This window comes from Miniopterus schreibersii, assembly GCF_964146895.1.
Source record: "Miniopterus schreibersii genome assembly, chromosome: 9".
NCBI classification, from domain to species: Eukaryota; Metazoa; Chordata; class Mammalia; order Chiroptera; family Miniopteridae; genus Miniopterus; species Miniopterus schreibersii.
In genome coordinates, this window is record NC_138118.1 from 20,540,558 (window position 1) to 20,684,736 (window position 144,179).

The window sequence follows — 144,179 nt, forward strand, 5'->3', positions numbered from 1 at the left end:
TTTTAAAAATATATTTTTATTGATTTCAGAGAGAGGAAGGGAGAGGGAGAGAGAGACAGAAACATCAACGATGAGACTCATTGATTGGCTGCCTCCTGCACACCCCCTGCTGGGAAACAAGCCCTAAACCTGAGCATGTGCCCTGACCAGGAATCGAACTGTGATCTCCTGGATCACAGGTTGATGCTCAACCACTGAGCATGCCGGCTGGGCCCAAGGATACTTTTTCCATTGATTTTTAGAGAGAGTGAAAGGGAAGGAGGGAGGGGAGAAGGGAAACAGAGAGAGAGAGAGAGAGAGAGAGAAACATGGATGTGAGAAAAACACATTGATTGGTTGCCTTCTGCACATGCCCTGACCGGGTAGGGGATCAAACCTGCAGCCCAGGTACATACCCTTCACTGGGGATCGAATCTTGGACCCTTCGGTGCTGGGGTCTGATGCACTAACCACTGAGCAACACTGGCGAGGGCCAGCCCATTCTTTCTCAAAGCCTTATCTTTTCCTTCTGGTCAAAATGGTGTTGTTCTAACACCTTGGAGAATCCTACTTATTTTGTCCCATTGTTCGTTTTTTAGTAAGCAATACCTATGTACCTCTCAACTTGGCTTCATCTTCGATATATTTCAGATTTTTCTCCTTTTTCCTCCTTTTCTTCACTTGTTCATTATATTAGTGTTGGGGATTGTGATAAAATTTCACATTTTATTTCAGTTGTGTATAAAACAGAGTAGAAAATGTAAGGAAAAGAAATCCTTTATTTCTAGTACTTTGAAAATTGTTTGCTTTTGCTGTGCTTTTCAGGGGTTTTTCCTACTAAAACCCAAACAACTGTGAGCCAAATGCATTAGTGCTGCACTCCATCAGGATGGCTGATGTCACAGGCCCCTGGAAGAACCTGCACTGTGGACCTCACTCAGGCCATCTGTTTCCATGCCCAGCACAAAGGAAGTGAGAGGGCAGCTTTTGATAAGGTAGTGCTGTGGGTTACACACTAACCCAGCGATGAGCGTGCGCTGGAGGCTTCTGTGCTGGCACCTACATTTACTACTTTACCACCAGTGTCTGATAAAGCACTGCCCATGTAGGAAGCACGCATCAAATACGTGCTAAATATTTTGCTAGACACTGGTTCATATGGGTTAGCAGTTGTTTCCTATATAGTTCAACTAAAGGTGAACTAAAGGTTAACTCAGTTAAAACTTGAGTCATAGTGAATTTTAGGAAATGTTTATCTTTCTATTTTTTAGAACAAAGCTCTTAATGTTCACTGCTGTGAGAGATATTTCAAGTGCCTCTAAGAGAAAGAACCCTGGATTAAAAGAAGGCAGAGAATCTGTACTTTAGTCTCAGATCTGTCCACGTCTTTGTGAATTGAAGCAAATCATTTACACATCTGTGCCTTGGTTTCTACCTACGTAATACTGCTGCTCTCTTTATTTCACATTGTTATGAGAACAAAATAAGCATAATTATGGAAGTTCTTTGAAAAAATAACCACTATACAGACACAGGACTTACTAATAGTATCATACTTCTGGGGCACACAGTTGACACTAAATTAACTATCCCATCTGGTTGCCCATTCTATGCATGCAGACCTGTTAGTGTATGCAGAATGTGGTGCCAGACCACTTCAGGGGGTGCATGCCAAGGTGGGTGGGATGTGCAGTTCTAGTCCTTAAGAAGCTTACCATTTTGGTAAGACAGGTAAGACAGAAGCAGGCTTTGGAAGAGAGAGTCACAGAACACACACACACACACTCACATATACACACGAGTTTTAAAAAGAAAATGTTTTTACATTAATGGGTCATCCAAGTACATTGAGAGCCTTTTTCTTCCAGTCTTTTGTAATTCTGACCAGTCAGATATCCCAAATTGACAGTGCTAAGGCAAGGAGACTTTAACTATTTTTAATAACTTATTTAATATAAACTAAACATAATTATAATCAAGACTGCATGGCAGAACTATATATTAGCATCCAAAGTAAAATCTGAAGTATTTAAAATTCAGTATTATAATCTGATTTTTTTTCTAAAAAGAATTGATCTTTTCATGTGCACCTGTTACGTTTCAATTTTTTGAAGCTGCTAATGCATGACATTCCATCAATATTTAATTTTGAAAAAGAGCGTTTTAACATTGCTACATAAAAATTATATGAATCTGACAAAGAAACTTCCCGCACTAAAATTTAAATTTTCAATGTAAATCCACCTTTTCTACCATTAAAAGATCCTGCTCTTGCCCCCCTTGCATTCAGATAATTACTTTTTACATTTCAAATTTGACCCATCATTTTGTGTATGTTAAAAGAATTTCAGTATAAAAGGTAAGCTTAGTCGTTCTTTCAGGAAACTAGAAAAATGTGATTTTCTTCTAGTTTCTGTTTCTGCTGGACTTAGATTTGCCTCTAGTAAATGGTGTCAGTACCAGGACAAAACACTCAGATTTCCCAGAATGGTCTTCCTACTGAATATTTGGCTTAGCCGTGGCTTGGTTTGGATCTACTATGTAATTACCATACAAATAAGGCAAAGTTTCACATTTCCTTCATGCATGCTGTAATATTAAAAGTACTAAATGCAAGTTGAGTTTTGAGGTTTTGTGAAGGTGTTTTTATGCAGCTTGGTATGTCTGGGTAATCAATTATCCAGTCCTGCAGCTCTGGCCCATAGGGTAAGTGAATACTTTCACGGGGGCCCTGAGTGGGATACAATAGTGAACCCAGTCACTGGATATAGAGCACTTTACAAAGTCAGGAGTGGTAGGACCCACAGAGGTAGATTAATATGAGATTCTACCAATATGATATTAGACAATATCACGCCAGGTACTGCTCTAAGCACCAACGACCTCACAGGTTCCTATCCTGGAGGGAAGTGAACGCAAATAACAAGCTACATTGGAGGTAACTCTATGGAGAAAATAAGCACGACCATCGTTGCTAACAGTTATCTCACTATGGCTCTGTGAGTGATGCATCAGTCTGGGGCCTCTATCCCGGTGCTTCCTAAGATCGGATTTAGGGAATAGGGAGAAGTTCCCTTTCCTGTGTGAATAAGTTTGTTTCTGTAACCATTTAACAAGGTTAAACCATTTATTTTTCAGAAGGTTTAACCTGTAAAAGTGAATTTCTAAGAGGGGGAAGTGGTACACAATTCAAAGAGTTCTTTGTTCAGATAATTAAATCCCACAACTAAAAAATGCAGTCAAGGAAGTGCTCGCACATTCATATGTCCATCTGTGCCTTCACTAATACCATACTATTTTAATTATTGCAGCTTCACAGAAGGATGTGGTATTTGGGAGGGCAAGTCCTCCCTCATAATTTTTCTTTTAAAAATATTTTAATTTCACACATTGTCTCTTTCAGATATAGAATTATGATTGGGACTATACTAAGACTAGATTCCTTAGGGGAGAACTGACATGTCTAAATATTCAGTCTCCGCACCCGGGATTATGGTATGTCTCAATTTATTAAAAACTCTTCTTTGAATTTATATAAAGTTTCATAATTTTTTTATTTGTCTTGAATATTTATTCCTCAGTATTTTATAATTTTTATTTCTTTGTGAATAGAATTGTTTTTCCTCAGTATATTTTAATTGGTTACTTCTGGCACATTGAAAGCTAACTCTCTTGTATATTTATTTTGATTCAGCTGCCTTTTCAAAACTTTTATTTGTTCTAATGATTTTAGGTTGACTTTCTTGCATTCTTTACTTTCTGTAGACAGTGCTAGCATGATGAGTGGCTGGTAACCTTATGAGGAATATTATACTGGCTTGTTAGGGAGGAAATAGAGCTTCTACTATTAAACACTTAGAACAAATCATAGTGTAAACATAAACACTAGGTATAATTTCTAAAGAGCAGTGGTTCTCAGGCTTGGCTCTCATTGGAATCACCTGGAGAGCTGTAGAATATGCTGATGCCTGAGCCTCTCCCCAGATACTCTAATTCTTGGCCATCAGGATACTGAAAGCTCTGCAGGTGATTCTAACATGTTGTCAAAGTTTAGGAACCATATATCTATGTATAGAGTGATCTAAAATAAAAATTTCACAGTCATACAAAAATCAATTTCTTTCATTCTCAATTGTTAACTTTGCACTCTGATTTTTCTAACTCTTGATTTTAAAGAAAAGAATATTTTAAAATATGTATCCATTCTTAGATACTGTCTGGCTACTCAGGATGCAGCAATGAATACAACATATCGCCACCTAACCTGCAGGGATTTTTCTCTGTTTGACGGTACAATTTACAGTATTTGTCTCAGGTTGGACGTTGTGTTTGTGAGACGGGAGGCCAGGATGGAGGCCAAACATTCTGAATGATGGAGTTGCCATTAACTAAGATGAAAAGGGATCCAGAGAAGCAGCTTCGAGGGGAGGAACAGGAGATCAGCTTGGATCATGTAAAGCTTGACACATCTATTAAGGTCCAAGAGGAAAGGGTAAGTAGGCAGACAAATGTAAGTCCAAGTTAGGGGGGGGGGGGGGTCTGACCTGGAGAAATAAATTAGTGATAGTTAAAGCCATGAGGCCAGATGAGCTTATTCAACAAGGATGTGGAAACACAAAAATAAAGACATTCAAGGGATGAGCCCTGGGATTAATCAAAACAATGAAACAAAGGGAAGAAAACTATTTGCAGAAGAAAGGAGTGATCAACTGTATCAAATTCTGCTGCTAGCTCAAGTGAAATGAGGCCTGAGAACTAACCATTGAATTTAGCAACAGTTAGGTTTGTTTTCTATTCCAGAATCATCTCGCTAACTGCCAGGCTTCCTTTCAGTGATTTGCCATCTTGCTCCCCATCTGTCCTGCTTCTCAGTATCAGGAAGAGAGAGAGACAATGTTCCTGTGTTTAGGGGATTGTAAAACCCACATACAACTTCCCTAAGTCTAGAAATTTTACTTTCTTTTCCTATGCCTTTTCTCTTTGAAGTCTCTCTTAGCTCATTTTATTTGCCTTATTTTATAATTTGTAAAAATCAGTTATTGTAACATTTATACTAACAACTGTATTAGAATAAAAAGAATATCATATAACAGAAACCTAAGTAGAATTTAAAATTGTTCTATCACAATTTCTTAGACTATCATTACACACACAACCACAGCAAGTGGCTGAGGGGGAGGGCAGGACTGTGGCATGATAACCACAGTCAGAGAGGACTTTGGGAACTTAGAATTTTCCTTTACTCCCTGGTTCTCAATTCCAGCTTCTCCTTAGGGCTGCTTACTTTCCCGTGATATCTCCTGATATGACATAAGATCAACAGAAAGTACTGAGAAACAGTCTCTTACCTCTCTGGATCCTCTGTTTCTCTGCTGAAATATTGAAATTAGGCCTGGAATTAGATGAGCTCTGATTTATCTTTCAATTTTAAGAATCTATAGAATGCTATCATTTTATGTTTTATGACCTAACATTCCTTACTTTTAAAGTTTCAGATTCTGCTAAAATATTTCTATTTCTGATGCTTTCCATCTCTTTGCCTTATATCTTAGATTTTTAAAAGAGGCTAACAGATTAATTCTTAAATAAGATTCACACCAGTGTTTTTTTTCACAGTCCTAACTTATTTCTTACTAACCTAAATTAGCTATATTCCCCTTTGAATAGAACTGTATTAAATTATTAGCCAGGCATGGATTTATTAGCTACTTTGTGCCATGTACAATGATAATATTAAACAAGGCAGTTCTTATTCTCAAAGGAGAAGATAAAGAAATGACCAAAACCAGGTAATACTTAGCTTCCAGAGAGTGTGACAAAGAGTGTGCCACACAGGAGAGAAAAGCATGAACTGGGGACGGTGAACAGGACTTTTTTTGGATAATCTAAAAAGGAACAGGCATTCCAGGCAGAGGAAATGCACACAGGTATGGGGGCAAACGGCACATATGGGGGAATTATGAACACTTACTATAGCTGGTCACAGAATGTGTTGGGGAGCCCCCATAAATGAGCAGGAGAATTAAGCAGGAGCCAGAATATGGAGGACATTATGCACTGAACTAGGGAAGTCAGGGTTTTGTTTTATTTCTTCCTCTAGGACAGTGGAGGTGAGAAACAGCTTTATCCCTGGGGTGACCTAGGCTCAGTGGTATCTCTACCTTAGAATCTCTAAAGACCCTGAGTATAATCTGAACATTCTGAATACATGCTCCCTTTGGGTGTTCTAATGTGACCCCACCTCTCATGCTCACACATGCTTTTTTCCAAGAACACATAATCTTCAGAGACTGTGGAATAGTCTTGTCCCTCAAGTGTTCTGCTCTGAGAACCACTGCAGGAGGCAAGAGGAAGCCACGGGAGCATTTCAGGCAGGAAATGTCATGATCCGATTTAAATTTCTCCTCTCTCTTCTCATTTTGCAGCTGTTTTACCATTAAAACTGAGATGTAGGTTTTGTTCCAAATTAATAGGTATTCTGTCTACAAATGGGCGTGGAGCAGCAGCACAGTTTCTGTCCCAGCACTCCCCAGAATGCGTGGCTGGGGCAGTCAAAAAACTCTTTACAGTGTGTTGACCAGTCCATTTGCTTGACCTTAAAGTTCATTTATATTGTTTTAAATGGCTTGCAGAAATCTTTAAAAAAAATTATCCTTGAGATCTCATATTTTCTCCTCAAAGAGTGACAGAAAGGGAGAAAATTTGCAAATATGCGTAGTATATACACAACTGGACTTAAGTAGCAACAAAATAAAATTTTCATTTTACAAGGAAATTTATTATATAATTTCCTACATAGCAAGTTATCCTCATAATTTGATGTATACAAGTTTAATTAAAAGACTTCTCAGAAACCTATCCTGTGTGTAGCAAAGCTCACAAGTTCTTTAGAATCAGAAATAATGAAAATATAGCCTTAGGACTTAAGTTGGACTAAATCCTGTTCTTTTGGCATGAAGACGAGGTATCTGGAAAATAACTTTTCAGAACTACATAGTTGAAATATCATGTCCTGCCTCCACACTCAGACAGTAGCAACACCAAAAATGGTCAAACAATAAAATGATGCTGTTATTTGGTAAATTAATTATTGATGATATTCCAGTTTTGAATTCAAAGTGTTAGGAAGTTAATGGAGTTTCTAGTGAGAATCATTTCTTGGGGCAGTGTTTAAATATACTGTACAATACTCATGCTCTGAGAAGGAAGCAACACCTACCTCCTCTCCCACAGGGAGCTGAAGAAAGCCCCTGGGTTATGGACACCACCTGGCTATTGACTGTGTTACTAGGAAGTAAAAACCATTTCTAAATGGAGGTCAGTTCTACTAAAACAAGCTGAAGCTGTGCCTACATGAAAGACAGCACCACCTAGTGGGAGGAGAGTCACACAGGGCCATTGGGCTGCTTTCCAATTCTGTATTTTGAACTCTGTTCTAAGACTTAGATGTGCATTGTGAATCCATCCTTCCCTCTTCATAACAAACTTAATCAGATGTCTCCGATTAAGCCTCAACACTGTGGTTTGAAGTGGTCTGTTGCCGAATAATTATAATTATGGCCAATGTTTATTGAGTTCTGTTATAATCACACATTATGCTAAGCTCTTTCCTAGGGCTTTTGTGTACAGTTGTATAGGTTGTGCCCTAAACAAGGATGCTTGGGTGAAGGGGCCAGGAGATAGAAATTCATCTTCATCTCTACTCACTTACACAAGTGCTCTAGTGAAGGGCTTGGAAAGGACCAAAATTTTCTAACTGCACAAAGATGCCGTATAATGCAGTCCTGGTCATGTATATGCATGCATTAATTCACATTTAATCCTTACAACATTTCTGCAAAGTAGATGTGATGTTATCATGGCCTTTCTTCCAGGAGGAAGTGAGATTATAGGGTTAAGTAAATTGCCCAAAGTCACAAAGTTTGTGAGAGACAGAGCTAGAATTTTAACCCAGCCAGGCTTGACCATATTTTAGAGGCCTCCCAGGTGTGTGTGTTTGTGTGTTTACATGTAAAATCGGTGTTCCCCCCCTTCCACGCTGAAGTGAGACATGCTGTGCAGTGTCTTCCCACTACAAAGCAGCCCCTGTTCAAATGGTCCAAAGTAGAAGCAAGCTCAGAGGTGCCCCTGTGCCAGGCCAAGCTTGATCGTGATGTCTGCTCTGCTCAGTGATTCAAGCAACTCAACCAGTAGCCAAACCAAAAATGTATTAAGCACTGCATTAGAGAATTGGGGATTGCCAGGTACCTCAAGACTTTACCAGTTACTGTAACCCTGATTTAACATTGATTTAATATTACCAATCTAGTAATCAAAATTATGTATTTGGTGTTTCTCAAAGTTTATAATCAACCCTATGTTTTCTTAAAGTATGTAAATCAATCTTGTGCTTTCATCTCTGGCCAAGTTCTCGTTACAGTTGATCAGCCTGCTCTGAGAGTAAGGAATGCTGACACTGGCAATAAAACTGCAGGTGCTCATAGTAAAACCACACATGGCTGTTTGACTCAAACTGAGAGATAACATCAGAACCAAGGGAGTGAGCCTGAGCAGGAGCTGCAGTGATTCACCTTCTACCTCTCCCCTCACTCCCACTTCCTTTTCTCAAGAAAACTGCACATCCACACTCCCCCTGGGAATTTCCACCCCTCCTGAATTTCCACCAATTCTCTATAAGAATCACTGACTTGATCAGAAATGTTAAGGTGGGTTTCTGAGGACAGGAGTCCCCCTATTTTCTCGAGATGCCAGCACTTGAATAAACCACTTTCCTTTGCACCAGCACCTATCTTATGAGTTTGGCTTTTATTGTGACAGGCAGCTGAAATTGGGTTTTGGTTTCACTATATTAGCTTAACTTGTTTGCTTTCTGAACCGGCTGTGCACCTTTCCTCCCTCTGTGTTTTGTTCATCGGTCTCCTGTCTAAAATGTCTTCCTTGTGACCCTCATTTCTGTCTTTTAAAGTCCTTCTGCTCCTTTAACACCCTGCTTAAACCTTCCTTCTCTTGTCAGAGCCCATTTATTTTTCTCCTTTATTTTCCAAGTATATATTTTCTGTTTGCCTTGCATTGTAATTATTAATGTACATTTTTTACATCAAATTTTCATTTGTCACCTTTGAGAACATGAGGTGTAACCTGTGGGATTTGCACAATGCAGGCATTCAATAAAAGTGAATTGAATTGAAGGCCTGGGGACCTAAACAGAAAAACTTGCTGTTTCACCATATGCTCTCACTTAAACTAAATGTCTAAATAGGAATTTCATAATATACAGAGAAACAAGCTAGGAGTCTGAAGGCAAATTCCAAGTGCATTCTATAACATAATAGATTTGTTTTTATTAAGGCTTCGTGAATAATTTAATTAGTGTGATTTGCCATAATTAGCTCCCAGGAGCTGAGCCAGTCAATTACAGATTTGCAATTCCCTTGGTACCACGTGGGTTGCAAACTAATTCTGAGTTAATTTTTAACTTTCATTTTGGCTACGATTACCCATTAGGCCCAGAGATTAAAGTCAGGCAGGGATTAAATAGAAGGGGAAAAAACAGAAAGGAATTTCAGGATACTTATGAGAATATTATAGAGTTTTATTTTGCATAGAAGTGAAGTGACAATAAAAAGGAACTCAGAGAAGAAATGTAACTAATATAACTTCTGCCGTGAGTATATACCAATATAGAAATTTAACAATAGATATTCATTTAAAAATAAATTTATGATACTTATTCTTCAATCCTAAGAAGAATTTTTTATCTAAGATTTTCCCCAATTAAACTTTGAAATTATCATGGGATAACATGTTGTTACTATGACATCAATGTATTTAAATATAATTGACAAAATAAATATAACCAACATTTTTATATACTGGGTAACATTTACTATTAATACTGTTGCTTAATTTTACCTTTGCATATCAAATATAATGAATATAATTGTATCATAGATTTATATTAATTAAGAATAACAAAACTGGGTATTTCAGACAGAAAATAGAAGATAGAAGACCTCACAAAGCTTACAGATGGCAATGATTCAGATGCCTGAATATCTATGAGAGGGAGAGGGTAGGCTAAAGGACATAAAATTCTAACTATGCATAAATAGGTTTCACTGAGAAAGAAAAGGGTGACTCAATGAATGCAATCACTGTGGTTCACATGTGATTTCATAAGCTCAGATATTAGAAAGGCATATACAAAAGATGGCAAAGGTCCCTATAATATGAATAAATATGAAAGCTAGTGATAATAGTGTTAGGAAAGCTAAAGCCTCAAATTAACCGAGCTTGCACAAATGAATGAATAAATGAATGAATAAACAAGCAAGTACTAAAAATATAGAGAGAACTTTTTAAAGGTCCAGAAAGAGAAGTAGAAGGAGGAAAGAAAAATATGTTCACAGTTTAGGTGAATTGCAAATAGTGTCTAGGCCAAGGCAAGGCTTCCCGTTTGTACGATGCATTTCTAATCACAGAAAGACTGCTGGTAGCATTTGAGCAAGATAGAATGAAGGAGGCTTTGGATGGGTAAAGGATGTCATGCTTTATTTTCAACTGGTGCAAAACATAAGCAGGTAGTTTGTGAACAGGGTTGTGAATAACTTTTATTATTTGAACCTTATTTTACTACTCATAGATCTTATTTATTCAGTATTTTAAAAGTAATTTCCATGTGCAAGGCACTATCCTGGGTATTTTTTTTTTTTCCTCACAAGGAACAGTAGTCTAGTAAGTAGAGACCATGATTTCTACAGTGCCTTTGACAGAAACTCTCCTAGCAACCTTGGGGATGAGATAAAAAACAAAACAAAACAAAACAAAACAAAACATGGATAAAGAACCATTTATGGGCTTAAGGCTGAATAACCACAGGCAAAGAAAGTTTTAAAAAAGGGTTAATGTCAATTTCACTCTGTATTGTTCAAGAAGTTCAACACATTAATGTTTTTAATCAATTTCTATGAGCATCAAATTTTAGGGTTTTCAAAACTTGGGAAGGATAGAACTATTGCAGAAAGAATTAAAGTTGCTGTATGATGATAAAATAGGACTAAATTGCATAAGTTTAAACAGATCTGAATAAAAGAGCAGAGTGCATAGCATTGTGAGCCAAAAATTCGGTCTTAAGTTTTCTGATAGTTGTTAAGAAAAGGGAAACATGGCCATTTATAGAAATATTTAATGTAGTTCTAGAAGAGTGACAGTTCTTCTTAGTATCAAAATAATGATGAGAAAAAATCCCCACAAATAACAGAACACAAGAGCTAATGTTTTAACAAAATACAGAATTATGTCAATATGCTAAAAAATTCAACAATGGAGTTTATCAAGGATATATTAAAGCCTTACATTTTTCAATATATCAATCACATAAACATTTAAAGATCTGGCATAATAGTCAATAATATGAAACGGACAATGATTTCAGTTGTTGAATTAAATGAGCTAGTTAAGGATGTGGAGAAAGGAGAACCCCAATACACTGCTGAGGGGAATGCAGACTGTTGTAACCACTATGGAAAATAGTATGGAGGCTCCTCAAACAATTAAAAATGAAGCTGCCTTTTGACCCAGTGATCCCACTTCTAGGAATATATCCTAAGAATCCTGAAACATTAATCAGAAAGAACATACGCACCCCTATGTTCATAGCAGCACAGTCTACAATAGCTAAGATCTGGAAACAGCCCAAGTGCCCATCAGTAGATCAGTGGATAAAAAAGCTGTGGGACATTCACACCATGGAATACTACACAGCTGTAAAGAAGAAGAATCTCATACCCTTTGGGGCAGTATAGACGGACCTGGAGAAAATTATGCTAAGTGAAATAAGCCAGGCAGAGGGGGAGAGAGTAACCAAAGAATTTATATGCATATATGCACAACCCAAGGACATGGACAATGGTGGGGAGAGGGACTGGGGAGGGGGTTGGGAAGGGATGGAATAGGTCATTGGGAGAAAAAGAGACATCTGTAATATTTTAAACAAAAACAAATAATAAATAAATAATAAATAAATAAATAAATAAATAAATAAATAAATAAATAAGCTAGTTATGCAATAGCCAGTTTTACAACTACAATCTTATGAAATATTAATGAAAGAATAGTTTTCATAACCAAAATAAATAATAGAAAGTGTTGTGGTTTGAACATGGTATTTCAGTTCATGTCTTTCTTATTCTCTTTCTGGAAAATGTGCAAAAGCGACATGGAGAACGGCAAAAAAACAAACAAAAACCATAAGCTCCGTTTTCAGCACAACTAGACTAACATAATCTGTAGACTCCTTATAAAAAATGTAAGGGCACAAAGATCAGACATATCTGCAGGAAGGTGTAAAGAGAAGGACAGAGTGATGAGAAGGCCGGGGCAGCGGATTTTTACAATACAAGCTGATACACAAGGTGGAGCAAAGGTAGGCCTACAGTTGTGAGTACAAGAAACACAGAGTTTGGTCCTGCATTATTATTTATTAATTATTGTATTATTTTCCATATACACCTACTTTTGCCCCACCCTGTACACTTTCTAAACATGAAGAACTCATGTTTAGAGTGAGTTCTATAGCAAAAGCTATTGCCCTTGATTGGCGCAATCTGTGCAGAAACTAAACAGGACAAGGTGGTGGCACAAACTCTCTTGGATCTGGTTGTTTAGGAAAACAGAGGAAGGAAGCTGCACAAAGAATCACATAGATGAGTGGTAGCTGTAGGAAACAGGCTGTTATCTACTGGTCATATTTGGCTCAGAAAAATTCAAGGTATTTAAAAATGATTAATAAACATGGAATTCTTATAGCATAAATATAGGGTGTCCAAAAACTATATACACACATTCAATAATTATAAATGCAGTGTTTATTAAAATACATTTCATTTTCAAAATGTAATAGAATTTACAGACATTGTTTGTTAAAATGTGTATGCATTTTTTTAGGACACCCTATATAAAAGTAGAATGAAAGAAAAGAACAGTGAACATTTAGAGCAGATAAATTACAGTCATCTGGAAAATGTTGCCATTAAGCAGATGAAAATTATGGTCATTATATTTTGTCATTAAGTAAAATAACAACAACACAAGTTCATTTATGAAGAAAGACTACATAGTAGAAATGCAAGCATTTAATGAAAAGATGGAAGTAGAATAGAGATGAAATAAAAGCTTTCAGAATTCAGGAAAGAAGCAGAGAGAAATAAAAAAGCTGTTTCAGAAATGAAAATCAAATTTTAAAGACTTCTCAAGAGAGAACAGACCCTAAGAGGATATAGTAAAAAACACTGGAATAAAAATGAGAAAGGCAAATAAAATGGAATGAAAATAAAGAAAGCATTAAAAAGAATAGTAGGATATATACCTATATGTCTATGTATCTTTACCTGTTTATAAAACAGTCAAATAGGTTCCAACAAATGGATAGCTGGAGACCCTAAAGAAGGAAGCTAAAAAATAGAAGGAAGCATTGAAAGACATAAATTTTTTAAATTTTTCTGAAATAATAGAAGATTCAAAGCTAAATACCTATAGGACACACTATGTACCAGGAAAAAATAAGCTAAACAGTCAATAGAGAAACATAACCTAGTAACATTACTGGATTTTAAAACAAAGAAAGAAAATTATGTGTTACCAGGGTAAAAATAAAATAAAAATAATAATTAGGGGGGAAAAGCCATCTGACATAACATTTTCAAGGTAACTTCCTAGAAGGTACTCAAGGACAGAAAACACTAAGAAAGGCAATCTTCTTTCACTAAAAGCTGGCGAGGGAGGAAATGCAGAGCAAGTGGGGAGGAAGAAGGAACATGATAATTTTATCAATTTTCCTAGTAGGAAACTAAGAGAGTTGTGTAACATTATGAATATAAAGTTAACCACTAAACTAAAAATAAAAGGCTTCCTAAATATCGAAAGAACTACATAAATAGTAAGACAGAGTGTGTAGTAAAAGATGTTTTTAAAACTACAAAAACCTGAATATCTGTCATATCACTAAGTATAAATAGGCCTAACTAGTTAAGAAAAAGGATTGATTTGACATATTTATGGTGGATTCTTACCTTTCTCTCCATATTTTTCTCCTTTGCGTGTCTTACAAAGAGTCCAAGGGAGCTGAAAGTCAACCGAGTAGTATGTATCCAATAAACTCTTCAAAACTGAAACAAAAAATTAAAATAAATCAAAAGGATACTGTGGAGGAAAATGATACTGAAAGTACTTTAAGCATGTTATGAACTGTCTGTCACTGGATAAGAAATGTATTGATTCTTCAAGAAAAAATATTGATATAAGATTTTTTTGAATAAAGTATAGTGGGTTAAGGAATTAACTGCATAACTGTGAGAATGAGTTGCTAGAGTAAGTAGAGGTTACTTAAAAAAAGTAAATAGTATAGCCTCAGGCCAATAGGTCTAAAGATAAAAATAGGCATGTGAAGAACAGAGAATAGCTACGCACAATCTCCTGAACACTTCCCCAGTGCCTTCTTGAATCTTTCTTCTAGTGATCTTTAAGTCTGAAATACTGAAGTTAAAAACAAAATATTGATGATAAAATAAAACGAAAAGAGTTTTATGGTTCTCAAATCCAAGTTTCTTTCATCACTTATAATTTCTGATGATTCCCTCAATGCATTAACAAACTATTGATTGGGGTATATTTGTTAGATACACTTACTTTATGACTAGCTCTGTGAAACTGCTGTGGGAAGGTACAAGAAGTAAAAATCATGTTTTCCAATCTCCAAATCAGCAATGAGGAAGTAGAAATTAAACTATTTCTAAGCTGTGTGGTACTATGGTAGAATACAAAGGAAATCAGAGAAATGGAGAGTGAGTGAGCTAAAGTCAGGGGTGTTCTGGTAATGCTTTTTTGTTTGCTTGTTTTATTGAGATATAATTGGCAAGACTGTTTATATTTAAAGTATACAATGTGATAATTTGATATATTGTAAAATGCTTACCACCATCAAGTTAATTAACATATCCATCACCCACCACTTTATATAGTTACCTTTTTTGTTCCTTTTTGGTGAGAAAAGTATATAAGATTGTTAAATAAACACATGAAAAGATGTTCAACGTCAATAATCCATTAGGGAAATGCAAATTACAATCATAAAACAACATAGCTACTTACCTGTCAGAATGACAAAAATAAAAAATAAAAAATTAGTGAGAACACCAAATGCTGGCGGATATGGAAAACTCTATCATTCATGCATTGCTGGTAGGAATGTAAAATGATCCAGCCTCTCAGGGAAGCAGTTTAATAGTTTCTTTAGAACTTAAACATGAAACTACCACATGACCTACCAACTGCACTCCTAGATATTTATACCAGAGAAATGAAAACTTATGTTCACTAAAAAATCTGAACATGAATGCTCATAGCTGCTTTGTCTGTAATAGCCAAAAACTGAAAACAACCCAGGTGTCCTTTGATGGGTGGTTGGTTAAACAAACTGTGGTATATCCAAACCATGAAATAATAGCAATAAATAGGAATAAAGTATGGATACATCCAACAATCTGCATAACTCTCTAGAAACTTTGCTGAGTGAAAGGAGTTTATAGAACATTGAAATGGAGAACACATTAGTAGTTGCCAGGGGGGTAACAGGGAAGTGAATGAGAGGGAAGTAGGAGTAGTTATAAAAAGTCAACATGAGAGATCCTTATGGTAAGGGAAGTGTTCTCCATCTTGATTGTATCTTGACCAAAATTACATACAACTTAACACTGAATAATAGTGAAACCCTTTGTACAGCTGTGATGAACTGATTCCAATCTCATTTTTCCTCCAGTGACCACAGTACATATTATACCTGCTGTGCATCTGGAGGCTGTTGGATATTTTTGTTTTAATGGGAAATTTAAAATAATTTTTATTTCTTACTTAAAAATATAAATAAAAACAATTATCATTACAACCTGTATTGACCTGAATGCCCTGGAACAAAGTCTTACACAGCTAGGGATTCTTGAACCGCTTGTCAGGAAATGATCACCTAGTCCAATCATTGTGAGTTGTACAGATAGAGATGTTGGCTAAGATCCAGAGAATCTGAAGGACCTGCTCAAGTGAGAAAGCTGGTAAATTATGGAGCTATAATCCTGCTGAGAGTTCATAACAATGTTGAAGAAAAGGCTATACAGTAGGTATATGTATCAGAAGAAGGAATATACAGGGTGTCCCAAAAAATGTATACACACTTTAACAATTGATAGCTCAATTTTGAAAATGAAATGTATTTTAATAAACACTGCCTTTATAATTATTCAAAGTGTACGTATACATTTTTTGGGACACATATCTACTTCAGTGAGAATGAGAAATTGATAGGCCACAGAAGCAAAGATATATAAGCCTACTTGACTCTTCAAAATTAGGAATAGGGAAAGAGAAATTTCTCGGTATCTTCCTTGCAGTGTGTCACTTGCAACTAATAACTGTTTACCAAAGGACTGTTTAGGGTCAATCCACTCAAGCCATAATATGTCAGGGTCAGTGGGGTTCAAGCTTACAGGAAGAGGTGAGCAGGCATAACTGCTGGAGTAAGCAAGGACATTGAAAGCCAGTTTCTTACTATATTTGGCTTTCCTTGCTCATGCCAAGAATATCACAGAAATAAAGAAGGGGCCATTCAAAGAAGCATCACATGACTGCTGACATGAGGACTGTTCCAGCAGCAGCCTCTAGAGCTCTTTGTGGAAGGGACAATCAAGGAATGTTAGGGAACTGAGGTGGTCTCAAGAAAAGTGCTACCCTGAATGGATAAGAAAATGGGACATTATCAAAGATGTGGTTAGTGGAGGTAAAATGAGATTTGAACAATATATACGTTGTCTACAAGAGACTCACCACAGAACAAAGACTCACACAGGGTGAAAGTGAAGGGATGGAAAAAAATTTTCCATGCAAATGGGGGAAAAAAAAAAAAAGCAGGGATAGCAATACTTGTATCTTACAAAATAGGCTTCAAAGCAAAGGCCATAATAAGAGACAAAGAAGGTCACTACATAATACCAAAGAAATCAATCCAAAAAGAGGATATAAGCCTGGTAAACACATATGCATCCAATATAAGAGCACCTAAATATGTAAAAAAAATCTCTTGGAGGACTTTAAGGGAGAGACCAACAGCAATACAGTCATAGTAGGGGACTTTAACACCCAACAGACTTCACTGGATAGATCATCCGGACAAAAAATCAAGAAGGAAACAGCAACCCTAAATGACACACTAGATCAGATGGGTTTAATAGATATTTACAGAATATTTCACCTCAAAGCTGCAGAATATACATTCTTTTCAAGTGCACATGAAACATTCTCAAAGATAGACCACATGTTAGGACACAAGACAAGTCTCTACAAGTTCAAGAAAATTAAAATCATATCAAACATCTTCTCAGATCATGATGGCACGAAACTAGAAATCAACTACAATAAGAACACTCAAAAACATTCAAACACATGGAGGCTAAATAGCATGTTTTTAAACAATGAATGGGTTACTAAAGAGATCAAAAAAGAAATCAAAAACTTCCTGGAAACAAATGAAAATGAACACGCAACAACCCAAAATCTATGGGACACAGTGAAAGCCGTCCTGAGAGGGAAGTTCATAGCACCACAGGCCTACCTCAAGAAACAAGAAAAATCTCTAATAAACTATCTAACCCTACAACTTAAAGAATTAGAAAGAGAACAACAAGAAAAGCACAGAATACGTAGAAGGAAGGAAATAAAAAAGATCAGAGGAAATAAATGGCATAGAGACTGAAAAACTAAAAAACAATACAAAAGATCAATGAAACCAAGAGCTGGTTCTTTGAAAAGATAAACAAGATTGATGACCCACTCACCAGACATTTTAAGAAAAAAAGAGAGAGGACTCAAATAAATAAAATCACAAATGAAAGAAGTGAAGTAACAACTGACACCACAGAAATACAAAGGATTGTAAGAAAATATTACAAACAAACTATATGCCAACAATTGGCATATACTGTAATTGGATAAATTCCTAGAAACAATCTTCCAAAACTGAATCAGAAAGAATCAGAAAATTGAAATAGACCAATAACAACTACTGAAATTGAAGCAGTAATTTAAAAAATTCCCAGCAAACAAAAGTACTGGGTCAGACAGATTCACAGTGGTGTTTTACCAAACATTCAAAGATGAACTAACACCTATCCTCTTCAAACTATTACAAAAAATGCAAAAGGAGGGAGTACTTCCAAGGTCTTTTTATGAGGCCAGCATTATCCTAATTCCAAAACTGGATAAAGACACTGCAAGGAAAGAAAATTATAGGCTAATATCCCTGACAAACATAGATGCAAAAATCCTCAACAAAATATTAGCAAATTGGATCCAGCAATGTATTAAAAAAGATTATTCACCATGACCAAGTAGGATTTATCCCAGGGATGCAAGGCTGGTACAATATTCACAAATCAAAAAATGTGAGACATCACATAAACAAATTGAAAGACAAAAATCACATGATCATATCAGTAGATACAGAAAAAGCATTCGAAAAAAATGCAATGCCCATTTTTGATAAAAAATCTCATTAAAGTGAGAATAGAGAAATCATACCTCAACATAATAAATGCCACATATGACAAATCTACAGCCAACATCATACTCAATGGGCAAAAATTAAAAGTGTTTCCTTTAAGAAGAGGAACAAGACAGGGATGTCTGCTTTCACCACTCTTATTCAACATAGTACTGGAAGTCTTAGCCACAGCAATCAAACAACAAGAAAAAATAAAAGGCATTCAAATTGGAAAGGAGGAAGTGAAACTGTCATTATTCACATAGATGATATTATACATGGAAAACCCTAAAGACTCTACCAAAAAACAGCTAGATTTAATAAATGAATTCAGCAAAGTAGCAGGACTCAAAATTAACATCCAAAAATCAATGGCATTTTTATACACCAATAACGAACTCTCAGAAAACTAAAAAAAAAAATTTAAAAAATCCTATTTACCATTGCAGCAAAAACAAAAAATAAGATACCCTGGAATAAACTTAACTAAGGAGGTAGAAGACCTATATTTGGAAAACTACAGGACATTGAAAAAAGAAACAGAGGAAGATACAAACAAATGGGAGAATATACCATGTTTATGAATTGGAAGAATAAGCATCTTTAAATTGTCCATACTACCCAAAGCAATCTATAGATTCAATACAATCCCTATTAAAATACCAACAGCACATTTCACAGATCTAGAACAAATACTCCAAAAATTATATGGAACCAAAAAAGACCACGAATAGCTGCAGCAATCTTGAGAAAGAGAAACAAAGTAGAAGGGATCACAATACTGGATATCAAGTTATACTACAAAGCCATTGTAATCAAATCAGCCTGGTACTGGCACAAGAACAGGCATATAGAACAATGGAACAGAATATAGACCCCAGAAATCAACCCAAGTCATTACGCTCAATTAATATTTGACAAAGGAGGCAAGAGCATACAATGGAGTAAAGACAGTCTCTTTAATAAATGGTGCTGGGAAAATTGGACAAGTACATGCAAAAAAATGAAACTAGACCACCAACTCACACCATACACAAGAATGAACTCAAAATGGATAAAAGACTTAAATGTAAGTTGTGAAACCATAAAAATCTACAAGAAACCATAGGCAGCAAAATCTCAGACATCCCTCAAAGCAATATGTTTGCTGATACATCTACTAGGGTAAGGGAAACAGAAAAAATAAAAAAATGGGACTTAATCAAAATAAAAGGCTTCTATACAGCAAAAGAAACCATCAACAAAATGAAAAGGGAGCCCACTGTATGGGAGAACGTATTTGCCAATGATACGTCCGATAAGGGGTTAATTTCTGAAATATATAAAATATTCATACAATTAAACAAAAGGAAGACAAACAATCCACTTAAAAAATGGGCAAAGGACCTAAATAGACACTTCTCCAAAGAGGACATACAGATGGCCAAGAGATATATGAAAAAATGCTCAGTCACTAATCATCAGAGAGATGCAAATTAAAAGACCATGAGGCATCACCTCACACCTGTCAGAATGGCTACCATCAACAAACCAACAAATGATAAGTGTGGGCAAAGATATGGAGAAAAGGGAATCCTAGCACACTGCTGGTGGGAAGGAAGACTGGTGCAACCACTATGGAAAAGATTATGGCATTTTAAAAATGGAATTGCCATTTGATCCAGTGATCCCACTTCTAGGAATATATCCTAAGAAACCCAAAACACCAACCAGAAAGACTATATGCACCCCTATGTTCATAGCAGGGCAATTTACAATAGCTAAGATCTGGAAACAGCCCAAGTGCCCATCAGTAGATGAGTGGGTAAAAAAGCTGTGGTACATTTACCCCATGGAATACTATGCAGCTGTAAAAAAAGAAGGATCTTTTACTCTTTGAGACAGCATGGAGGGACCTGGAAAGTATTATGCTAATTGAAATAATCCAGTCAGAGAAAGACAAGTATCATATGATCTCACTTACATGTGGAATCTAATGAACAAAGCAGATCCAGAGACATGGAAACATGGGACAGACAGAAGAATCTCAGAGGGAAGGGGGACTGGGTGTGGGGCAGGAAGAGATGATTAACCAAAGAATTTGTATGCATATATGCATAACCCATGGACACAGACAATAGTGCAGTGAAGGCCTGGGTGTGGGTAGGAGCAGGGTGGAGGAGGTCAATGGGAGGAAAAAAGAGACATCTGTAATACTTTCAACATTAAAGTTAAATTAAATTTAAAAAAAAGAAAAAAGTGCTACTGCCCATCATTTAAGAACTATGGCATTAGTTGGGGTTTTCAGTTTTGTTCACAATGATTTAATAATACCCCATCATAATGCAGTTTTCTTAGACAAAAACATATTAGCAATTATTATTTACTTCTAATTTTTAATTGTCTAACTTACAATAAAGCATTTCCATCACAGTCTAGTTCTTTTCTGCATCTTCTTTCTTGTAATGTACCAGAAAAACGAATTATATTTAATGTGCTTGCCTCTCAGTTTCCTCAGAGTCTCTCACCATGTCCCCTACAACCATCACAGCTACACTATGCTTTTAGGATATTATGTGAATTCCATTTAGCTTCCCTACTGCATCTTGTTTACTGGCTCTGAGCTGGTTCTACTTCTTGTTCAGCTGGATTTTTAACTTTATCCACCTTTCTTCAGCATGTTCCTTTTCCCCAATTACCCTCCTTGCTCCAGGTGCTGATGGGGACGTACTGACACCCCCCCCCCCTTTCCTTCTTTTACTGTTCTTTAAGTAAGTCTAATACATCCTTCAACTATTAAAACTATATTCAATAGCATTTTAATGTCATATAAGGCCACATAATCAAGGTCTCCACATGCTGCTATTTATTGTTGTTAGTAATAATTTTTTAAATGGCAGGTTGGCTCTTTTTGAGTACTAGCCATTCATTCATGGACTGGATTCCCTCCCCCCCCCATTGGGCACATGTATATGAGACATTCTAGACAAACTCCTTTATCTTGTAGTGTTTATTATGTTTCTTACCAAATGAATTTGCTAGAACATCTAAAAGAAATAAAGTTCTTCATCCCCTTAATGGGATAAGTTTGCCAAGATTACCATTAACATCTATCCCTTTATCACCACCTCCTGGTGAACTGACTGCAGGTCTTATGAAATCATCTTATCTGGCTTTCCATGGAAAATAGAGGCAAACTGGGATACTTTATAACACCTCTATATTATAGAATTACATTGTAACAGAGAAAGGGAAAACTGCCTGAATGTATAAGATCCCTGAGACTATTTTCTACTACATTATATATTGCATATTATATATTGTATAATATTATATATTGCAGGTAAAGGAGCTCTTGGGAGTTAAAGTTATGTTGACCATAAAATTTAGATTAAATGTTTCCATGATTAAGGTTTTCTCAGTTTTTAAAAGCATATCAATTTATATGCAGGACCCTAACAGAATATTTAAAGGAAGGTCTGAAATTTATAAACTAAAACACACTTTTAAAATTTCACTGTGATACTTTCATAATAACTTCTGTAATGTTAATCAGAAATTTGGAGGCCCCTGCCACTTTTTCTTTCTCTATGTTATTACTGTAGTTGTTCATGCCCATTTCCCTTTCTTTCAGTCCTGAGTATAAGCAACTCTTTAAACTTATTCTTTCATTACTCTCTTATTTTTCTCTGAGAGTCTTCCTCAGTGCTTCCTGTAAAACATGACTTTCCCCCAGTTTGCTTTCCTCTGGAAGTATCTTCTGTATAAGTGGCCTTCACCCAGTTCGAGGCTAGGAGGGAAAAGTCACTGAAACAACCTAGCAGCCTTTTGTTTTATAATTATCACGCAGGCCCTCTCTGGTTTTTAATCCTGAAATTACCAGACCTTAGGTTCCCATGCATCTTAATATAGTGAACCCTATCTTTGGGAAGATCATGGTGGGATATCTGCTGGGGACTGATACCTGCTTTAGCCCAAAGACCTTCGATTCACTTTTTGTGAGGATGTTAAATATTGGACTCCCTGACTTCTGGTATTCTTTTTTATTTTTAAGCTCACCTTTTGCATTTGCTATTTTATTTCTCTAGTCTATAATTTGGTTAATATTTCTTTGTTTACTTTGAACTTTTGAAACGCATATTTTTAAATTCTTCTGAATGAGTTTTTTACCTGCCTTGCCACTAAAGCCAGAGACCTAGGAGCCATTCTTTAATTCTATCCTTTCCTTCGCCTCTCACTTCAAATCTAGCTGTAGATCTTGTTGATTTGATTTTCAAATTACATGATGAATGTGCCCACTTCCCCTGCTGACAATTTAATTCAAGCAATTATCTTTTTGGCTCAGATTACTGCAGTGATTTTCAAACCATTTTTTCTATTCTTTCTCTGCTGCAATCCATTCTCCCAATGACGACTGGAGTAGTCTTTTAAAAGTGTCTATCAGATTGTATTCAAATCATTCCCATTGCATGATTTTTTTCCACTCGCTCCCTGCCGCCCTCCGATTCACCTCTACCTCAGCCACACTCCTGTCACAGAACGTTCCCTCTCACGCTTTTGCCCCTACTGTTCCCTCTGCCTGGAACACTCTCTAGCTAGTTTTTATATGACTGGATCCTTCTCTTCCTTCATGTCTCAGAATCAATGTCACCTTCTCAGAAATGTTTTCCTGCAGTCTTAACTATCATAGCACATACTCATTCTTTTTTGAAAATAATCACATTTGGTAATTTTATTTATTAATTAGTTTATTTGTTTACTGTATGTCCAGCCACTACAATGAAGCTCCTTAATGACTGAGACCTGTCGATCTGGTTCACTGACAGAATCCTAGTACCTATTGCAGTTTCTGACGCAAAGTAAGCAATCAATATACATTTGCTTACTTAATGATTATTCTAGTTTTTCTGCTGTTTATCCAGTTTTTAAAAATGATTATATGCTTCATCTCCAATTTCTGAAGTCCCATCTCTCCTTTAGCTATTGTCTGCCAACTCCATTTTATCTTGCTTATTTTATGTTACTTAATTTATCTTTTAACATTGGATGAAACTAGTTAAAATACAACATCAACGTTTATGATATCTTTTCAGCATTTTAAAGTTTTTCTTATACCTAATTTTATCTATTTCTAAATTCTGTTATGGTATTAATTTTTAAAATAATCATTTTATTACCATTTTATTAGTGTATTATTACCATTTATGTAAATAAATATTTATTTTAGTCTCATAAAATAGTTTTCACCTCTTTAAACAAACTGAGTTATAGCCCAATTTAAAATGAGGTTCTGAAACCCACCACATCAGAAACACACACACCTGATAGGAATAGATACCCAAACTATTACAATTTTAATATGTCATCTGTTCTAAGAACTAACTTGAGCAAAATGATTTTCTTTGTTGCCAAGTTTGGGAGAGAAAAGAATACTCTCTGAATGGAGATTATTTTCACCTCTGCTTCCTAATCATGAAAACTAAGGGGAAAGTGGCCAAGGCAGTACTCATCCCCACCAGATTTTCAGGAATGAGTCCCTCATGCCCTAAACATTGGAATGCTTTCTTCCTTTTCAGCCATTTGGTCTCATGCCTCCCTCAGGTCAAGGCTCCCTTGGCATAGCTCCAGAGCCATACAATCCAGGGAAACATTTTAACTACCTAACTTTGGTAAGATCCAGCCCTTCACAAAAGAGCCTTGTGCCACTAAAAAGCAATGTAAGGGGTCCTAACTCTTCCAGTTACTTAATTTTGGAGAAACAAGCCCTTTTTAATTGGATAGGCTAGAAGTCCTGCAGAGCAAATTGTATGAAAGATGAGATCCAGATTGTAGCTCTAAATCACCTGGCCTGCTAACTTTATTTATAGAACTTTCCAACACCTACCTCCTTCCTGACAATTTAAACATTTACCCCTCTGGGAACTTTCTTCCAGCTGAAAATACGGTGCATTTGATGCCCCTGCTACTCACGTTAAGACATTCCCAAGTCCCCGTTTGATATCACAGATGTCAAGTTTGATTTCCCTTTGTAGCTAATTCTGCTGTCATCAGCCATAGGACACCACTATCTAGGCCCCTTCATACAAAGCTCCACACCTCTGCAAAGGAATTGGCTCAGGAAATACATTTTCCTACCACATATAACTGGTTAGCTATGCAGTACCTTAGCCAGGGTCAGCTAGGTCTGTTAGCTGTGTGGTGTTTAGCAAATATAGTGCAGCAAAAGCCTGAGCTCAAAGTTACACCAAATGAAAACATGTGCATCTTTTATGATCACGATTCTCATTCTAGAACACTCCCCAACAATGATGAAAATTCTTAGAATCTGGAGGGACAGGGAACAAGGACTGTGACCTCATAAACTTCCATTCATCTAAATTTCAGTGATGATTTCACCATCTGGTTTAAAAAATAGGATATTTCCTCCCAATCCTAATGTGGTTTCCTGTATCTAATCTAGTGTGCCCAAATCAGTATGACACCTTTGTAGGAGCAAATAGTATATCGGATGGTTTGTTCTAATTCCATAGTTTCTTTACATTTATGTATGTTATATATATATCAATGCACATGCATATCTTTAAAATGCCATTAGTACATGCACAGTGTAAATATATGTCCTCTCTCCAGAACTGTTATTGTGGATGATTTAAATACTATAAGGTGGAAATTATTGTGTTATAGTAAAGTCTAATTCTTGGGTAATATGTTCTGGAAAGATTGTATCCCATGGCTAATGTTTCTAGGGACAGCTATCCTAAATGGAAGAGAGGAACATATGAACAAATTAATGTTACCCAGTTTATAGGGTTGTTGTAACAAAATACCACAAACCAAGGGGCTTAAATAGCATAAAAGTATTAGCTCACCTGTCGAAGGCTAGAAGTTTGAGATTAAGGTGTCAGCAGAGCTGGTTTCTTTTAAAGGCTGAGAGAATCTGTTCCGTGCCTCTCCCTTAATTTATAGTGGTTTTCTGGCAATCTTTGGTGTTCCTTGGCTTCATCCTCCTTTGGTGTTCCTAGAAGCATCATCCTGATCTCTGCTTTCATCTTTGTATGGCATTCTCCCTGTGTGCATGTCTCTGTGTCCAAATTTTCCCTTTTATAAGGACATCAGTCATATTGGACAAGACCTACTCTAATGACCTCACCTCAGTGAATTACATCTGCAATGATCCTATTTCCATATAAAGTCACATTTTGAGGCAGTGAGGGTTAGGACTTCAATGTATGAATTTGAGAGGGGACATAATTCAACCGATAACGCTCAGTTACAGGTTTTACATATCTTCAACTAACATTTGTAAAATTATTCCCCAAAGTGATTATACCAATTCACTCCTGCCAGCAGTGTTTGTTTCTGTTCCTCCACATCCTTGCTAACACTTGATGGTATCAGTCCTTAATTTTTGTCCACAAGATGGCAGTAAAATTATAATTAAGTTTCATTTACTTAATTACTAGGGAACTTGAGTTAATGGAGTGTTTGTTTTTCCATTTTTGTCTATTGCATATAATTTCTTTTCCCTTTTTTTAAAAAAATCATATTCACTAAAAACATATGTATTAAGTGCCTATTATGTACCTATTTTAGGCACCTGAGATATGGTAGGACATAATTTCCATTCACATATGGCTTATATTCTAGAAAGAATGATACAAAAAAAACAATGAAAGATAATTAGATAGCACATTAAAAGGTGATCAGAGATGAAGAAAACTGAAGCAGAGGCCTGGCTGGTGTGGCTCAGTTGGTTTGGTGTTGTCCCATGTGCCAGAAGGTTGCTGGTTTGATTCCCAGTCAGGGCACATGCCTGGGTTGGGGACTCAATACCTGGTGGGGGGCATGCAGGAGGCAGCTGATTAATGTTTCCCTCTTGCATCAGTGTTTCTCTCTTTTTCTCCCTTCCTCTCTCTCCAAGAATCAATACAATTTTTTTTTTCTTTTTTAAAGTGAAGCAGAGAAGGTAAGGAGTGCGTTTGTGGTAACTTGCAATTTGAAATGTCAGGGCCAGGGCAGGCCACATTGAGAAGCTAATATTTTGCAGAAATACTTGAAAGAAGTGAGAGAGCCAGGCATGTGCCCAACTGGTGGAAGGGTTTTTCAAGAAATGGGTTAGAAGAGCAGCTACCTGAGCAGGGGAAGGGGAACAGGAGGTTAGGTCCAGAGGGAGGGGCAGAAGGGGCAATCTCGTGAGAACATCATAGGCCGGTGTAAAGACTTCGGCTTTTACACTTCAAATGAAAAATCAGGAATTTTAAGCAAAGTACTTTCTAAAAGAATTTTTTCTAGCTACTAGGTTGAGAATAATACCAAAATGAAAAATTAATAGCAGTCCTGTGTGCGGTGCTTTGTTCCATGCACTGAGCCAGGCACTTTACACATATTAACTGGTTTAATATATTCCAGACAGGACGGCAGGAATGGAAGCAGGGAGATCTGTCCAGGTTATTAGTTATTTTCCTTCTGATTTACAGAAGTTCATTATATATTCTAGGTACTGCTTATCTTTTGGTGATTATAGGTGGTTGCAAATATCTTCTATTTTGTAGGATGTTTTACTATTTAAATGACTTTTGCTATTCAGTATATACATATTTGTACACGTGTTCTCCCTTGTGCTTTTCTCTCATTAACTTTTTAGTAAACGCCTTCTTTAACTCAAGGCACCCACAGTTGTTGACTGTTCATTCCCTCCCTGCGCCCTGTGCACACCCCTTTGGAACCCTGACATTACGTGTTCGGTGAGTTCCAGGATGAGACCCTGTCCTACGAACGATATCCCAGCGGCGAGGACGTGCGCAGTAAGTGCGTGCGGAGCTCAGTGGGGAGAGCGACCCGGTGGCACCGCACCCGGGACAGCGCTGCAGTGAGCGCGACGGAGGAGGAGGGGCTTGAAGGGCACGGCAGCTGCACCGTGCGCGGGGCTGGGTGAAAGCGCGGAGAGCGCTGCGTATCTGCACGATTCACCTTTGCAGCTGAGATTCCTGCGCCGACAGCTCCACGGCCGCCCTCACTTCACTCACTACCCCGTGGGAGGGACGTCAAGGAATCCGCCAAAGGTCAGGCAGAGTGAAGGTCCCCAGAACGACTCTCTGAGATTTTGGTCGCTCGCAGCGTTTCCCTCAACCTCTGGGCAGCCCGCCGGCGGCGCAGGGGACGGAAACCCCGGCGCGGCGCCCGACACAAAACCCGCTCCCGGAGTGCCCGGATGAGACGCTGGTGGGCTCACTGCGCGTGCGTCAGTTTTCCTTATGGAGTGGGCGGGGCAGAGCCTTTGCCCGGGCCGCGATCCTGAGGGGGAGGAGCCTCGCTGTTTCCAAGGTGACGGGGCGGCGGCCTCGGTGGTGGATTGAGCGGGTCTGAAGGAGCTTCCCAGAGGGCTGCGCGTCCTCCGCTGCCCGGCGCTGTCATGGCGGGCTTGCTGAAGAAGGTGAGGCGGGTGGAGGTCACTGATGGAATTTCAAAGACGGGGGGTAGTCAGCCCGACAGCCCCTCGTCCCTCGGGTGGCGGCGCGGGCGTGGCGGCGCCTTGCGGCCTCGTTCTGCTCTGCCCTCGGGGGCGGAAAACAGCTCCGGACTAGCGGCGTTGAGAGAGCGGTAGCTGGGTGTAGGCCAGTTTCAGCCCGGGGTTGGTGGTTTTGCCTTTTCTTAGCGTGGTGGACGCGCCGAATTTTAAACAGCATGAATTGTGTTTGTTTTTGAACAGACTACTGGCCTCGTGGGGTTGGCTGTGTGTGAGAGTCCGCACGAGGTGGGTCCTTCTTCCGTTCCTTTGTTCCCGAGCCCGCGAGGAGACGAACCCCGGCGGCCTCGCCCGCAGAGAGGTGGAGGGCGCGGGCGCCCCCTGCCCGCAGTCACTGCTCACCCTGAGCTCTGAGACGGGGGCGGCGTCCACTGCGTTGATCCCGTGCCACTTTCCTGTTTTGGTTTGTCTTGTCATCACCTCTTTCTTCAGCCACTTTAATTGTTGAGTGTTTTTTTGTGGCATTTGTTGCTTCACTCGTACTTTTGTTAGTCTGCTTCCAAGTCGATATCGCCATTTTTCTCCTTTTCCCTGCCTCACTTCTGTCTAGGCTTGCCGAAGATTGGGCTCTAGCAGTTACCCCCTTTGTCATCAGTTTTCCCTTCTAGTAGGTCTTTCCCTTCAGTATTCAGACATGATTCCATCGAATCCCCAACCCCCAAATCTGCGATCCTTTTCCTCCCTCCAATTACCACACCATTTTCCTCCTTCCCTTTATAGATAACTCCTTATCTGTACTCATCTCCAGTTTCTTTTTTGATTTATTTAAAACTTTTTTTTTCTTTTTCCAATTACAGTTTACATTCAGTATTATTTTGTCTTCGTTTCAGGTGTACTGCATAGTGGTTAGACAGTCATATACTTTGCAAAGTGTTTCTCCTGATATTTCCAGTACCCACCTGTCACCATACCTGATTATTATAACAGTTGACTATATTCCCTATGCTGTACGTGACATCCCTGTGACTATTTTGTAACATCCATCTGTACTTCTCATTCCCTTCACCTTTTCCATCCAGTCCCCCAAACCCCTCCCCTCTGGCAGCCATCATAAATTTAACCAAGGAGGTAAAAGACCTGAACTTGGAAAATTATAAGACACTGAAGAAGGAAATTGAAGATACAAATAAGTGGAAGCATATACTATATTCATGGATAGGAAGAATTAACATTGTTAAAATGTCCATACTGGCCAATTTCTCTCATTCCCCTTTGAACATACTCCAGTCAGGCTTGGCCAAACTGCACTTTTCAAGGTCACCATGACATCAGTGCTGCTGTCTCCAATGGTCATCTCACATTTCTCATTTTTATTGACCCAGTAGCAGCACTTGACACATGTAGCACAGTCCCGTCAAGCACTTTCTTTACTTCGCTTCAGGACACCTCCGGTTTTTTTTATCCCTGCTCTTTTTGCCTTCTCCCTTTCTGGTTATTCCTCATATTCCCACTTCTAAATTTTGGAGTTCTCAGACTTAGTTTTTGGACCTTTTCTCTACTTATATTTGCTCTCTCTTGGTGTCTGGACATAGTGTAGTTGTTTTAAGTACCACCATATACACTGATAACTCAAATTTTTATATCAAGCACTGACCTCTCCCTTTGTGCGAGTCTTGTATATTTAATTGCTTAGTGGACATCTCCACTGGGATGTCAGGCAGGCAACCCAAACCTAACATGTCTAAAATTGGGTTCCTGATCTCCTTAAAACCTGTTCCTTTCTTAGGCTTACTCATATCAGAGAATGGCCGTTCCGTTCTTCCAATCACTTAGGTCAAAATCTTGATCATCTTTAATTTTTATTTTCTCTCACACCCCATATTTGGTACTTCAGTAAATCTTCTGGGTTTTGCCTTCAAAATATATCCCTATTTTGACTACTCACCACCTCCTCTGCTACTACCCTGTCCTCAGCCACCATCACCACTGCTGAGCATAATTGCATTTGCCTCTCCCTGTTTGTCACTGCTTCAGTTTGGTCATTTTTTAATCAAACTAGAGTCAACCTGCAAGAATGTAAGTTGTCATATCACTCCTTTCCTCAAAAGCCTCCTGTGGCTTTTCATTCTAAATAAGAGTCCTTACTATGGCCTTCTAGATCACTGGTCAACAGACTTTATTCCACTAATTTATCTTGTCTGTATCTATTTAGAATGTAGCTCGGCCGGGCGTGGCTCAGCGGTTGAGCTTCCACCTAGGATCCAGGCATTCGGCGTTGGATTCCCAGTAGGGCACATGCCCAGGTTGTGGGCCCGATGCCCAGGTTGCGGGCCCAATCCCCAGTCGGGGGCGTGCAGGAGGCAGCCGGTCAATGACTCTCATCATTGATGTTTCTCTCTCTCTCTCCCTCTCCTTTCCTCTCTCTGAAATAAATAAAGATATATTTAAAAAAAAAAATTTAGAATGTAGGTTTTCATGAAGGCAGCAATTTTTTATTATTTCATTCACTGCTAGAACTGTGACTAGCACATGGTGCGTGCTCAGTAAATGTTTGTTGAGCGAAAGTCATGACCTTAGACTCATTACTGTCAAAAACTGAACTCATGGTTTTCTGTTTCTAAATCTGTTTCATCCACCATGAACTCTTAATTTTCTTGAGAGTTATCAGTATTCTTACTCCCCACACTGGGAATTTGGACATCATAGTTGATACTCCTCTTACTCTTGCATCTTCATGTTCATTCCAGTGATGAGTTCTGTTTATTTTTTTAACACCTCTCCTGTCTGACCTCTTTCCTTTCCCTACTTCTATTACCAGTTTAGTCCCTTGCTCTTAAGAACTGCAGCAACCTTGTTACTGGCCTTTCTGCCTGTTTCTCCATCTAATCCTTTTAACTCAGTACTGCCAGGTCAATTTTCTAGAAGCACAGATTTAATCATACACTATTCCTAAATCTTTTTATTGCCCACAGAATAAAGCCCCAAAGCATTAACTTGGCATGTCACACCACTTATAATGTAATTCACTTCTTATCCAACCTTATCTTCTAAGTACTTCATATGTGTCCTATATTCTATCCATGTGCTATCTAATAAAAATAATACAAGTCATAAATGGAAGCCATGTTTGTAATTTTCTAGGAGTCACTTTTTTTAATAAGAAAAATGTGAAGTTGCCCTGGTTGGTGTGGCTCAGTTGGTTGGGCATTGTCCTATGCACCAAAGGACCACGGGTTCAATTCCGGTTCAGGGCACATGCCTGGGTTTAAGGTTTGATTCCTGGTTGGGGTGCATGCAGGAAGCAGCTGGTTGATGTTTCCCTCCCTCCCCCCTTCCCCCCTCTTCTCTCTCCCTCTCCCCCTCCCTTTCCCATTTCCTCTCCCTCTAAAAGTCAATAAAAAAGGAAGACATAGGTAAAGTTAATAATGTTTTGTTTTACCTAACATATCCAACATATTACAATATATAATTAATATAAAAATTGATATTTTACAGTCTTTTTTTCATACTAAATATTCAAAATCCAGTATGTATTTACACTTCTAGCACATCTCTGTTCTGACTAGCCACGTTTCAGGTGCTCAGTTACCATATTTGGCAAGTGGCTACTGTATTGTACAACACAGTTCAAGGAAAATAGAACTTCATACTGATTACTTTATGTTCCCTGTATTTTCTACCATTCAATCCTATATATGTATTCTGTGTGTAAAATTACCTTTTCCAAAATGTTTAATTCTCCAAGTCCTACCACCCTTCCAGGTCTATTGCCAATGCTGCCTTTTCTGTAAACTCCTTCTCTGATACCTGCTGAAGTGACTATAATGATGCTAACATTTATTGAAACCTAATATGTTGTTCCAGATACTGTTATAAGTTATACAACACCCTATGAAGCAGCTAATAATATCCCCATTTTAAAACACAGGTCTCTTTAAAGGCCTTTCTATTGTCATACCCTTTGCTAAAATTAAGAAGAAATGTGGCTGAGAAAACCCCACACAATTCAGACTATATCTATATCTATCTATCATCTATCTATCTATCTATCTATCTATCTATCTATCTATCTATCATCTATATTTTTCATGACAAACTCCATATTAGTATAGTAAAATACCCTCTATTATGGAATATTGTATCCAAATATATAAATAATGTCTAAATATGCAGACTACTTTTTAAGTAAAATGATTCTTAGATGTCCTCAAGTTTTGTTTGTTTATTCGTGCATGTGTGTGTGTGTGTGTATGTATGTATGTATGTGTATGCCTATTTATTTTATACAATTAAAGCAAATTTCAAATCAAATGTAAAGAAGTAATAAGGAAAAGTTTATTTTTCCTAAATTGTAAAAGAGATAGGGCATGGACATGAAGAAATTACAGCTAGAATTAAATGCTTTTTAAAAACAGTTGTGAGTCTTTTTTTTAAAGCCTGTAAGACTTTAAAGTATTTCATTTAATCTTTGGTGGTATTTGAAAATGGCAATTTGTATGATTTGTCTTTTCAGAGGCTGAGAATATTATATACAAAAATTCTTGATGTTCTTGAGCAAATCCCTAAAAATGCAGCATATAGAAAATATACAGAACAGATTACAAATGAAAAGCTGGATATGGTTAAAGCGGTAAGTAGCTGACTTAATTTCCTGGGATTTATGGTATCCAATGCAACATTTAACAAAAAAATTTCAGTTGCTCATTTTTTGCATATTCTATACACTTTCCTCTTCCTATTCTTTTTCCTTTCATACTTTTCTTCCATCCTTTCTCCATTTCATTCATCAAACACCTGTTTACTGAGTGCTTCCTATATGCAAGGCCCTATTAAATATTGGAGTAAAGGAATAAGATCAAGTCCATTCCTTAAGTTAACATTGTCGCTGTTTCTTTTACCTCTCTTTCCTGTCCAGTCCTTTATTAATCTTTTATTTTTTATCTATAGATACATCAATCTTCATCCCTTTTTTCTAGTTTCAGAATAGAAAATGAAAACAAAACAAAAAAGGGTGTTGTGTTTAAAGAAAACTGTCAGAAGTAAGTTTTAAAAAGTGCTTTATTGCAAAAAGAAGCGGACAAATTAGTCACTTAACTACAAAATTTTATTGAGCATTGTTAAGGACTGACTGTTTGTGTCCCCAGAATTTATATGTTGAAGCCCTGTGAGGTTCCTGTGGCTGGAACCTCTATGGAAGTAATAAGGTTAATGAGGTGATACAAGTGGTACCTGATCCAGGAGAATTAGTGTCCTTACAAGAAGAGACACCAGAGAGCTCATGCTCTCTATGCCATGTGAGGACGCCTTGAGAAGGTGGCTGTCTGCAAGCTAGAAGGATAGCTTTCACAAGAAACCTACCCTGCTGGACCTTGATCTTGGACTTTCAGTCTCCAGAACTGTGAGAAAATAAATTTCTGTTGCTTAGGCCACCCAATCCATGGTATTCTGTTAGGGAGCCCAAGCAGACTAATATAAGCATGTTTCAGCTTCTAAATCAAAGGCTCTAGGCTGTGGGTTTCTGTTGATTCTTTTATACCAAACTTTATTGTCCTATTGTCAAATTTCCGCAGTAGCACTTACTTCATGGACTTTTGTAATTATACAAAATCGAGTTCATAAACTCCAAAAGTATTGACATTTGTGCAATAAGTATTCTAATGTAAAGGATTTTTATTTTTTCCTTAGGTGTACAACAAAACAATGCACTTTGACTTGGAATTTTTACTCTTAGATTGGCAATTCTGGAATTAATTTACAGATTAAAGTCTGTAAAGGGGCAGTTAACATTTCTTTTGATTTTTCTTAAGGAAAATGGGCTTATGTATTTTTTTCCCATTATAGAGTAAGACATTTCCTTTTTTTTTTCATAAGGTGAATGTCTTCCACTTTATTCTAACTCTGCTTTCCTTCTCAGATAGCCTCAAAATGTGTTTAGCTGTTCCTATCTTAAAGAAAAAGAAAACTATGTTTATATTTTCCTTTACTTTGCCCTTATTTTTCTCTTTTCTCTCATAGCCACTGTCAACTGAAGAATAGGTCGTTCTCATTACTTTCATTTATTCTAAAATCCTTTTCCCTGACCTGTGCTATTTCAATTGCCTTTTAACTGATTGGTCTGTGTGTAGTTCAATTCTACATCATTTTATATCCATATATATCCCACATTGCCAGTAGAGTGATTTTTTAAAATATGTAAATCATGATGTCTTTCTCCTTAAAAACTTTACCATGGTTTCCTGTCCAGTGATTCTCAAAGACTGAGTTTATCGATTTATGTTGAGCTGGCTGTGTGAAAACTCACCTTACTATCTTATCTGCATGATTTTGATGTACAGCCCGGCTTGGGAACCACTAGCTTATATGATTAAGTCCTTAGCATAGATGGAAGGGCCCAAGGTTTGGCTGTAGGTTGTCTTCCCAAACTTATCATTTCCTATTTTGTACCTTATGCTCAGCAATACCAAACTGCTGACAGTTATGTGAATTCCATGCAATTTTATTTTTGTATTTTTCCCTCCTCTTCCTGGAATGCTCTTACTTTCCTTGTTTGTCTGGCAGTTCTTACTCAGTCCTCAAGATCCATTAACGTTCTCTGTGAAACCTTTTCTTACATCCCTAAGTAGAGATTGATAGCTTCCTTGCTTCCATTGTACCTATCACACCATATTTTATTTATGTCTCGTCTACCAGTCCATACCCTCAGAAATGTTTTGTATCCAAGAGGCTAAATACAAATAGTTTTTAATAGCCTCTTACATTACATAATAGTTATATTGCTGATTTTTGTTTTTGGTTAAATTATCACAGATTTTTAACCCCCCTTAGAACCACACAGAGTCTCAGTGAATATTGTTGTGATTGTAAAGTACCTATTTACTAAGCCTAAAATGGAAATAAAAGTAAATATTTTTAGATTATACTAGGGAGATAGTAATAGCATATTACTAAAGCACTCGTTTGTAGTCTATTCGAAGTTTTCATCTCAGTTCTAATACTTATTTGCTGAATGACTGTTGGCACCTTGTCCATTTTCTCTGTCTTAATTTCCTCACCTATAACTTGGGTGTACTGATACCTACCTTGAACACTTATTGTTAGGACCGAATGAGGTAATTTATGTAAAGTGCTTAACACAGTTGCAGGCATATAAGTGAGCATGCAGTATATAGTACCTTATTTAGCTTAGTGGCATTATGTCATTTGTAAATAAAAGTCACATTATTGACTTACCTTCAGTAAGACAAATTTTGAATTGTTTTTCTAATACAGGCTTTTCTTGAATTGAAAATATTATTGAATATATCCCTTGTCCTCTTAACCTTCACACTTCTGGGTCTCATGACCAGCTTCCCTGTTTTGTTTTTGATTTTTGGCATCATGGCTCAGTTAATTCTGAATTTAACAATCTTTCTGAAACATGTTCATCTGCTTTTCCCCCCCTTCTTTTCCAATGACTTTTTATTCAAGAAACACTGCCTGTTATATGCCAGGTATGGTTCTAGGTATGAAAGCTAGTGCTTACATAGCAATGAGCCAAACAGATAAAAATCCTTGCTGCCTTCTCAATGTTGGGAGGCAAAATAAATAAATAAATTAATTAATTAAGTGAATAAAGCAGTACATTAGGTAGTATGTTAGACAATAGTAAGTGTAGTGAAGGAAAATTAAAAAAGGAAGAATGATGTGTTACCAGGGTAATGAGGGATATTATAATATGTATTAGTTTCATGTGGTTGCTGTAACAAATAACTATAAACAATAGAAATTTATTCTCTTACATTTCTGAAAGCCAGAAGTCTAAAATCAGTATCAGAGGTCCAAATCAAGGTGTTGGCAGGATTATGCTCCTTTTGGAGGCTCTAGGGTAGAACTTGTTTCTTGCCTTTTCCAATTCCGGTGGCTTTTGGCATTCCTTGGCTTGTGGCTGCATCACTCCAAACTCTGCCTCTGTGGTCACATTACTTTCTCCTCATTTATGTGTAATTTCCCTCTGCTGCTTTCCTATGACACTTGTAATTGTATTTAGGGCCCACTCAGATAATCTAGCATAATCTCTCCATCTCAAGATTCTTGACTTAATCACACCTGCAAAGTCTTTGCCATGTAGGGTAACATTATAGGTTCCATGGATTAGTTCAGGTACATCTTGTGGGGCATTATTCATTTTACTACAATGCAAGTAGTCTTCCCTAAGGAGATAATATACAAGGGAAGACTTGGATAGAAGTGAAGGAACAAGTCATGCAGATATCCTGGATGAGACAGCATATGCCCTGAGGCAGGAACATGCCAATTCCTATAGAGAATATCTTTGTTTTTTTCTCCTCTTTTTATTCCATTTATGGGCACCCCCCCCCCATCTTATTTATGTTTATTTACATATGTGTGTATAGGACATGGTTTTTGGCTCTCAAAAAGCTCAGTCTATCAGAAAATAAGTAAATATATGTCATTGAATGTTCTAGGTACTGTACTAGCATTTCCTTTTTTTAAAAACGACCTTTCAGTGAAGGATTAATATGCACAAAGAAATGTGCAGAAATCATAAGTCTAGAGCTTGATGAATTTTCACAAAGTAATCACACCCATGTTAACACCAACTCAAAAGAGAGGACATTTACAGAACACCAAAATCCTTTCTTGTGCCCCTCTTAAGTTACTACCCTCCTAAAGATAACTACTCTTCTCACCTCTGACACTACATTTTTGTTTTGCTTTGGTTTTGAATGGAACCATCAGTATGTATTCTTTTGTGTCTGGTTTCTTTTGCTTTATATTGCATTTGAGAGAATCATCTATGTTATTGTTTATAATTATAGTTCATTCTCATGGCTGTACAGTATTTTATTATATTCAAATACTGTAGTTTATGCATTCATTCTATTATATGTGGTCATTTGGATTGTTTGTAATTTGAGGCTGTGATTTGTGCTTCTTTGAACATTCTTGAACATGTCATTTGGTTAACATATTATGCATTTCTGTTTAGTTTACACCTAGGAGTGGAATTCTGGGTTATAGATTATTATTTTTAATGCTAATGGTGTCAGAGGAAATACAGAAAATACTAAGAAAATAAAGTGTTATTTAAAAATCTATATTTTGAAAGACTGTATTAGGCATCATTTTTTTTAACTCTTTTTTTTTTTTTTTTTAAATATATCTTTATTGATTTCAGAGAGAGGAAAGGAGAGAGAGAGAGAGAGACAGAGAGAGAGAGAGAGACAGAGAGACAGAGAGACATCAATGATGAGAGAGTCATTGATTGAGCCCACAACCCAAGCATGTGCCCTGACTGGGAATCGAACCCTGATCACCTGGATCCTAGGTTGACGCTCAACCGCTGAGCCACGCCCGGCTGGGCATTTTTTCACTCTTGATAAGCATGTCAATACATCTTTAATACTTTTTAATATTAAGGTAGAAAAGCAATAAAATAGATGAAATGGATTTCCACCAAATATTTGATAAAAATTAATAAGGGTATGATGAGAGAAAAATTAGTGACATTTGTTATAGCAAGTATATTTTTTTTGTATATGAGTTTTTAAAATATAGGATATTGAAACATTCAGATACTGTGTTCGTTTGTTTAAATATTTTTCTGCTTTTTTCCTTAAATTATAGGAACCAGATGTTAAAAAATTAGAAGACCAGCTTCAGGGTGGCCAAATAGAAGAGGTGATTCTTCAGGTAAAGAAAAAGTTGAATATTTAGATGTTTGGCTTCAAAAGTTCAGAGACATAATGTATTGAGGCACAAAACTTACATTCCAGAAAGAAAGGAAATTTAAGTTTCTTGTATCAACTCATCAAATATAAGACTAATATCAAGTAGAAAATACTTCTAATGTGTATATCAGTTAAATTCATTGATTATAACTTAAATTTATGAGGCTTCTGTTAGAAGTTTGGAGTTTGATATTCTTTGAATATAATGGGCATGTTCTTGTTATCCTTACCTTAGTTCACGTTAGTGACACAGTATTACTGTTATTTGAATAATTTTATCTTTTATATACAAATACTTTTAAGGTTTAATGGCTTGGTAAGAATGCTACAATTTTTAAATAAATCAGGTGAAATGATGCCCCTTTTTTTTAAGTTGTGTATTTTTTCCCTCAGTTACTAGTAAGATTAAATGTTAAAGATATGTTCTTATATTTTGTGTTTTATAAATTATTAGTATTTTTAAATTTTTTTAATTGACTTTTTAGAGAGAGAGAGAGAGAGAGAGACATTGATTTGTTGTTCCACTTATTTATGCATTCATTGGTTGATTTTTGTATGTGCCCTGACCAGGGATCAAATCCACAACCCTGGCTCATTGGGATGATGCTCCAACCAACTGAGCCATCCTGCAATTACTAATATTTTTATTCTACAATTTGTTTTTGGTGTTTATCTTATATTTTTCCTTGAGAGTTTTTTTTGTTTGTTTTTCTTTTTTGTTGTTTTTGTTAATCCTCAAACGATATTTTCTCCATTGATTTTTTTTTTTTTTTTTTAAGAGAGAGTGGAAGGGAGGGAGAGAGAGAGAGAAATTTTTTTTTTTTTTTTAAATATATCTTTATTGATTTCAGAGAGGAAGGGAGAGGGAGAGACAGATAGAAACATCAATGATGAGAGTCATTGATTGAGCCCGCAACCCGGGCATGTGCCCTGACCGGGAATCAAACCCCGATCGCCTAGATCCTAGGTCAATGCTCAACCGCTGAGCCCCGCCCCGCCGGGCGAGAGAGAAATATTGATGTGAGAGAACCTCCTGCTCTAGCCCGACAGTGCCAGGGATTGAGCCTGTAACTGAGGCATGAATCCTTGACCAGAATTGAACCAGCGACCCTTCAGTCTGAGGGCTGACGCTCTTAACCACTAAACCAAACTGGCTAGGGCTCTTTGAGTGTTTTTTAAAATAAAAGAGATACCTTAATCTTTTGCCATATTGCCTAAACATTTTTTTAGTCTATTCTTTGTCTTTTGACTTCAATTGAATATTATCTCCCATATGTAGAGGTTTTTAAAATTTTTATTTGGACAAATAATTCTCCCTCTGTGTACCCCTGTGTCTTCCTCTTAAGTGAGTCTGAGAGAAGTATTCAGTTCAGTTTCATTTAATTTTTCCTTTTTTTTGTACTTTTCAAAAATGTAATCATTTTTTAAGTTTTCTTGCTTTTTATCAAAGGACAGATAAAAAGAAATATTGACAATTATTGTAGATCAGGGAGATATTCACAAATGATATTCAAAAGCATTGTTAGATGGCTCTGTTAAGAGGAATAGGGCATTCAGACAGCTTTTGATGAATGTAGATAGTTTCATTTATTCAGAGACCTTTTTTTCCTGGCTTACTCTATTCATTTGCCATATGTTACTAGATGTAGAGTATGGGAACTTACTGGAAACTTATTATTGTCCTCTTCCTAATCCTCTTTCTTTTCTATCTGATTTCACTTTGATCATGACTTTAGTTGATAAATTTATTAAGCAGTTGTAGTCTCAGGATACATTAAGTATTTTTAAGTCAGCTATGCAGTTCTGTACATTTTCAGGAGCAATATGAGGTTAATAATGTTTTATATAATCCAATATATCTAAAGTATTATCGAAACATCAGTATAAAAAATTGAGATACTTTATTCTTTTTTATACTAAATCTTTAGAATTTGATGTGTATTTTATACTTGTAGCACATCTGAATTTGAACTAGCTACTTTTTAAGAGCTCACTCTGCAGTCACATGTAGATAGTGGCTACCATATTGAACAGCCCATTTTTAGAGCCATCGTAAGAGAGGAATGAGGAAAGGATAGTGTGTTAGAAGCTAGAGACCAGGGAGGGAGTGGGCTACAAGGGCTGCATGCAAGTGGGTCTAGCTCCCTGAAATAGGGCTGGCTTCAATGATGTTTAGGGTTAGACCGCCTCCCCACACTACAGTGCTTTGGGGGCATAAAGAAAAGCATGAATGTTCAAGAGACCCAGATCAAAAGGCAGGGAAATGGCCACTCTTAGGGATATTTTTAATCAGTATTTATACTGTTTTCTCATTTCAGTCTTCGTAAATACCTCTACGTCCAGATTTCCTTTAATCTACTCTTTGACTCATTGTTTATATACATTTTAGACTGTTGGCTGCTAAACATAGATTGGCTGTTTTGAACCACTGGCATAAATGAGAGGTTACCTTTTAATTTTAGAATTATAGCCTTTGACAGAATGAATCTAAGCACTTATTCTGTGTTTGAATTCCTTCTCTGACTTCCTGACAAGTGTTTAAAAAAGAATTCTTCTAAGTTGGTCAGAGTTGTCATAAAAAAAAAAAAAAAAAGTGCAAAAAAAAAAAATTAAGTAATAAGATACCTAAAATATATTTGTTAAATGTGTTATAAATTGTGCTTGAAAGAAAAAAGTAAATGTAACATAATCTAATTAAGGAAACTAATTCAATCAGTAAATTTTTTTGTGTACCCACTCTATTCTACATTCCATAGATCACTGTTTTACAAACTGGTCTCAAGTGATTATGGGTCATGAAATCAGATAGGTAGGTTGTGACTAGCACTTCATAAATACAGTAGAACATAGAGTGTATCACAGCTAGTAAAGGTAATATTTTTTTGTTTGAGTTATATGTGTGTATTGTAGATCCCTTAGTAAAATGTTTTTTTTGTTTTGTTTTTACTGTGGCCACGGTAAAATAAAATTTGAAAACCATTGACATTGATGAGGAGACATACTTTTGATCCTCAAAGAATTGTAGCCTAATGGTGAAATAGACAATTAAGATTGAAAACTCACCAATTAAACTTTTGAATAATCTAATAGCAAATTTTAACCGAATAGAAGAAATCAAAGTCTATCCTTTCTTACTCATGCATAACTGTGACAATTAAGATAATTTAATTAATAATATTCAACATTTGATGGTAGAACAGCTTATTAGGTATTTATATGAAAATAGTAGCTATAATAGTTATATTTTAGTTATTAGCTGTGATAAATATCTATTAAACAGTATAATCAAATGATTTTTTAAAAAATTTTATTAACAGGCTGAAAATGAACTAAGTCTGGCGAGAAAAATGATACAGTGGAAGCCATGGGAGCCTTTAGTGGAAGAGCCTCCTGCCAACCAATGGAAATGGCCAATATAATCATCAGATGTGTTGAAGGGAAACTGATGTAATTAAATGTTCTCTTATATCAAAAATGTTTCCATATTATTACATCTTATATTCCAGAAAACTGATGACGCAGATCATATTTAGGAGACTTGTTAAAACTGGTAATTACGGTAATAGGGACTTGTGAATTTGTTTTTATTGAAGTATTCATTCAAATTATTTCAAAGATGAGATTTTCTAATATAGAGGTTCTAGGAAGATTTGAAAGTTAATTGGAAAAGTTCCTATATGTTTCAATGCACAGGCCATATATTTGATAGGTGAAATATTTTTAGTAGTATCTTCAACACATTTAATTTTTTATTCTGAAGAAACTGGAAAGGAACTTATTGCTTAAACAATTGTATAGGTCACTGAAGTGAAATAAAAACCATTAAGTTAGAATTCACTGTACAGTTGAGGGAATTGATTTTGTATTTGAAAGAAAGATTTCTTACTTACTGTGGTAGTTGGAAAACTTTTTTGGGTCTCATTTAAGGAAGTTAGGTTTCTGGTCCTTAATCAAACTACATTGGGATAGAGAATTTCTGTAAAAGAAGAGATTAAGAGTTTCTAAAGTTTATCTGGCATATGGATAGGCTTATATTCAAAACATCTTAGTTGTACGGTTATAACTGCCAAGTGGAATCACTAAGTAGTTTTTACTAGGTTTCCAATATGAGTGTATCTGGGTCTCAAACAGAAGATAAGGCTGTTCAAGGAAAGAAGCAATTGACAAGTTTAAGGTTAAACAAAAATAAAATTACTTTTCAGGCGTTCCTCACCTTTTCTTTTTAGCCCCATATCATTTCTAAAAACTTAGTTAAATTTGGTATTTCTTAACCTTCAAAGATAGTACTTTTGGGTGTTTGTGTACGTGCATGTGCATTTTGCTATGCTAAGTGGAGGCAACTTGACCTTTCAGAGTGGCCTATTTCCTTCTCTGTAAAAGAAGTAGAATTTGTGATTTATAATTTCCGTTTCACTTCCAAACATTTGCTTTAATATATGATACATTATATTTGTTGAGATCAAAATATATGATTGATCCTAAGGCATGCTTGCATAGATACTTTCAGGATAATTTTTAACCAACCAAAAAACCAGAAAGGTGGCTTGATATGCCTTTGTCATATTTTCAGCCCCGCTTCTCCCATGATTCTTGGACATCTTATATATTTCACCAACAGAGCCAATAAAAGGGGACCTTATTGATGTTTGCATTAGAACTGTTGGTAGTAGTATAGTAGTAGTCATAGTAATAATATAACAACAATAGCTAATATTTATTAAGGTTTGCCAGGCACTAAGTACTTGACTTATTAAATCTGCACTACAACTAAGAGTGAGATCCTGAAAATGATCTCCATTTTACAGATAAGGAAACCAGAATCTAATGTGAGTAGTGCTCCCCTGCAATTGCGCAATATGGGGATCCTGGAGAATTTGAGGCAAAGTGATGGAGTAATAACATATCCAAGGTCACATAAGTAGTAAGATAGGGAGCTACATTTTGAACCTAGACAGTCTTGCTCCAGAACTCATGCTTGTAATCATTTTATTATTCCTTATGAATACTTGAGATGTTACTCCTGTCTGTACTATACGGGCTATACCAAAAGAACCTAGATCCTGCTTTCTTGAGTTTTTCTGTCAGAGTACATATAAAGAATTAAATATGAATAGAAGTAGTAAGCTGGATATTGCTTTGTGCAAAAACCTTCACATGGATCACATGCATCATGGTAATTGGTAGGTAGCTAAAAGGCATCACAGTGTGGTCCATCATTCTTTTACCATAACTGCCATTCTAACTGCCCATACCACCTTACACTCGATTGTTTTTACTCTTTCAAATGTTTTCCAATTGCTTCCTATAAACTTCCAGATTAAGTTTTTCTGACCAATTGCAGATGGTTCTTCTACTTAAAAATATTCAGTGTTGCTGAGTGGTGTGTAGACTAATTTGAGTAATTTTCAGAATGGCACATTTCAAATCTCCTTAGGTTCCTCATATGTCTTATTCAATGACCATACTCCAGATACTTTCAATTTGAGCTTTGTAAATGAAAATGGCAGCAAAATCACCCCCTTTCTACTATCTGTGGACTAGATGCAGAATATTCAAATTTGTGGACATGCTTTCCTTTGGGGTGAAAATGACTTTTATCTTTATAACTGTATGATTTTTCATTGAACCTGTAATGATTTTGAGAGTGAAAGGAAGTTATTAATTTTACAAGGATAACAGGTGTAAGTCATGACTGCCCTGGGCTAACAGGATATGTGGCCCCAACTCTGAGTAAGGATCAACTGTGAGGGTCACTGTCTCTTCTATACCAGGAGAAGTTGGCGTAGTCTGTCATCCGAATAGAAGGAATATGATGCCATTAGTGGCAACCATCCTATGTGGTCAGTCTTCACTCCATTATTCCCCTCCCCCACCTTTCCCTCAGAATTTGGGGATGGAAGGAGATTATTTTGATTGTGGCATTTCCTTTACTAATCCTAAAGTGCAGTAAGAGAGGAGAAGGTAATTGAGGTTTTTGTTGTTATAATGCAAAGCAGGTTTATTTGCATGGACAACAAGGATTAGGATACTAGATAAAAAGGAAAGAAAGCAGCCTGTCAAATGGAGAACAAGATTCTTAAGAAGCTGACTTTGGGACTTACTACAGTGGGAAGAATTCCTGAATTGCCTTTATGATTTCACTTACTTGTGAAATCTAATAAAATAGAAACATACAGAAAACAGACTAACACCTGTCGGGGGGAAGGGGACTTGGGGGGGCTGGGTGAAAAAGTTGAAGGGATTAAGCAAAAAAACCCCTTATAGACACAGACAGCAGCTTGATGATTATAAGGGAAAGGGGGTTGAGGGGAGTTAGAAGTAGGGAAAGGAGGGATAAGTGGGGACAGAAAGGGATTTGACTTTGGATGGCAAACACATAGAACAGTATACAGATGATGTATTATGGAATTGTACACTTGAAACCTATATAATTTTATTAACCAATGTTACCCCAATAAATTAAAAAAGGAAGTCTCTTCACCTGATGTTCAGCAGGCTTTTCAGACAGGACTTTCCACTGGGCCAGTTCTAATTCCTTCTGACAGCCAAGATGGTATTCTAGATAGTCTGTATTCTTCTGTTTACCCAAGAACTCTCCCAAGAAATCTAAGAGTTCAGTTTCACTATTCTCAGAAGCCAAGAATTCAGATCTTACAAGGAAGGCATTGTTTATTTAACATGTTATCCAACTATAGAGCACTTTTGATCTACAGCATTTCCCCAGTTCTCTATATCAGGCCTCATGTTTTCTTTTTCAAAGAGAGAAAATCAACAATGTTCTGTATAAGAACATTCTCACATCTAGGCTAATATCAGCTTTTTCTTTTTCTTCCCAGCCTCTATAGTTATATAAAGAAACAGAAGCTAAATAAACTTCGTATGCAAGGGTATTCTGGGGTCTAGGGTAAAGTACCAAGTCACTGAACATACCATGAATATTTGCATCTTAGCAGAATTTCCTTTGAAACTCCGTACTCAATGGGATTGCAGCCAATGCTACAATATTAGTAATACTCTTTCAGAAAAAAAGTAAATGAGAAGATAGGAGTTTGGTTTAGAGGAGTATGAATTAGGTTTATTTTAAATAGAATTCTCAAGAATCAGTGGGAATGTGATATGAGATTTGAATTATTGATGGGAACTAGAGAAATTTATTCAAACATCTTTATGTAGAGTTAATAAGCCAAAATTTTAGTTAGTGAAAGAAAGTGAGAAAAGTAGTTAATTAGCATAGGCTATCCCTAAATCCAAAAGTCTTCACACAACCAAAGTTTGTTTCTTATTCATACTACATGTCTAGCGAGGGTTGGCAGTGCTCAAAAAAGTCACAGAAGGGATCTGAGCTGAGGATGGTGCCATTTCAAGACATGCTTCCATAAACAGACGAGAGGGAACATGGCACATCACACATAGAATCAAAGAGGAAATAAAAGTTAAAGAAACTTGTGAATGTGCTGTAGAACTCATAAAGTTATCTTGCCACGCATTGCTAATAATGTTCAAAGAGATCTTTAGGCCCAGCCGGCATGGCTCAGCAGTTGAGCATAGACCTATGATCCAGAGATCTTGGTTCGATTCCTGGTCAGGGCACATGACCGGGTTTCAGGCTCATTCCCAGTGGGGGTCCTGCAAGAGGCAGCTGATTAATAACTCTCATTGATGTTTCTATCTCTCTCCTCCCACTCTCTGAAGTCAATGAAGACATATATATGTGTATATATATATCTATATGTGTCTATATATTTTTTAAAAGATATTTTTAGGTCTATATTAGCTAATTTTTTGCAGTGTGCTAAATATAATTTATGGTGGATTGTCTTTCTGTGACTATAAATGAAAGCATTTCAGAGATTCTTTTTTTGGTATTTCTCATAGTCACAAATATGGGTGTGTGTTTTTCAGGTGAACCTTTAGGCATTTCTAATGGTACACATTACTATTTTATGATACAATATTTCACTTTACTCTCTTTTTTTCTGTAATAAGAGGGCTGATTCTTTTTCTCAGGGTAAAACAGTTCCAAAACTCCCTATCTAAATTCCAAACTCCAAAAATGTTTGAAAACAAATTTTTTTCACAACTCATTAGAAGCAGAATCTGACCAGAATTGACATAAGGCTATTTGTAGTCTTTATCCCACTTTAATGTGAATATGAATGTATTTTACCACAGAAGTATTAATGTATTTGATTCTGCTTTTATGATTCTATTTCTCCAGACCCACTGAATGTGTCACAAAATATATAGCATATGCCCATATTAGCTTTCAAAAATGAGGAAAATCCTGAATTTCAAACACATCTGTCCCTTATGGGTGGGTATAGACGGGACTATGGAAATACTATCTGTATTTCTAATCTCTTAACTAGTTCACAGAGGTATTAAGATTCAAAGTTAATCCATATAGATGATTTCCAAAGGAAAATTTTAAGTCCTGGGTTTTCTAAGTTATTATAATGTTTTTTTCTAATTCGTTCATTTATATCAAGTTACATTTTAGTCAGAAATAATAATGGAAAATACTTTGAAATGCTTGATTTCATAAAGCCATTAGGTGGCATCTTTGTAAGAATAAAGCACAGGGGCTGGGAGGAGGGATGTAAAGGTGTTGGGGGGGGAGGGAATTGGGGGACATCTAATTCCGTCAACAACAAAGTAAAATAAAAATGAATAAATAAAAGCCAAACAATAAAACAATGTTTATTGTATAATAAGTGCTTTGATAAATGAAGGTAAGTGTTTCATCAGAAATAAAGATAAGTTATTTTGGACAATAAATCCCAAGAAAATGTACAGGTTTATTGTGGAAAGTAAATAGAAAATGATGTAAAATGACTTTTACACTTTCAGAATTGACTCTTTTCCCATTGTTTGTTTTCAGCTTGCATTTACATTTATTTTATACAACCAAATAACTACTGTGTATGTGTATGTGTGTGTGATTTTGATGTGCTAATAACCTTTCCAACCTGCATAGAATGGAGTACCTGGGAAGCCTACCAATTACTAGTAAACTTAGGATATACTTTGATTTTGGAGATGGGAGTGGGGGAGTATTTGGAAGTACTTGTCTGCACACCTTCAGTCACACCTGGTTTACCCATAAAAGACTAACCCTAGTGGTTATCTGAATGCTCTTCCCCCCTTTTCTCTGCTCTTCATGAATATGTGGATTCATGCAGTGGTTTAAATGCATTTGCTTTTATTTAAAACCATTATTAAATGCATTTGCTTTTATTTAAAACCATTATTAAAACCATTTTATCTGAGAATATAATATGTATTTTGTATTGTACTAGTAATAGATATATATTTTAAAATAGGATGAAGACTGAAAAATGACATTGAATAGTAAGAAGTTATTGGGAGATGAGAGTACAGTTTTAGTAGAATGATGTAAAGGAATGAAAACATTGAATATTATGAAGGAGGAATGAATAGTATATATAACAAAATTTTTAATTTTATTAATCTTATATCCTTTTAAAATAGGAAAGGATGTTAAACGTGATAGCATAGATTAGTGGTTTAAAATAGAGGTTCTGGAATCATACTGCTGGGTTTAATCCTGGCTCCCACTCTAAACTTTAGTTTCCTCATTAGTAAAATGGGGCGAATCACAGTTCTTCCTTAGTAAAATCATCGTAAGGGTTAAATTAGAAATATGGACAAAGTGCTTAGTTAGAAATAATAATAAATGTTAGCTATTATTTTAAGGAAGCCGCAATAAGTTTGTTATTAGGAACATACATGATCCTTTCCCCCAGTTCTTTATAAACATCAATTTAAAGAACTTAACGGTGATAGAAAAAACAAAAAACCCCCACCAAAACTCTCTACAATTTAGCGATTAACAAAAGCTTTGCTTCTCCTGACTTAAAATGGGAGTTATTTAATAGCTCCTGACTCCCTTTTCTCTTTGATTGCCCAGAAGCTAAGCCAAGTTCTAAATCTAACAAAAGCAAGCAGGCTCCTACAGTTGTACATCCGAGTTCTCCTTTGTCACGATCTTCATTCTCATTTCATATTTAAATTTTCTATAATCCTGGCTTCTTATATCTATAAGCGTAAATTGCTTTCAGTGTTCGGTTCGGAGGACTCTGCTTCACAAGTGTAAAAGGGATCTGGGAGAGTGGTTAGAGTCCGATTCGCTTTCAGATCTAACCCGCAGGTAACAACTGGCCTTTCCCCTCTCCCCGCCCCGCCCCTAGCCCCGCCCCTAGCCCCGCCCCCTCAGGCTCCGCTCCTCCCCTCCGCTGTTATCCTTCCGAGCGCGAGAACCTTCCCTTCTCGCGAGGCCGGGGAGGTGATGCCAGGGCCGTTGCTAGGATACTCAAGTAACGGAGAATCCGGCGAGTGCGGACGCTTTCAGGAGCCTGAGAAACCGCTTCCCCGAGAGTGGTCGAGTTTCTCAGTCGGGTAGGAGGACGGGTTCTGGCTGCGCTCTCCTGACCCCGCCCTTAGACCCGCCCTGACCCAGGGGTCTGCGGGCGCTGGACTCCGAGGTCTTTGTGCCGGGCGCTGGTGCCGGCTGGGCTCTGGGGACTGACTGGCCGGCCGGCCGGCCGGGAATGCTCCCCGTTTGCTTTAAAAGCCATGGGAATGCTCCCCCTTTGCTTTAAGAGCCATGGGAATGCTCCCCCTTTGCTTTCAAAGCCGCGCAGAGCACCCTTTCCCGGCTCCTCCTCTGGCCCGGCCGCAGTGACCGGGGTTCGCGCCTCACCTCCCAGCCCTAGTGCTTTCAGGGCAGCGGCGTAGGCACACCCGTGTGGCCCGGGTCCGCTTAGAACACGTTTAGCCACCGTGGTGACCTTTTTCAGCCTTCAGTAATAGAGGGCTGTTGCAGATTTAGAAGATGCCATCTTAGGCATTTTAGGGGAAGGATGACCCACCAGATAGGAACAAGAGCTTTACCCCAGACTCTCCAAAAAGGGCCGGTGCAATCTGCAGTCATTTTACTTTTCTTTCCTTTTCATCAATGTCAGCAAATTAATATGATTCTAAACAGTAGATGACATGTCCTTTATCACTGTTTGCTTTCTGGACCGTCTCTTTGTCTTTGTTACTCTGTAATTTAATTACGATGTACATGGCTATGAATTATTTCTATTTATCCTGTTAGGTATATATTTATGCTGTGTTCCTTGGATCTGTGGATCCATATATTTCATAAATTTTCAAAAATTTTCAGCCAGTATTATTTATTTATTTATTTATTTATTTAATCCTCACCTGAGGATGTTTTTTCTATTGCTTTTCAGAGTGTGGAAGGGGGAGAGAGAGAGAGAGAGAGGGAAGGAAGGAGAAGGGAGAAGATGGGCATGAGCGAGACACACCAATTGGCTGCCTCCTGGGGCCTGGGATCAAGCCTGCAACCATAGTATGTGGCCCTTGGCTGAAATCAAACCCGGGACCCTTCAGTTTGCAGTCCAACACTCTAACCACTGAGCAAAACCGGGTAGGGCGCTCAGCCATTATTTTTTAAGATATTTCCTTTTTTCCATCCCTCTATTTTCTTCTGGGACTTCAATTTGATACATGCTAGATCAGGGCCTGGCAAACTTTCTGGAAAGGGCTTCACAAGCCACATGAAGTCTCTTCGAATATTTTTTGTTGTTTTTTATTTTAGCAATACAAACCCATTCTTAGCTTACAACAAGATATATGCTTAGCAGAAAAATATACTAGGCTTTCTTTTTCTCTTTTCCAGGCTCTTAAATTCTCACATTTTTCATATCCTTTTCTCCTTGCACTACTCTGTGTAAAATCTATCTTCCAGTTTTCTAACTATCTCTTTAACTCTAATGCTATAGTCATTGGATTCAACAACTGTATTATATTTTTGTTGTTGAAATTTGTCATCTAGTAGCCAGACAATTTCACTAAGGTTAATTTTTTTCTCCATAAGGATTTGTGCTTAAAGTGGAAGCCCCAATCACAGCTTCCCCATCTCACTACTGTTCCAAATTTTAATCTTCCTTCTGCTGGTTGCCACAGAAATCAGCCTCAAGGTCACTTCCTCTGTCCCTCCTCCCTGATTGCCAGCTTCTGCAGGTAGGCTCACTGCTGACTGGCTCTTCACTGCTCTGAACCAGCTCCTACCTCTGCAGCTTGGCCCTGGGCTGCCCTCTTCTACTCTGACCCAAGCTCTTGAATGCTGTCATACTGTTTTCCAAGACAAAGCTACTGGTTGTAGTATCTCAAGCCCCAGTCAGCTCCAGGAGCAACCCACATTTGTTTGTTGATGTTTGTTTTGAGAGGAGGTAAAGGTCATTGGAGACCTCAGCTACGGCTTGTAAGAGCAAAGCTACTACAAAGAGAGTGTACTATCCAGGATATAGTTGCTGTGTGAGCTGGCAGGTTTCTTGGAGCATCTAATCAATTGTAGTCCTAGAGTATAAATTCTGTGTTAGTTTTGTGTTTAGAAAAAACGTTATTCAAAAAGTCTTTCTTTCACAAACATTGATTATTGAATAAGGAAGAGACAATATATTTTAAAATATTTTTCAATATATTCTTCAAAGAAGATTTATTTTAAATTAATTGTGCTTGGAGGCTCCTTCTTGGTATACATTTTTACTTTCTGTGGTGTTTTTATTAAAAATTCACTGGTGTTTTACCTGATGCAGTTACTAAGATAGTCATTTTAAAAAAGTAATGAGCAACATTATAGTATATTATGAACGTTACTGTGTACCAGCAATGAATTTGATATTTGGCATATAAGTTTTTATGTATAGTAAATGTATTAATTTTCTCAATTCAGGAAAATGTCTGAAGAGAAAGAAGAATCCGATGCTCCGAATATTCCTAATGCAGCAGGAGAAAGTGATGATGTTCATGAGACTATCAATATTCCAGTTATCTCAGAAGAGCTTCCAGAGTCAGATCAAACTGAAGACAATGAATCTGAACTGGAACCATCTGGTGGTGGCCATGAAACACGTGCTAAGGAGCACAGTGACCAGAGCTCTTCAAGCCTGGAATCAAACGAAGAACAGATACTCATGGAAGAGGCTACAACATCCGAACGAGTTTCAGGTTCCCCAAGACGTTATAAGGAGCGCTACCTAAGGGAAATCGATAATGCAACACAGTCAGCCAAACAGCATTCAGATGGTTATTATCTGGCATATCTGGATAGAATGAAGACTGTAAAGGAATCTCTGAAAACAGCAGTGATAGCTTCTTCAGCAACAGGTATTACCTAGGGAAGGGAGGCTATTTCTTATCCTCAGCAGAAGAATGGTTACTTTTTCTTGTTTGTTTTTGCTTAAAGATTGCTTTATATTTGATGTTACTTTCCCTTTTCCTATCCACAAACTTCTCCAGCTTCACCACTTGAATCTTTTAACTGTGTGAAGCTCTTCTCTATTCTGCAGTATCTACTCTCCCTAAATAAATGAACATCTTTAAATTTTAAATGAATATTTATCTGTTTTTCCTAGATCAAGGAGATTTAAAAAATGTTTAGGGATCTTGGAAAATGATAGACAAATTCTTGAGTATAATTGTAGTTTTTCTGCATGCCAGTTTGGAATTCATTGTACATACCTAGCAAGCGGTGGATAGAAACTTGACTCCAGATTTCCTAGTCTCATATCCAGTGCTCACATATCATGTTGCTTTTACATTGTCCAAATTTCTGCATAGTGTTACCTTATATTTAGCTTCAGAAAAATAATTGTTTTTCATAATGGTTTAATTTTAAAGATATAATGTTGGTGGCACGGAGGAGTTATCACTACATTGTTGGTAACAAAGCAGAGGGAGGTTACGCAGAGAACCTTTCTTCTTGCATGGTTTACTGAGTATTGCTTCTCCCCTTTGTTCACATGTTTTGAGAGAGTTTTCATTCAGAGGGTGAGAACCTGAGCCATCACTTAATAACAATAACAGCAGCTTAGTCTGGCCGGTAAAATGGGGCTTTTGAACCCAGTGGAGCAACTGACCCTTGTGAGTGTGTCCCGATAAGCTAAGAGTGAGAAGGAAGAAGGCCGTCAAGCCCATTACACTAACTGACAGTGTTATTCTCCAGTTTCACTACTCAGGGTACATTTTGGGTTCATTTTTTCATATTTCTGTGATTCCCTGTTATTGTAGCTTATAACAAACACATGGTGATTTTTAAAACAGTTGCCTTGGTCGTGAGGCTCACAATTTCCTTAACACACCTCCCTTCCAAAGCTTAGGAAGTCACTGCTAAGAGAATTTTACAATGTATTTATCACCAAACTTTGAATCCATAAGAGAATTAAAACAGCCTTCTGAGAATTGAACATCTGAGGAAGTGTTCTTTATGTTGACAGAGAACCATGAAAAGTTTTAACAAGTTCGAAGAACCTTAGCATCAACAATGCCTAGCTGAATTTTGTCCTGGGATTACTGATGTCTCATTTAGCTTATGAAAACTGTCATATCAGACACTGAGAAATAGACAGGATATTCTTAGCTTACAGTGTGCACTCTATATTCCATCTTATTTTTTCCATCTGCTTCATTACATTTTTAAGTCTGTAGGTGAAAAAGAAAAAAGTTTACCCCATAACAATTTTTAAATATTGTATTTCCTTCCTATAATTTATGAAGAGATAATCATTTTATAATGATGTTTTTTCTTTATTTTCAACATGTCTTGATTTCCTATTTATAAAGTGGGGAGTGAGCCACATAATGTCCAGTTTTGTAAAAAGTGGGTTTGTGTGTAGTTACTTCAGATATTTGCAAAACTGATTTTCTGTTTTGCATTTTGGTCACTATAGACATAAGTAAATTATGGGAAGAAGAGTGGACTTAGTATGAGATACCTTTTGTAGTTGTAAGGTCAAAGAAAAATTTCTTTGAAAGTTTATCAGTTTTTCTTAATTTCATAAATATGCACTGATTTAGTGAGGTGTGATATCAATATGTAATCAATGCATTGGGACACTCTCTAGGCCTCAGGGTCTCTTTCCAATACTACACAAAAATGCTTAATTTTCTGAGACCTTTTTATGTCTATATCAAGTAATATATAGCAGATATTGGGAATTTTTCAAAGCAGTTGAGTTTTATTTTCTATTTCTCATGGTAGTCTGAGCAAGGAGGTAATCCTGAATGTGCACTGATCCTCATGCCAGGGAGTAGAAGAGATATCTGAACTCTGAGCTGGCGGGGAGTAGGTGTTCATCATCGATGCTAATTTTTGGGATTCAGAATTGATTTTCAAAGCTAAAGATTGCAACTGAATGTTCGTCACTTCTCCTCATAGAAAATGAAAAATAAGCTCTTATTATGGAGATGCTGTGGGGAATATGGCAGAAGCAACTGCATTGTATGCGATTAAACATTGTTTCATAATTTTCTATCTGCTTGTGGACTGTAGGTTGCTGACCCTTGCTTTGGACCATGATTCTTTCTTTTCTTTTCTCTTTTAATCTACAGTAAAAGTTGTACTTATTCCTGTGGGCCAGGAAATTATAGTGCCTTTTAATGTTGACCGCGTTTTTAAGTACCTCAGGGATCATTTTGCATACCTATTAGGTGTGCCACCTGACATACTGCAGCTAAGACGTGCAGGTAAGCTTGGAAGCTAATAAAATTTATCAAGACTTCTTTAGTGTTAATAATTTAATTATTTACATGTAAATAATCAAAATCTTTGATTTGTTAGACTAAGTAACTTGATATTTACTGTTTGAACTTTGTATTGTGTTGATGCATTCATTCAACACTTTTATTGAGGACATACTTTGTTCTTAATACTTTGCTAAGAACTGAAGATATAAAGAAACATGAAACAAAATCCCTGTTCTCAAGTTGTTTATGGACTAGTAAGGAAGACGGTGCATGCAATAGTTACCACATAATGTGTAAATGTTTTAATGGAGGTATGCACAAAAAGCTGTGAGTACAAGGAGGAAAGGAACTGAGAGATTCTAGAAAGCTTCTTTTAATTAAAATGATAATATTTGTGCTAAATTCCAAAGAGGTGGGAAAAACTGGGACTTTTGGCAAGTGGTAAGAAGTTTAGTATGGCCGGAAGAAGACTGTATGGGGAGTGGGAGGAAATGGGGTTGAAAAGAATAGAGGACGAATGCGCATGTGTAGAATAAGAAGGGCACTGAAAATGATTTATCTATTAGACTTCTATACATTAAGGCCAGTTCACATTCCCATGATGTTCAACTTTCTTTATATTTTATGGGCGGTATTGAGCAGCCCACTTTATATTAGCTGTGTGTCATGAGAGGGTGTAATCTTTGTAACTGTGATGGGGTTAACCAGACTAACATAGCTAAATAAGTGTTTCTGTAGGTTATGTCTGCACAAAATCCTAATATTTAGCTTAAAAGTTCTGGTGTTTACTTATAAAGGTGCCACAATGACATTTTTTGTGGAAAAATCCTAAACACTATAAAGTAGTAAGCCATATCTATCAAGTTCCTCCTTGCTAAATCAGAGAATAACAATCAGTTCAATTTCAAAATTGTTTTCTGAAACTATTATAATCAATATACTCTAATAGTGTAATATTTGTGTACTCAAACAACAGATTTTTATAGCTTGGTTGGGGAAGAAAGCTAAAATTTAAATAGCAATAATGATGGTGATGATGATCATGATCATGTTGATGATGGTTAATTTACTGAGCATTTACTATACGGTAGTCCTACAAAATATTCTGCCTACACCATCACATTATCATTCAATCCACACAACAATGCTTTATTATAAATTTTTTCTTTGAAAGCAGAAAACTAAAGCTCTCATTTCTCTTCAGATTGTATAAATTCACATAGCTAATAAATGGCAGAGTTTGAACTTAAACATAAGTATAACTCCAAAAAGGGAATTTGAAACTGTGTGGCATTAATTATAAGGTGAAATTCAAAAGTGGAGGAGAGCACTTTGAGACTGGAATAGTTGGCCAATGGTACCTAAGAATCTCTTTGCACTTCATGATCTTTCTTTTTTATGTGTAAGTACTTGGCATCACCACTAGGTAACAGGCTTATGTCAGAAGTAATAATAATGAAAGAGCTGGATTCTGTGTCAACCAACCACCCTCTAACATAGGTGCTTTCTTCTGGTACTAGAACTGGAATTCGAGTTTGGTGGGACAGCCTACTATATCATCTTCACTTCTGTAATCAAATGTCCCTCTTGGTTTCTCTTATAAGAGTACTTGTGATTACATTTAGGGCCCACCTGGATAATCCAGAATCATCTCTCCATCTCAAAATCCTTGATAAAATCTACAGTCACTTTTTCCGTATAAGGTATCATTCATAGGTTTTGGGGATTAGGACAGGAATATATTTGGGGACCATTATTTCAACCCACCACAAAACCCATAACATTCATGTTAATTTTTTAAATTAAGAATTTAGGGTGAAATACTGAAACTCAGTGGTTTTTGTGCTTTCTTGAACTATGTATGGATCCAGGTGGGTACTAGAAATATCAGGGGGAACACTTTGTAAAGTATATACTTGTCTAACCACTATGCCATACACCTGAAACTAATACAAAATAATATTGAATGTAAAGTGTAATTGAAAATTTTTTTAAAAAAATTAAAAATATATTGATAATGGTCAAACATTTAGAAAACTGTGGTATCTGATGCATTTCTGAGAATGAATATACCAAAACCTTCGGTATGCTCAACTTACTTATAATTAGGAAGACCATACTTTGGAAAATTGGTATGGGTTCTATCAATAAAGTTTCCATGAAACAAAACAGCAGCCAGTAACATTATACATATTTTTGTATGCCTTAAAGGAGAGAAATAAATGAGTAAATTTATAGAATAAACCAATGAGGAGAAGGTAGAAGTTGAAGCAATACAATATAAAAATAAAGTGATGTATACTTTTCAAGCACAAAACTGAGGCTTAGTTCTACCTTGGCATTAATTAATTTATGAGTTTCTGATTATAGAAACAGAGAAAGGAAGGGATTCTTTGGAATTCTGACCATATACTTTTCTGCTTAGAGATAGGGGTATTAAAATAATTAGGTTTTCCCTGTTATGATATGTCCTGTGCTTACATATAACACACTGTCATTTTTTAGAGAGTCAGTATTTAGAGTGATTTTGCTCATCTTATAGAATAGGCTTTAATTTTTTTAAAGTGTTTACAGAGTTGCATAGTTATTATATATTTGCATTTCTGATGAGTTAAGAGTTGTAGCTTTACTTATAATGCTGAATTCTTGCTCCTGAGTACCACCTTAACTTTTCCCATTGTGGAGTTTTCTGTACTAACATTATAGCAAGAGGTGGACACCACTGGTACTTGATACCAATCAATATTTTGGTAATTAAACAACATGTGTTTATATAAACACCTTTGATGTTTTCTATCCCCTTAAAATGAATATATGTAGTCATTTCTTTGTCGTAACACTTGTAATTTTATATCATTTTTAGGAATGATTCTTAAAAATAATGAGACTCTACTACAACATGGAGTTAAGCCGCAGGATGTTGTACAAGTGGAAATCTTTTCTATACGTCCAGATCTATATCCAATCAAAAGAATAATTGAACTCAGTGATGCCTCTCAAGTCATAACTGTCAGAGTACAAACTGGTTAGTTATTTGATGTCTTTTAGGTGAAGTATTTTAGACTTGATTTGTAGTTGAACTTCCATTCAGTCTTGGTTTTATCTCCTCAGGCATTGATCAGTACCAGCAGGTAGCTGTTGAGATTATAAAATCTGACTTTCACAAACCATTTCTTGGTGGATTCAGACATAAAATAACAGGAATAGAATATCACAATGCTGGAACACAAACTGTACCTAAAAAGATTCCTCAAAAATACAGTGTATTTTGTAGGGATGCCCAGGTAATATTTTTATTTTTCCTTATAGGTTTTTGAGGCTATCAAATCAGCAATTGTTATGCTGTATACCTCTCTCAAATAAAAATCTTCTAAGGAACTATATGGCATTAAAATAATGAAAGAAAATTAACTTAATTATGTAGGAAAATATGCTTTTTACTCATTTATATGTGTATACAATATATGTTTATTTAAAATTATTATGTTTTTATTTTAGACAGTTTTTCAGAGGAAAAAGCTCCAACAAACTACAAATATGACATCCACACAGATGACTAAAATTGGTGTGTATGTATCAAATATGACTGATAAACTGGTAACACCAGGAAAATATTTTTCAGCAGCAGAATACCATGCTGAAAGATTAGCGGCGGTAAGATAACTTTTACTATGGGTGAATACTAAAAATTAAATATGTGAGTCAATTGTTCTGTGTATATCTGTGTGTCTTTGCCTAAGCCACACTAGCTTGCAGAGGAACCCACATGAGTGCTGTTAAAGGCTGAGTTACATTACTTGTTAAAGATGGTAAGACAGACTTGATTCAAAAGGGGCTTTTACAGTGGAGTTTTGTAATAGGGAAGAGATTAGGTTTAACTCTGAATGCAACAGGAAAAGTGGGGATTTACAGCCAAGGAGCAGGATATGGGTCAGTGGATGGAAAATTACTAAGAAAGCATCAGGGGTAAAGGGTTTTCTGGCGAAACCAACCTAGCAGGATTTTTGCCGAAGCCAATGCAGAGTGATTAGGCATCATTTAGGGGATGGTGGAAGATGAGGAACCTGGTCAGATATCAAGGGTGTTCAGATAATGAGGGTGGGGATTCTGATTAAACTGAGTTAGCAGGATTCTTAATAAAATTAAACAATGCAAAGATGAACACAGAAGCCCAAATGTCAAGACATAGTTGAACGAGAGCTCGGAGGAGCCTGATTAGAATTTGGTCAAGGAGAGAATCTTTGTCAGTGTGAGTCATGTTTTATTGGTAGTAAAAGCAGTCTTTGTCATTAATCTGCCCCCAATATAAGGAACCTGAGTGCTAACTACTCCTAATCCTTCCCTTTCCCTTAGGGAATCCCTGGGACTTTGTGTGTTACCTTTGGCCATTTATTAATTTTTCCCCTCTATCCTTTGGCCTTAATCCACTACTGTAGAATCACCTAGGAAGGGTTGTAGACTGACTGAAACCAAAAGGACATTAAAGCCTGTTTTCTCTTATATTAATATAACCACTCCAACTGTTTATGTTATGTTTACATAGCCTTTCTTCATCCTTTTACATCTAACTTTTTAGTTTCTCTTTCTGAGAGTTCATTATTTGTGTATAAAATTCCCATTGGTTTCTGGGGGTAAATTTTGTATTCTGCTACATTTTAAAATTCATTTATTAACTCTAATAGTCTTTTGTTGGGGCCTTTAGGGTTCTCCATGTACAATATAATGTCATCTGTGAATAATGAGTTTTGCTTCCTCTTTTCCAATTTGAATGCCTTTTGTTGTTTCTTCTTGTCTGATTGCTGTGGCTAGGACTTGCAATGCTATGTTGAATAAGAATGGTGAAAGGGGACATCTCTGTCTTGTTCCTGTTCTTAAGCGAAATACTTTTAGTTTTTGCCCATTGAGTATGAAGTTGGCTGTAGGTTTATCATATATGGCATTTATTAGGTTGAGGAATGATTCCTCTATTCCCACTTTGCTGAGTTTTTAACAACAATGGGTACTGGATTTTGTCGAATGCTTTTTTCTACATCTATTGATATATTCATATGATTTTTTAATGTCATTAATTGATTTGCAGATATTGTACCAACCTTACATCCCAGGAATGAGCCCTACTTGGTCATGGTGTATGACTTTTTAATGTTGTGCTGAATTCAGATTGCTAATATTTTGTTGAGGAATTTTGCATCTGTTTTTGGGAGATAGTGACCTATAATTTTCTTTTTTTGTAATATTTTGTCTGGTTTTGGAACTGGGGTAAAGCTGACCTTATAAAATGAGCTTGGGACCCTTCCCTCCTTTTGAAGTTTTTGAAATAGTTTGAGAAAGATAGGTGTTAATTCTTTGAATGTTGGTAAAATTCATCTGTGAAGTCAACCGTTCCAAGACACTTATTTGTTGGTCGTTTTGTTTACTGGTTTGGTTTTGTTAGTAGTGATTGGTCTGTTCAGATTTTCTGTTTCTTCTCAATTCAGTCTTGGAAGATTGTATGATTCTAAGAATTTATTTCTTCCAGATTTTCCAATCTTTTGGCGTATAATTGTAGTATTTTCTTAAACCTTTGTATTAGTGAAGTATCAGTTATTTCTCTTTCATTTCTGATTTTATTTATTTGGGTTCTCTCTTTTTCTCTCACCTGGTTAAAGGTTTATCAACTTTTAAAATCTTTTCAGAGAACCAGCTCTGGGTTTTATTGATCTTTTGAATTTTTTTTAGACTCTATTTTTTTAAATTCCCACTCTAATTTTTATCATTTCATTGCGTGTACTCACTTTGGGTTTTTTTGTTGATCTTTTTTCTACTTCCTTTTAGGTGTAAGGTTAGATTGTTTATTTGAAACTTTCTTGATTCTTGAGGTAGGCCTGTATTGCTATGAATTTCCCTCTTACAACTGCTTTCTCTGTGTCACATGGATTTTGGGTTGTTGTGTTTCCATTTTCATTTGTCTCAAGGTGTCTTTGATTTCTTCCTTGATCTCTTTGTTAACCTATTCATTGTTTAGTAGCATATTATTTAGTCTCCATGTGTTTATGTGTTTTTCAGCTTTTTCTTGTAATTGGTTTCTAGTTTTATACCTTTGTGGTTAGAGAAGATACTTGATATGATTTCAGTCTTCTTAAGTTTATTGAGACTTCTTTTGTGTTCTAAAATGTGGTCTGTCCTGGAGAATATTCCATGTGCACTTGAAAAGAATGTATATTCTACTACTTTGGGATGAAATGCTCTGAAAATACGAATTAAATTCATCTGGTCTAATGTGTCATTTAAGGCCATTGTTTCTTTGTTGATTTTCTGTCTGAAATATCTATCCATTGCTTACAATGGGGTATTAAAGTCCCCTACTCAGAGTGTATTATTATTGATTTCTCCCCTTTTGTCTGTCAATATTTGGTTTATATATTTAGGTGTTCCTGTGTGGGAGCACAAATGTTTATATCCTCTTATTGGATTGAGTCCTTTATTACAAAATGTCCTTCTTTGTCTCTTATTATAGACTTTGTTTTAAAGTCTATTTTGTCTGATATAAGTATTGCTACTCTGGTATTGTTTTGTTTCGTTTCCATTTGCATGAAATGACTTTTTTCGTCCCTTTACTTTCAGCCTGTGTATGTCTTTCATCTGAAGTGGGTCTCTTCCAGATGGTATATGTATGGGTCTTGTTTTCTTTCTTTACTTCTTTTTTTAGTTTTAAATTTTTATTGATTTTTAGAGAGAGACAGAGAATGGGAGAGACAAAGGGAAACACTGATTATTTGTTCCACTCATTTATGCATTCACTGGTTGATTCTTGTATGTGCCCTGACCAGGGATTGAGCCCACAACTTTGGCATATCGGGACAATGCTCTAACCAACTGAGTTACTCAGCCATGGCTTTGATTTCTTAGTCTTTCAGCTATCCTATACCTTTTTACTGGAGCATTTAATCTATTTATATTTAAAGTGTTTATTGATAGGTATGTAGTTATTTCCATTTTATTCTTCATATTCATTTTTCCCCCCATCTTCTTTAAAAATCTCCTTTAACATTTCTTGTACTACTGCTTGTTGGTGATGAACTCCTTTAGCTTTCTCTTGTCTGGGAAACTCTTTATCACTCCTTCAATTTTAACTGATAGCCTTGCTGGATAGGGTATTCTTGGTTGTAGGTCCTTGCTTTACATCATTTTGAATATTTTGTGCAAATTCATTCTGGCCTGAAAAGTTTATATTGAGAAATAAGCTGACAGTCTTATGGGAGCTCCCTTGTAGTAACTAACTGCCTTTCTCTTGCTGCTTTTAAGAGTCTCTCTTTGTGTTTAACCTTTGGCATTTTAATTATAATGTGTCTTGGTGTGGCCATCTTTTGGGTTCATCTTGTTTGGGACTCTGTGTGCTTCATGGACTTGTCCATCTATTTCCTTTTCCAGGTTAGGAAAGTTTTCAGTCATTATTATTTCAAATAGGTTCTCTAGTCCTTGCTGACTCTTCTTGTGGTGCCCCTGTGATGTGAATATTGTTATACCAGAGGTTTCTTAAACTATCCTATTTTTTTTTTCCCTTTTTGCTGTTTAAATTGGGTGTTTTCTACTACCTTCTCTTTCAAATCACTGATTTAATCCTTTGCTTCATTGAATTTGCTGTTAATTTCTGTTAGGGTATTTTTCATTTAAGTTATTATATTCTTTATTTTTGATTGGTTCTTTTATAGGGTTTCTATTTTCATTTCCAGGTATTAGTTAGATCTGCTATGTCTCCCAAGTTGGCAGTGTGGCCTTATGTTGTATATGTCCTGGGGACCTGTGGCTCAGTCTCCCTAATTGCTGAAGCTGGGTACTCCAGGACTTTACTTGTGTGGGTTGTGTGTGCCCTCCTATTGTAGTTGTACCTTGATTGTTGTTGGAACATCAGTGGTTGGGGTGACCCTCAGGCTGATTGACTGTGAGTATTCGCCTTAATCAAAGTGTTCAAACTGATGTGTGTGGGATGACTCCATGGATTGGAGTTTACCTCAATTGGTTTGCCTGCCAAGACCACCCTTTGGTTGTGCCATTTGTGGAGCTAATTGGGTGGTGTTCTGTTGTAGCCTGAAGCTGGCCACTAAGTTTATAGGTTCTGGGGCCTATTGGAAGGGCTTCAGTATAGGCCAATGTCAGGCACTGCCTGTGACCAACTCAGCATTAGCTTGTAGGTACTACAAAGTAAACCATGGTTAGTGGCTGCCTGTGCTAGGTCTGAAGGCACATGGGACAGGCCACACTGTAAACCAAGACCTGCTGTTTTTTGGTGAAATGTCCTAAAAATATCAATATTGTTTATCTAATCTAATGTGCCATTTTAGGCCCCTGTTTCCTTGTTGACTTTCTGCCTAGATTACCTATGTAGCTGTGGTTACCATGTGTTTTCTATAGACCAAGCCATGTTTATAGCACCCTATTTTAAGTTGATGGTTGCTTAAGTTTGAACACATTCTAAAATCTACAATTTTTACTCACACCATCCACTTTTGTTTTTTATCATTTTTTTTAACTTCTTGTGTGTGTGTTTGTATCTCTTTATTGTTGTAATTAAATATGATCTTCCTACTTTTGCCTTTTAATCTTTGTAATTTTATAGTTGTTTGATCTACTGCTTTTATTATGTTTTGCATTTGTCAGTGAGAGTTTCTTTCCTATGTTTTCTTATGCATATTTTTAATTTTTTTTTTTGTGTGTGTGTGTGTTATGGGAAACTCTTTATCTCTCCTTTATTCCAAATGATAGCCTTGCTGGATAGAATAATTTGGTGATAGATAATTTTTTGCTTTTCATCACTTTAGGTGTGTTCTTTGTGAAACTGGTTGAGTGGTGATCTGGTGTGGTCTGAAGCTGGCCACTTTGTATGTTGGTTATGGGGCATCTTCGGATGAGCTCTGGTGCTGGTCAAGATCAGTCACTGACTGTGTACAGCCCAGGGTGAGCTGGTAAGAGATACAAAGTGATCTGCAGTTGATTGTTGCCTGTGGTGGGTTTGGAGGCACCTGGAAGAAGCTAGGCTGCAAACTGAGTCTGTCTGCCATTAGACCTGGTTTTGGGGATGCTTTGCAAGAGGTACGGTGTATGCCATTGCCAGCTGCTGCTTGTTTGGGGATTGTGGACCTTTGAGAGATTTTAGGAAAGTCATCAGCAAAATCTGAGGAAAACTACCTGTGTTGAGGATTTGCTGGAAAAAGTTTGGTGGGGTGTACAAGTTTGGTGTGGCAGATTCTCAGGGAATCACTAGGGTGTGCAAACAGTGTTAGCCAAGTGAATGGTGATCTTTAATTTTACAACTGCACCTGCTGGCTAGGTAGAGGAAGGCTCAACAAAGGAATAATGGAGTCTGCCAGCACTTTCTTCCCTGGAGAGAGGTGCCTTATCCCCCTGCACCTCCAGCCCTTGTATTGAAGCTCGTCAATTGAGTTCCTCCAGATATGTCCCTGGTGTTTTTCGAGCTGCTGCTCTGTGCTGGAGCTCAGACTGAATGAGCTTAGTTAGTGAGAGAGGCTGTGCACCATCCCTTTAAGACCTGCAGCACCTAGGTCTCCATCTTACTCAGTTGCAATCCCCACTTGTTTTCACAGCCAGATGTTATAAGGACTTTTCTTTGTGCTGGAGCCCTGGGTTGGGAAGTCTAGTGTGGGGCTGGAAACCCTTGTCTGGTGTGTGTGAGAACCTCTGCAGCTGAGGTATTCCTCCTGATTCTTAGTCACCATAATGTGGATGTGGGACTTGTCTATTCCCTTCTCTGCCCCTCCTACTAGTCTCAACATGGTTTCTTCTTTATATTCTTAGTTATAGTAATTTTGTTCATCTGATCTTCAGGTGGTTTTCAATAATGTTGGTTCTGTAATATAGTTGTGATTTTGATGTAGACTTGGGTAGAGGTGAGCATAGCATTTACCTGCTCTGCCATCTTGACCAGAAGTCCCTCATTATTTTTCTTTTTGCCAGTTCACATCTTCTATTGAGCCTATCTAATGAGTTTTCATTTCAGTTTTTATATTATTAAACCCACAAAATTCCATTTGGTTCTCTTTTAATTATTTTTTGTCTCTCCTTTTTTTAAAATATGTCTTTATTGATTTCAGAGAGAGAGGAAAGAAGAGGGAGAGAGAGATAGAAACATCAATGATGAGAGAGTCATTGATCACCTGCCTACTGCCCCCCTCCCCTCCCACTGGGGATCGAGCCCGCAACTTGGGCATGTGCCTCAACTGGGAACCGAACCTCAATCTCCCGGATCATAGGTCGATGCTCAACCACTGAGCCACGCCGGCCAGGCTATTTCTGTCTCTTTATTGATATTCTCTATTCGATGAATCATTGTTATTTTACTTTCTTTTAACTCTTAGGCATTGTTTCCTTCAAGTTTTTTTTTTGACGTCTTTGTTTGTTTGGTAATTTCAGTACCTGGGACCTGTTGGAGTTAGTTTCTATTGACTGGTTGTTGTTTTTTCCCCTATATTGATCATACTGTCTTCTTTCTTTGCATGTTTCATAATTGTTTTGTTGTTGAAAACTCGACATTTCAGATAATATATTGTAGCAACTCTATCCTGCCCTTTGTAGCAACTCTTTATCCTGTTACTGTTCACTCCAAGGATCAGTGTTATATCTATTTTATGTTTGTTTATTTGTTTACTGACTTGCTCAGATTAATTAATTAGAGCAGTTGTACTTCTTAATCCTGTCACCTTTTTCACGTAGGCCCTAACCTCCCTCCCCTTTGGCAAACATCAGTCTGTTCTCTGTATCTATGAATCTGTTTTAATTTTGTTTGTTTGTTTATTTTGTTCTTTAGACACATAAGTGAAATCATATGGTATTTGTTTTCCTCTGTCTGACTTATTTTACTTAGCATAATACCCTCTAGATTCATTCATACTGTCACAAATGGTAAAATTTCATTCTTTTTTATGGTTGAGTAATATTTCATTGTGTATATGAACCACCACTTTTTTCTTCGCTCATCTATTGATGGTCACTTGGGTTGCTTCCATATCTTGGCTATAGTAAGTAATCCTGCAGTGAACATAGAGGTGTGTATATCCTTTTGAATTAGTGTTCTGGGTTTCTTTGAATATATACTGAGAAGTGGAATCACTGGGTCATAAGGCAGTTCCATTTTTAATTTTTTTAAGAACCTCCATACTATTTTCCATAGTAGCTGCACCAATCTGCATTCCCACCAACAGTGCCCTAGGATTCCCTTTTCTCCACATCTTCATCAACAGATGTTGCTTGTTGACTTACTGATGGTAGTCATTCTGACAGGTGTAAGGTGATATTTCATTGTGGTTTTAATTTGCATTTCTCTGATGATTAGTGGCATTGAGCATCTTTTCATGTCTATTAGCCATCTATATGTCCTCTTTGAAGAAGTGTCTATACAGATCTTCTACCCCCTTTTAAAATTGGGTTGTTTGTTTCTTTGATGTTGAGTTGGATGAGTTCTTTATAAATTTTGGAAATTAACCCCTTATTGGATGTATCATTGACAAATATCTTCTTTTGTTCAGTAGTTTGTCTTTTTATTTTGTTGATGGTTTTCTTTGCTCTGCAAAAACTTTTTAGTTTGATGTAGTCCCATTTGTTTATTTTTTCTTTGGTTTTCCTTGACTGAGGAGATAAGTCAGAAAAAAATATTGCCAAGAGAACTGTCAGAGATTTTTACTGCCTGTTTTTTTCTTCTTTTTTAAACTTATATATATCTTTTCAGAAAGCCAGTTAAAAAAATTTTTTTAATTGATTTTTAGAGAGAGGAAGGGAGAGAGATAGAGGGAAACATCAATGAGGGAGAAGCATCATCGATGGGTTGCCTTCTGCATGTCCCCTACTAGGATTGAGCCCACAGCCCAGACATGTGCCCTGACTCGGATGTTAAAGGAAGAAAATATAAACATATAGGAACAAGAACACATGAGAAGAGAGAAAAGTAAATGTCAGCTAATTGTTTTTCAAGTTGTAAAGCAGATGGAGTAGTGTTAATTGACTTCCTTGAGTAGAGGAAGTGAAAATCTAAAGTCCTTTCAAGGAGAAAGGAATCAAGAACCAAATAAATTTACCCCATGAAAATCTTGGAATGTGAATTGTAGGTTTTGTAGGAGATGGAAGTGAGATGTGAGCTACAAACAGAGGGATTGGTTAAAAGCCAGTGTAAGGAGTAAATTTCCATTTCATTAGTTATTTTTATCTTCATTGATTCTTTTCTGTTTGTATCATATTTATGTTATTCTTGAGGTTTTTTAGTTCAGTGCTTAGTATTTATTTTAAATCTTTCTTGCTTTAGGCACGATTACATGTGACTGTGGGTATTTTTGTACTCATTCCTGCCGTCTCATTTTGTTTTTACTGATTATTTATTCTTGTTTATTCTTTGACTAACATTCCTTTCTTTCGGTTGGTCTGACTAAACTGTTCATGTTTTTGTTCTTTTATAGTTCAATAATAGATACTTTATTTCTATTTTCCTGGTTGTTACTCATAAAAAATTTTAACACACCTAATTTTTTAATATCAAATGCATATTTAATCCTGCTCTATATCTTTTCCATGAACAGTCAAGGCCCTTAGCAGGCCTTTTTTTTCTTCTTTCCTTGCCCTCCTCCCTCATTCCTCCTCTCCAGTGAGGGTTTGGTCTAGAATTATAATTTTATATAAATATATGTATAACTTATATAATTATAATTTACTATATAATTATAACTTCAGATTGTTTTTATATATTTACATTGATATAATAGATATGAATTTTTTCAAATAAGATGTATTTAACTTAATAACTTTTTTGAAGTTTTTGCTCACTTCTTTAATCCCCCCCTTTAATTTATTCTTCTTGCTAGAACACATTCTGTAGTAATTCCTTCAAATTATGCTTGGGAGGTAAACCATTTAAGTCCTATTGAATGACCCTTATTATTCTTGGGTTTTAGTTTGAATGGGTGTAGAGGTTAGATTCACACTTGTTTCCAAAGTTATTTTTCTTTGTAACTTTGAAACTATTTGATTAAAAAGTCCGATGTCAATCGGATTCTCAATTCTTTATTTCCTTTCTGGGAGCTTTTAGGGTTTTCACTTTATCTTTAGTAATCTTGTGATGTTCTTTAGAATTGATTATGGTCCCTTTCTATCTGAGAGCTCCTGTCCTTCTTTAGTTCTGTGAAATATTCTTCTGTTTTAAAATTTTTTATTAAAGCATAGTTGATTTACAATATTATATTAGTTGCAGGGGTACAACATAGTGATTCCACAGTTATATACCTTACAAAGTGATTACCACAGTAAGTCTAGTAACCATCTGTCACTCTATAGTCATTATGATGTTACTATGTTCCCTGTGCTGTACATTAGGTCCCTATGGCTTATTTATTTTATAACTGGAACTTTGTATCACTATTCCCTTTTCACCCTTTATACCCATCTGTCTGCCCCACCCCCCAAAACCATCTGTTCTCTGTATCTTTGAATATGTTTCTGTTTCGTTTTGTTTATTCCTTTGGTGTTTTTAGATTCCACATATAAATGAAATCATACAATATTTGTCTTTCTCTGTCCGACTTGTTTCACTCAGCACAGTACCCTCTAGGTCCATCCATCTTCAACTATATTTTGAGTAATTTTTTTAATCAACTTTCTTCATTCTGTCTAGAACCAGTATCATTTATCTTACATGTCTCTTAATTATTGCATTTATCTTACATATCTCTTAATATTTCTGCATTCTTTCTAACTTTTATGACCATTTACACTGCATCCTAAAAGATTTTCTTGCTTAAGTTTCTTGCTTACTAATTCTCTCTTAGGTGCTCTGCAGATCAGCTTATAATAAACTACTGGTTCTCGGCCAATGTCCACTCTCCCACCATAGTAATGCTTTGCTGGCCTTGGGCTGCACACTGAAGACCGAGTTTCACACATTCCATCACCTCTTCTGTGTGTGGGTGAGCCCAGTAACTAAGGCCTGGAAAATGAGAGGTGAGGGGAAATGACACGTGGCACTTCTGGATATTGCTCTTAAAGTGACTGGGTTGCAAGTCTTTTGTTCTCCCTCTTTCTACTCACTCAGAAGATGGTGAGTGAGCGTGCACCAGCCACCCAGGACACACCATGGGGAGCCATTTGTTGAATATGGCAGTTTCCTTCCAGCCCTAAACTGCGTGACAGTCTGGATTATGATGTGAGAAGGGAAAAATTCCATGTTGTTTAAACAACTGTGTTTTAGTGTCTTTAATTAAGATTTAACAAATTTAATAGCACTCAAGGTAAACATGTTCTACTGATTTTTTAAATTTCAAAAATAAAAATTTTGTCACAGTTTTTCTTGATTCATTTATATATTGATTCAATAGCCTTTTCTTCCTCTCCAAAAATGTTTATCTAGTCTGGTCTTGTTTTTTGTTTTGTTGTGTTTGTTATACTCTAGCAGAATGGTTCTAAAACCATTCCTCAGAAGTACCTGGAGAACTTGTAAAGATATAGAATCCCTGCCCCACTCCAGAGTGTCTGATTCAGTGGGGGGTGGGGGTTGTGGGGAGGCTGAGAATTTGCATTTCTAACAGTTTTCCAGATAATGCTGCTGCTGGTCTGGCCAACAGGCTCTGAGACCTACTGTTCTAGTAATTCTGTTTCATACAAATGTAAATTCTTCTTTGTTGAATGAGACACTTTTTAACTTGTTGGCTTTTCTCAAATGTTTGGCTTTTCTTGGGTGTGTCCTCAGAGTGCTTGAGATTCCTGATGTCCAATGTGTTATAACCTATTTGTTTACTACAGCCTTACACTGAAACTTTAGGGGATGGGCAGGGCTTGATTCTGGGAGAAAGCTAGTTTTCTGGAGACAGGGCTTCTATTCATCCTGGGTGTCACTAGCCTTTCGGGACACTAACTCCTCTTGCCTAGAGGCAAATACCTCTGTTGCTCTTTAACTAATTGCTTTAGTTTAGAGGAGCCTGTCCCTTTTGCATTTTTCAAGCAGTCACCTTGTTAGTTATGCCTAAGGGCCCTTCTGCGCACTGATCCACCAGTTTGGGGCTTGAAGCAGCCTTAGAATCACTTCTGTTTCGTAGCTTGCTGTCCAGGATGTGATTAGACTCCTTCAACTTATTCCACATGTCTCCTTTCTTGAGGGGACTCTTCAAGCTTTCTCTTCCTTTGGAGGACTCCTTCAGTATGATCCAGTGTCTTTTCTTATTTCTGCTTATACGATTATCTTTAATTATCAGGGATTAGGATGAGGGAAGACATGCGTCAACATGTTTTCTGTCTTCAATCTTGATCCAGCCTCTCCACATTTTATTTTTATTTATGAGTTTAGTAAACAAAAATAGAGACTCAACTACATTGCAGGTGTTTTGAGGATCTAGTACTACAGTGGACCTTCAGGCATATTTATGTTTCTCACCATTTAATAAATACTTGTTCGCTTAAATCTCCCTTTTATCTAACCTGCCTGTGGTGATTTCCACCACAAAACCTACCTGCTATATGTTTAGGAAGTACAATTTTGTTTTAAATATGAGCTTATGCTAATGACAAAAAGATAAACTAGAGATAATTACTATTCAATAATAGTAGAGACAATTAATGTGGCAATAATAGTATTTTTGGTGACTTGAGAAGTAGCAGGCTTAAGCTAACTAAGCACTTTGTCTGCATACTGTTATTATCACTGTTCTGCAGATGAGGGAACCAAAGCACAGAGATGGCAAGCAGCTTGCCCAAAACCAAACAGCTAGCAAGTTGCAGACGGAAGAGTTAAACTAAGTTTTACTCTAGAGCCTGTGCTCTTATGTATTGTACCGTCTGCCTCCTGTGAAGGTGTATCTGCTGGATTTCGAAGTCAGATGGCTGATGTGCCATCAGTGTTATAATGTATGTGATGATATCTGTCACAGAACTAACACTAGACTTGGAGTTTTTTAGTACTTACTGAATTGGAATAAAAACCATTGTTGCCTTTTGTTATTGACTGGTAAAGTTGATGGCAGATACTTTTCATTTCCCTTTAATTTAACTACAGGTAATAGTGTTACAGACTTACTATAGACGGTGGCATGCTAAGATGGTGGTAGAAGATTTAAGAAGACAAAAAATGTTGAGGTTGCAGTGGGAAGAACAGGAAGAACTAAGAAAGATGAGAGAGAAACAAGACCACATGAAGCTGGACTATTACCGGAGGCATAACCCTAAAACGAAGGAAGATTTTGAGCTTCTCTATAATGCGCTAGAACGTAAGTTCGAAATAGGCTTTGCATAAAATGTGAATTTTAAAATTTTTCATTAGTAGGAAAAACAGGTCTACTAAAGACAAAAGGAAGACTTATTACCTTAGGAAAAATGTCTTGAGAATCTGGACCAGACAATTTAAAATGATGAATAGTGTTTTACATTTGGGACAGGAATTACGGGTGAAATGAAACTGGACATGCTTTTGCGTTAACAGTGGGTACATCATGCAGTTTTAGTACATTGACCCTCATCCCTGAGAGAGAAAGAAATTATTGCCCAATATGGTTCTTTAATAGTCTTGGGAATTTTTGAACTCAGAGTTGAACTGTCTCCAGTCCTCAGGCCAGCATCCTGTCTCTGATCCTGCTCTTTAGATGAGGGGCTTGGCAATACCTTTTAATTCCCTCCCATTAATGATAATATATACGTATATATTTTCTACACATTTGACTTTTTTGCCTCATTTCCTTCATTCGATGTTTGCTAGTCTTAGAATTAGAAGCTTCAGGTACTTGAACAAGCAGTAGATACCCTGTTCTTCAAGCATGTCCCAGTGCCCCCCTTCCAGTCTCAGCTTAAATGTCATCTACTCCAAGCCTTTTGTGACTGATGATACAACTTGCATATCCCATTGTCATCCCACGTTCTCATTGTGCTCCAAACTTTTCACTCATATCACCATCATTTGTAGTACTACGTCTTTTGTGTAACATTTTCACTACTGAGTGTAAGCTTTGGGAGAGAACAACTGATTTGTGAAAAAAATGACCTCTGTTTTTCTGTGCTTAGCTCACATCCCAACAAATATTGGTTGAATGAATGAATAAATGAATGAAGGGGAGACATAGGAATGTAGTAAGGCAGCTATTTCTAGCTCCTGTTTTCCCAGGAATATCTGCTAATGTGGAAGTAATTGGAACAGGAAGGTCTTCCTATTACCTTAGATGCTGGAAAGTGGAGAATTGGGCTCTGTGATCACAGAAAAATTTTAGAAATTAAAAATAGTGTCAGTTTTTGTTGTTATTGAGCAGGGTTTTTTTCGTCGTTGTTGTTTTAATTCCAAGAAATAACAGTCTTGGACTGCCATTATGATTTATAACATTACCTTTTAGTAAATGTTTTTTACTGTAATTTTATTTATATACTATTTGTGGATATTATGTGTTCTGTTACACAAGTCACTGTTTCCTCTCAATTGAATACAATTTTAGGTGTGGGATATTGGGTCTATTTAAATAGCTACATGATAATACGTTATTTACTGAATATGATACAGTTCAACACTAGGTCCAACCAGCAATGTTAAGAAATGTATCTCACATGCAAAACTGAGTGCTTTAGGAATGTAGCAGTGTGTAACAGTAAAGCTTGCTCCCTAGATTTGTACACCTGCTTCCTCTTTCTCCAAAATGTTGACCTGTGCAAATACTTTCTTTTTTACTTTAAATTTTACTTCTATTTCCATTTGCTCTGTTAGATAAAAACAAAGATTATTTCTAATTATTAGTAGTTAAACATAGAGTACTGTTAACAAGGTGTCTGTGAAAGATCTTACTGATAATTATAAAACTAATACTCTGTTCTAGCAAAACTCTATTCAAATAATATTCCAAATTCATATGTGAATAGACCAAAGAATGCCATTATTATTTTGTTTGGTTAACGGAACTGTGCAAAATAATAGGAAATATGCTGAATGAGGGTTCTACCTTTTCTACTTACTAGTGGTATTAACTTATACAAGTTACTTACTTTTCCAAAGACTCAGTTTCTTCATCCATAAAAGAGCTTAATAATTTTTGACACATCTACTTCACTTTATAAAGTAAAAAATATGAAATATCACATTTATGAAAATACTTTAAAAAATACAAAGACCTATGCATGTCTAAGTTACTGTTATGTGGTAAATAATTTTATACGGATTTTCCATATTAAAGTAGAACAAATATATTTTATGTCTACACATGATATATATGGAAGAAAATGAAATTTCTTATATAAAAGAGACATCCCTCCATTTTTTTCTAGTCTTAAAATTCTAAATTTAAGCTCTAAGAATAATAATTTTTAGGTCTGTTTTGTTGTAGTTAAAATTTCTGGTTCACAAGCTCAATCATTTATACTGCTTTTCTCTTTAATAATACAGTTTTCAGTCCATATTCTTAACTCCTGTATTTTAAACTGCTGCCCTCTTGTGGCTCATAGTGGCAATTGCATAGTTTGAATTAGAATACCTAAGAGAAAGTTTACCTTTTCCTCCAGATACCTCTCCCTTAGTAATAGTATCAACTTAAGAAAATGAATTTAACTATATAAGATAATATAATAAATCAAAGAAAAGACTATATTCGTGCAACAATGTTTGATTTTTATGTCTTTTTAAAATATTTATTTTTCCATTGATCTGAATTGTCACTCTTCTCTCAGACTCAGCACAGGCGTCAACATCTTTAGGAAACCTCTCCCAACAGCATGAATAGAGCTCAGAGCCTCTTTTTCTTACCACGTTATTATCTGTACACACCACTCTCTTAATCGTTCACCTTTGTACCTATGGCATCTGATAGGACTTTGCTCAGTATGTCTAGTAAATATGTGTTGAACTGAATCTTCTAATCCTTTGCTTCATTTTGACTTGTGTTAATTGTGTTTTTTGAGTCTACTGTAATTTTACCTCTTGATCTCAAGGTACCTAGAACTTCTGGCTTCTGGAGACTCCCTGGATCAGTCCATTTACATATCTGGCCCTGGGCTTTCAGTCTGAATCTTTCTTGGTTCTCACCATTCAGTCTTCCAGTCTGTGATGAGAATTTTATTATTATTTGTTTATTATTTATTTTGTGATGAAAATTTTAAAAAGAAGATGCATATCAACTTCCAGTGGTGGAAAAAATTGTATGTTCTATTATTTTGTTATTTAGAAATTGCAATTTAGATCTCAGAAATCTTAGAATGTGTATGGACTTTAGATGCTAGTCTTATACTTTCATTTTATGGTTGAACTGCGGACACTGGAAATTAGGCCATTTGTCAGAGGATAGGAGATAATGTATTCTTACAAATGAACCAACTTCTGTAATATCATTTTCTTTTTAAATATGTCTTTATTGATTTTAGAGAGAGGAAGGGAGAGGGAGAGAGAGAAACATCAATGATGAGAGTCGTTGATCAGCTGCCTCCTGCATGCCCCCTACTGGGGATCGAGTCCGCAACCCAGGCATGTGCCCTGACTGGGAATTGAACCCCGATCGCCTGGATCACAGGTTGATACTCAACCGCTGAGCCACACTAGCCAAGCAACATAATTTTCTTTAAAAATATTGAGGGTTATTGATATTTGTTATGGGCTGACTTGTGTTCCCCTAAAATTTCATATGGTGAAGTTCTGATCCTCAGTATCTCAGAATGTTACTGTATATGGAGATTGGGACTTTAAAGAAGTAATTAGGAAGGAGTGAGGTCCTATGAATGGGATGTAAGGCAATATGGCTGGTGCTCTTATAAGAAGAAGAGATTAGGAAACAGATATGGAGAGAGACGATCATATAAAGACACCAGAGGAAGACAGCCATCGACAGGCCTAGGAGAGGGTCCTCAGAAGAAACTAACCCTGCCATCACCTTGACCTTGAACTTCTATCCTCCAGCACTGTGAGGAAATACATTTCTGTGGTACTTTGATATGGCCGCCCTTGCAAACTAATATATCATTCCTTTTTTAAAATCATCCCCAGGGAACATATATATGTTATGAAAGGGGGAAGAATCTCTTGTTTTCCTCAATATCTTCTATGTATAGTTCTGGAAACAGTCAAATGAGATATAAAATTAGTTTCGTACAGCTGCTCCTAGTTTTTAAAAATATGTTTTTGTTGATTTCAGAGAGAGGAAGAAAGAGGGAGAAAGAGAAACATCCATGATGAGAGAGTCATTGATCGGCTGCCTCCTGCACGCCCCTCACTGGAGATCTAGCCTGCAACCTGGGCATGTGCCCTGACCAGGAATCGAATCCTGAGCTCCTGGTTCACAGGTTGATGCTCAACTGCTGAGCCATGCTGGCTGGGCTCTATTTCTTATTAGTCGCTAGGACATGGTATATTTCTGATGCTATATTCTATCCTTTACTATAGATTTACAGGGAAGTTGCTCATCTTTTGGAAAATTTTATTGGAATTAAGGCCCATAATTTTAATTTCTAATTAGCTTTATTGGGTGGTTTTCTTTTTAAAAGTCATACTAATAATTTAAGCAAAATATGAAACCTGAATACATATGAGTGTATGTATTCAAAAGCGCACATATGTATATATCCAGATTTACCTAGGATTTAAGTACTAATCTAGGGAACAATATCTTGCTCCTTGAGGTTGGCCCACTAACTTAAATAATCCTAGTCGCCTAAGTCTATTACTGGTCTGAAAGGTTTCTAATGTAAAACTAGCAAGTAAAATAGGCTTACTAATATAATTCAGTTTTTATTTGCTTTCTGGGAACATCCAGGTAATACCATTAGATAAATATTCTCAGTTATTATTTCCACAAGCAAACAATTATTCAATTTTTCTCTTCATTCATATACTACCTTTTGGCATATGGAGTTTGTTCAATTTTTAAAAGTTCTTTTTGGTTGCTGCTCTTAAGTGATAAAGTCATCAGTCATGGATTTCCTAGACTTGTATAATATAATTTAGCTCTTAAATTTACAAATCCTCTTCTTGGACAAACCAAGCCATATAGTGGCTACAGGGACAGAATAGATTCTTTCTTTCTTTTTTAAGATTTTTAAAATAAATTTTTAGAGAGAGGAAGGGATAGAGAGAGAGAGAGAAACATCGATGCGAGAGTGAACACCGATTGGTTGCCTCCTGCATGCCCCCAACGGGCATCAAGCCCGCAATCCAGGCATGTGCCCTGACTGGGAGTCAAATAGCAACCTTTCGGTGCACGGGGCGACGCCCAACCAACGGAGCCCCACTGGCCAGGGCCAGAGTAGGTTCTTATGAAGAACATAACTGGCAAGTCCTTGACCTGATCAGGATAATTTCAGATTGAAATTTAAGAGGAGGAAGAGATGATCTGATAAAACTGTAAAACTAGGTGTCATGAAAGGCAGTGGTTGTAACAGAAGCGGGCCGGAAACAGCACTATGGCTTCAGGTATTTACCTTTCAGTGCAGACTGGCGTTAAAGTAACCCGACATTTTATAGAAGGAAAATATAATTTCTAATTATATAAATTATATATAAATGTAATATATTCTGTAATATCCCTGTAACATGATGAGAAAGTAATCGTGTCTAGAATATAACAAAGGAAGAGTATATTTTACTTGGTTGAATCATATCTCTGGAGATAAGGGGAAGTAATCTATACGTCAAGAAGAGATGTGCCCCTCTGGTGTGGGAGGTGTGAGGGGGTGTTGAGGGATTTAGAGAAAAAGAAGAAAAAGAGATAACTCATGGACATGGACAACAGTGCAGGGATTGCAAAAAGGGGCGGGGTGGGGGGAAGTGGAAAAGAGAATAAAGCGCATAAGTGGTGATAGAAAAAATTAAATTTAAAATAAAAAGAGATGTACCAAGGAAGTGTTTAAGCCTAATGTTATAAGATAGCAGGCTTTTGGGTAAAGACAAATGGAAAGAGAGGCAGACATTTCGTCCCCGTGGAAGGGTTTTACAGGCTGTCCAACTGGGGAAAGCGAGGACACTTGCTGGCCCCTCAGGGAGGCCCACATATGCCTGTCTCCCTTTTGTGGGCACCGTCAGGCCTTACAGAGCTCTTTTCACATAGCAACTGCTCCACAGCGGCGGTTGAGTATTTTGAACTGGCAAAGGAGTGATAGAGTTTTGGCAGGTATAATAACCAGATAAGTGAACCAGGTTTTTTAAAGTTTGGAAGAAAAATAAGTTTGATTGGCCAGAATACAGTTCATGAGAGTCTGAAACTTCACTCTGACAATGTAATAATAAACTTTCTTTATATAAGAGGAAAAAATTAGATGGCTAATTAAGTAGAGGTGGCTCTCCAGAGTAAACCAACTAATAAGTTCACACTGAAAAGAACTGTACAATTTTGAACGGATGACATGCTTTTGAGGGGCAGAGACAGCCGAGGCCATGGACCACGGAGCCAGCCTGCCAGAGTTTGGGTCCACAGTCTCTCTTTTCCTGTTTCCTTTTCTATAAAATAGGGGATAATAGTAGCACCTAATCCCTGGTTTGTCAGGAAGGTAAACGAATTCATATATGCAAGAAGCATTTGGGACAGAGCCTGGCACATAGTAGCAGCTGTCATTTTTTATGGTCAATTAGAAAGAGGGGACTAGGAATTGGGAAGAGAACAGGAGATGAAGTAAATAGTACAGTTAAAAAAAAAAGATTTATTTTCAGTGCAGCCACAAGAATAGAAAGGAAGTTACGGCAAGGTCTAGGTATACCTTGAAACCTGCCTACAGGGAGGACCCCACAAGCACCCTTACCTAGAGGCATGTTGACATTACCTGTATCGATTTCCTTCAGCTTCCATCTGTTTGACTGCTTTTTTTGCTTTAAGTAGCTCAGCTTCTATTTCATCCTGTTTTTAAAATGTATCAGATGTACATTATGAGTGATTCTGTTCATGTATAATTTTATTTAAGTTAACATGAAAATAAAATGCTGCTTGTTGGGATGTGATGGTAAAAAAAATGCTCTGTAAAGATGTGGGATTTTAAAAACTTGCATCTTTCATGTCATTCCTCTAGTCTGGCGACAAGAGGAACTGGCACGCATTAACCAGACTTTCACCGGAGCCGAAAGGAAAGCTGCTTTGTGTGAACTTCTGGAAAAAGAGACCCAAATAATTGCTTCCATCGAGAGACATAGGTATATCGCTCATATGGCAAACCAAGAAGCAATAATAGAAACCTTTATGAATAAGGTCAGTGAAGTAACACTTATTTAAATATCAAGGTATCCTTCGTTTAAAACTGTAAAAAGAAATGTACATTTTAAGAATTTGTGTGAATTTTGTTTAGCATTTTGGTGATGTATTTCTTTAAATTCTCTCTCTATATTTTTACTTCTGATACACCTTTACATTTTAATTGTAACCTAGAATAATGATTGACAAGTAACATGAAATTAACATGTTCTCAATAAAAGGGATTCAGCCATGAAAGAAACAAAAATGGAGACACTTTCCTTGTAACTCTGTTCATTTAGATTTAGGCTGGCTATAGAAATTAGAGGAATTGCACACCTGATAAAATGGAGTATTAAATTCACAAAATCTCCTGTCTGGTGTGCCCCTATAGTAAGCAAGCTGGGGAAAGAGCTATAGACTAGTGTTTTTCCTCTTGTTCACCAGGTCATTAACTGATTGAAAATTTCTGACCAAAGGATGCGTGATTATTGAAAACCATGAAAACATACAAGTAAAGGAAAAACTAAAGTAATTACCCTTTCCTGGTGAAATTGCCTGTTTGATATTGAACAGTCTGTTTCCATAGTGACCAATTTTCTTTTATAAACCTGATCTTTGCAAACAATTAAAGGCCAACCAGCTACAAGAAGAAAATGAATGAAGTTCTTCAAGACATTCACCTATAGTGATTCTAGTTGTAAATTCTTGTTTGAGAGCATTTGTTCTCAAAAACCATATTATTTTGCCACTATAAATGCCCTCCTCTTATCTTACCTGTACACGCTCCTGTTTGATCTCAGTTTTTCTTGTGGCTTTAACTACTACTCGAATCCTGGAATTCCTGTGGTTCCAGGCCAGACCTCTGATAGGAGCTTCCAAAATCACATATCCAGTTGCCTACTGACGTTGCTCCTTGGATGTCCCAAGAGTCCACCTCCCGTCAACCCTTACCCCACATCCCTCACCTTTCCTCCTCCCCGCGCCTCCAGACTCGCCCTATTCCCTAGCACTCCCCTAGTTCATCTGGGGCTCTTCCATCAGCTGCTCAGTTGCTTCAGCAGAAGCCTGGGCGCTGTCCCTGACCCCCCGTTCAGCCCTGGGCATTGTCCCTGACCCCCCGTTCAGCCCTGGGCATTGTCCCTGACCCCCCGTTCGGCCCTGGGGCTGTCCCTGACCCCCCGTTCGGCCCTGGGGCTGTCCCTGACCCCCCGTTCGGCCCTGGGGCTGTCCCTGACCCCCCGTTCAGCCCTGGGCATTGTCCCTGACCCCCCGTTCGGCCCTGGCGCTGTCCCTGACCCCCCGTTCGGCCCTGGGGCTGTCCCTGACCCCCCGTTCGGCCCTGGCGCTGTCCCTGACCCCCCGTTCGGCCCTGGCGCTGTCCCTGACCCCCCGTTCGGCCCTGGGGCTGTCCCTGACCCCCCGTTCGGCCCTGGGCATTGTCCCTGACCCCCCGTTCAGCCCTGGCGCTGTCCCTGACCCCCCGTTCAGCCCTGGGGCTGTCCCTGACCCCCCGTTCGGCCCTGGCGCTGTCCCTGACCCCCCGTTCGGCCCTGGGCATTGTCCCTGACCCCCCGTTCAGCCCTGGCGCTGTCCCTGACCCCCCGTTCGGCCCTGGCGCTGTCCCTGACCCCCCGTTCGGCCCTGGGCATTGTCCCTGACCCCCCGTTCAGCCCTGGCGCTGTCCCTGACCCCCCGTTCGGCCCTGGGGCTGTCCCTGACCCCCCGTTCAGCCCTGGCGCTGTCCCTGACCCCCCGTTCGGCCCTGGGGCTGTCCCTGACCCCCCGTTCGGCCCTGGCGCTGTCCCTGACCCCCCGTTCGGCCCTGGCGCTGTCCCTGACCCCCCGTTCGGCCCTGGCGCTGTCCCTGACCCCCCGTTCGGCCCTGGCGCTGTCCCTGACCCCCCGTTCGGCCCTGGGCATTGTCCCTGACCCCCCGTTCAGCCCTGGGGCTGTCCCTGACCCCCCGTTCGCCCCTGGGCATTGTCCCTGACCCCCCGTTCAGCCCTGGGCATTGTCCCTGACCCCCCGTTCAGCCCTGGCGCTGTCCCTGACCCCCCGTTTGGCCCTGGGGCTGTCCCTGACCCCCCGTTCGGCCCTGGCGCTGTCCCTGACCCCCCGTTCGGCCCTGGGGCTGTCCCTGACCCCCCGTTCGGCCCTGGGGCTGTCCCTGACCCCCCGTTCGGCCCTGGGGCTGTCCCTGACCCCCCGTTCGGCCCTGGGGCTGTCCCTGACCCCCCGTTCGGCCCTGGCGCTGTCCCTGACCCCCCGTTCAGCCCTGGGCATTGTCCCTGACCCCCCGTTCAGCCCTGGCGCTGTCCCTGACCCCCCGTTCGGCCCTGGGGCTGTCCCTGACCCCCCGTTCAGCCCTGGGGCTGTCCCTGACCCCCCGTTCAGCCCTGGGGCTGTCCCTGACCCCCCGTTCAGCCCTGGGGCTGTCCCTGACCCCCCGTTCAGCCCCCGTCTGTCTGTTCCGTGCCCCAGGAACCGCCTCGGTTCTGTATGCTTCATTTCCAAACCCTCCCCGCGGCCGGGAGGAAATGGCCCTGTCCCGGTGCCCCGGTGACTCCACCCGTGTCCGAGGAGGCCGTGTGGGCCGAGACTGGAACCGCAGCTCCCCCGCGTGCTGGCGGAAAGCCTGGGCCCCGAACGCCGACGATGGCAGGCTTCCGAGCACAGGCCAGGGCAGCTGCCCCTCGCGGCCCTCTGCCCCGGAGGTCGCCCCGGGGTGCCCGCGTTGTGTGTGAGCTCGCCAGCAGGTCAGGCACTTCTGGCGTCCTCCGCACCGGGATCGCCTTGTCTCCAAGTTAGGCTCTTGCCCTCGGCCTCACTGCAGCTCCCCCTGCGTCGTCCATAATGCTGCCCCTGCCGTGGGGACCTCGCGAGATCCCCCCCCCGTGCCCCCGCTCGCTGGGGACAGGCCCTGCACCCCGGGCCCCAGCGCCCCGCGCCCCACTGAGGTCTCCCCTCCCCCCCCCGTGCCCCCGCTCGCTGGGGACAGGCCCTGCACCCCGGGCCCCAGCGCCCCGCGCCCCACTGAGGTCTCCCCCCCCCCGTGCCCCCGCTCGCTGGGGACAGGCCCTGCACCCCGGGCCCCAGCGCCCCGCGCCCCACTGAGGTCTCCCCCCCCCCGTGCCCCGGCTCACTGGGGACAGGCCCTGCACCCCGGGCCCCAGCGCCCCGCGCCCCACTGAGGTCTCCCCGCCCTCCCCCCGCGCACTGGGGACAGGCCCTGCACCCCGGGCCCCAGCGCCCCGCGCCCCACTGAGGTCTCCCCTCCCCCCCCCGTGCCCCCGCTCGCTGGGGACAGGCCCTGCATCCCGGGCCCCAGCCCCCCGCGCCCCACTGAGGTCTCCCCGCCCTCCCCCCGCGCACTGGGGACAGGCCCTGCACCCCGGGCCCCAGCCCCCCGCGCCCGCCGCGGCCTCCCCGCCCTCCCCCCGCACCTCCCGCACGCTGCTCCAGCCGCGCTCAGCTACTTGTACGTCCTCGGAAAAAGCGTGTGCTCTTGACGCTTTTGCATCTGGTGGTGTCTCTGCTTGGAACACCCTTTCCTTCCTGCGCCAGTGGCCCTCTACCCCCCTCCAAACAAGATCAGAAAGCATCCGCTGACCCTCCTACTTGAGCCTGCGGGCTGTGTTTTCCTGAGACTCTCTTTAACTTCGCTCGGTACCTTGTGGTCAGTTTTATTGTCTCTGTTCACATGTCTGACTCCTTGGATCCTGAGCTTCTGGAGGCAAGAGCCATCCTTCTCTCCGTCCCCTCACATCTTAGCACAGACCATCACCACGTGCTGCGGAGGAAGGCGGGCGGAAAAGAGGGGCAGGAATAACTTGTATAATTTTATATTCCAGATATTATCAAGGAATTACACAGTGCAGATACTGTCATTTCACATTTTTAAATATCTTCATTTTAGAAAAGATGAGTCTACTGTATGGGAGCTATAATATACTTCTCCAGATTCATATTTTAAACAAACCTATTCCTTTAGCAAGTTGCTGTATGTTCAGTATAACTTCGTCACCGGGAACGGTGTTCCTGAAGTGCCTGGTTGTTGACCTTACCGGGGAGCACAGCATGGACCCGGGGCACGGTTTCTGAGGGTGCCCGAGGCCTCCGAGGTACCCCGGACAGGGAAGATGAGCCGCGCCTTCTGCAGGATTCCCACTTGGGCTTTCTCTGCTGCTTTGCTTCCTATAGACTATTTTAAATTCTTCTTGTAAATGCTTTTGCAGTGTCTGTTCTTCTTTATGCCTTTTTATCTTTCCCCCCACCCCTACCCCAGGCCTAATGTCTCGCATCGTCTCAACACTTTTTTGAATTAAAAAAGAGTCCAAAAGTAGATCAAGTCTCAACATAAAATAGCAACTCTGGAGCCAACTGAAGACCAAAACTCTTTCTCATGAAGTGAATCACTCTAAGATAAGGCCTTTAAATCTCACCAAAAATAAAAATAAAAATAAGATGGGGAAATTTCATTCACAGAAATTCCCATTAGGAAGAGATTTTTTTGATCCTTTTTAAAAATGTGTTTTTATTGATTTTAGAGGGAGAGGAAGAGAGACGTGGATGTGAGACAGAAACACCAGCTGGCTGCCTCCTGCATGACTGAGGCCCCCCTGGGTGCACCCTGACTGGGCACCGAACCAGCGACCTTGTGGTGCATGGAGGGTGCTCAGCCAACTGAGCCACACCAGCCAGGGATGTTTTTTGTTTCTTATAAATACTTTGATGAGTTGTTGGGTTTGAATCTGAGACCCTGAAGGATCCTCAGTGTAGGAGGTATTGTTTTGTGCCAGTAAAATGGAGATTTTTGAGTACTGACGGGTGAAAAAGAGAGTGAGGAGGCAGTTGGAAGGCAATGGGGTACAGTGTGGCTTCTTGTGACTTCTTTAGTTGTATTACTAAACAAAAGAAATATTAAGTGCAAGATGGTGTTTTTTTGGTAGGTGGACAGGGAATGAGAGAAATAACTGGGCCTTAATGTCCAGACTGATTCAGGGCAGCACACAAAGATGCAAGACCAGAAGGTTGAAGGAAAGGTAGAAAAGTTAGCCACAAGAACTTGTAGATATCAAGGGAATGCCTTTTTGTGGGTCATAGATTTTAGAATCAGAGTTCTAAATCTGCAGCCACCCCAGCTGATACACCAGTTAATCTCACCAACCCCCAGGCTAAGATTTTGAGGAAATGGACATTTTGTCCGATAGAAGGGAATTTTACCTCCATTTTGACTAAAGTGTTGTATAGGGCAAAAAAACAACCACCACAGAATGGAGCCTCTGCATTCAGGGTCAATCCTCAGTCCATTACACACCTAATTAGTCCAGTCTGCAAAAATGTTGAGTGCCCAGCCGGGCGTGGCTCAGTGGTTGAGCATCGACCTAGGATCCAGGAGATCGTGGTCCGATTCCTGGTCAGGGCACACGCCCGGGTTGTGGGCTTGATCCCCAGTCGGGGGCGTGCAGGAGGCAGCCGATCAATGACTCTCTCTCATCATTGATGTTTCTGTCTCTGTCCCTCTCCCTTCCTTTTTGAAATCAATAAAGATATGTTTAAAAAATATATATTGACTAATAGTGACTTTGGATCTGCTTTTAACCTGTTATAGTAAATTATAAAATCTTTGTTATTTGAATACAAAATAATTTTAATCACCTTTTTGTGCATGATGCCATACTAAACATCATAGGAGACAAGGTAGATTTTATAGTAAGTCTTTTGTTGCAAATACTCATATGTCTACTCCTCTTTATGCCTGTCCACCTTCCTGCCTCAACCCCCATGTCTAACATTGTCTCTAATATTCAGGAAGATTCAGTGTTCAGTTTATAAAACTTGAAGTAACTTATTAATCTACAGGTTTTTTTATTGCTAAGAAAAAATAGCTTATAATTAATCCCTGAAGCTAGACAAGGTAAGAGTTTTTCAAATGTCAAAACTATCAACCAGAGCCATAATGCAGGTTTTAAGATCCACATTTAGCACCATAATATATAGATATGTAATGAGAACATTTACTTTTCTGCAGTTTGGAAATAACATTGGAGAATAAAATTATAATTTTGGTGTTAGTTTAACTTCATTGAATCTAAGTGTTATGTGGATTATTAAACTAATATTTTATTTTTATCTTTTTATCCTGAACATAGAATTTCTCTGAGTAATGAATGATATGATTTTAAATTAGTACAATCAAGGCACTGAGTCAGACAGTTATTATGAATTCTATACTAAGTCTTCATTCTCCTTAAAAGGCTTAATCGAAAGGTTTTGAGAAGCATTAAATAATTTGTATTTTAACACATCAAACATTGACCTCCACAAGTTATCAAGTGTTAAAATCTCACAAGTTAACAAAGGTGAAGAAATTCAGGTCAAGAAATCTGAACAAAAACATCATCAGCCAGTTTCTAATGTATCTTGGGCGCTTTTTCTCCAAACTGTGTAGAGAGACCATTTGCATTTTTGTAAGAGGCTTTCTCTAGCGCCAAGGCCATTTATTTCTTTGATTATCTTTGATTTGTACACAGCTTCTCATAATTACAAGCTAAAAAACTGCAACCTGTGTTAGCATTTAAGTGTTTTTTCTCATTACTCACGTGGCCAACAGCTAATGGGACAGAAAAATGCAACCGGTTATTGTCTGTCTCTGAGCACCACAGCCCACGGGGTGTCCTCCGTGGATGAACACAGCCCCTTAGCTGTGTAAAAGAAAAGCTGATCACTACCCAGTAGCTTTTGAAGGGTTAGGGTTATTCTTAATTTGTGCCCTTAGGGACCTGAGTATTAATCTAGGAGGAAAAAAGACCTCGTCTCCCAGTGCAGCCATTCCTTGTGTTCTGTGGACGCCTCGGCTCTCAGGTCCTTGTTGTCTCTCTCCACCTTCCCTTCCCTGAAATGCGTCTTCCTGCTGTTCTTCTGTTTCTGTGCTGTCTCATTTTTTGGCAGCTAAGTGGAATTTATTACACTCGAATCAATTTAAGAACATGATTGTTGTACATCTCTTAGTGCAGCCAAAGCTTTCAAAGAAAAAAAGAAACAGGAAAGAAATCAGCAAAGTTGACATTTTCCTGCATCAGAGTAAAAAACATCTTAAGGCCCGAAATTAAAGAAGCCTGGATTTGAAGACCAAATTGTCAGCGTTGGCAGAAATAAATCACAGTGTAAAAAAGATTTGCCAAACAGATTTTTAATATCTTTGCAGTGCCAACACTAGGGAACTTGAACTTCAAATCTAGGATTCTTTGTATCTATCACTCAGTTCCTGTTACTCTGGCTAACTCCTAGTTTTTCTTCAGGTTTCATCTTAGATACTGTTTTTTCCTCCAGTTAGTTTCCTATTTACCTGCAATCAAGCATAATCACCCTTCTTTTAGTTACTTATTTTCTTATCTTTACATCCCATTAGATTTGAGAGTTCTTGAAATCAGGATAGTATTTTGTTTACTAAGTACCTAGTGTACTGACTGATGTAAACACAAGAAATATTAGTTGGCTAAATGAATGAATGCTGTTAGCCCTGTGAATTATATAGAACTGGAATATTTATTCTTATAATCTTTTGGGAAATATAGAATTAATGAACATAAAATAATTATAGAAAAATTTGGACCCATATTTTATCGTTTTGAGAGATTGCAATAGAAACACTGCATACATGTGTGTGTGTGTCTCTGTGTGTGTATTTATAAGTACAATAGGATTTCAGGTACTAGTGATTTTATTGGTTCAGACCATAGTAGTTAGGAATCTTTATGGAAAAGGTAGAGTTTGAGTTAAAAATTAAAGGGTGGGAAGGTTCAGAATGTTGAATATATTTGGAAAAACCCAAGATATTATCATATCATACTAGATTAGATGAGGCTAAGAACTTGGAGAGAACATAGAGTTAAATCAGTTCACCACCTGAAAAAAATACAATGCAGTAGATAAACTAGGTATTCCATTAAAAGGTTAATATACTTGGATTATTACAAATGAAATAAGTTACCAGCCTGTAGAGCAAAAGGTATTGTCCACATTACTTGAAGACTATATTTAACAGCCACCCTGATGTAAACTGCATGTTATATCAGTTAGACTTTAGAATATTGCAATATAAGCCCTCGCCAGTGGTTAGAGTGTCAGCCTTGCACTGAAGGGTTGAAGGTTTAATTCCTGGTCAGGGCATGCACCTGGGTTGCAGGCTCGATTCCCAGTAGGGGGTGTGTAGGAGGTAGCAGATAGATGTTTTGCTCTTGTCATTGATGTTTCTCTCTCTCTCTCCCTCTCCCTTCCTTTCTCTGAAATCAATAAAAACATATTTAAAAAAACCCACAACTTTAAAAGAGCTTTAAAACAAGCATTAAACTTCAATAATGCTCTTACGCCTACCCTAAACAAGGCTGTATTCAATTTAAAACAAGTTTTAAAAATTTCTCAGTGATAATAATTAAATGATAAAACACTTGATTTTTGAGGTATTTCCCTTTTATAATTCTTACTAAATTTTACTTAATTCTATCAGCCCACTAATTAACTACATTATTTAATATTAGATTTATGCTCTAAAATATAAATTAATTATAAGACTGAAGCTTCACACTTGCTGAATTAAAACTTGAACTGAAATGTCTGATTCATTTTGGCTTTGATCAGACAATGATGCCATTGCTTTGAAAGTATATTAAATACACTTGTTTTTATTTTATTTTTTGATTTTTTAAGTATGTTTTTATTGATCTTAGAGAGCAAGGATGAGAGAGGGAGAGAGAGAGAAACATCGATCAGCTGCTTCCTGAGCCACACCCGCCAGGACTTAAATATAGTTGTTGTTTTTTTAACTTATCTTTATTGTTGAAAGTATTACAGATGTTTCCCCCTCCATCCCCTCCCATGCCCTCCCCAGGACTTCACTGCACTACTGTGTGTCCATGGTTATGCAAAAATGCATATAAGTTCTTTGGTTAATCTCTTCCTAGCCCCTCCCTTCCCACTGAAATACATCAGTCTGTTGCATGCTTCCATGTCTCTGGATCTATTTTGTTTGTCAGTTTATTTTGTTCCTTAGAGTCCACATATGAGTTAGATGAAACAGCATGGAGGGACCTGGACAGTATTATGCTAAGTGAAATAAGCCAGAGAAACACAGTATCACATAATCTCACTTATATGTGGAATCTAATGAACAAAATAAACTGACAAATATAATTGTTTTTAAAGGTTACTTTGTAGTTCTCAATGTAATTTAGTTAATATGAAATATAAAATAATTAAAGGTAAATTGATGCTATAACTATAAATGCCTCATAATACTGTCATACCAGATACATCTTTATATTATTTCTTTATTTGGCTAGTCTACATTTCTGATGATTTGTCCCAACACATGGGTTTCTACTTAAACTTTAAATTATATCAAATCTAAGATTTAAATTGTTGCAAGTATGGCAGTGGGACTGCAGCTCTCCAAAGCAATTCAGTCAGCCTCCAGCATCTGAACAGTTAACAGTCATGATAACACAGCCTTGTTTCTGATAGATTATAATCAGGAAAAGAAACTGAGCAACTTTATACTGTAAAGTGGAAGAGCAAATAGACAGAGTTTTCAGGGGGAAATTTCTAGGTGAATGCATCTTAAAGGAGGGAACAGAAGCATTGGCAAACACAAACTTAATGCTCATCATTAAAGCTTGTGCTGGTGCCCCGAGTCTGCAGAGGGCTTTCTCCACCTCCTGTCTCTGGTCTCTGAATTCTTAGCCTGGAAGTATTCAGAGGAGCTTCAGGGAAAGCGAACTCTATTTTTAGTCCTCAGTTCAGGAGGTGGGCCATGAACCACCTTGGGAAGTACCACGCAAGATTTGGAAGTAGAAAGTGAGAATCTTAGGCATCACTACGGAGGCAGGAACCACAGCACTGCTAAGATAGCTAAATAAAGCTGTTTCACTATGGACATCTGCTTTGTGAAGGACTGTGAACTTGCTATAGATTTATTTATCTAGGAAACAAAACTATAACTCACAGAATTCTTTTGTGCTACGTTTTTAGGTGTAACACATTGAGGATTGTAACAATTGCTCCACAGAGGTTGTCTTCAGTTGGCAAGGCACGATCAAGACACATTTATACAACTCAATATAATTGAACCAAGCAGATAATTGTTTCAAACATCCTAAATGGGGGTAATGAGTTATTTCATGTGGCCTTCAAACCATTCAATGTACTAGCTAGTACAAATTAGTAGCAAATTGTGAATTCTATAGAAGTGTTCATACTTTATACACTTCATATCTTTTTCCTAAAGTGTCTTACTGTCCCATGGGCTACAAATTCTTCAATTAATTTTCTTATGTTTTAGTGATACTTTTATTAATAAAGTACACAATATTAAGGTAAACTTTTAGTATAAAGAACAAAATTATTTTTTAGCCTTTAACTAACTGATAATTATAATATTTTTTAAGTGTTCAGCTCCAAAGACCTGGAGAAGATTTGATGGCAAAATAATTGAGATGGATACACAGTTCACTATCAGAGCCAGAGAGCTGCAGAACATCTATAAATGCATTATGCTGAGAAATCTCTCTCAAGATGAGAGACTGGATGTACTCTTAACACTTAAACATACTGTGAAGGTATGTTAACTTTCTCTTAGTTTTGGGGTATCCCTATCACTATGAATAAAAAACTGAATACTCAAATAAGATGTTTATATTAAGTAATTATAAAGATGATCAATAAATGTTTATATAAATTTTATTTTGTCAACAACTATATTGTTTTGGTATAATTTGGGGAAGATATGGTCTTTGCGTTAATATTTATTTAAAAGTTCTCAAACTATATATTATGATACATAATAAATATAAATATAGCACAGTGAACATTCTGAGTGTAAATATTTTTATATATGCAATGAAACAAATAAATGCAAATGTACTCCATGGGATTAATACTCAGTTCAATAAAACAGCAACTGTTGTCTCTGTATTTTGACCATCGCCAATGAAAATTTTATTTTTAGCAGTTTTAAAGCAGCGTCAGTGTAAGTATTTTTGTCTTCTTCCCTCATCATTTAGTGATTTTGTGTGTTTTTGTCCTGCCTTTAATGAAAAGAAAAGTTCCCAAGAAATACGGGGACTTGTGTGCTGTGCAGGAAGTTTATTGGCGAGCTCTCAGGAGTAACGCCCGTGAGGACCTGAGAAGGCAGGACTGGCCAGGTGGGGAAATGACACGCTGGTCAGGCTTCCGCAATGACTTTAGCCAGCCGCACAGGGAGCTCGGGAACTGTGAAGGCTCTGAGTTGTCCTGAATTGAGACAGGGGCTGGGAGATTTTGCTCCCACATTGACCATTTAGTAGATGTGGGTTGCCCCCAGGAAGGAGGTGTGACTTTGTTTTTGTTTTATTTTCACTTTAATCATTTTTAAAAATTGACTTTTTTTAGAGACGGGGGAAGGGAGATAGAGAGAAACATTGATGTGGAAGAGAAACATTGATTGGTTGCCTTTTGAACGCACAACCTGGGTATGTGCCTTGACTGGAACCGAGCCTGCGACCTTCTGGTGCACAGGACGACCCTCCAACCAACTGAGCCACAAGGGCCAGGGTTTCACTTCAATCTTTTATTTGTAATTTAAGTTACTTTTTTTCTGAACAGTTAAAAACAAAACAAAACGTACTATATTACCGTGATTCTAGGTTGTGAACATACTGGTACATTGACTACATGCCACCAAACTGTAATCACAAGTCAAAACAGTCACTATTTAAGAGTCTAGAGAACAAAGGGCTGAACCAACCAAAAGCTCTCAGGGAGACTCACGTTTGCAGCCAGGCCTGCTCCATGGTCTGAGTCCAGTGGACACTCCTCAGAAGAGTCTGGGTTGGGCTTGAGTGATCGCTGATTTGGGAAGGTGTTGGTTTCCTTGGTACCGAGAGTTCTAACCTTCCTCGCGTGTCTTTTCTGTCAGTGTCCAAGAAGGGAAAGGGGTCAAGAGAAGTGAGCCTTTATGATGCTGCTTTTGTGCTCACCCTGAAATGTGACTGATGAGGCATCTCTTCTTACCAGAAAGCAGTTCTCAGAAAGGGACTCACTGAGAATATTGGCCAGCACTGTACCAGGAGTGAGGGAATGATTACTTCAGGTCTGAACACAGCATATACTACACAACGGATTCATGTTATAAGTTTTGGGGACAGCTCCTCTGGATTTAGACAGGCCCTTTTTGCCTTGGGAAAATTATAAGAGCAAGGTTAATGAGATAACTAGGCTCCTATTGTTATTGTCTTTAAGGCCACAACAGATACTCTTGGCCCTTTCCTCTACTACCCATTTTAGATTTTCTCACCCTCAAGTAGCAACTTTACTGATCTATGTGGCCCACCTGTTGGGGTGACCCATACCTTGAGAGGCCTAGACCACAGGGCACCATGCTCTTCTCAGGCTGAGGCTACTAGACTTCCATTTACTGTCAAAATTAGGCAAGGGTATATCAAGAAATGCCCATTACCTGAGTGCCAAAAGAATCCTTCCTTGTCCCCATTGGGTAATAACAGCCATAGTGCCTTTGAAAGATCAAGGTCTGTTACCTTTACAGGCATGTGACACTTCTTGTTCCATTTCATTTGGTCTAAGGACCCCAGGCATTAATTGTAGTTTCAAGTTTAATAGGGCTCTTGCTGTGTCCACTGCTAAGAGCATCTTCCCCCTAGGACTCAGGACTTCTAAACTTGAAGAGCACACAGTTGCAGGGACAGGAAGCAAAAATTCCCCAAGTAGTAAGTGGTGCTGTTTCTACTTCTACCCCCTGGGTTTCCAGGGTAAAGCAGTTTCAGGGGCTTCTACTTAGTCTTCCCCATCACATTAGCTCAAGAAATCAAGGGGGGAGGGGCTGTGCCAGCTACTAAATATTCCATTCCAGGGATATAGTTAAGGGTCAGGAAAGTGAACACTGGGTGGGTCTCTGAGACCAGTGGACCTGTTGTGAGCTGGACCCTGGTCAGGATTCCACTTACTTATTTTTTTGCTCCCATATTCCTTTACTCTGGGTCCTGGGCCCTTACACCCCCATGTTGATTAGTCATTTGGTTTCAGGTTGTTCCAGGGAAAAAAGCATGACCTTTAATGAGGAAATTCTTTTAAATTGATGGCAGCTATTTTCAGCCAATATGGCTTTCTTCAGCTGAGGGCAATCTAGAGAGAGGCTCAGCTGAGATTTGCCAGCTGCCAATCCTGTCCACAGCTGGGGAGACCCAGTGCTTTGGTTCTGAAGTGGGGGTAACCTGGGCAGCACATGACAGCATTCACTATAATGAATATGTTTTCTATATTTCTAATTAAAGGGGGAAAACCCAAGTACCATCAGGACCACTGGTATAGCTCTTATGTTTTATAGCTCAAATTGAAGGCAATATTGGTCATATGTTTTTGTCAATATAGGTAAATTAAATTGGCAATTCAGCTAAAATATTTGGCTTCTTAAAAATGATTTTGAGTTCACTAAATTTACAAGACACTTGCCAGAGATGCCCTCTTCAGTTATGGCATAAAGATATAAATTGTTTCTGAATTACCATCTATGTTAACTATTATAAAGTGTTTAGATAGGCAATGGATTGGTAACTCTGCATGGTGTGTCTATTTTGGTCATCAGTATGAGCCAAATTGCCAGAGCATGTAGATATAGATATCCAAATTATAATCAGTGGTTCACTATGACAACTGAAAAAATGTCAGCTGTATTTTAATCTATCTAGGTGAATCATGTGATTACAATCTAAGAATTTCACTAGTAAAACTCTTAGATACCTCATGTAGGTTTTTTGCTTCCTAACTAAGAAGAACTCTTATTCTGTTGAGAAGAAATAAGACCAAGACACAACACATAAAGTTCTTAGGACACATTAAGTAGTTGAGTAAATGGTTCTTGTTGGGAGATAAGCCGCCATAGGTCTGCCACATTTCTGCTCACCTTGAGAGCAGTGGCATTGACTGCCTTTGTTCTGGACTACCCTTTCAAAGATGTTTGTGTAGTGACTATCCTTGGAATACAGAGACAGTTAGGAAGAGAGGGAGAAGCAATAGATCCAGAGGTAGGAAATAAGCATAATATCCAGAGAAAGCAGTAAAAAGGTCAAATTGTTAAAAAGGGAGTACAGGTGGGGAATATAGCAGAAATTCTATCTGACATAATTAGGAACATCATCTGGTTAATTAAAAATGCCAAAGGATGGCTCATAAAAAATAAATTGTGCATCTCTTAAACAATATGTTTAAGCTGTTATATCCACATGTACCTTTATTTAACAATATTATGATTGAGGATTGAAGCCTTTAAGCGTGACTCTAATTCTAGCTCTATTCATTTTTGCTGTGCAACCTTAGATAAGTTATTTAATATTTCTGAAAATCAGTTTCAATTAATTTGTAAAATTAGTTGCTTTGAGGATATAAATATATATATGTGCATGTGTGTGTGCACATATACATGTATGTATAAAATATAAAATATAACCTGTATGTCTCAGTGCTTACAGATAGGGAACCTTAATAAATAATAGGTATTATTTTGATGACGATTACTAATATATACCAGTGAATCTTATACTTGACTACATATTAGAATCATCTGGAAAGCTTGAAAAAGAGAGAGAAAGAGAGTGACAGACACACACTCACACACACAGAGGATGTAAGAATAAACAATTAGGAATAATAACTAGGCTCCACTTCAGAGCAGTTAAATTAGACCCTCGTGTGAGAGCAGTGTTAAAAACCTTTTAAGCTCTCCTCCATGTCCTTCTAATGTGCCTTCAGGGTCAAGCAAGGCCCACTGATGCAGACTCTTGTATTAGCTATGCCAAGTATATATCTAAAAGTACAGAAGAGTGTTACTTTACTGACTTTACCTTCTGACTCATTCATTCAAAATGTTTCTCATGGTTCTCTGTGGGCAGGTGGAGCACCTTACTTCTATTTGACTGCTTATACGTCCTTCTACTCGAATCAGTTAACTCATACCTAGGACTTTCTTATTCAACCATTTCTATTACTTTATTAAGAATTATTCTGAATTATATATATGTGCAGTTTAGCAAATATAAAGCCATCAATCATGTAACCACCCTCTGAATCCAAAACAGGACAGTACCAACACTGCCAGTGTCCCACTTTCTCTTCATAATGGCAGTTCACCCTAGCAACCCTTAGAAGTACCTACTACACTGACTTTCATGGTAGTCACTTCTTTGATTTTTTCTTTAGTGTTACCACTTCTGTGTACATTTCTAAAAAATATGGTTAGTGTTGCTTATTTTTGGATTTTACTTAAGTGGAATGATAAAAAATATGTATTATTTTGTGCTTTGATTCTTTTGCTCAACATTTGTAAGACTAAAAGTTGTTATTATATATAGCTGTACTGAATTTATTTCCTTACATTAAATAATATCCTGGTATATGAATAAGCCATCATTTATTTATGTAATCAATTTATTTATGGCTTTTTGGTTGTTTCTAATTTGGGGCCACTTTGAACAATGATTCCACATGCACATTTCTCTAAAGCACTTAAGAGTAGAATTGCTGGGTTGTAGATTATGCATGTCTTAAACTCTACTAGATAATTTCAATTTTTTTTCCAAATTAATCATGACAATTTATGTTTCTACCAGTGATGTTTCATTTCTTCTGGAGTCTAGTTTCAGTTTCTTTGTGTGGTAATTTCAAAAACTAACAGTGATTTTAAAAATTCTATACTGAATATTTTTGTATCTTCTATAGGAACACGAGTGTAAGTTGACTCAGGAAATTCTAGAATTGATTGACAGAGAAGTTGACCTTATGATGAGAGGAGTCAAAGATGATAACCTTGAAGGGCTCAGAAAAAGAATCGCAACACTGTTTTTCCATTACATCAAAACACCTCTGTTTAATCCAGAAGTTGCAAGACACCTTAAGGTACTCAATTTTTTTCTGTATTCCTTTCTCAAAATTGTAAGATGTGCTACAGTAAATGGAAGAATATTCAAAGTTTGCTTTAACACTTTACTTGGGATCCATGTGGAAGACTATCTTATTGTGAAATCTCTTTTGAATGATTATTTTTTGTGTTGATGAATTAAACTTACTCATTTAACTTCTTGTGTGTCCGTATTTCCAACCGTGAGTTCTTTCCTAATCTCTGAACCAAATTTCCAATTAAATATTGCACTGTGTTGCATGTATCATGATCTCTCACGCCTTCATGCTTTTGCATGCACTGCTGCTTCCACCTGGAATGCTGTGCCCCTCCTTCACCCAGCCAGCTCCAATTCATTTTCTAAGACTCCATTTACATGTCCCGTATCTCTGAGGTTCTACATGTACCTGGTTTGTGTTCCCTTAGAATACTTATCACAGTTATAACAATTACTGGACACATCCATGTAACTATCCTGAGAGAACTTCAAATGTAACATGTATTTGAATTAAACTGCCTTCTCGAACTCCAACATGTTTAGGCTTCAGTAGGGCTTTTGCTCTCTGAAGCTAAGATAGTGCCTTATTGCCTTCTTACTGTACAAAACTGTTTAAAATACTTTTAATAAAGTCCAGAGGGGTAGTTTACTAAAGAATTCTAAATAGCTTTTTATTTCAATGATTATTTTTAGAGTTATAATTTACATAAGAACATGTTTTGCTTTTTTGACAAAAATCTTAATATTTAGTCAAAACTTTTATAAAAATAAAAATATTTTAATTTTTTGATTTTTAATGAATTTTAAAATTTTAATTGTATTGAAAGAGAATATTAAAATATAACAAAAGTCCAAGAGAAAAGTTTCCCATTTTATTATTTTTATTTATTTATTTATTTATTTATTTATTTATTTACTTAGTGTCTATTATCAAAGATTTATTTCAATATGTTCCAGATAGTTAATGCATGAATTAGTTTATGACATAACATGAATTCAATACATTTGTACATGCTAATAGTAAAGGTTGTGTAGGAGAGTTTAGTTTTAGTGTTTCAGTTGCCTTGAATTGTGTAAAACTGGAGTAAAGTCTCTGAACTCTCACAGAAAAGTGTACACAATACAAATATGAAACAGTTTTTAGCACAATCATGATTAATAAATGAAACACCGACTAACTATATAAAAAATGCAGTAACATGCACCTTCTGTAAATATCATTACATTATAATACTTCACAGAAGATAAGAGCACTCTACACAGGACTTCTCTTGTGTATTTCTTCAAAGATTGAAACATATTCCAAATAATGCATGTACTTTTTCAAGACATAACATCAAATCAATACATTTGTAAATAGTAATAGCAAACCAATATTGGAACACTGTAGTTTTAAGGTTTCAATTAGCAGTTCAGTGTACAAAAGTTGATTGACCATTTTTAAAAAATTTATCTTTATTGTTGAAAGTATTACAGATGTCCCCTTTTTTCCTCATTGACCCCTTCCACCCCGCACCCACTCCCCACCCCAGGCCTTCACCACGCAGTTGTCTGTGTCCATGAGTTATGCATATATTCACATAAATTCTTTGGTTAATCTCTCCCCACCCAACCCCACACCCCCACCTTCCCTCCAAGATTCGTTAGTCTGTTCCATGCTTCTATATCGGGGCCATTTTATTATTTTTTATTAAAGTCAGTGTTTCATTTGTTCAGGCTAACCTCTAACTTTTTCTATAGGCTTATTCAGTTTTTATGTATTTGTAGTAATATAATAGAATTTTATATTCTACACATTCATATAATATTATACCTTTTTATTTACTTTGTAAGTTACCTTTGGTAAAATTTACTCTTTTTGGTGAGGTTTGACAGACTCAGAGAGTCATGTAACCAATAGCGCAATCAAGATTTAAAAAGTCTTATTCTCTTCCCAAATTCCCTTATGCTGCTACCTTGTAGTCAACCCTTTCCTTGGACCCTAATCTTTGGTAAACACTGATCTGCATTTTATTTTTATAGTTTTATCTAACCCAGAATGTCACATAAGTAGAATCATACTATATGTAGTCTTTTGAGACTGGCTTCCTTTATTTAGCGTATTGCATTTGAGATTCACCCATATTTCTGAGTATATCAGTAGTTTATATTTTTATTGTCTGGATGTACAAGAGCTTATCCATTCATAGTTGTAGAACATTGAGTTGTTTGGAGTTGTGTGGTTTTGTGAATAAAGTCACTACAAAAACTTGACTATAGTTTTTATGTAAATTGATTGTTTTGGGTTAAATACCTAGGAAGTGGGGTTTTCGAATCATATACTGAATACATATTTACTACCTTTATAAGACACTGCCAAACTTTTTTCTAAACTTGCTGTACCATAATGTATTCCCGTCTGCAATGTATGAGAGTTCCAGTTGCTTTGCTTCCTTGTCACCACTTGGTATTGTCAAGTTTTATTTTAATTTTGGAATTCTAATAGGTGTGAAGTAGTATCCCATTATAGTTTAATCTCCATTTTCTTAATGACTAATAAACATCTTTTTACTCATTTTTTGCCATACATATATCTTTATGGTGAACTGTTTGCATATATCTTGTGCTACCACCCCCACCTTATTTTTAGTTGGGCTGTTTATTTTCTTATTATTGAATTTTGAGAATTCTCTATATATTTCACATACAAGCCCTTTGTAAGATATATGATTTGCAAGCATTTCCTCTTAGTTTGTAGCTTGGATAGAATTTATCCACTTTTAAAATAGATCATGCCTTTGGTGTTTGTTTTGTACTTAATAAATCTTTTTGGATGAATTAATATTGTTAAAATGTTCATACTACCCAAACTGACCTACAGATTTAGTGTAATCCCCATCAAAATTCCAATGGCATTTTTGACAGAAAAGATTCTTAGTAGCCAAAACAATCTTGAGCAAGAAGAACAAAGTTGGAGGCACAGTGCTTTCTGTTTTCAAACTATATTTCAAAGCTATAGTATTTAAAACAGTATGGTATTGCCTTAAAAAGAGACATCTAGTGCAGCTGGCGTGGCTCAGCAGCTGAGCATCAGCCTATGACCTAGGAGATTGAGGTTTGATTCTGGATCAGAGCACATGCCCAGGTCACGGGCTTGATTCCCAGCAGGGGGTATGCAGGAGGCAGCTGATCAATGATTCTCTCATCATTGATGTTTCTCTCTCTCTCTCTCCCTCTCCCTTCCTCTCTCTGAAATCATTAAAAATATATTTTAAAAAATAAAAGAATTCTTTATTTAAAAAAAATAATACTAATTAAAAAAATAAGAGAGACATATAGATCAATGGAACAGACTAGAGAGCCCAGAAATAAATCCACACATATAAGGTCAACTAATATTTGACAAAGGAGCCAAGAACACACAATGGAGAAAGGAAGTTCTCAGTCGTGACACCACCAAAAGAAAAGTCAACAAAAGCAAAATTAGACAAATGAGATTGCATCAAACTAAAAAGCACAGCAAAAGAAACAATCAACAAAATGAAAGACAACCTACAAAATGGGAAAAAATGTTTGCAAACCATATAGTTAGGCTGTTTATTGTGAGTAAATACACACCCCACCCCACCTTGCCCAAAGGGAACTCTTATAACTCAATAGCAAAACAATTTTAACCTACTTTAAAAATGAGCAAAGGACCTTAAGAGACATTTTCCTAAAGAACGGAGAAATGGCCAACATGTACATGAAAAGTGCTCAATTATCAGGGAAATGTAAATCAAAACTGCCAAGAGATAAAGACAAAAGATAAGTGTTGACAAGGATGTATAGCAAAGGGAAATCTTGTGCACTGTTGGTGGACATGTAAATTGGTACAACCATTGTGGAAAACAGTATGGAGTTCCCTCAAAAAAAAAATAAAAAATAGAACTACCATCTGATACAGAATTTCAAATATTGAAAATTGATTTTAATAATCTAAATTTATTGTTAAGATGAATGAATAAGAACACTTGGTTTAGTGGGCTTTTATTTATATGTTAATCTAGCTGTTGCCTATAAGATTAATTAATGTAGCATAACATCAAAAATCTAAATTCTTACCCGGCTGGGCGTGGCTCAGCGGTTGAGCATCGACCTAGGATCCAGGCGATCAGGGTTCGATTCCCCGTCAGGGCACATGCCCGGGTTGTGGGCTCCATCAATGACTCTCATCATTGATGTTTCTATCTCTCTCTCTCTCCCTCTCCTTTCCTCTCTCTGAAATCAATAAAGATATATTTAAAAAAAAATTTAAAAAATCTTAATTCTTCTTAAAAATAAGTGCCAAAGCACTTGGAAGGTATTCTTATTGTTTTACAACCCAAGCTCTTTACCTACTAATTTTTTCAGTCAATTAATTTTCTATGTGATTTGACTACATGTATCTAAGGGTTGATGAAGAATACAAAATTTTAATATTTTGGCAAGGTAAATGAACACTGCTGGAAATTTAAATTTTGTATAGAATAAGAAGTTAAAGGGAAAATATGACTTTAAAAATTAACCAACTTTTGCCCAGCCACAGTGTCTCAGTTGGTTGAGCATTGGCCCATGCACCAAGCAACCCCTGGTTCTGTTTCTGGTCAGGGCACATGCCCGGTTGCAGGCTTGATCCCCAGTAGAAGGCAAGCAGGAGGCAGCTGATAGATGTTTCTGTCTCTCTCTCCCCCTCTCCCTTCCTCTCTTTGAAATCAATAAAAACATATTTTAAAAAATTAACCAACTTTTTATCTTATTCTAAGATGATAGCCCTCAGTGCTTCTGTTGGGTAGTATTTGTCTTAGCTTTTATACCTTTCTCTCACTCTCTATAAATACATGTATATATTTTTACTATTTAGGTCCCTCAAGACCCATTGAAATTTTACAAGAAGATCTACTTTTGCCACAGTTGCCAGCTCTATTTGCCATCTACAGAGTTTGCTGTATCATCCACCTCACACCGCATATACCGGTGTCGTAACTGCATTGACCTTGACAACGAGGCTAGACAACGAGAATCATTTTTGAAGTACAAACAGTTACTTCAGCGGCTCTACTATTCAGAAACTGATTATGAAGATGATTCTAGAATTGCTTTCCTGATGCAGGTATGATCAGTGGGAGTTGCCAATCATGGATGAAATTTTACAGAAAAGCTTCCTGCTTTTCCACCCAAACTTTCCAAAATAATGGATTTCCCCCCTATACTTATATTTTGTGAAGCTTGCTCTTCTGGCAATTCTAAGTTTATATATGTAGACTTCTTGATAAAAAAGTTGTTTCAATTTTAGCTAATATGGTTTAAATAAAAAATGTTTTAAGACTGTTATTTCATTTCCCCCTTCCCTCTGTTTTTCATTAAAACAAAAAAGTCTTTTTAATAACACTAAGCAAATTGCTTTTTTAAAATTAAATTTTAATTTCCTCATTTGTGAAATGGGAATAAAATGCTTATCCCTGAGGATAATATGATAGTTACTAATATATTTTGAATACTTAATACTATATAAATGTAAGGTAAAATTAGCATACTGGAAAAAATATATACAGCTTACTCTGGGTCAAATATGCAGTCATGAATGTGAGGCCGATAACATAATTTAGTCAGAATGAACAGATATTTGGTGAAAAATAAGGAGCAATTTGCCACTGAAAACCTCAATAATAGTATTTCTCTTTTAAAAATATACTTAATATAATTTAATTATTTCCTCAAGTAGCATAATAATCTTAAAGAACTTCTATGTTGATAAGGAAACATTTTTCAAACTTATTTTGACATGCAGCTGAAAGATATTCAGTACCTGACAGAGAACATCTGGGCATCCCAGTCAGCGCTCAGTGCCTGGAATGACCTTAATGATCTGGTCATGGTCAGGTGGGACAAGTCCTTGGAGTGGTCCCCTTGGAACTGCATTCTTCTTACTAAAAGTGAGGGTGCTGCGCATCTCAAGCTAACAAGTATTGAAAAGGTAAGAAAGTTGAACTGTTGGGGGAAAATTAACTTAATCATTGTATTTATTAGAGATAACATGACTATTAAAAAATTCTATGCATAATTTAAATACTTCCATTGAATTAAGAAACAGAACTGATGGATAACAGTAACAAAATATGTGTATGGTATGTATGACAGAGATTAAAATGGAAAGGAAGCTAAGGCACATAAAAAGTGAGGATAAAAGACCAGAAGGTCTGTACAAGTACCCAAACATGATACTACCCCCATTTAATAATAGCAAGTCCAAGCATATTAGTTCTACAGGAAGTTCCACAAGGGCAGAGATTTTGTTTTGCTTATTTCTGTCTATATCTCTAATACCTATAGCAGTGCTGGTCACAGGTTAGAGGTTTAATAAATATTTGTTGAATGAATAAATGAATATTATCACTAGATAGGTATTATGGAACTTAAAATCTATCCTTTGATTAATCATCACAAGTCTCCCTGAGAGCACACTAAATTCTCAAATAAATTTTGTTCATAATTTTGTGTTCTAAATGGAAGTCATACTCATGGGGTATAGTTTTGAGGCTCCATTTTTTATTTGCTTCCAACTAACTAGGAGTGGGAAATCACTTTAAAAATTAAATATCATTTAATTCAGTAAATTACAAGATGTAATCTCTAAAGCATTTTGATGAATGGAGTTGGGGAGTCCCTGATGAGTTCCCAGAGAGTACCACTTACACTAAGCAAGCCTAGAATTCCTACTGCTGATACAGAATCTCTGCCTTGTTAAAAAAAAAATTTATTATTTTTAAAATTTATCTTTATTGTTGAAAGTATTACCCCCTGTTTTCCCCCCATTGATTGCTTCTACCCAGCATCCCCCCCCCCCCAGGCCTTCACCACAGTATTGTCTGTGTCCTTGGGTTCTGTATATATGCATATAAGTTCTTTGATTAATCTCTCCCCATGCACTCCCCCATTCCCACCTTCCCACTGAAATTCATCAGTCTGTTCCATGCTTCTGTGTCTCTGGATCTACTTTATTCCTCAGTCTGTTTTGTTTATTAGATTCTACATGTGAGTGAAACCATGTAAAACTGAATCAGGAAGAATCAGAAAACTTGAATAGCTAATAACAACTGATGAAATTGAAGCAGCAATAAAAAAACTCCCAGCAAATAAAAGCCCTGGTCCAGACAGCTTCACAAGGGAGCTTTCTAATTCTTTAAGTTGTAGGGTTAGATAGTTTACTAAAATTTTTTCTTGTTTTCTGAGGTAGGCCTGTAGTGCTGTAAACTTCTTTCTTAGGACTGTTTTCACTGTGTCCCATAGACTTTGGGTTGTTGTGTGTTTATTTTCATTTGTTTCCAGGAAGTTTTTTATTTCTTTCTTGATGTCTTTGGTAACCCATTCATTGTTTAATAACATGTTATTTAGCCTCCATGTGTTTGAATGTTTTTTAGTGTTTTTATTATGGTTGATTTCTTATTTCATGCCACTGTGGTCTGAGAAGATGCCTGGTATGATTTCAGTCTTCTTGAACTTGTAGAGACTTGTTTTATGTCCTAACATGTGGTCTGTCTTTGAGAATGACCCAGGTGCACTTGAGAAGAATGTATATTTTGCAGCTTTGGAGTAAAATGTTCTGTAAATATCAATTAAATACATCTGATCTAGTGTGTCATTTAGGTTCACTATGTCTGTGTTTACTTTTTGTCTGGAAGACCTATCCAATGAAGCCAGTGGGGCGTTAAAGTCCATGACTATGACTGTATTGCTGTTGATCTCTCCCTTAAAGTCCTTGAGGTTATTATTGATATGTTATTGATTTACTGCCATTTTAATTCTTTATGCTTATGTTTCTCTCTCTATTTCTTCTTATTACAGCAGTCCTTTAACATTTCTTGCAATGCTTCTATTTCTACTTCTAATTACAGCAGTCCCTTTAACATTTCCTGCAGTGCTGGTTTGATGGTGATAAATTCCTTTAGCCTTTTTGTGTCCGGGACGCTCTTTATTTCACCATCTATTTTGAATGATAGCTTTGCTGGATAGAATAGTCTTGGTTTCAGATCCATGTTTTGCATTACCTTGAATACTTCATGCTGTTCCCTTCTGGCCTATAGAGTTTCTGATGAGAAGTCAGCTGTCAGCCTTATGGGAGCTCCTTTGTAGGTAACAGATTGCTTTTCTCTTGCTGCCTTTAAAATTCTCTCTTTGTCTTGAGTTCTTGACATTTTAATTATGATGTGTCTGGGTGTCGGCATCTTTGGATTCTTCTTGCTTGGGACTCTCTGTGCTTCCTGAACTTGTGTGACTTTTTTCTTCATCAGGTTAGGGAAGTTTTCTGCCATTATTTTTTCTAACAGGTTCTCTAACCCTTGCTTAATTTCAACATCTTCTGGCATACCTATGATGCAAATATTGTTACATTTCATGCTGTCCCACAGCTCCCTTAGACTGTTCTGTTTTTTCATTGTTTTTTCTCTTTGGATCTCTGATTTTTTTCTACCCTGTCTTCTAATTTGATGATCTGATCCTCAGCTTCCTCTAATCTGCTTTTTATTTCTTCCAATGTATTCTTTATTTCTGCTATGTCATTTTTCATTTCTGACTGGTCATTTTTCATAGTTTGCATATTTCTTTCATGCTGTTGACCATCCTTAAAATCAGTATTCAAAACTCTATTTCTGATAGATTGCTTATCTTCATTTCATTTTGCTTTTTTTTCTGGAGACTTCTCTTGTTTTTTCATTTGAGGTTTGTTTTTTTTGTCTCCCCATTTTGGCAGCATATTTGGGTTTGTTTCCATGTATTAGGTAGGTATTTTTGGAAGGTCTTTGGTGCAGGCCAATGTCAGATGCTGCTTGTGACTGGCCTTGATTACCCTGTTTGAAGCTATCAACAACCTAAGGCTTGAGGTTCCCTCTCTTGGGGCTGGGTGTGTTTGGACAGGACCAAGATACACATCAAAGTCTGTTTTTCCAACGCCCAGGTCCAGAAGCAGATCAGGGAAAGACTCAAAGCACTCTGAGGTCTGTTTCTGACTACAGGCTGGTTAATCTGATTCTCTTAATGAGTTTCAGGCTGTAGAAACTTCACAGGGTGGGTTAGCTGATTGTTATCAGTCTCTTAATGGACCTCAGGCTGTAGAAACTTCTCTGGGTAGGGAGTTTTTCCAGCAGGGTGGGGCAGTTGCTTTGCCCTCTGGCAAAAGCTGCTTGGAAGATAAATGTCTGTGTCTGCAGTATGGGGGAATGACTCTGCACAGGAATCCAGTGGGGTGCCCTCTGAGTTCTATCTCCAGAGCCCACAACCCTAGATTCTCCTCACACAGCTCCATTCCACACTGCCCTCCCTCTGTTGGAGTCCAAGGTGAGTGGCTGCACATGAAACTTTGTGTGTTGGATCTTTAAGAAGGTGCTTGCATTTCCAGCCATTTATCTCTGGCAGACAGAAACCCAGCTGCTTTTCACAGCCAGATGTTATTGGGCACCTTTCTCAGTTCTGGTGCTCTTGGCTGGGAAGCCCAGCCTGGGGTTTAGGCCCCAGAGTCCTCAGTGGGAACCCCCCAAAACTGAGATTTCCCTCCAGACCCTCAGCTGCTGCCTGTGGGAGCCGAGCCTGCCCTCTCATGTCCACACTTCCTACCAGTCTCTATACAGTGTCCACTTTAGGTCCTTGGTGGTGAGGGTGCTCTCCAGCTCCTCTTCAGTTGCAGTTGATTACTCAGGATGGTTTTTCTATATTTTAGTTATAGTTCTAGTTTGGTCCTGGGAAAGTGTCAGTGTAGCTTCCGCTCAGTCTGCTGCCATCTTTAATCCTCCTCTCTGCCATCTGTTGATTAAATTGATGTATTTAATTTCATGTAAGAGAAAATAAAGAAATGACTTCAAATGACTTCAAATATAACAGTTATTTTGAATAGTGCTATTCCCTGCCTGTGTTTTTATTGGCAAGAAGGAAGGTGTAAACAGGAGAAACAAGTTAAATTTTTAGCTTGTTTTGAATAATTTTCCAGTAGAAGCCAGGCTAAAATAAATTTTACTTTAGGTATTGAAAGAAAGAGCAGCAAGACATTTTGAAGCTGTGTTATATATTGTAGTTAGTAAACTAATCTGCCTCATAAATATTTAATCACTGGAAGCATAGCCAATACTAGCAAAGTCATTTCATCAAGCACCCATAGTGGGGTTGGCGTTTATTCCCAAAACTGATATTCCATCGCTTCTTCAATTAATCCCTACAAATCCCTTTGTGTATTTAATCAAATTTCTGTAGTATCAAATTGTATGTTCTATCCATATGCAGGATGCTAGGCTTATTGAATTTCTGTAAATAGAGCTAAGGTTCTCAACCAGACAAATTAAAAAAAAGTTGCCATCTTTATGATTTTGGGCTGATGTAATCTTTTAAGGTATTAATATTCAGCCTTGTGTAATCTTTAAGTATTAATATTCAACCTAGTTAAAGAATAATTTATCATGCTGGCCTGTGTGGCTCAGTGGTTAGAGCATCAGCCTGTGCACTGCAGGGTCGTGGACTTGATTTCCTGTCGAGGGCATGTACCTGGGTTGCATGTTTGATCTCTGGCCCCAAGTTGGGGCTTGTGCAGGAGACAACCAAGTGATGTCTTTCCCTCACAGCAATGTTTCTCTCTCTCTTTTCCACTCCCTCCTTCCCTCCTACTCTCTTTAAAAATCAATGGAAAAAAAATTCTTGGTTGAGGATTAACAAAAACAATAAAAAAAGAATAATTTGTCTTGCAGCAAGTTAAAGCATTTCCAGAATTTCCTTAATGCACTGATATTTACTTTCTCAGTAAATTAAAAAAATGCTCAGAAGTTAAAATAATCTTGACTCCCTATAATCATGACACAAATTATAGGAAAAGCATGTAAAAGACTTCTGTTCTCTAAACTGCAAATGAGGCAGGTCAATTTTTTATAGTGTACACATTGGCCAAAGTAGGAACAATAGTGGATTTAGTCAGCAGACCTGACCCAGTATTTCCCCATTCCTGTCACTATGACATTAAGGCCTGCCCTTTAGCTTCATATATTTTTATAAAGATTACCTAAAAACATGGAATTGGTATAGAGGATCAGAGCCGCGCAGACTTTGAACTCTGGCTCTCTCACTCAAGAGCTGGGAGAAGTTGGGCAAGGCTGTTAATGTCTTGGTGCTCTGGTTTTCTCATCAATAAAAAGGGAATAATATAAAAAGGGGATGATAGGTATTGGCTATCTTTTTATATTATTCTTTAAGAGTTGTTGCCCTAGCTGTTTTGGCTCAGTGGTTAGAGCATCAGCCCACAGACTGAAGGGTCTTGGGTTCGATTCAGGTCAAGGGCACATACCTGGGCTTGATATCCAGCCCAGTTGGGGTGTGTGCAGCAGACAACCAATTGATGTGTCTCTCTCACATCAGTGTCTCTCTCTCACATCAATGTCTCTCTCTCTCTCTCTCTTACTCTCTCTGAAAAACTGGAAAAAAATATCCTCGGGTGAGGGTTAAAAAAAGAGCTGCTTATTATTCCTTTAATTGTATGAACCGTAATGTGCTTATCTCGTCTTTAAGGATGACTTTTTGGATCTATAAAGGCACTTTGAAAACCTATGAAGTCCTGTATGTGTATAATTTAATGCTGCATAACAGAAATGTATTAATTTTTCTTGAATAATTTTGGGCTAAGAAGTGATAGAACAAAGTTCGATTAATGCACAGGGTGACTTATTTTGACCTGTTAAATTTGTCTATGGAGAGGAAACTTTAAAATAAGCTCAGGCTACTCCTACCTAGTGCTTCCTGCAGGAATATCATGTTCTTTGATGCCTGTTCTCCAGGGCTCTCTTTACTTTTGATCCACACTATGGAGGGATCTTTCATGAGGGAATGTCTTACTCTCAGAAAACAAGTTTGTAGGAGAAGGCACAGCTAGTAACCGTCATTCGGTTAAAAAGAAGGGTCATTTAATATTAATAAAGATAAGAGGTAGCATTTATTAATTCAATCAGAATTTAGTTTTGAATGTTCCAAATACAGTGCTAAGTGCTTGGAGAAAGACATAGTTCTTCATTGTTTGAGTTGCATTCCAGTTCAGCTGCCAATAACAGACCAAGTAGTTATAAAGACTTAATCAAACGTGGGATTAGTCGTCTTATATAACAAGAAGTGCAGGGTTGGCAGTCTGGGGCTGGCTTGGTGGATCTGCAATGCTTTCACAAACCCAGGTCCTCCACCTTTCCTGGCAACCATATTTACCATTAGCTTTCATTCTCATGCTTCTGAAATCTTAATGATAAGATGGCTGCTTCAGCTCCTGCATTATATCCACCTCCCAGTTATGGCAAAAGCCTAAGTGTGCTTGACAAGCGAATCTTTCCACTCTTAAAAAGCTTTCCTGTAAGCACTATCCAATGACTTTCATTATATGTGTATGTATAATGACCAGAAACTTGTCACATGCCACCTATAGCAACAATAAATGCTAGGAAAGCTGAGCATGTCACAAAATACAAAATCAGGCCTCTAAATGTAAATGAAACAGAGAATGCCATTCTCTGTTCTGGAATCAGTAGCCTGCCACTCTCATTAGAAAACATCATCTTATAGTCCTGTGGCAATGCTAGGTAACAAAGAGGGTTCACAGTGCTGTTATAGCTGTGGAGAGATAAGAAACCTAATAATTAAGAACAAATAAAAATGGAAAGGCACAAAGACTTTCTAGGGCAGGAACACTGTTTTCTGTTTAGAAGCCAGAAGAGAAAGACTGCAGGGTTTCATAAGGTGGGAATCTGAGGCAGTAAAAGGGGTGGCCAAAGAGAAGTTTACATTGTCACACCACCAATGTGATCTTTATTTTGAACTCTGGAGATATGGGAAGGACTGAGCTTAGAAAAAAAATTCAGGTTGGTAATTGTATTAATGTTGAAAGAGACTTAAAGAGAGAGCCAAGGTGACACAAGTGCATTTATTAAAAAATATCGATTGAGTATTTACCTTAGGATGCGGAGGTACACAGCTATGAGAAAGACCCACTTTGAGCCCTCAAGTTTTCTTTATCATGGAAGAGACTCTCAAGAAGATAGTGAAATTCCAGGCAGAATGATCCAAATATTACAATTAAAATACATAAAAGTGTTTGCAAGTATAGAAGCAGGAGGGATTAGTTTGGACTCAGAGTGTGAAGGAAGATCAGGAAAGGCTTGCAGGTTAAAGTGTCATAGGATCTGAGCCCTGAAAGATGATAGAAAAAGTGGGAAAAACGTATCTTGGGCTGAAAGAACTAATGAGCAAAGGCACTGAGGCATGAAAGTGATTTTACTTGGCAAAATATATCTGTGGCATTTAATAGAATTTGATTTTCTTTTCAGGGATATGAACCCGTGTTTATTCACAAGATCAAGCACAAACATATCCTGGCGAAGAACTATTTTTCTCAAATTCCTATCCTGGCTTCATTTTTATTTGATGATGCTGAAATAGATGAGGTCAGAGAGAGACATCACCTAGAAACATCACCCAAGATTATAGACTCCCGGAGGCCTAGTCCTTAGAAGACCCAGGAATATTTGTTTGATGATCAGCATTTTTGTCCATTGCTAATAGAGTAATACAGAGGTCATACACTATGGAAATATAATTTGTTAAGTTGATTCTAATTGTTTTTCATTGTATCATAAGTTGTATAGAGAAAACATCCCTGTATACATGCTTTATTGTTAGACAATTAATGTTAAATTGCAATATGATTTTGTTACTAAAATTAACATTTTAAAGTAAAGAGAGCACTTTACATATTTTTACATTAAATTTTTTAAAAATTTCAGGTACATCATAATTAAAATAAATAGACGAAAGCTAGGCTTAACTTTCAACCCAATAAATTTATTTTAGATAATATGTAGTTATAGGAGAATGGTCAGTATATGGGTGGGAGGAAACATAGGATTACCTTTTTTGAAAATCTTTATAGGATAAAAGACACTAGTTTTAATATAGAGATTTGAATTTTCACTTTTTATCTTCTACTTTCACCTTCCATCTTTCTCAAAATCCCAATAAAACAACTTTCACCTTCCATCTTTCTCAAAATCCCAATAAAACAACTGAAACTATTTTAAACAAACAAGTAAAAGATGCGTTCCATGCTGGAAAACAGGGCAAACAGTTGGGACTATCTTTTGTCCTGTGGGAGAAAGCTACTTGCAGGGCAACAATGAAAACTCTGTACAAAGAGTAAACTGGACCAAGGAACTGTAACCATCCCTTTCTCCAGTAAAACAAAGGACTAGCCTTGGCCGCTTGCATGCCAAGGACCTGCAGTGATGATCAGGGGTTTGAGTCAGTCTTAACAGGAAATAGATGGCACACTCAAAATTCAAGGAGCGTTTATTTACAAAGTGTGGGCACAGGATAGGAAAACTAAAGGAACAGAGCAGGAACCCAGGCCAGTATCAGATAAGGTGTCTCTATTCCTTGTCCAAGTGGACCTGGGGAGGGAGAGTTCTGGAAACCCAGAAAGAGACAAGATAACTGAGAGGATCAGTGACCAAATTTCAAGGGAAGAGCCAAACCCAGGTTATCTCATGAATTAGAGAAATAAATACTCTGATCTCACACTTCCCCCTTCCGCCAGTTTCCTGCTTGAGTTTCCCATTGGCAGAACACCCCCCTCCCCCCCCAAAAAAAAAGAAAGCAGAAGAAATAGAAGCCTATTGACATACTTTATACAGCTTCAGGACAAACAGCAGAGTAGATAATGCGGAGAGTGGATTTGGACGGCTAAATAGAAGAGATCAAGCTAGAGAGAAAAATAAAAAGTGAAGATCTTTAATTCAAGTAGCAATATTTCACATAAATGCAACATAATTATATATGTGTGTATTTAAGGTCAACAGCAAGGAAGTACATGTAAGAGAAAAACAAGATTAAAAATATCGCAGTGCATAAATTTAAATTGGTTAAAATCCTCTAGTAAAGGATAGTTATTCTCATATGATATCAAAAGACTGAAATATGTGCTGTGTACCAGATATCTACCCCAAATAAAATGACATAGAAAGGTTAAAAAATTATCAGTCATATGCAAACTGACAAAAAATGGTGGCAATATTATCAAGGATGAAATTGGGAAGAAAAATAGAGCAAAGGGAGTTACTTTATCTTGATAAATTATAATTCACAATAAAAATGAATAATTAATTTCCATGTTAGGTATAAAAGCAGGTGTAAAAAAGTCAGTTGAGAATTCTTCATAGGCTTCTCATGTTTCTGCATTTATTTTTATTTTTATTTTTTAGCAGAGGCACTAGATCTTGTTTGAGACTCATTTTCAAGGGTGTTTGTATAGCAAGCAGTCTTGGGAGATAGTGTTTAATGTTCACTATAAAAGATTCAGAGTCTCTAAGCCCAGGATTCCTATCCTGTAATGCAACTCACTGTTTGTGCATCTGTGACCTGGACTTTGTGTCACCCTGAAGAAATTAGGATAAAATGCAGATATCCTGGGTTATGACAGTTCTGTGGACAATAAATTGTGCTTTATCTCTGACCCAGGAGTCTCATGTCTTCTGTCATCTATGAAATTGTAGCAGGCTAACTCCTCAGCTTGCAATTAGGATAGCGTCCCAGACCCTTCACAGTTCTCAACACAGATAACCTCAGAAGGTTAGATAACCTCAGAAGAGGAGTTAAGAGGTAGAAAATGCTGTTTCTCTTCTCTTTCCAGGAGCCCTGTGTGCTTCATTGCAATTCTCCACCCTCTTAAAGTGAGGCAAGATTATGTAACATGCTTTGTCTACCTTAATGCAAGTCAAATTGTGTCATTTTGGAGCATTGAAGTAATAAATAATTCCATTTCTATAGATATTCTTCTAAGGAATAGAAACAAAGTGAATACCCTCCAACTCATGGGCCCAGCATATCCTTGATATCAAAAGATTACAATGATAGTACGAGAAAGAAAATGGTAGGCCATTTTAACAATGAATATAGATGCAAAACCCCTTAATAAATATTAGCAAACAAATAAAAATATATTGAAATGTAAAACAGATGGCTTTTGCTGGAAATTCTTTATTTTCCTCTTTAGATCTGCCTTCTACCTTCCCCCTCTCTGCTTTGTGCCCCTGGAGGCTGACCTCTGTGCACTGCATCAGTGAGTGTGTGATGCCCTCCAGCTGCGTTGGTCAGTGGGAAACAGCAGGAAACTTGAGGTCTGAAAGAAAGGCAAAAATTGCGGCATTTATTCCCTTGGCTTCTCCCATCTGATGTTTGGTCTGTTGTTAGTGACGCATTCATCTGCCTCAGACCACATCTCTGGGTGTATGGTCATCCCACACACTCTCAAACACTGAATTCTGGAACTCATTCCTTCTTTTTACTTCTTCAGCTTCTCGGTGGCAATGCCTCTCTTTTGTAGCTAAGTATAAGGTGATTCACTTTTTTAAAATTTTGATTTCCTTAAACAGTGACCTCTCCTTGTAAACAATCCTTTTACTAAATACTTCTCAACTTAACTAGTTTATGTCACCAGTTTCCTGCTTCCCCCTGGACCCAGGCAAATGGACTTTAAAATGGAATCCTGGCTTGAGCTGCTCACATATTTGAAGAGCATGTAAATAACCTCCTTATCAGGGGGACATGGGACACTGATAGTATGCAGCATGTGGCAGGATCGTGGTAACTCAAAATATCCTGAGTAATGGGGTGCACATGGAGGATAAGCATTGGGGATCATGTGGCTGAGCCAGTCAGTCACTCTGATGCCAAAGACTGTGGCACAGGATGGCATTTCTTACCCTAGAAAGGGTTCATAAAGGAAAGTATAAATTGAAAGCCCTGAATGGTCAAGACAAGGCCCAGACAGAAACTTAGAAAGCCTTTATGACTCTAAAGGAAGTACTTATTCCTGTATACATGCAGGACAGATGTGACTGAGGATTAAGTCTAGAGCCTGATTTGGAAGTAAATAATGTAACCAGAGATAGGTACGAATAGACATGAGTTGGGAGAATGGGTGAGAAAGTCTATTTGTATGAGGGATAATTTACCTTGTTAGGTGGAAACATAGGAAGTCCAAATGTGGAGCGATGGTTGCACAGAGAAGCTGAGCATAGAGAAGGCCAGCTCTGCCCAATCTTGGTGTATTGCCTCTCAGTTTTAAATCCTCAGCTTCAAATCCTTCTTTGCCTTACTTGTGATACCAAATCTGGACTCTATACATATTTCTCCTTTGCCAGCTGGCACCATGTCAGTATTTTTAGCGGAGGTAACTGGAGACATGATGAAGCGAGGGACTTAGTTTCCTGGTTCCTGGGTGCCTTTTCATGCTTGTTCCTACAGCATGTAGTAGGGAGCAGTGAGCAGAACACCCAGTGGTACTTACCCTCCAGCGAGTTTTGCCGGAACCTCTATGGGTGGCTGGAACACCCAATGAATATTGTCAAAACCCAAGGGCGTGGCTTCCCAACGAATCTTGCCTGAAACTTGGTGGGCAACCTCCCGCTTGCCAAACCAGGCTTGCAGCACCATAGCAAACTTCTTTGCCACACCTACACCCTCTTCAACAAAGTCTGAATCTCAGCCTTGGCTGGAACATTCATCCACATTTGTTTCTCCCTTGGGTGATCTGCCTCCACCCCAGAGGTAGTGACTGCTCCCTATACCTGCTACTCCTGTATTCTTCATACAGTTCTCTTAGTAGTAATGTCTTGTTATCAGACAAGAATTCTTTACATTAAATTTTCCCTGTTCAAATAACAGTGTTGTTTTTGTCTCCTGACTGGACCTTGCCTGACACAGCAGGGAATGTTCAGATTCCCTCTCTAAAGTAAGACACTATTAGTTCACGTTGTATTTAACGCACCATAAAGAAAGAGACACAATGCTGAATGGGCTTTTGAGATTCTGGAAGCAACATAGCCCACATCTGGGTATGCTGCCCTGACCCATTAATTGAGTAAATATTAAGCTGCCGGTTTTTAGTGAAACAATGGTACTTTTTCCAGTTGGGCCACATGACTCAGCAGGCCCAATAGTGTTGGGAATATCTGTAGAAGAGAGAGATGTTGTATGGAGCCTCTAACACAGTCCATTAGAGAATAACACTGCGGATGCTTTGGGTATTGGAGTAAAGTCTTGCTCTTTTCTACCACCAAATGTTCTTCTGATCATCTAATAGAAATCGAACACCTACTAAGGACTCACCAAATGACCATGTCACTAAAAGTGCTCATAATGTGTGTGTGTGTGATCAGAGCTCCCCAATCATAAAGTTGACCATACACAGACAGCATCCTTCCACTGGAAAGTGGGAATGGTATATACAAAATGTCCTAGCAGGTCTGGAAGTTACAAGTAAACCAAATGAGTTAGATAGTTCAGAATCCCATGGTATATTCTCCTCTTGCTTTTCCACTTACCCATCAATAAACAACTGTGGCCTTATGGGGAGTTCCCGATGATCACTTAAATGGAAAAAAGAAATCAACTGATTTACAGAAGGATCCACACACCATGCTGTCAATAGATGGTCTGGTTTTAAGAAGGGCCTGCACATATGCTGGCCATGCTATTGCAGCTCCACTTGGGGTGGCCATGGAAGACACTGATAAAGAATTCTCTCAGAGGGAAGAATTTCAGGTGGTACATATGGTCATCCACTTTTTGTGGAATGGGACATGGCTGGTGGTATAGATCTAAAGGGATCCATGAGCAGTGGCTAGAAGGTTGATCAACTGGAAAGACACAAAGAAAGTTTAATATTAGAGAATTGGTGATGAGTTCGGGGAGATATATGTGGATAGGCATGTCTTACGTAAGTGTACTCCAGATGGCATCCACTGCGCAGGATGCTATCAGTAAGCAAGTGGACAAGGTCATTCCTCCCGGGTATTAGCCAGCATCTTTCACTAGCCTTTCTGGTGCTTACTCAGTGGGCTCATTCACAGGGTCTCTTCCACAGTATGGATGGACCTTATCTATGCACTTAACAGGGATATTTCCTCACCAAGGCTGATTTGGCTACCACCACATCCTGGTGTCAAATTTTCCAACAGCAAAGGACAATACGGAGCCACAAGATACTAATATTCCCCAGGGAAGTGAGCTGGCCACCTGGTGGCTGTTTGACTCTATTGAATCCCTTTAATCTTTGAGAGAGCATTAATTTATTCTCAATAATGTAGATATTTAAGATGTATGTGGATTTGACATTCTTGCTTACAGTATTTCTGTCCACACAATCGTTCATGGACCTACAGAAAGCCGTATTCACTATGGTCTCACAAACTGCATTACCTTCAACCGAGGAACCCCCTTGACATAGGAAGAAGTGGACAATTGCTTCATCTCACAGAATTTACTCGTCTTACTATGTCCCTGTTCCCTAGAAATGTCTGGTTTCATAAAACTTTGCAGGGTCAGTTATGGCACCATCTGGGTGACATCCTGAGAGGTTAGAGTGCTGTCCTGCTGGATGCAGTATATGCCTAAAATCACTGGCCAATATGTGGACCTGTCCCCCTCACAGCCAGAACGCACAGGTTGGAAACAGAGGGTAGGGCTGGCTAGTGGGTGTTGCTGTCATTCCTGTCTTAATGCACAGAACAGGGAACAATGTGATAAAGCTGAGTGTGACTCCATTATTGTACCACATAACCTACATAAAAATGGTTACTTTTCATCCCTCAACCTTGGACTCAGTGGATCTGTAGGTCTTAATTTACCAGGGAGGAATTCCTGCAGGGGGCATAGTAGTATTTCCACTGCTGAGATTCACAAAGCAATTCTTTAGAGAGTCCAAATGTTTAAGTAAGTGTCTCGTCCTAAGTGAACAGGTTATAATTTATTTTCTACAGGTTGAGGCAGAACATCTTTAACACATTTTTTGTTTGTTTTAAGATTATTTTATTCTCATCAGATCTCACACAGAAGAGCCCCTGGCAACTCCAAATGCTATTCCAGGTAGTATGCTATGGTCCCCTAGTAGATACAATACACTATATTGCTTTATGGGAATAATGAATGTGTCATTCCATAATGGGCATTATAAAACATCATTTTGGACTAAAATATATCAACGTATTTTGTAGAACAGTAACATATACCTAAAAGTAAGACTTTCAGAGGGAGAACTGTAAAAGTTCATTCGAAAAATTAATGGACTGTATGCTCTTGGCTTGAGTAACTTGTGTGTTCTGTTATAATGGATTCCAGCGATTTTCAATGGTGTGCTGCGGCAGGCACACAGGTGTGCCACAAGAATTTTTAAAACATGCAATAACTGACTGTTTAGTCAGGGTCACTGACCTCTTTCCCTTTAGGATGTCAAATAAAAAAAATGACAACAACCAATAGCCATCTGATGTAAATGAATCAAAATTATACCTATTTTTTTTTTTTTTTTTTGGTCAGATTGGCAAAAAACATAATACATTTTTTGGTGTGCCACAGCATTTTAGTAATTACTTTATGTGTGCCATGAGATGAAAAAGGTTGAAAATTGCTGATATAGACTATAGATATCTGTTATATCCAGTTGATGGATAGTGGTGTTGAGTTTAATTATGTCCTTACTGATTTTGTGCCTGCTGGATCTGTCCACTTCTGATAGAGGGAGTTTGAAGTCCTCAGCTATAACAAAATAATCCTAATTCTTTTCTCCCATCCCTTGTATCATTGCTGTCATTCATTTCACTTATACATAAGCATACCTAAGTGTATATATACACACAATCAAATACATTATTACTATAATTATTTTGAACAAACTGTTACTCTTAGATCAATTAAGAATACTGCTCCTATAGGTTGTGATTCTCTGTATTTGCCTGTCATTCTCTCCAATATTCAGAGCAGAGGTTTGTCCTGGGACTTCATTGCTCTTCTTGATCTAAGAAGAGTTGTTGATAGTTCAGTTTGTTCATCTTTTTATTTGTTAGGATGGAGTAAGGACTTCCAAGCTTTTTACATGTTGGATTGGAAACCAGAAGACCCCTGAATGCTTCTAGCTTGGAGAGAATTCTCATGATCCTTTAACCAACTTAAATTTAATACACTGCAGATTAAAAAAAAAAAAAAGCATTTCTTTTATTGCACAAAATCTAATACACATAGATTAAAATATTATCAATGAACACTGGTTTTTAAAACATAAACCTACACAATTTTGAGTCCCAGTGATTCAAGTGGAAATATTTCCATTACAGTTCCCATAAGTGTTATGCAATTATATAATCAGGAAAGGAAAATACACACTAAACTATGAATCTCTCAAACATGCACAGTTTGTGATAATGACAGGGTCAATGTCTGCTGCTTTTTATGGCATCTTGTGAAAGACAGCTGTTTCAAGATGTTTTTGAAACAAACTGAACTTAAATTTCTTCTCTCCCACATACAATGTAGAATTCAATTACAATGTATTTGTTTAACCTCAACAAATACATGCTAGAAGTGAATGTTGTTGGATTCTACAGAGCTGACATTTTTACATGATGTCAAAATTAAAATTAAGAGCACATCAAAACTGAATTCAGCAATTCATTGCGGATTCACGTGAGTTGGTGTGAAGACGAATACAGGGGATACAGAAGCAAACTGATCTTGAACGAAGTGGAAAAGTTTTGCGTTACGTTAGAAGTCTACATTTTTCTGACTCCAACAAAGTAATATACTGGAGCTTGGTATTACATGTCAGTATTGGATTTGTGAATTGAATTAGGTACAATAACAACTAATGGAGATTAAATTTTCTTTCTGTTTTTATTTATTTTTTCTGTTTCACCCCCCTGAGTCTGCTTATCCTATGTATTTTTCAAGGTCAGTCCAATGATATCTTATTCATTCATTTACTAATTTATTCAACACATATTTTTGAGTTTAATAGGGATCGGTTACTACGACTTGGGGCCACAATGTCCAGTAAACTACTATCTATTCTCTCAAGGAACCTATGAAGACGGACAAATAGTTAAAACCTTTCTGTGCCTCTTCATCTATAAAGTGATGCTGGGGCTACTTCACCTGCAGGGTTGCTGAAAATTAGAGTGTATATGGGACACTGGAAGTGTCAAATGTTTGCTAAATGAAGGGTTAATATTTGCTTGCTTTAAATGTTAACAACATCATTTTCTTTATTATTTCATATGCAATATGTTGATGGGATACATGCAGAATTAGGTTTACCTTCCGATGACGGATCATTTTCTTAGTGGCCTGCATGGTTACAAACTGTAGAAGAGTGACATGGTGTTGCGGAAATTTGTCCAACAGCCATTGTATTCCAGTTTCACCCAAGAGTCATCCTTACTGATTCCTTTTATTCAAAAGAGACAGAACTCTGCTTTCCAGAGGTAAAGTTCCGGGTGTATAAAATGTGGACAGCGACTGCTGATACTTTGCAGCTCTGACATTCACCAGTGTTCAAGAGGCTGTTGTGAGCTTCCTGTGGGGCTTCCTTAGGAAAAAACTTGCCCATCTCATAAGAGCTTCATCTGCCGATGGATTGCTCCATGTCTCCTCCCACTCAGCTTGGTTTCCCGCTAATGCTTGTGTTTGGCAGCTTCCGGCAGTCTTCTTAACCTGCATTTATCTTTCCTAAATTAGAGGTAGCTGTGCAATTTTAAGAAGACAACTCACTAATTCTCTCTTTTCTAATTTGTAAAGACAATAATCCTCTCAAACTTCAGGAGACTGATTTGGCTTTGAAACAGAACTATATGTGGTGTTAAACTTTTTGGGCTTTATTATTTTGTAAATATTCTCTAACAATGTGAAAGTTTTAAAAATACCAGTTATTAGAATAAAAAGTTATGTATTGTGATAGCTCTATTCTTTTTACCTGTTTTTAAGTTGATGCAAACAAAACCCATTGTAAGCAAAAAACTATTTAATTTCCATTATACACAGCAGCAAGTGGCCAGGAAAAGACCCTTGAGTAGAAAAAAACACAATAAAGTTGCTTTTGAATAAAGAATAAAGAATTCTTATTGCTAAACAAAAGCCCCAGTTGCTTTATGTTATCAATGTTTTTGTAATTGTTGTCTTTGGAGAAAACTTAAGAAATATTAGATAATTTTAGAAAATATTTAATATCTACTGTTTTTTGCAGTTTTTTCATGACATTATTATTTGACCTAACTCATCTCAATCTGCCTTTTAAACCATCTTTTTCTTGTGAGTAACTTTTAAGGGAAAACTTTATTGTGAAAGCCAAAATGCCACATACTGGTTAGGCTCCCTCCAAGAGGTATGGAAGTGCAAGGAAGGAAAGCAGCCTTGGGTATTTTACACATTATAACACTACTTTGTTTTAAAAACATCAATACAGTAATAAAAATGCTATGATAAGAAGAGGCAAAAATAAGCATGTTGTTCTTTTAATAAAAGCTGTATTTTACAAGACATAAATTTGACAACCTATGACTCAGAAGAAGGATCCCTAAATCCCCCACTATGCCTATGGGGGAGAACAGCTTTTCCCTTCTTCCCATCTAGGTTCTTTGGCTGGTCTAATAATTAAATTGACATAAGACAAATTAACAGGAGAAAAAAACAAATTTAATTACATATATATGGGAGCTCAAAGACATGAGACTCAAGGGTAAGTCAGGCAGTTGAGGCTTACAAGCCATTTTGAGCTAAGGAATGGCATAAAGTCCTGGGACTTCAAAGGGGAGGGAGGTAATTCACAGGATAAGAGCACATGTTTGGTAATAAGACATTTCCCCCGCCATACTTGTAAATCATTCAGATAAAATATTCTAGTCTCTCTTTCTGGGCTAGGCCCCCTATCTACATTTTTTTGGTAGTTAATGGAGAGGCAAAAGTTTTTCTTGAATCTGCTGGGTCTTACTGTCTTCAGCTCAAAACAGTCCACATGCCAAATAGCACATTTTCGGTGCCCTGCTCTGCACCGCTTCATACCTATAGTTGCAATTTTTATTTGCAATGGTTGAAGTGTACATAAGGAATTTATTTTTATTGCCTCATTTTATTGTTGAGGTAAAATTTTAAACAGTGAAATACACAGATTCTAAATGTTATAATTTGTTGGATTTTGAAAAATGTGTAGACTTGTATAACCAAAATGATAATCAAATGGTAGGACATTTACATTACATCAGGAAGTGCTTTCGTGGCCTGTAGGGTCACTTCCCACTCACCGCAGACAATCACCATTCTAATTTCAATCATCAAAGATGACCTTTGCCAGTTCGTGAGTTTTATAAAAGACTCTTGTTCCTGGCTTCTTTTGCTCAATATCACATTTTCAGGGTTCACTGATGCTGTTGGATTCATCAGCAGTTTGTTGATATTTATTGTTGAGTGATGTTTTATTTGTATTATTTCCAGTTTTTTTGGCTATTATAAATAAGCTGCTATGAACTTTCTTTTACCAAGCCTTTTCCCAGACATATGCCTTTATTTCTTTTGAATAATTATCTGGAATTAAAATTGTTGGGTTAAGATGGAACAGACTGATGAATCTCAGTGGGAAGGTGGGGGTGGGGGAGTGGGTGGAGAGAGATTAATCAAAAAACTTATATGCATTTATGCATAACCCATGGACACAGACAAGAGTGTGGTGAAGGCCTGGGGTGGGGGGCGGATACGGGTTGGAGGGGATCAATGGGGAAAAATAAGGGGGATATCTGTAATACTTTCAACAATAAAGATAAACTTTAAAAAATAAAAGGAAAAAATAAAAGGAAAAAAATTAAATTGTTGGGTTATTCTATTGAGTAAATATCTGGAATTAAAATTGTTATGTTTTCGGATACGTGCATCTTTAACTTTAGCAGAAAGTGCTAAGCAGTTTTTCAAATTGGTTGTATTATTTTATACTCCCAGCAGTGAATAAGAATTTTATTTGCTCTTCATGGTCACCAGCTGTGGGTGGTGTGGACCTTTTGGTCATTTTAGTGGATGTGAAAGGGCATCTCATTGTAATTTAAATTTGCATTTCCCTTATGACTAAGATGTTGAGCAACTTTTCATGTTCATATCGATCATTCTTATATGTTCTGTTGGAATGTGTGTGTTTTTCAAGTGTTTTGCCCATACTTTAACTATGTTTTTTTTTAAAATTTTTAATTATTTAGGTATCAGTGTTCTTGATATATTTTCATACAAGTCCTCTGTGCGATACACGTGTAGTGTTTTCTCCCAGTCTGTGGCTCTCTGTCTAATTTTATTAATTGTAAACATTTTAACTTAAAGTCTAATTAATCATTTATTTCTTCAGTGATTAATGCTTTTTTGTCTTCTTCAAGAAGAATTTGCCTTCCCCAAAGTTGAGCAGACATTAATTCCTTCTACTTGTCTTATAGTTTTCACTTTACATTTAGGTCCTTGATCCATCTTGAGTTTGTTTCTGTATATTATGTGAGATAAGTATTGATTACAGTTTCTTTTATCAATAGGGATATCTAGTTGATCTAGCACCATTTGTTTTTGTTTTTTCAATTACAGTTTACATCCACTATTATTTTGTATTAGTTTCAGGAGTTTTAGCACCATTTGTTGAAAATAATTTTCTTTCTCCATTTATTGGTAACTTAATTGATTTTCTCTGTTTCTTGTTTGTTTGTTTGTTTAGTTAGTTATGTATTTATTTATAAACCTCACCCAAGGATATTTTTTCCATTGCTTTTCAGAGAGAGAGGAAAGGAAGCGGGGAGGAGAGAGGGGTGAGGGAGAGAGAAACATTGATGTGAGAGAGACACATTGATTGGTTGCCTGTTGCATGAACCCTGACTGGGGCGGAGATCAAACCTGCAACCCAGGGAGGTGCCTTTGACTGGAAAACGAACCTGCAACTCTTCGGTGTGCAGGTCAATGCTCTAACCACTGAGCCACATAGGCCAGGGCTGTTTTCTGTTTATTTCATTAATGTCTGCTCTTTCATGAATTCATTGTTTTTATTTTGGATTAATTTGCTTGTCTTTTTGTACTTCCCAGTAGAAAGTTAGATAATTAATTTGAATTATTTTTCTTACCTCATATAAGCATTTCAGTCTATAAATTTCCTTCTAAGCATTGGTTAATATCATTTTATATTATAAAAGTGCATTATAGTCAAATGCTATACTTTGAGTAAAAGTTATATTTTTCAAGATAACATTCAGTTACACGTTTTTTATATATTTGACTCTATGCATATTATATCGCTCACATTCACATATAACCTTAAGGCACATTTATTTTTTATTGTTTTATTTTTATTGCTCACCCTAGGACATTTTCTCCATCGATTTCTAGACAGAGTGGAAAGGAGAGAGGAGGGGGAGAGAGAAAAACATCAATGTGAGAGAGACGCATTAATTGGTTGCCTCCTGCATGTGTTCCGACAGGGGCAGGGAACCTGCAACGAAGGTACATGCCCTTGACTGGAAATTGAACCTATGACCCTTTGGTTCGAGGGCCAATGCTTTAACTATTGAGCAAAATTGGCCAGGACAAGGCACATTTCTGAGAAGAAAAGTTTGAGGCAGGTTTTTTAATTTTGTTTTATTTTTTAAATATTTTTTTAATTACAGTTGACATATGACTTTATATTAGTTTCAGGTGTACAACTCAGTGAGTAGACATTATATCTTACTAAGTGATCATCCTGAAAAATCTAGTACCCATCTGATACCGTGCACAGTTATTACAATATTATTGACTATATTCCCTATGCTGTACTTTACGTCTCCATGACTATTCTGTAACAACCAATTTGTAATTCTTAATTCCTTCACCTTTTTCACCCATCCCACAACCTCCCCCCCAAATCTGGCAACCAACAAAATGTTCTCTATGTCTATGAATCTGTTTCTGTTCTGCTTGTTCATTTTGCTTTTCAGATCTCATTGTTGATAGATATGTATTTATTGCCATTTTATTATTCATATTTTTTATCTTTTTCTCCCCCCTTCTTCTTCTTAAATAAGATCTTTTAACAACATTTTGTGTAATACGGGTTTGGTGGTGATGAACTCCTTCAGCTTTTTCTTGTCTGGGAAGCTATCTGTCCTTTGATTCTAAACAATAACCTTGCTGGGTAGAGTAATCTTGGTTGTAGGTCCTTCCTTTTTCCCTTTGAATATTTTGTGCCAGTTCCTTCTGGCCTGAAATGTTTCTGTTAAGAAATTAGCTGACAGTCTTATAGGAGCTCCCTTGTAGGTAACTGCTTTTTTCATGCTGCTTTTAAGATTCTCTGTCTTTAATCTTTGTCATTTTAATTACGATGTGTCTGGATGTGGGCCTCTTTGGATTCATCTTGTTTGGGACTCTGCGCTTCCTGGACTTGTAAGTCTGTTTCCTTCACCAGTTTAGGGAAGGTTTGAGCAAGTATTTCTTCAAACAATTTCTCAATCCCTTGCTCTCTTCTCTTTCTGGAACCCCCATGATGTGAATTTTGGTACTCTTGAAGTTGACCCAGAGGCTCCTTATGCTATCCTCACTTTTTGGATCCTTTTTTCTTTTTGCTGTCCTGATTGGATGTTTTCTGCCTCCTTAGCTTCCAAATCTCTGATTTGTTCCTTTGCTTCCTCTACTCCACTCTTGATTCCTTGGAATATAGTCTTCATTTCAATTAATGCAGTCTTCACTTCTGACTGCTGCTTTTTTATATTTCCTAATTCCATTTTTATGTTTCCTATCTCTTTGTTGAAGTTCTCATTGAGTTCATCTACTCTTCCCCTACGTTCACTGAGCATCCTTATAACCAGTGTTTGGGACTTGCATCTAGTTTATTGCTTGTCTCCATTTTGTTTAGTTCTTTTTGTGGAGTTTCTCCTGTTCTTTGACTTGGGATATGTTTCCTCAGTTTGGCTGCCTCCCTGTGTTTGTTTCTGTGTATTAGGTAGAGCTATGATGTTCCCCAGGTTGGGTAGAGTGGTCTTCTGTGGTAGGTGTTCTGTAGGGTCCAGAGGCACAGCCTCCCAAACACCCAAGTTGGGTACTCCAGGTGTTCCTGCCCAAGTGGGCTGTGTACACCCTCCTGTTGTAGTTGAGCCTTAATTGCTATTGGCACATCAATGGAAAGGATTTACTCCTCAGGACGATTGGATGCAAGGACTGGCTGCAACCACCGTGGAGGCTCAGCCATGCAGGAGCCCACCCCATGGAGCAGGGCTTACTTCAGTGGGGCTCTGGTGCCCGCTGAGTCTGCTCCTTGAGTGTGTCACTTCTGAAGGTGGTTAGGTGGTGCTTCAAAGCGGTCTGAAGCTGTCCGTTAAGTGCACATGCTCTGGGGCCTCCCTTGAGGTACAATAAAAGTCAGCCACCATCTGTGTTATATCCAGATCCACCCAACATGAGCTACAAAGCAATCTGCACATGACTGCTACTTAAACTGCACTTAGAGGTGCCCAGGAGAGACCAAGCTGCAAACCAAGGCTGGCTGCTGCTAGTGCAGGGGATGCTGAGGCCAGATGCTGCTTGTTTGAGAGAGTTTAATAAAGTCTGAAGATCAGCCAAGACAGACTGTTGGTACGGAAAAGCTACTGGGCCTGCAAGTTGGGTAGAGAGGGGTTTCAGGGAATTACCAGAGCGTGGTGAACAGTGTTAGCTAGGTTGATGAAAACTCTGATATGGCATTACCTGCTGGCTTGGTGGAGGAAGGGCTCAGTAAATAAACAATGGCCTCTTCCAGCACTTCTGTCTGGGAGAAAGCTGCCCCTCCAGCTCTTACCATGATACCAGACACTTCAGTTCTTCCCTGTGAGTTCCTAGTGCCTTTTGCTGGTTTTCATAGCCAGAAGTGATGGGGACTTGTCTTTCTGGCACTGGAACCCTGGGCTGCAGGGGCCTGATGTGGGGCTGGGACCCGTAACTCCTCAGGTGAGACCTCCAAAGTTGACACATCCCTAATGATTTTTATCCACCTTACATGGGTGTGGGACCAGCCTGTTCTGTGTCTCTGTACCAGTCTCGATGTGGCTTCTTCTTTATATCCTTAATTGTAGGACTTATGTTCAATTAGATTTCAGGTGGTTCTGAATGATGGTTGTTCTGTAGTTTAGTTGTAATTTTGATGGGGTTATGGGAGATGCAAGTACCACATTTACCTACGCTGCCATCTTGACCAGAAGCCGTGAGGCAGGCTTTTATTCATATGCAATTATATGTGTAATGCATAATTTGACTTTGGGCATAAAAGTAACTTCCTCTAAAATAATATATGAATATATCACATTAATTGAATTTATTAGATTTTTAAAAATTACTGAATCTAAGAAATAAAAGTGTTCACTCAAAAAAAATTTACTTTAGTAGTTTATTTATCTGTAAAATTCATATGATGAATGTTTTTAACTTTTAATATCAAATCACTCTAATATTGCTGCCTTTTCTTTCTCTCACTTTTTGTGTTCTCTGAATTGTTCTGTTAATGTATTAAGAAGGAGGCTAAATATGCCTCTAGAAAGCTCATATTTGGTGAAAAAGTTTGACCATATCCCTGGGAAGGAGTTCCAATCAGGAAACTGAATAATGCACTCTGTGCAATGGTCTGTATTTTTACTTGCCAGCATTACTCAGGTAGAGAAATGCAGCCACACTTCACCTGTCCAGAGCAGAAATACCAATGCGCCTTTCTGACTTTAATATTTATTACCCAATATATTTATCTCATATGAACATGTATTATCTAGAATCATGTGACTGATCCCACAGATTTAACAGGAAATCAAACGTAATGCTTTAATAGTTTTTCCATACATATCTTTTAGGCTGGATGTATAGACATACCATAGGCAAAGAATTAAGAAGTTGTTATTGAAAGGTACTGAGATACATTTGAGGAGACTTTGATTTTAGTCCTGAGGCTGCATTTCAGTATGTATTTAATTTTGGATAAGTAAATTATTTTTTGTATCTTTATAGTAAACCAGTTGGCCCAAATAAACTCTATTGTGCCCTTATCCTCCAAAATTTAGGTCTACAATAAACACAAACATGATCAGAATTTGGATAGGTGCAGGAGAAGGTTAACAGTGGCAATGTGTTGTCAGTGTTCCTCAGCAATGATTACTGATCCCCTTCCCCAAATAGCACCATAAGGGAAATTCTCTGGCTTCTTCCCAGTCATTTCAGTGAGTGCCTTGTGGGATTTATGGAGGAAATGCATGCAGGAAACCTCATATATCTGGATATTTGGCCTCCAAGAGCTTCACACTGTCACACTAACCTATACTCATCCCTTTGTAATTCATTTCAAATTTTTGGCTCACTTTTTACTGGAGTATGTGGTATCTGATAGTACCTGACCTAGATAAATAAGCAAATACTTCTCCCTGCAGGTGCCTGTCCCCAGATTTCTGGTCAGTTGTTTGCCTCGTGCCCTCGTTTGTCTGATTGGTTAAAGGAAACTCATTAATTTGACATCATTCCAAGTTTTTCTTTGTTGCAAGAGTGAGAGTGATGCTCTTCCAATTTCTAAGGTGAAACTGATACAATAGCAATTTGATATTCTTCACCATTGACTTAAACACTTTTTCAACAGTATGATGTGTTTATTGTATTTTCTCAGTTCTTCTCATACAGAACTTTATCTTGATGTAATATATATTAATGGCTGACAGTATTTTATTTATCATATGTCCTACTTATCTGCAATAAAACAATCATATAAACTGGAATTTCAAATTTTTGCATTTAATTCCTAAACTCTTGAATTGAATGCCAAAAAACATATAGTATTCTGTATTCAAAATTATTTTTATTGATACATCAGTTGGTGTCTCAATTAGATTATTTAATTTTGTGCAAGGCAAAGAACTGAAAACCATCTGGCTTCAATAAGATTTTTTACTCAGACATTATAATCCTTTACATTCCTAATTCCGAGGATTAATAAACCATCAAGTGAATATCAGTTTTTCACTTAGAGACTTTTCAAGTTTTTTTTCACTTTTTAATCCAAAATGTCCAGAGAAGCTTTTGAAATTAAAACACTGTTCTTTTCAAAGAACCTTTGCCAATACAATATTTTGGTTAAGAATGCTTTTTGCCATATCACATATTTTAAATATATTCTTTTCAAAATTTAAGACCACAGATTATGGATTTAACTCATCCCACTGGTGACGGCTATGGACCACATTACTTAGCTCTCTTGCTGTGGGAACACAGCTGGCTGATAGCCCCAGATGCTGTCCTTTGGCTCCACCACTGGGCTTGTACTGAGGCCGAACTTCCCTATGTAACACTCTAGTTTTAAAATACTTGGTTGAGATAACTGGTTTTCACCTTGATGTGGATGTTAGGGTGATTGTGATGTTCCTTTGAGATGTTCATTGATCTAGTTGTTCCCAAGTATAAGATCCACTGGAATAACCAAGGAAAGGCTAACGACATGGAATGAGCCCTGGCTGTGTGGCTCAGGTGGCTAGAGTGTCGTCCATGCACCAAAAGGTTGTTGGTTGGATTCCCCCTCAGAGCACCTACAGGTGGCAGCCAATCTCTCTCTCTCTCTCTCTCTCCCCTCCTCTCTCTCTGCCTCTCTCAATTCCTTCCTCTCTCTCTAAATCAAGGACATATCTTCAGGTGAGGATTTAAAAAACCAAACAAACATGAAGTGTCATCCTTTTCTAGTGAATCATAAGTTCTGGGGCATAATCCGAGAGTATCTGGAAGCACTTGAACAACCTGTTGTTTGTGTGTATCACTGTACCCTCGAATGACACCTACGAGGTACAGGAAAGTGGAAACATGATGTGGGGACATGGAGGGAAGATGACAAATAAAGAAATTTTAAAAAATCCTCAGGATATAGAAAATGAAAAAATAAGGCTAGACCTTGCTTTTGTGTACGTATTTAAGAAAGGACCAAGAAGAGATACAAATGGATGCAGACCTCCCTCAATTTGTGAGCGTTGGGACATGGAAAAGAGAGAGGCTTCAATGGGTGTGCTGGGGTGCTAGAGGGCCTGGCTGACCAGGGAACAGTGTGCATGGGTCTGGAAGCGTGTCAACCAAAACGAGAGAGGAAATGGGGGTGAACTGGGCTAACAGCAAATTTGTCCACTTCATAAACATTTCTGGGCTTAGATGGCCCTGAAGATTCTGCTGCTCGTTGGTCTAAGCCCCATCCTGGATAAGGGGTCACCTGGACCCTGCCCTCCTCCTGCCCACCCATGTTGCCTCTCGTGTCTTTTCCTCTTCTGTGCACTGCTCACTCCAGGCACCACTTATCATCTCACAATTTTTTTCACTCTTGTTTCAGGTTTATTTCCAATAGCATTCACCATCATCTACTTAGTGTTCTATTTCCGTGTGAGCCTTTTTATCATTATCTGTGATGAACGCTATTTACCTGTCCCTTAATTAGGGACTGAGTTGGTTATGGAGAAGAGCATTGGAAATGGGCATTGGGCTAGTGATCAACTGACTTTTCCTATTTATCAGCCTAAAAATAAAAAGTAACTAATATATAAGTGAATGAAATTAACTTAGGAAACCCCAGTACCTTCATTTGTTAACGCTTTCCACAGTTCCCAAGTTCTCCCTCTTGGGAAATTTCTGTTACATAAACAACCCCTCTCATGTCACAGACCAGGCCTATGTCCTCTGTCCATTCTAAATGAAGGTGGAGAACCATTTTTACCATTTTTTATGTGATAACATCTTATTTGATATCTAGATTTTTCAGTTAACATTTTTACCTGAAGTTTATTCCTCATTTCCACAGACATTATCATCAAAATTTTGAAATTTCTTTTCAGGACACACTACAGAAATCTAGTTTTGCCCCAGTCCCTTTGACTCCAGCTTTATGTATGGAAGGTGCTACTAGGAAGTTTTTTCCCAAAGTAATCCTTAATTTCAGGTGACAAAACACAGGCCACCTGCTATATTGACATATGCCTCCTATTTCTTCTTGAGTTCAAGTCTGCAATTGGTTCCTTTGTAAACCCTCCCCTCTGAAACTAAATGCTCAGAAAGAATATCTAAACTCATGAACTAAAGTTTTTCCAGCACAAGTCATTTTTCAAACCTCTACTCTGCTATTCTTCATGTCATCTATTAAATTTCATAGCAGCAATCTCTATGAAAACTGGTTCTATGTGGGTTGGAAGTAAATTTAGGCCTTAATGGAGGATGTCACTCACAAGGCAAGATAATTTAAGGATGGTCTCTTTGCACTTGAATTTTAAAGCACTACAGCAGGAAGAAAGAAGTGTTGCCAGGGTAAATTTATGTGTGGATATGGCTTTTGAAAAGTATCTTTAGAACCAACATATGAATCACAGAGATCCTATAATAAACGTGGATAATTGAAAGACTGCTTATTTTTACTTCAGTTTATTTTTAAAGATGAATTTATCCACTTTTTAATATCCATAAGAGCCAAAACTACATTTCCACAGGAGAAAGATATGTTTGGCAATCCAAGTGTTTGAAGCCAGATATCTGCTACCAAGCTCAAAGTTACAGAGTGATCTCATTTGACCCTCTGGGAAAACAGTATTAAATATTAAATATTGAACCATCATGCCCAGTTTAAGCTAATAAAAGAGAGACAAGTGTGAAGAAGAAAGGGCAAAGGCCATACTGCAACAACCTGGGAAGTAGGACTGGTGATGCTCCTGCTCAACACTTGCACTTCTGTCTGTTGACCAGGGATTAGCTACAGGCCCAACCTAGATACACAGGAGCCTGGAGATTATATCCTTTATTCTGAAGGACTGAATGTCCCATTGAAAATTGGGGATTCTACACCAAACCAGCATTACAGGAAGCATTAAAGGAACTGCTGTAATTAGAAGTTGAAATATATACAGAGAGAAACATAAGTATAAAGAATTAAAATGGCAATATATAAGTATCTATCAATAATAACCTTAAATGTAAATGGATTAAATGTCCCAATAAAAAGACATAGGGAGGCTGAATGGATAAGAAAACATGACCCAAATATATGCTGTTTACAAGAGACCCACCTCAGAGCAAAAGACTCACACAGGATGAAAGTGAAAAGATGGGAAAATTTTTTCCATGCAAATGGAAATAAAAATCTGGGGTAACAATACTCATATTGGACAAAATAGACTTCAAACTGAAGACAATAAAGATAAACAAGAAAGGTCATTACATCATACTAAAGGGATAAACCCAACAAGAGGATATAACCCTGATAAATATATGTGCACCCAAAATAGGAGCACCTAAATTTATAAAAAAACCTCTAGAGGACTTTAAGGGAGAGATTGAGAGCAATACAGTCATACTAGGGGAATTTAATACCCTGCTGACTTCACTGGATCTTCCAGACAAAAAATCAGCAAGGAAATAATGACCCTAAGACATACTAGATCAGATGGATTTAATAGACATTTACAGAACATTCCACCCCAAAGCTGCAGAATATACATTCTTCTCAAGTGCACATGGATCATTTTCAAAGACAGACCACATGTTAGGACACAAAATAAGTCTCTACAAGTTCAAGAAGATTGAAATCTTATCAAGCATCTTCTCGGACCACAGTGGCATGAAAATAGAAATCAACTACAATAAATACACTAAAAATCATTCAAACACATAGAGGCTAAATAGCATGTTTCTAAACAATGAATGGGTTACCAATGAGATCAAGAAAGAGAAAAAAAACTTCCTGGAAACAAATGAAAATGAACACACAACAACTCCAAATCTATGGAATACAATGAAAGCAGTCCTGAGAGGGAAGTGCATACCACTACAAGCCTACCTCAAAAAATAAGAAAAACTTCTCATAAACTCTCTAACCCTACAACTTAAAGACTTAGAGAACAAAAAGAAAAGCCCAGAGTAAGTAGAAGGAAGGAAATAATAAAGATCAGAGCAGAAATAAATGACATAGAGACTAAAAACACAATACAAAAGATCAATGAAACCAAGAGCTGGTTCTTTGAAAAGATAAACAAGATTGATAATCCTTTACCCAGACTCATCAAGAAACATAAAGAGAGAACCCAAATAAACAAAATCAAAAACAAAAGAAGTGAAATAACAACTGACCCAACAAAAATACAAAGGACTGTAAGAAAATACTATGACAACTATATGCCACCATTCTGGACAACCTGGATGAAATGGACAAATTACTAGAAAAATACAACCTTCCAAAAATCACTCAGGAAGTCAGAAAACCTGAATAGGCCAATAACTCCTGATGAAGTTGAAGCAGTAACCAAAGGGCTCCCAGCACACAAAAGCCCTGACCAGGATAGCTTCACAGAGAAGTTATACAAAACATTCAAAGAAGAACTAACACCTACCCTTCTCAAACTATTTCAAAAAAATCCAAGGGGAAGGAACACTTCTAAGCTCTTTTTACAAGGCCAGCATTATCCTAATTTTAAAACCAGATACAGACATTACAAAGAAAGAGAATTACAGGCCAATATCCCTGATAAACATAGATGCTAAAATCCTCAACAAAATATTAGCAAATTGGATCCAGCAATATATTAAAAAGATCATACACCATGACCAAGTGAAATTTATTACAAGGATGCAAGGCTGGTACAATATTCGCATATCAATAAACATGATACATCACATAAACAAACTGAAAAACAAAAATCACATGATCATATCAATAGATGCAGAAAAAGCATTCAACAAAATCCAACACCCATTTTCGATAAAAACTCTCAGCAAAGTGAGAATAGAGGGATGATACCTCCACATAATAAAGGCCATATATGACAAACCTACAGCCAACATCATACTCAATGGGCAAAAACTAAAACCATTTCCCCTAAGAACAGGAACAAGACAGGGGTGTCCACTTTCACCACTCTTATTCAACATAGTACTGGAAGTCCTAGCCACAGCGTCAGACAAGAAGAAAACATAAAAGGCAGCCAAATTGGAAAGCAAGAAACAAAACTGTCATTTTTTTCAGATGACATGATATTGTATGTTGAGAATCCTAAAGACTCCACCAAAAAACTACTAGATTTTATAAATGAATTCAGCAAGGTAGTAGGATACAAAATTAACACCCAGAAATCAATGGCATTTTTATACACCAATAATGAACTCTCAGAAAGAGAAACTAAAAAAAAATCCCATTTACCATTGCAACTAAAAAAATAAAATGCCTTGTATTAAACTCAACCAAAAATGTAAAAGATCTGTACTCTGAAAACTACAGCACACTGAAAAAAGAAATAAAGGACGATATAAACAAATGGGGAAATGTACCACGTTCATGGATTGGAAGAATTTACTTCATTAAACTGTCCATATTACCCAAAGCAATCTATAAATTCAATGCAATTCCTATTAAAACACCAACCACATATTTCACAGATGTGGAATAAACACTTTGAAAATTTATATTGAACCAGTAAAGACCCTGAATAGCCACGGCAATCTTGAGAAAGAACAAAGTTGGAGGGATCACAATACCAGATATCAAGTTATACTACAAAGCCACTGTAATCAAAACAGCCTGGTACTGGCACAAGAACAGACATATAGGTCAGTGGAACAGAACAGAAAACCCAGAAATTGACCCACAACATTATGGTCAATTAATATTTGACAAAGGAGGCAAGAGCATACAATGGAGTAAAGACAGTCTCTTCAATAAATGGTGTTGGGAAAATTGGACAGATACGTGCAAAAAATGAAACTAGACCACCAACTTACACCATACACAAAAATAAACTCAAAATGGATAAAGGACTTAAATGTAAGACATGAAACCATAAAAATCCTAGAGGAAAACATAGGCAGCAAAATCTCAGACATCTCTCAGAGCAATATGTTTGCTGATACACCTCCTAAGGCAAGAGAAACAAAGGAGAAAATAAACAAATGGGACTGCATCAAAATAAAGAGCTTCTGCACAGCAAAGGAAACCATCAACAAAATGAAAAAGGAGCCCACTGTATGGGAGAACATATTTACCAATGACACATTTGATAAAGGCTTAATATCCAAAATATATATAAGGAACTCATACAACTTAACAAAAGGAAGACAAACAATCCAACTAAAAAATGGACAAAAGACCTAAACAGACAGTTTTCCAAAGAGGACACACAGATGACCAAGAGACATTTGAAAAAATGCTCAGTCACGAATCATCAGAGAGACACAAATTAAAACCACAATGAGGTATCACTTCACACCTGTCAGAATGGCTGCCATCAACAAATCAGTGAAAGACAAGTGCTGGTGAGGGTGTGGAGGAAGGGGAATCCTGGTACACTGCTGGTGGGAATGCAGACTGGTGCAGCCACTATGGAAAGAAGTATGGAGTTTCCTCAAAATATTAAAAACTGACCTGCTATTTGACCCAATGATCCCACTTCTAGGAATATATCCTAAGAAACCCAAAACACCGATTAGAAAGAACTTATGTACCCCTATGTTCATAGCAGCACAATTTTCAATAGCTAAGACCTGGAAACAACCCAAGTGCCCATCAGTAGATGAGTGGATAAAAAAGCTGTGGTACATTTACCCCATGGAATACTATGCAGCTATAAAAAAGAAGCCTTTTAGCCTTTGGGACAGCATAGATGGAACTGGAGAGTATTATGCTAAGCAAAATAAGCTAATCAGAGAAAGTCAAGTATCACATGATCTCATTTATATGTGGAATACAAAAAACAAAATAAACTGATGAACAAAATAGATCCAGAAACATAGAAGCATGGAACAGACTGAGGGTTCTTAGAGGAAAGGTGAGGATGGGGAAGTAAGTGGGGAGAGATTAATCACAGAACTTATATGTTTATAAGCATAACTCATTGACACAGACATTGGTATGGGGAAGACATGGGTGTGGGGTAGATGTGGGGTGGAGGGGATCAATGGGGGTGAAAAGGGGACATCTGTAATGTTTTGAACAATAAAGATTTAAAAAAATAAAATTCAGGATTCTACACTATGGAAGAAGGGACAAATAATTTTTGGAAAACAAATGGCAGTGCCAATAATAATGTGATAATTCTTTTATGTTCTATAATCCAATTTCTGCACCTCACTAATTTCCAAGGATTGCTACTCTGTGAAAGGATATTACATATTAAAAAGCGTTAGTACAATGGGGCAGCCCCAGGGAATCTGGAAGATGACAGAACTGTTCTGTTTCGGGGATGACGGAGCTGTGGTATTGGATGTATGACTATGTGAGAACCCATAGAACTGTACACCACAGGGAGAGAATTTTATTCTTTGTAAATAAAAGAAAATTTAACCATGATGTAAAGGAAACTTGAAGATGGAAGACAGACTGTGGGAAATGATTTTAACTGTATTTCAAATGAATGGCATGACCACACTGAAGCAGGTGGGAATGAAAGGAGCTCTGATCCAAGTAATTTTGAAAAGCTGAGTTTTGACTGGAAAATGTAAGACTAAAGACAAAATTACTATACACAAACACTGTACATTGTTTGGTAAATATCTGTCCTACAGGAGCATGGGTTAGCAATACTGAAACTACTTTATATGTAAACTAGGATTGAACAAATAAATTAATATGTTATATATGTCAGTAAAGCTTCTCACTATTGGAGAAAGACCTTACACATAAGGAAAGGGAGAAGGCTAGAATTGAACCCTATGGTACTAAATTGGAGTCAGAGATATCAGTGTAAACCCATATTTCAAAATATGCAAAGAGGTAGATAAAGAAATAAATATGTTTGTGTAGATAAGTGTCCATATGCACATTCTTTAGCTCTCTCCATGGAGGTTTACAAGCTTTGATATCTCAGTAACCCTGAGCACACCTAGTGCCTAGATCTTTGTTTCTAAATATCTTTCTCCATTAAAGGAACAAGGGTTCCTTGGAGAAGTGGTTGCTTCCAGGGCTGGGGCAGGTAATATACAAGATGAGCCTGGAATATTCTGTAGTTCCAGAAAGTAGAGAGGTAGAGAAGTTCGTCAAAAGAACACAGGAGCCAACCTGAATGAGCTCCTAATGGCTAAAGCTGCAACAATTTGAGAAACAAAATAAATAATGGTTACATTGGGTTATAACCTATAATGGTTACTTTTATATGTCAATTTGACTGGGTCATGGTACCCAGATATTTCAGATACTTGGTCAAACATTACTCGGGATGTTTCAGTGAATGTGGTTTTTTGTTTTTTTGGAGGTTTTTTTTTGTTTTTTTTTTGAATGAGATTAACATTTATATTGGTAGACTTTGACTAAAGCATATTACTTTCCATAATTTGGGTGGGCCTCATGCAATCACTTGAAGGCATGAGTAGAGCAAAGACTGACCTCCTCCAGGCAAGAAGGAATTCTGCAAGCTGACTGCCTTTGGACTAGGTGTGCATTTGTCTCCTAGGTCTCCAGCCTGTGGGCCTCCCCTGAAGATTTTAGACTTTGCACCTCCTCAATAGTGAGTCATTCCTTAAAATAAATCTCTCTCTCTAAGTGTATATATACCTCTTGATGGTTCTGTCTCTCTGGAGAACCCTGACTAATACATAACCCAAATAATAAAATAAATATCCATGAGTCCGTACTGATATAAATAACAAAATAAATAAACCAGGAAGAAGAGGTAAGTATTCCTTACAAAAGAATTTCAATTACTAAATGGAGAAGGGTTCAGGGAAACAGAAAATGACCATTAGAACACCAGAGTAATAGTTGTGTGGGCAAGATCCACCCATGGATGCTACACTAAATGGGTGAAACAGGATATTTGTATCATTTCAAAGTGTCTCCCTCAAAGTATGTATTTATTACAAAGGAAGATTAGTAACTTTGGAATGGAGAAAACTGGCAAATACCACCTTAATGAAGTAATGAAGGTTAACATCACCAATAATACGACACATTGATATTATGTAGCCCCTGATACGATGTAATGAGAAGGCCACATCATCTCTGTGGAATTCTTCCACAAAAATCTATGACCTCTGTCTTACCATGAGAAAACAGCAGACCAACCAAGTCAAGGGACATTCTAGAAAATACTGGACCACTGCTTCCCAAGAGTGTCAAGATACTGAAAGATAGGGAGAAACCAAGGAACTGTCACAGATTGGAGGAGACTAAAGGAAATGTAACAACTAAATGCAATGTGGTTCCCTGGATAGAATGCTAGAATAGAAAAGGGACATTAGAGGAAAAGCTGAGGGAATCCAGATAAGTCTATCATTGTTAGTATTAGTTAACAGTATTGTAGTAATGTTAATATTTTAGTTTTGCTAATTATACCACAGTTATGTAAGATATTAATGTTAGGAGAAGCTGGGAAAAGAGCATAGGGAACTCTCTGTACTATTTTGTATCTTTTCTCAAAGTCTAAAATTATTTCAATATAAAATGCTGAAAATTTACTATCATGTTTATAATCCACAAGGTGCCTTTAATGGAGTGATATGATTTTTATTTTAAAATTTAGTGCTTACATTATGCTAGAAATTATATCATTTTAACTGTTTAAACCAATGATAACAAATTTTAGATTTCAACATAAAATTTGCAAGGCATACAAAGTTTTTAAAATTCCTTTAGAAGGTATCTGAGCAGAAACATTTGATGTCTGTTGGTCTAGATGACTTGTTTTAAGCTGTTTTTGCTCACCAAACCCACTATTTCTTTACTTAGATGGTATATTTATTTGGGTGACTTGGGTTGCTCGTAGAGATTTTGATGAGTTAATGCAATCGTAAACCACGCCTGGGTCTCACTGCTGGGCCAGGCAGGAGAAAGGAATGAGTGATGCTGACCAGGTATAAGAATAACAGCAGTGCAAGTATATTGAGTAATGGTGACCAACCGCAGGCCTCAGTGTCCAGTGGACAGTAGGGGCTGAACTGCAATGCATGTACTCCATCAAGGGCAACTGCTGCTCAGGCCTGGAGGGGCCCAGAGTTCTGATTTGTCAAGAAGAGCCAGAATTATGTGTATTTATGTGAACTCTCCCAGTCATTAAGTGTTGGAAAATAATTTAAAACATTTTAAAATAAGGTGCAGACCAAACCAAGCCCATCTGCTTATCTTTATCTTTCTTCCATCTAATTTGTGTCTTCCACCCCTATTCTTCATCGTTTCCCGTGTCTCTCTGGGTTGCCAATGCAAAACTGAAACATAGATATTTTTAATATTTGTGTAATAATTTTTATATGCCTCTTGTTCTAACTTTCAAGGACAATTCCAAAGTTGAAAATGCAATAAAACCAAACCAAACCAAACCACAGAAACTTGGTTGAATTTTACTTGCAAATAATCTAATATATTTTTTAATTGATTAAAAAGTTCACCATCCCAATAATAATAATAGTAATAATAATAATAATAGTAATTGAGTATTTTGTATGTATAAAACACCATTCATTTTGTATGACTTCATATGGACTGAACCGTTTAATTCTTAAAACAGTTCTATGAGGCAGGTTTTATTATGAATTTATTCTTTAGATGAGGAAACAGAGGCTTAATGAGGCTAAATTATTTACCAAGTACAGAGCTGTCTGTCTCCAGAGCCAAGCTCTTAACCGTGACACCAAATCAGGCAAGAGCCCCATAGGACAGAGTTGCCAGATAAAATACAGAATGTCCTGTTAAATTTGAATATTTATTATATTTGCTAAATCTGGCAACTCTACTAGATGGGTAATTCTTTGACTTTATGTGCCCCCATTTATTTGGCAAAGGTTGAGAACTGAAAAGAACTTTGACTACAGCCAGAAATGTTATTTATATTATGTATCTGTTTTAATAAACTTCCTTTGTCGTCCTCCCCATGCGTTTTCATTCTCAAAAGCTTTAAAGTGCAGCAAAACCAAACCAAACAGAATGTAGTGATATTCATTAATGGTGCTTTAATTTCATTTTATTTGTGCTTATCTATATAAATAATTTACATCATTATAATGGTTATAGCAGGACAAGCTGTTTGTATTATGTTCCAACCAACTTACAAAGCCCTACAGAGCAGCAGAAGGTATTCTGCTTCCCAGTCTAGATTCCCAGGCGTCCTCTGCAAAATGTCTTACATTTTTAAATAAATTTGGAAAATCTGTGTGCTAGCGCTCCTGTTAACTAAGCAGCCAGAAAGCCAACTCTTTAGGTCACAGGGGCTTTGGGGTCCTACTTCACATTTATGTTGAATTTACATCTCGTTTTTGGCAAGGCACCAAGGAAAACAAATATAGGTTCCCAGGTCTGGAGGAGACAAGCCTGGGTTCCAAGGAACTGACGGAAGGAGCGTGTTGGGTGAGGGCCGAGAGGAGCAAAAGGAAAGCGTGGTCACCTGGGAGAGATGCTTTGGGAAGGAGACAGGCAGAGGGCCCTATGCCCCCCTCAGTGTGCGCCAGGGAGCAGCTGTTTGAGTGATCCTGTCACTTGTGCTTGTCTGGCTGACTTGGATTCCAAGCTCTTCTCTTTTTTACTTTAATTTTACTTGCCATGTCATCATTCTAATTTTTACCCTTTTTTCCTTGGAACCCATCATTTGTTCCCTACATACATTTCTCCAAAAGATTTCCCTACAGTTATCATGGAAAATGGTGATGGGGGGGGGGGAGAATGGGCAGGGGACGTCACAAGTTAGTCATTCAGCTAGAGTTCTGTGATATTTCTCTTTAGCATAACTTGTTCTGGCTACAGTATTTGGAAGCAAATGTCTCCATTTTAAATTTTGTTTTAAGGCTCAAGTTTGAAGTGAGACTCCCTAGTGTTTTCCCCTTGCAGGTCTCATAAATATACCAAAAGCATTTCCTGTTGGATTTAAAAACCAAAGTGATTTGCCAAAGGGCCAATGTGAGGCAACATTCAGAACGTGGAAAAGTGACTGGTTCTCCCACCCACCCTCCCGCCTGCCCACCGCTTTGCTGGCACTTTTCTGATCGCAGGCACCGGTGTCTGAATATCTCACGCTACATTCTGTTTTCCCACCAGGGTACTCCATCCAGGTCTTCACCTGTTCCTCCTACTTGTCAACTCATTTGTTCATTATGTGATTTATTAGTTCATTTTGCGATAAATTGTTGAGTATCTACCATGTACTTGGCTGTTTTAGGTGCAGCAGTGAATAAACAATGTTCTTACCCCGTGTGTGGTTGTGGGAGACAAATAATGTATATGTATATAATGTATTACGTGTAAGGATATAAAGTATATATGTGTAAGTACATATAAGTAATTAAATATAAGAGTATATGCATATAATGTCAGCTAGAGAGAAATGCCATGAACAAAAGTCATTCGAGGTAAGAAGAGAAGCTCTGTTAGGTACAGTGGTCAGGAAAGTGCTGTCTCACGAGGTGTTTGAGCAGCAGCCTAACTGCAGCAAAGGGGAACCTGGCCTTCACTTACCCTCCGGAGCCTGCCGCTGGCGTCAGGAGGCCTTACACCTGCCCGAGCTCAAGGGAAGGGGCCGGGCGCAGGGACACGGGGCTCCCTCGGGGCTGCCCACTGTGGAGGCGGGAGGCGGGAGGCGGGAGGCGGGAGGCGGGAGGCGGGAGGCGGGAGGCGGGAGGCGGGAGGCGGGAGGCGGGAGGCGGGAGCCCGGCCCAGCCCCCCCCCCCCCGGGGGTCCTGGGGCCCCAGCGGTGCCCCGGCTGCTCCACCGCGAGGCGTGGGGCGGGGCTGGCGACTGGGCGGGGCCCTGGTCTAGGCTTTTTTCCAGCCACGTGCTGTCGCAGTTGGAGACCTGGATGCCCCTCTCGCCCCTGGAGTGGCCCCGGCCTGAGTAGTTGAAGTGAGCACAGACAACTGGAGCCCTGTCTGGGAGCCCTGCGGCCTTTCTGGCTTCAGCACCTTCGGGGGTCCCTCTCCAGTCCCCCTCACCTGGCCGAGGGGACCTGCGAGGCTGGTAAGGCCGTGCCAGCAGGTGAGAGCCTGTCCCCTCCAGGACGACCTTCCCCAGACCCTCCCGTGGGGACCCATAGAGGAGACACTTTGAAGCAGGCAGGAGGCTCTGCTTAGTATGTATTTATTTATTTGCAAATAAACTGTGTTGGTGTCAATAATAATAATAATAATAATAATAATAAAGGCTCCAAGTAAGTACAAGATAGATTTTATGAAATTCATAAATAAGGAGGACTGACTTCAAGAGAGTAGAGAGTAAAAAGTCTGCCAAGAAGCAGAGACATTTTCTCCTGGTGTATGAATAATCTATAACCTCTAATTTCAAGGTTTAGCAATTCTAATATTAACAAATTACAGTTCTAAGTAGGGGGACAACAGCAGGCTCTTATTAAAATGGTAAATTTGTTTTCAAGATGAAGGCATTACTAGTAGTGATAAGATGAGCGCTGAAACATTTAAACATGAATCTTTTTCATTTTGGTGTGGAAAGCTATTCAAAATCCCAACAAATAAATTGGTTGCTTGCTGTGCCTTTTTGTTGACATAGAGCAATGTAGCTGCGCATTGTATCTATGGCCAATTACTGCAGAATCTGAAAAAAGGTGGCCTTTTCTTTTTCAGGTCTTTCTGTCTCATTTGGTTAAGATCATGGCAGGATTCTATCTGAATTTCTTTTTTTCTCAAAAACTCCTTTGGAACACTGGCCAATCACTTTCTAACATACTTTTGGATTGATTTGAGGCCTTAAGTCATAGTAAATTGATTATTAAAGCCTATGATTTATTTTGAGCAATAGTGTAATTTATAAAATATCAGTAATTGTGACTTTTTTGGGAGAGGAAGAGAAAGAAAAGGAGAAGTTTAAAGAAATGTGACTATTTTTATTTATTTATTTTTTTAAATTTCCTTTGTGCCCTCTGAGAAGATTTTTTTTTAAAAACATATCTTTATTAATTTCAGAGAGAGGAAAGGAGGGGGAGAGAGAGAGATAGAAACATCAATGATGAGAGTCATTGATCGGCTGCCTAGCCTGCAAACCGGGCATGTGCCCTGACCAGGAATCGAACCCCGATCGCCTGGATCCTAGGTTGATGCTCAACCGCTGAGCCACTCCCGGCCGGGCAAGAAATGTGACTTTTTAAAATATGTAATGGTATCTGCATCTAAATATTTAATAAATCAACAAACAATAAGTGCTGGTGAGGGTGTGGAGAAAAGAGAACCTTAGTACACTGCCGGTGGGAATGCAGAATGGTGCATCCACATGGAAAACAGTATGTAATTTCCTCAAAAAATTAAAAAGTGAGCTGCCATTTGACCCAGTGGTCCCACTTCTAGGAACAGATCTTAAGAATCCCAAAACACCAACCAGAAAGAATATATGCACCCCTATGTTCATAGCAGCACAATTTACAATAGCTAAGATCTGGAAACAGCCCAAGTGCTCATTAGTAGATAAATGGATAAAAAAAAAAGCTGTGGGACATTTACACCATGGAATACTACGCAGCTGTAAAGAAGAAGGATCTCTTACCCTTTGAGACAGCATGAAGGAAACTGGAGAGTATTATGCTAAGGGAAATAAGCCAGTCACAGAAAGACAAGTATCACATGATCTCACTCGTATGTGGAATCTAATGAGCAAAATAAACAGACGAACAAAATAGGCCCAGAGACATGGAAGCATAGAGCAGACTGCCAGATCTCAGAGGGAAAGAAGGAGGGGGGGTGGGGAGAGATTAACTAAAGAACTTATATGCATATATGCATAACTCATGGACACAGACAATAGTGTAGTGAAGGCCTGGGGTGGGGTGGAAAAATGGGGGGCATCTGTAATACACTCGACAGTAAAGATAAATAAATTTAAAAAATAATAAAAATAAATATTTAAAATAGCTCATTTGGTAGTAGTAGTCAGCCATGACTTGCAATTTTGATTTATTATTATTACTTGTGAGACAAGAGCTTGTCAGGGATATGTTTTGTATGTAAGTCATTGCTTCTCATGGGCTTGAAAGTGTCTGTTCTCTTAGGTAAAGGGCTAATTTATTGCACCATTGATATATATATTTCCAGCATCCTATGACCAGCTTTTGGAAAAGCATTCATATATCTAGCTATCGTCAAGTAAGCAAAGTGACAAGTTTTCATCATTCTCCTCATCTCATCATTTTTTGAGTGTTCATTGTTTAACATTGTTAATTAGTAATATTTTATGTATTCTTTTTATAAATTTACCTTTATTGTTGAAAGTATTACAGATGTCCCCTTTTTCCCCCATTGACCCCCTCCCCCCTGCCTCCCCCCAGGCCTTCACCACACTACTGTCTGTGTCCATGCGTTATGCATATATGCATATAAGTTCTTTGGTTAATCTCTTCCTTCCCCCTACCTTCCCTCTGAGATATAATCAAACCACCACAAAAGTATTTTGGTAGGCAGTGAATTTTTTTTAATAGAAAATATCCAATAACTTTAATTGAACCCCTGCCCTCTCCATGCACTCATCCCCCTACATACACTTACGATGAACCAGACAGGGAGCAGAATCTACCTCCAAGACAGCAGAGTTCATTCCAAAGACAAGGGATGAAATAGTCTAATATGCCATTTTCTGAAATTTTCATAACACTGTCCCACATATAAAGAGTTTCTGTCGACCTTACCTCATTTAATCCCTACACAGAAACCAGGGTTCAAAGAGGTCAGTCCTTGCAGAAAGAAGAGTAACGGATGCCGCAGGTCTGGGAAAGGGCCACACCACAGGAGCTCAGGGATGTGGGCTGAGGAAGCATTGATGAAATGCATCTGTGATGTTGGCCTAGCAGCACGACTGCATCCTGAAGGATGTTCTTTGTGCAGGTAAGACGAGGGAGCTCTCGTCGTGACAGGGCCTCCTGAAGAATTTCAGTGCCATTGGAGAAATGGCTGGAAACCACATGGTATAAAGATGTCTTTTATTTGGATATTCTGATTGTTTTTAAGTGGAGATTAAGAAAGACCTTAATATAAGAGGCAATCCTGCCCTGGAGGAGTTTGCACTTGGTGCCTTTGGGTCGTTGGCAGCTTCTGCAGTGTCTGTGGACATTGGGGCCCTTTATCCTGTGACAGTATCGCTTGAGGGTCTTGCTAAGGTTGGGAAACCGATGCCAGCACAGGTCATCAGCACTTTAGCCCCACCCTTGTGTTCTTTACCACAGGGCTTGGTTTCAATTTTAAACATAATCTGGAAAAAGCTCTTTAGATGCCACAAAAATTCTATTGTGTGAGGAGAGAGCGGTCCTAGCAGGACTTTGGAAACATTCTGCTGCCCAAGGGTCATGAGGAATAGAGCCAGGCTTTGGTTGGTTAAGTCCACACATCCACCCTTATCGATTTCTTCAGCCGGCAGCGTGGCACAGTTCCTGCCTGGGTCCTCTGGAAGCACCACTGCTCCCTGGCCCTGGGGATTGGAGCCCAGTTCAGCACTGAGGAAGGTGCTGTTGGTGGCCTCCGCAATCAGTGACAACCCAAAGCCTGGAGACTTCCCAGAGTTAATTCCGTTCATGTGGTCTGTGTAAATTTAGATATCAGGTATGAGCTTGCTGAGGATGCCCCTTGCAGAATCCACAGTGCTGTTCACACTAGGGCATTTCTCTGATACGTTTGATTCTTCCTAGGTCTGTGGGCCTCAGGACCTTCCTTCTAGACATGAGTAAAACACTTCACCTCCTCCTCTAGGAGACACTCCCCCTCTGCAGTCTTTAGTGCAAGTGATTCACCATCAATTCCAAACTGTTTCAAAAGAGGGAGGGCTATTGCCCTAAGAATGTCAACCAAAGGGTCAAGCTGGTTATTGGTCACTCCACACAGAACTATTCTTAACGTGTGCTTCATAGTGGAGCCAGGCAAAGAAGGCTCTCCAGGGAATAGCCAATGCTGCCAAGGACTCCCGGTCATGTCCACAGGTCCACCATACAGGAGGCCAGGCTGATACCATAAGGTCCTTCCTGGTCGGCTTATTTCAATTTGAGAGCCATTTGTCATTTTGCCCAGCAGCCTTATGAAGCTGGCTCCAAAATCTGGGAGGCCTGGGTTGTCATCTCTGAACATGGATCTTTCGGATTCTGACGGGGCGCCCCCACAGGGTCAGCAGATTCAGACCTTGAGGGGGTGGCCTGAGCGCGACCTGCGCGCACCGCTCAAGGCCCCCAGCGCCAGGGAGCAGCTCCTGCAGGCAGGGCAGGGTCTGCACCGGGGGGCTGCCCCCTCCCCCCTGCACATGTGTCCACTTGGTTTGCAATTGGAAGGCAGAGAAAAGAGACGTGGGGTCCAAGGGGAGCAGGTGGAGCCAGCGATCGCCTCCAGGCCTCCCCATCACGCGGAGGGCCGGTAGGTGGTAAGTTTTAATGATGCCATGGTTCATTTGGTTGACCAATTTACCCTTCAAAGAAGTTGCCAGTGAATCTGGAGAATACATATTTATATACATTATATATGAAACAATCTATATGTACATATACACACACATATATCTTTATATATGTACATGTATGTGCACATTAGAATTGCTATTTATATTTAGATAGCCAATCTGTTTACAATTTATCCTGGTGTGTAGTGTGAGGAATGCATTCAATTTTATCTTTCCTTTTCACTGCACAGTTGTCCCCTACATCACCCTTCACCCCAGTTTCAGATGAGGCCCTTATCATATACTGAGACTTCATATTCCTTTTGGTCTATATCTAGATACATTAAATTCTTTTCATTAGTCTTTATTTGTGCAGTAAGACCACACTGCTTTATTTATAGACACTTTATATAACATATTTCAAACTTTGATCTGGTCACCCGTCTCCCACATTGGTTTTTTTTCACAAGGCTTTTCTCTTATTCATTTTTATAAATAAGCTAACTAATCAACTTGTAGTTTAAGAAAATATAATGCTATTCTATTAGAATTGTTTTAAGTTTATAAATTCCCCCAGGGAGAATTGACACCTTTATGATGTTGAATATTCTAAGCCGAGAACTTGATGTGTCTTTCCATTAATTCCTGTCTACTTTTATTATTATTATTATAAGAATGCGTTATAGTTTTACTCATATAAGTTTTGCACTTCTCTTTTTAAGTTGATTTTTAGATTTTTTTTTTTTTTGGCAAAATAGATGTCTGCTCTTCCATTATTTCTTCTAACTAAATTTTGTTTGTATAAAGACTGGATTTCTATATTTTTTATTTTATTAAATTCCTTTATAGTTTTCAGTAGTTTTTACCAGAGATTCTTTTAGTTTTTTAGATATTTAACTGTATCATCTACAAGTAGAGATATTTTTCTTCCTCCTTTCTTCTGCTTATATTTGCTACCTCTCATCTGATTGTGCTAATTAATACCTCCAACCTATCGTTAAAATGTAGTAAAGATAGTGGATCATGTTTTATTTGAAATTTTATCATGAATGATTCTAGTGATTTTCCATTATATAAAGATGTTGGTGTTGGTGCTAAGGTATACATATGTGTGTTTTTTAAAGAAAGTACCCATCAATTTCTATTTTATTGAGTTTTTAAAATGGACGTTGAATCTTGTCAAATTTTCATTAAAAAAATCATATGATTTTATCTTTTTCACTTTTACTATGATGATATATTAATGGATTTCCAACACTGACTCACTTTAGATTTCTGTGATAAATTTTAGTTGGTCATGATATATTATTTCTTAATGCTTTTTTTAACTCTCCTTGCTAATCATTTATTTAAGATTTTTGTGCCAATTTTCTAAAAGGAGATGTCTATACATTTTGTGCATTTTTAAATATAGTTTGACATACGTGTTAATCTGCTTCATAAAAAGAATTTGTAAATTTTATTTTTTTCTGAGGATTAGAATAATTGATGTAACTTCAAGATTACTTGATCTTAAAAATCCAATGAAATTTGGTGCATTTTAGCCTGAGAGTTATTTTATATATTTTTTCTAATCCTTTTATTGTAAATAGTCCATTTAGACTTTTTATCTTGATTGGGATAAATTTTACTAAATCTTATTTTCTTAGAAGATTACTAATTTCTACTAGAATTTCAAGTTTAGTTCCATAGAATTATGTGAAGTTACTCAGACAATTTGATAGTTTTTGTTTCTTGATCATATTTTCAATATATCTTTACTTTTAAAATCATATTAAACTAATATTTTATAGTCAATATTGAAGTCTTGTGTGATTTATAAAGGTTTTATTACTTATTTCTGATTCTCTCACACTGGCTGACATGCTTACATTTTTGATAATTTATTATTTTGAACTCATACTTTGCTAAATTTAATCTAAGAGGCATGAATTAAGAACAGTTCCCTGCAGAAAATATTTTCTACATCTGGGACCCAGAGGACACCATCAGTCTGTCACTGATGTGCTGGACACTGAGTTGCAGCACCCAAGTCCCCCCTTCAAGAGAGAACTTGCTGCCCCACTGCAGAAAGTGGGCTAAACAGAAAAACCTCAGCTCTTAACCACTTCAGTTCTGCTCAGCTGTGCCCAGCCAGTGTGGCTCAGTGGTTGAGTGTCGACCTCCGATCCAGGAAATCCTGGTTCTATTCCCAGTCAGGGCATATGCCCAGGTTGCGGGCTGGATCCCCAGTGGGAGCCATGCAGGAGGCAGCAGATCAGTGACTCTCTGATCATTGATGTATCTATCTCTCTCTTCCTCTCTCTGAAATCAATAAAGACATATTTAAAAAAAATTTTTTTTTAAAAAGCCACCGCACCTAAGATCATGAAGCAGCTGTAACAGCCTGCCTATTATGGCCCAACTTCGGAGGCTCTGACAGGCAATACTCTGCTGTTGCTGGATTTGTGGCACGTACATCACTAGTCGTCTCTGTCCAGTCCTGTTCCCTCTTCCTTTTTTTCACAGGCATTGACTCCTAATAAGCAACTCTCTCAGCCTCTGACCTCAGTCCTGCTTCTGAAGAACCCTGCAATAGACCCCTTTAATTCAATTTATTGGCATATGTTTTTCTTGACCTTGCAAATAACTTATACACAAATCCCAGGCAGGTCTTTGGTTAGAAATGACCAAGAAGACTATTATTACATTTTCCCCACTCAGAACTATATGGACACAGACAGGTTTTATTTTAAGCTCCCTTTGAGATTTTGCCTCAGGTAGGCAGATGGACTTCTATCTTTGGATGGAAGGTGTGGCTCTTTGGGGTGTGTGTGTCTCAAGTTTATTTTCCTTCCTCCCCACTCTGTAGAGACCCAAGGCCTAAGTCACTGGCTCTCACACAGACTGACATTTAATCCCCCAAACTCTAGATCTGGATCTTTATTTTAGTTCCCATTTAGCTGAATTTAATCTTGGAACTTCTAAGCAGCCTATGGGAAGAGAATGCTTCTCTCCACAGAGAGATTGTATTTGGTTCTCCCAGATGCCTGGAGGAACTGCCACTCAGGATCACCTTAAGTGGAATTGTCAGCTTGGGATGTTGGGGCCTCACTGGAAATGTGAATTCCACCTGAGTCCACACGAGTGGTTATGAATTGTCAGAAGTCAGTTCCTCTAACAACCCCTTTTACCAGCCAAGGCTGAGACAGAGTAATTTTCTTACCTGCTCCCTCTAGTGTTTGCTTGATTTTTAACTTTACCCATTGAGAGTGTTGACTTTTGGAGGTCCTATGTTTATCGGACCTTTGATCCAACTTCCCACATTATGAGCTTGGTTGTTTTCTAACCTCCTATGTTTCATTAAACTAAAGACATCCAGGGCCTGATCCATGGCCTCAGAGAAATCAACAGCATTAGCACATACTCAGCTCTCTACATTTGTGCTTTTGCTTGGTTTGGGGCCTCACAATGTCCTTGACCTACTCATTTAAAATGGTATTTGTTATTTTTTATAGTATTTATAGTTGTTTGGAACTGTGGTATCCACCCCCCCACCCCCCACCCCCGCTAATCAGCAATGCCAAAGGACATTCCAGAGGAAAGCACTGGCCCTGATTTAAAAGATTAGGTATGCAAATGAAGTTCTGAGAAAAACATTGGAATTTTATTTCATTATTATTTATTAT

The 144,179-nt window shown here is 37.9% G+C and overlaps 2 protein-coding genes and 1 pseudogene across 5 annotated transcripts; 2 read left to right on the forward strand and 1 right to left on the reverse strand.

Moving 5' to 3' along the window:
• Positions 1 to 27,304: 27,304 nt before the first annotated feature.
• Positions 27,305 to 41,945, forward strand: NDUFA5 (NADH:ubiquinone oxidoreductase subunit A5). The gene is made up of 5 exons (XM_081147342.1): positions 27,305 to 27,974; positions 28,251 to 28,295; positions 32,521 to 32,637; positions 37,635 to 37,700; positions 41,056 to 41,945. Exons 1-5 carry the CDS (start codon positions 27,954 to 27,956, stop codon positions 41,155 to 41,157), a joined length of 351 nt encoding a protein of 116 aa, XP_081003468.1. The 5' UTR covers positions 27,305 to 27,953; the 3' UTR covers positions 41,158 to 41,945.
• A 6,088-nt stretch (positions 41,946 to 48,033) lies between these two features.
• On the forward strand, positions 48,034 to 107,879 carry IQUB (IQ motif and ubiquitin domain containing). Of its 3 annotated transcripts, none has more exons than XM_081147343.1 (13): positions 48,034 to 48,157; positions 50,505 to 50,938; positions 53,162 to 53,296; positions 56,160 to 56,321; positions 56,408 to 56,580; positions 56,795 to 56,950; positions 69,315 to 69,525; positions 76,268 to 76,443; positions 86,874 to 87,044; positions 92,194 to 92,370; positions 97,231 to 97,479; positions 98,158 to 98,343; positions 105,701 to 107,879. In XM_081147343.1, exons 1-13 carry the CDS (start codon positions 48,048 to 48,050, stop codon positions 105,881 to 105,883), a joined length of 2,523 nt encoding a protein of 840 aa, XP_081003469.1. In that variant the 5' UTR covers positions 48,034 to 48,047; the 3' UTR covers positions 105,884 to 107,879. The 3 variants fall into 3 exon arrangements, with proteins under 3 accessions (XP_081003469.1, XP_081003471.1, XP_081003470.1); XM_081147345.1 differs by lacking the exon at positions 48,034 to 48,157 and adding an exon at positions 48,613 to 48,675; XM_081147344.1 differs by lacking the exon at positions 48,034 to 48,157 and adding an exon at positions 49,108 to 49,196.
• A 31,196-nt stretch (positions 107,880 to 139,075) lies between these two features.
• On the reverse strand, positions 139,076 to 140,475 carry LOC308562055 (RNA 3'-terminal phosphate cyclase-like protein pseudogene; annotated as a pseudogene). Its single transcript has one exon. The product of its transcript is annotated as an RNA 3'-terminal phosphate cyclase-like protein pseudogene (transcript).
• Between the last annotated feature and the right edge of the window lie 3,704 nt (positions 140,476 to 144,179).

Bases quoted from the DNA above. Each gene is read 5' to 3' on its own strand.
- NDUFA5 (XM_081147342.1), top strand. From the start codon at position 27,954: ATGGCGGGCTTGCTGAAGAAG. The intron at 27,975-28,250 runs GTGAGGCGGGTG...GTTTTTGAACAG, and splicing joins TGGCGGGCTTGCTGAAGAAG to ACTACTGGCCTCGTGGGGTT. The intron at 28,296-32,520 runs GTGGGTCCTTCT...TTGTCTTTTCAG, and splicing joins TGTGTGAGAGTCCGCACGAG to AGGCTGAGAATATTATATAC.
- IQUB (XM_081147343.1), top strand. From the start codon at position 48,048: ATGCCAGGGCCGTTGCTAGGATACTCAAGTAACGGAGAATCCGGCGAG. The intron at 56,581-56,794 runs GTAATATTTTTA...TTTTTATTTTAG, and splicing joins TATTTTGTAGGGATGCCCAG to ACAGTTTTTCAGAGGAAAAA. The intron at 76,444-86,873 runs GTCAGTGAAGTA...ATATTTTTTAAG, and splicing joins TAGAAACCTTTATGAATAAG to TGTTCAGCTCCAAAGACCTG.